The following is a 126,063-nucleotide window of genomic DNA, read 5'->3' as shown; positions in this document are numbered from 1 at the left end:
GGCACATTTATTTTCGATAAATAATATAGCTAGATTTGGTAATCTAGTCTGACCCATTGACAAGCGGAAGTCATTTTTAATTTAGAAAAGCTTCTTTCGTAGAAGCTACAGATACACATACTGTACTGTTAAAAAGAACCTCAAACATAATAATAAATCTGGTAGCGATTCCGCAAATTCCTACTTTATAATAAACGCTGCAAAGCTGTCCACTGTTTTTCTTTCTTAACATTTATTTTTGCAGCTTGTAAGTGACGTCTTAGTCGGCCAATTTCTAATACAATTTCTTCGTGACAAAATTGATCGAAAATTTCGGTCAGCTTTGAAATATGTATTCCATATTTTTTCTTCACAACAACCAAATTATACGGTTGGATAATGGCACACGTTAAAGAATTTCATCCATTGCTTTCGATTCTTGAAGAAACCTATCCGGGCATTTATACATCGCTCTTTTTCGTTCTTCTTGGAGTGACAGTCTAGCATCCTTCATCATTTCTCTGGGCATTTTTTTTATCCTTCTTCCTATTGAAATGCCCATTTCCTCACAAGTTGTATTTGCGAATTGAAGAGCCCTTTATACAATTTTCTTTCTCCATTAATAAATAATTTGAAGGTATGTAACTTTACAACACATTTTTCCAGGCTTATTCCGACTGTTTGTAATTATTTTTGTGTAAGGTTAACTTCTTGTAGAATTTCGTGCCAGAAAGAAAGATAACTTAGAAAATAAAATTCACATATGGAGGATAATAAAATTTCAGTGGCCCCTCAGGTATCTATATTCTCCTGAAGTTCGCACAATGTTTGTAGAGCAGAAGTTTTTTTTTTCCAAGTTCATTTTGACTATATTTACAGATTAATAATGTGCACTCCACCTTGTTTAGACAAGTCTTTTGACTGTTCTATGCTTTTTCATTATTTCCCAACAGTGTGGAGAGATTGAAAAAGAAAGAAAAAAGGTTTTTCAAAGGTTATGCATGACAAAACGCTTACAAATGAATGCACTCTGCAAAAAAATTAATGAGTGGTTTGCACAGAGCATAAACAATGCTATGGGATTAATTTTCTTGATTTTAGATTGGACCCTGCCATGGTTGCCACATTGTCATACTACACATTGTCATATTGTTACACATTGTCAAAAAAATTAATGAGTGGTTTGCACAGAGCATAAACAATGCTATGGGATTAATTTTCTTGATTTTAGATTGGACCCTGCCATGGTTGCCACATTGTCATACTCTTTGACCACGGCACAGATTTATATCCAGTCCATCCTTTTCTAAATTATTCAAAATTTCTTTTGCGAGTTCGGCAGTGATCTTTCCAAAAATGGGGAAGAAGCCCTAAAATGACTCCTTCACTTCAGCCTTATTACCTACAATGTGAACACATCTAATTACTTCACACATTTGGTCAGTGTGGGATATGTCTGGTGTACTGTCAAACCCAGGGGCTCACATCTGGTGAGTATGGGCTTGGCACACCCAGGATCCTGAGCTGGATATCATCATTCTTCTCTTTTGTTTGGTGATTCCCTTCTACTTTTGACTCTCTCTCTCTCTCTCTCTCTCTCTCTCTCTCTCAGGGTAATTCAGATTTTTTTTTTTTTTGCCTGGTGCAGCATAAGCCTCAGGCTTACTTGCACCGTAAGGCTAATAATAATAGAATTCAAAAATATTTAGCTAGTTTTATGTTATTGGCTATACTATTTTTTCTCACATAATTTCCTAAAATATTAATAAACTCATCTTGAATCTCTGCCAGTAAATATGAAGATTTTTCCTTCCACTTCTCCAAGCATGGGATTGCTGTTTGCTATTCTCATGGACAGAAACCTTTGTGTTGAATTTCCACAAAGTTTTAATTCCCATGATAAAGTTGAATGTTTTGATTTCTTTATTCTCCAATGAAAATAGTTTGTAGCAAAAACAAAATAAAATTTCCTGATGATGGTGCATAAACTATTCATGTTCTTAAAATTTTTTCTCTGTTTGGCAGTGTTTTATAAAACCAGGAAGTTGTTAGCTGTCGACATTTCTCTTTTATTTTTTTATTCTGCTCCTTCAATAGTATCAAAAGGTCTGTCCTTGTTTTAAAAATATTCACTGCAGTTCTTAAAATAAATTCAAGTTATCTGGTACCAGTATAGGCCAAAAAGCAACGTCGGAATACTTTAAAAATATGTTTATTTCCTCTTCAGAATCTCCTCTCTGCTCATGTATTTTCACTAGATTCTTCTCCACTCGTGGATGAATAACTTTCTCTGTTAGATACTCTTGAAAAGATGACTTGTACTTGCTCTTCTAGTTTATCATGCTGAATATCTACTGCACTAGATGTTGAAGGCGTAACATACTTCAACAATGATCCAGACATGCTTGAATAACTTCTCTTGCTTTCTTTGCTTTTCTCTGTTGAAATCCGGTGGGCCTATTTCGCTTCATTTTGTACTTATGTGTAGGGACCTATATAAAGAAATTCATTAAAAAACATCTGTAAAATGTAAAATAAATAGAAATCAAAATGAAAAATGAGTTTTCAGGAAATACAGGCTTGCCTGTATACTTCATATAATACATTCACCAAAAATGTAGTGCTGATGCAATGACTTGTAAGACGAACTTTGTAAAAAAAAAAATGTGGTTAAACTAAACTTGTTTGTAAGGCTGAATATCGTTTTGATCCCCAGTTTTATGTGCATTAATAACATAGCAAAAAATTAACGAAAGTATTACAGTCACAGTTGGTTAATATAAAAATCAAAGTATCTTGTCATTAAATTGTGTCAAATAGAAATTTCAACTAACTGTAAATTTAAGAGAGATAAATTTTTAAAAAAAGTTGAAATTATTTTGTTAAAGTTAATACTTTTCTTCTTGTATTTTCAAGTGATGGCACCTTTCTAACTGGCACCAGGGAGGACCACCCTGCAGTCCCCCGCCTTGCTATGCCATTGGCACATGCTCTGAGTAGACCAGGGTTCAAATCCTCAACGGCTAAATGCGGTCGATCTGCCAACCCGCACTGGACCAGCATGGCAGATTATGATCCATTTCCCTCAACATTAATCATTGATTCCATCCTGCAGATTTTTTTTTTTTTTTTTTACTTCCTGCAGGAAATATGATTGTGATGTCATACTGTTCTACGAATGAATTTCGCTAACCTCCTCCAAGCCAAAGATGTTTTCACATAAAACATCTTTTGTGCGTGCAGCAATATAAAAGTTTGTTGAAAAAATATTAAGCGTGTGTACCACACGCTTAATGTTTTTTCAAGAAATTTTATATTGCTTTTTGCCACTGTAGCAGTGATGCTCCAATCTCCTTAGGGAAATACAGTGCATCATTGATTAAAAGAGGGGACTCCTCAAACTCTACAACTGACCTTGTAAGAAAACATGGATACTGACCTATTCCATCACTAGAGCTATCGAGCCCTCATCAACTTGATGATAACCTCTCTTCCCAAAAGAAAGAGAAATTCCCATATTCCTGATGGTGTGTTCTTTTTCAACCTAACCTGAGCAAGTCCTTTTCTTCTGTTATTCAGAGGGCTAGAAGATGCAGCATTACACAAAATGGTTAAGGAACATTGATAGAAACCACTAAACCTAAGCACTCAGAGCTATTATTAGAACTATCCTCCTTTATTCCTGTCCATGTTCTGTATACCATACTGTACTCCTCCAAGGGAATTTAAGAGAATGGGATCTGTTAAACATCTCAGAAGAGATGACCAATCATAATCTGAAAGGATGGTGGCCTAGTCCCCATATCGAGGGCTTAGTGTCAGACAGAGTTAACTACAAAACTTCATTTTTGTTTTGAGACAACTTTAGTTTAACTTTATACAAATAACAATGCATATCACGTCATAGAAATGTATTTCTCTAGTAGTTTACAAGTTAGCTTGGGCTATAAGCACATTTCCAGTACTTCAAGAATATGTCAAAATGACTTTTTGTTCGTTAATTACAAAAACGTTTACTACAAAATGATTTTGTAGTTAACGTTGTCTGACACTAAACCCTCGATATGTAATATTATTCTAACTTTCAGTATGCCAAATTTTGTGAGCCTTGATCAAAATGGGTTACAGCAGTGAAAATTTCTGGTATTTGTGACACTACAAGGTATCAAAATGCCAGAAACATGTTATTCCCAGATAATCTGCAAAGGCAATGATACATGTCTAAAGTATGTGTCTAATAACCAATCAAAAAATGGGATGTACTGTGACATTTCCATAATGCCCTAATTGAAATGAGAAAGAAAATTAATGCACCTACGATTCTGCCACACTCTGTGTATACTCTTGAACAATCGCCCATTGAAGCCATATCTATTAGACCAAGCCAAAAAATTCCAAGTTAGACAAATAAAACAGAAATCACACTTAGCTTCTGTTATAGGGTGACATGGCTAGCAAAGATGAAATCGTGATGACATAAAAGTAAAATGCAGCCATTACAACCCACTGCAGGATGGAAGCCTCCTCAACAATTCATGTTGAGGGAAATGGACCATAATCTGCCACGCTGGTCCAGTGCGGGTTGGCAGATCGACCGTATTCAGCAGTCAGGGGCTTGAACCCCGGTCTACTCAAAGAGCGTGTGCTACTGCACTCCCGCTCCTGCCCACTCGGCTACGGAGGCCATAGAGACCAAAATGTTCTAGTAAATTTAAAGATGTTCCTAGATGCCTAGAAAATAAATCTGCTCAGCTGGAAATATGAAAGTAATGTTTCTATAGTTCATCCATGGTAGATTTAAGGAATTGGATGATTTCTATAGGGAACAAATGCCATATTTATTTGGATGTAGAAGGGGGAGACACTTTGGTCTCCTGTCTATTCCTGGCACTATAGACAATTACAGCTGGAGATCTCAGACATGCCGAATGTGTTGCAGTGCTAATTCCGCCTTTCCCTTTTAATCCATAATAAGTATATTAATTTTAATTTCTCATAATTCCCCTATTTAGTTATTATCCAAAACTTCGTTTATTAACAATTGTAGAGTTATTAAAACTGAGTATTAAAGCAAATTAGATGTCCCTAAATCCTTAAATTGGAACCTGTTATAATGGCGTCTAAAAAGATGGCGAAATTAGCCACAGCAACTATGTATTAAAAAGAAAGCCTATGTAAAACTCTACATAGGCCTGCAGTTGCTGGCCGGCGATGCTATCTTGGGAGCTACTTACCGGGTTAGATTTCTATAAACACAGGAAAGATGTGCTTAGCTTGGCATACAAATGATGACGACAGAAAGGGGGGGGGATCAGAGAGAAAGAGGTACAGACACCCATGTGAACGGATATGGTAGATTCCTCCGAGCATCGTAAACTCAGTGAATATGTAAGCTAGAGACTTCATTTTCCTAATAAGGAGCTGGTGAAGTGTCTACACGTGTGGCCAGAATGTTTGATACATGGCATGGCGTAATCAAGAGATGATGATCACTTCGCTCCTTAAGACGAAGTGTTCCTTGACGTAGAGTCCGAATGTGCGAGGACGTGGAGTTCTCCAATAAGAGAAAGGGAATTATATAAACAATAGGGGAAAACAAGGAGTATTAAAGTGGGTCCTCGGGAGAAGACAGAGAACGTGAAGAGCGAAAAGCTACCGGAGAAAAGAAAAGAAGAACCAGCGATCAAGAGGAAGAACAAGCGACTGAGAACGGAGGAGAAAATACTGCAATCCCCTGTTAAGGCAACGGACGCCCGAAATAACGGAGTATCGAGGAGATTAGCTATTCAAGCTAAAGGAATATCTTAAGTTGGGTAAGTTAGTTGAAAAGGTATAGTATGAAAACATGAAAATGAAAAGGTGGATTCTTTCTAGCCTCTTATAATCTTGTAACTAATAACTGCTGTGTTTAAGAATGATAATCCCAAAGAACATGATCCTATTATTATCATAATGATTTGTTGAATTTATATCTATGTAAGATTTACTTTCTCTTGTATTAAACTTTATTATGTTTTGCACTATAGGAGTTTCTCGTTCTCTGCCAAAACCTCACACGCAACCACTAAAGCTAAATGTTAAGACATGATTAGAGGTTTAATTGTGGTGTCGAGTAATCGAATGTATGATTACCCGATAATAATAAGCACAACGCGAAGCCCAAACCGCGGGGAGGGGTAGAGAGGGGGATAAACAGCTCCATCTCTCTTCATCCCTGAGGGTATACGAAGCTTTTGTCCTAAACAAAACCACTAGACGATAAACAGAGCTATATAGGCGAGATGAACATGTTAAGGTAAACTAAGATGACCAACCAAAAGAAAAAGAGTCGAAACCGACATAACTACACTTAGGATAAAAAGTATAAGTTATGCCTAGACCAACTAATGCTAATGCGGCCACACCCTAGTACACACAAGGCCTAGGTAAGTAAGTGCAGCGAGTGTGTGTGTGTGCGGGGTAACAAATGCCAAGTTTCTGATTTAAACATTGGTCATGGATCAGTTAAAATTAATCACAAAATTGAATTTTAATTTGCTTTTCCTAATATTTTGTAATAACAAAAATACAGACAAACTCTCGAACTTTGGTTTTCTTAGAGTTAATCCTGGTAACAAATGCAGCACCACTGAGCATTCATATCCAGAGACCAAATTCCATATAGGAAGTAACCATTCCAATTTTACTGTATCAGATTTAAACTTTATATTTTGGAACCTTATGAAATAAGTATTTCTTTACATTACAAACTTAAAAGATTTGTTCTTCTACAGAAAAAACAAGTATTCTTGCTATCACACCATTTAATGATTTTAGCTATGTGGTACCCTCTGAAGGAAGGAAAAATTTTAAAAATTAACATCACAGGTGTATCAAAAAAATTCTAAAGTATTGTTCATGTTAAAGGAAACAGACAAGGGCTAATAATTGGAACAGATCTTTTAAATGAAAGGTGCAAATTTAGGTGCAAAATGAAGTAAAATTGTAACCAACACCAAATGATTTACAGACAAGGCTTTTTATGTTAAAGTATAACAACTTTGAAAAGTGGAGTTAATCCTGGACAGAGAGAGGCAGTAAAAACAACTTGGATTAGAAAAGCATAAAAAGTTTCAAAGAAGACAAAAATCATTATCTTTTGCAATCAAAATCTAAAATTGCCAAAAATGTGCTCAAAATTGTATAGTGTAGATAGTTCATTTTCCATCAGGTGTCAATGGTGCTTTCAACTGGTACTGAGGGGGGGGGGACTCAGTTACATTACAAAGTTCAATTAAACAATTGAGGCAGACCTCTGACTGACTTAGAATAGTGCTTTTATACAATTAATTAGTTATATAAAATTTTAACTTATTCATTTTGAGTAAACAGAAAGGGAAAAAAAAAAAAAAAACAGGAATGAAACTGAAGCCAATTGTGCTCCTCTGGCACATTAAATCATCCTTTATGCCATTGCTTTCATGCATGCAAGAAGAGCCAGCTTTAGAGTGGAACATTGCTTCCTTTGATTGACTCATATATATATATATATATATATATATATATATATATATATATATAAAATGTGTGTGTGGCTACATTATGTAACAGTTAATTATAATATTGGTTGCTTTGTCTTTTTCAGACTGCAGCAGCCCAATGGCATTTTATAGCCATTGTAACTTGCACACGTGTTGTGTTTGTTTTAAATTGCTACATCTCAGCTTCTAGCACTCCGATTTTAAAACCAAAATACCATATTTCATAAAAAAAAAAAAAAATTATATTCAACATGCTGAAGACTAACAGTGAGCATTGTAAGGCATATAGAGCACATATATGTGCAGTGCAACCACTTAAACCATTGAGTACAAAGGAGAGATTTATAAAAATTTGTAATAAACTTTAAAACAATTGAAAAATATTAAACCATTGTAATGTTGAAATAATAAATGTTTCAAAAGAAGTTTCACTAACTTCCACGGTGCCTCCGTAGCCAGGTGGGAAGGAGCAGCAGTGCATAGCACACGCTTCTTGATTAGACCGGGGTTCGAGCCCGTCACCACCAAATACGGAGAATGCGGAAAGGTCAGGGAATGACCACCGCATATCCCGGAGCAATATGGCCTTAGTTGCTAATGCTCCTAAAAACCAAATAACAAACAAACAAACACTAACTTCCACTATGCATTGCTTAGCATACACAATTTTTTTTTGGAATGAATTTATTTTGCAGCAAGTGCAAATGCCAACAATTGATTTTTGCTTAACAGCATAATTATTTATTTGCATTTTAATTGATGGATTTTAGCTGTAGCTGAAATCTAATGCCTTAGTGCATTCTTGGAGCAGAATGTGTCTGTTAAATAGACTGCTCTCAACCCACCTTATGATGGTGACATGGCTACCCCACTAACCCCCTGCCCTCAATAGTAAAGTCCATAGCATTTTCACTGCCAAGTTTAGTCTACACACATCCCTAGCCCTATCAAATTTTCGTGTACCCCTTGTTGCAAAGGGCGGTTTATTATTGTTATTATTATTTATTATTATTATTAGCCATATAGTGCAAGAAAGCCTGAGGCTTATGCTGCACTGGCCAAAAAAAATTTCCGAGTTATTCTGAAAGAGAGAGAGAAGAAAGGAATCGCCAAGAAAGAGAAGAATGATGATATCCAGCTCAGGACCCTGGGTGTGTCAAATCCATACTCACCAGATGTGCACCCCTGGGGCTCTGTTGTGAGGGGAAACCAGAGTAGACCTCGGTGAAAAACTTCATGACCATGGTTCGAGACTGCCAAACTCAATGCTGAATGCAAAATCCCAGGGAAAATTCCCATAAGGGTAGTGCTGGAATCAAACCTCGACCAGCTATTTGGCAAGTTGGCAACGTTGCCACAATGCTACCATGGCCCTGTATGCTATCGCTTTAATTCCAGTATTTCAAATCACATTTCTCACCAGTCATATGGGTAGTGTGATGTGATTGCTAAACTTCCGTTAATTCCATTGTCAGATGCCGCTATAGATTTTTTCACATCAAAAAAGAAAGGCTGTTTTCCTTTAAGGAGCTTTCTGTATGATTCATGCAGCAACCTAATTTTTATTAATTTAAAAAAAAGACAAGTGAGATGGAGAAATCCTAAAGAAGATCTAAGTTTATTTTTTGTTTAAATTTTTAAATTAAACAAGAACTGCTGCTTTGAATTAAATTTTTTTTTTTTTTTGGATGTAACAGCCCCCAAAGGCTGTTACAGCCTTTCTTCAAGAATGTACTTACATCTGGTGAGTATAGGCTTAGCACACCCAGGGTCCTGAGCTGGATATCATCATTCTTCTCTTTCTTGGTGATTCCTTTCTACTCCTGACTTTCTCTCTCTCTCTCTCTCTCAGGGTAACCTGGCAGTTTTTTTTTTTTTTTTGTAATAATAATAATGTAACAGCCTTTGGGGGCTGTTATATCCTTGAAGAAACAGAAAACATTAATCCTGTCTGAACTTTTTGATAATCATCCGTTGCATCTGTGTGAGATGATTATCAAATCAGCTTAAATATATTTTTCATTTATGAAAAACAACATTTACACTTTGGTTTGATTTGTAACAAAATCTTTCAGCATTTTTGAAGTGATAGTTTGTGTTTTTTCAGTATATATAATCTGTTCCAACAAAAAACTTAAGACAAAAATCACAGTATTCTACTTTTATTTAATTACATCAAAATCAATAAATTATACAGATCAACATGTTCATAACAACTGTTTTCATTCAGAGGCAGTTTAAAAATAAAAACAACTATAAAATACAGATTAAAAATAAAGTTTTTAAAAGTTTTTGGTTTGTAAAACAAGCTTATAATAAATATTAAATCTACAATCAAGCTGTATCATCTGTGTGTGTTTTTCATCTATTAAATAGAAATATATATTTACGGATTTTCATTATTCTTAAATTTCATATTTTAGGACAGTCCATTTAAACTTTACAGCTAAAAATACTTTCTCCTTTTTGTTATGCTTAATAAACTATCACCACTACTATTGTTATTAAAACTAATATTGCTGTTCAGCTACAGTGGTATCACCAAATATGCTGTTAAATATTCCAGTCTACCATCATGTGTTTTAAGGTCTGCTGATATTCAGCTTATAATAATAATTCCATATCTTTCAAAAAATTGTAGACTTTCAATTGTGATATCATACAAAAAATAATAACATACATAAATGGAGTATAAATATACTAACAACTGCTTTAAGAAACTTCTTAGAGGTCAGAATACAAACTGACCTCTAAGAATCACCATTGTTTAAGTAAAATACATTTTCAAGCAAAAAAAAAGCATTAGTGTTCAGAACTACTGTTCCTTTATCATTTATGGAAATTATTATAGTTTTATGTGTTCTATATCTAATGTAATAATATTAGTAAAATACTGAAAGAATAAGACTTGTTTACCCCTGATTTTAACTGCTAATAAAGTTTCAGAATGAATGTAATTGTAATTTTCTTCTTATAGGTAATGACTTCTGATAGATGAGGCTTGAAGTTATAAAGGTAGGCAAGGTTTTGTTTTTGTAACCTGTTTGCACTCATGTTGAGAATGACTTTCAATTTTAGGTCTTTTGTGCTCTATACACTCCTGTTACCTCAAATTTTAATTTGTTAAATTAAAATTTGAAAATACTCTGTTCATCAAAGTCAGGATGATCTGTGAGTGCCAAACAGTTAAGTATTTTACAAGCAATATTCTTTTTTTCAGAAAAAAAATAATAGAGAAACTGATCACAGTTAACTCATTAAATTTTATAAAAAGAGTGTAGATAATATACACAGTATTTTATGGTCTTCATTTTCATTCCATATTTAACATTTGTGTAAATACTGCCAGGTATTGTGGAAGACTATTCCTTTTTATCTTTGTCATCACAAAAGCTCTTTTAGGAGTTATCCAAGCAGTCAGCTACTTCCTTAAAAATGGAAAGGCAACGTAATATAAAATACATGTAGTCTGCTTGGTGAATGTGGACAGAGCTGAGGTTTAGACATGAGGGCTCCACATAGATAGTGAGGTTACAAGCTATGGCTTATTTTGATATACTTAAATCTGGCCCCAGATTTGGATTGGCATGTTAATATTTCTTTTTTATTGTATTAATGAAATATTAAGAAACCTTAGCATGCTTTTATATATGACTTTTGCACAACCAGATAATGTATTGAGGCAAACAGTCATGATGTGGCTTTATCAAAAATGCATAAGTTTTATAAAGCAAAGTGTTCATTAGCTAATTGGGATTCTTAGTAGGAGATTACATTTTTTTCCCCCAAAATATATATATATGAGAGAGATAAATGGTAATTATAGGTAAGAATTTAGTATCAGGTTCAAGCTGTTAGCAAAGATTCAATAAAAAGACATGGAGAGGGGATGCTCACTGAATTATTTTAAGCTTCTTGATAAACAGTTATCAAGAATTATTCTTTCAAATAGCTAAAGAGCATCATATATGAACTAAGCTTTAAAATCAAGGAATTGGTGTGAAAGTGTAGACCGGGCATAGTTTATTGAAAGCTTCCTGAGCTTTACTAAACTAATAAGATTTATGTATACAAATTAGTTTATCACCTGATTTCTGCATTATTGTTTTTATGAAATACAATTAATTTCTGATCATTATATTACAAAAAGTCCTTTTGTCCATGTGTTAGTATAATACTCAAATTTTTGCATGAAAATGAATACAGAATAATTTTTTTTAACTGATATTGGAAGAAGTGAATATCATTATTGTAACAAGTATAATCATACATACTACTTATACCTAAAGTGTTCATTTACAGAATGGATGTGTTCTGTGAAAAAACACCATACACAAAAAAAACTGAGCCCCTATCATCATCAAATGATTATGATAGCATATACCCAACAGACTACTGCTATCAAAGACTAGTGCTTTCTATTTCAGGTAATAGTGAAGCTTCTTAAAAATTAAATTGAGATTTCAAAAGGCATGCACAGTCCTGAATATTGTCACATTTTAGTAAGCATAATAATAATATAACACAATAGACAGTACTAAAACTGTCTTACTACTACATTACCTTCAAGTTCATAATTAGCCCAGTGACATCAAATATAACATACAGGGTATATGATCTCATGTCAGTGACTCTTCTATGGGATACAGAAAGATGTGCATTATAACCAAATTTAATGATGTTTTTACCGCACTAAGTCACAATTTGAATATCTATATTATAGGTGGTTTTTAAAATAACCCTGTTTGCAAGTGAGATGATGTATCAAGCTAGATTTTCCCATTGGAATAGGTATTTGTTTCTCTTCTAACATCAACTGATAGTACTTTTAATTATAGGCTATCACAAAGTTCACACTATATATCGATATCATGCGAAAAGATTTTCTTTTTGATTGATATCAATATTGTGAGACTATCACTATGAATTGTTCTAGTTCTTCGCTTCCCTCAAGTGAATATAATGCTATTTATCTTCATAATGCCACTAGGTATAAAGTAATGGTCATTTAAAGAGCTACTCTTCTCATTCACTGGTAGATGGGAAAACGCTTCATTAGTGCAGATAAGAACAGCAACTTGAAACAACTATCTGAGTGGCAGCATTGATTTCAAATAAAGTGTTACACTTTTTTATTATATGAGTAATAAATAACCATAGCACAGTAACCTCACAATAGGAGAGTTCAATAAAGGTAGATTTCTAGGTGGTTGATAATCACCAGAAAAAAAATGGATACAAAAATTTAAATTTATACTTTTATAAAAAAAAAGTATGGTACAGGATGAGAAGATTCAACATTTTTCTGAAAAAAAAAAAATAAATAAATAAAATAATAATAAATAAAACAGCATGGTTAGTACTACATAAATTCTGAAGAATCATCTTGTCAGTCAGAGTGGCATCTCCTTGTTGCTCCATATAGTTGAGTACAGAAACATTAAAGTTGACACCTGAACACCCTTTTTCATGTGTGTTAATGAGTGGAAAATGTTCATTAGAAAGAACATTCCTTTTCTATTTTAACATGATGGATGCATTTAAACACAAATTTTAAGAAGCTTGGGAAAGAATGTTAAATTTAACCATACAGCAGTAAAACTTAAGGATTACTTAAATATGATTAGAATTATGGGATCAGGCTTCCGAATTCAAGGGTCTTGTTTACAGAAACAAAAAATGTAAACAAGCACTACCTGTAATGGATTCCACATATTTATTTTTGTTATCTGATTCCTATTTCTTTGGGTCCCCACAGCCCAAAGAAGTCTAATGTCAGCCTTAGTTCACATCATCCACCTTACTTCTGGAAATTTAAGAATCTACAGTATTACAATCATTTTAGTACTTGAAATGGGCTAGAGTGCACCAGAATGCTGTTCTGGTTTTTAAATTTCCAAAAAATTAAAATGGTTATTACTGATTATAAATTTCTGAAAATAGTAATAATTAATTTTTTCAACATTAACTTATTCAAAATTTTTTTCTTCTGATCATGGTATACTGATAAATTATCCTAGAGGCATCCTGGTTTGTATGCTGGATTCATACATGTTATTCTCGGTTATCATTAGTTGCCTTTTAGTTTCTACATATCAGTTGATAGTTTACTCAAATTTGAGGCAAAACAGCAAAATTAAGTAGTAATACATGTCGCGCACTGAAGCAGAGAATTAAGTTTTCCACTTATTTATCTAAAGTGAGCTTCAACGTTGTCAGTCTGCCAAATAATTGAAGTTTTATCATATATATGTAAAGTTAGTACTTTAAACCACACTAAAAATTCTCTCTCAAAAATGGAATACTAAATACAATAGAAGTTATCAATTATACAATAGTATTAAATCATGGTTAAAAAGAGTTCATATTATTGTTACAATCATGACTGCTATGACTAGCATGTCCAAAATGTTTCAACTATGAATGTGCAAAGGCAGAAAGAAAAAAAAGGCAAAGTTGCAAACAGCACAGTTGAGTTAAGACCATTCTCCAGCTAGAAAATCACAGATCTGTATGTTTTAGAACAGTAATAAAAGCAGGCTAGATGTGAATACCTCATTCTTTCACCCTCCCTCCCTCCTTCAGATGCAGCAGTAATTATCCACCTGCAATTACATTATGATCAATAACAAGTATTTCTGTATCCCACAAATATACTCAAAATATTTATGGCATACAGAATTGTGTTGTCATTCTATATAAAAATGCATCTTGAGAAATGTGAGTTCCATAAATAAGTACTGGATAAAGGTTATTTCTGTCAAATCTAATTACATTCTGGGAATGATATTTTTTAGATGCTTATTATAATTGCAGATTGGTGTAATCTTAACGAGTATCTTTTTTCCGTAACGATTGCCGAATTTCCAGAACATACCTAAAAAAAAATGTTGTCCCAGAAGAGATTCTTGCAAATTTATTTACTCAGAAATGCATTTTTAAATTCTGACTCAATAAGATTCAATCTTCATTAGTTGTTCATATTCAAGTTAAGGTCACCATTAGTCTTATTCCTTTTAATGAAAAATAACAACAAACAAGCATATTTTTATAATCATTATCAGTCTTTAAGTGTAATGTAATATAATGTAATATAAACATTCTAGTAGTGTTGGGGATGAAAGAATGTGGAAAGGGAATGTATAGAAGATTGGTATTCAAAGGGGAAAGAAAAAAAAAGTAAACAAATTGCATCAAAAAGTTAATACAGCTGAAAATAATAAGAAGGTTATAGGAACATTAAACATATGGCAATCCTCCAGTTTCTACACAAATGTTAAACTCGAGCCAGTACCTAAAATAAGGCTATATCTATCTCAAAAGGACAAAGGATAAATAACCTCCCACCATTAGCATAATTTTCCATTTCTTAACAGAATATACTTTATTATAAAATAAAAGTTTCTTTAAGCAGTTATCTATTGTTTTTTTTATCAGCTAATAAATGTTTAATCTCATGAATATTAGATGCCACCAGACATAGAAACTGTACACAAAATGAGCAAGACTAAAGGCTGAACACCAAGATTGAATGATTATTTCTCTTGTGATTAGCTACAAAAAATACTCTTAAACACTAAACAGCTTAAATTTATCTAGCTTGCATTGCTTTCACTACAACTTTTGCTTTTGTCAAGAACACTGTATACATTTTCATTATGAGGTTCCTATCATTTTGCTCTCTAAGTACACTGTGTGATTTAGGCAAGAATAGTCTGATATTATCAGATGAATGTTCAAAACAGTTGTATACATGCCACATGGGCATCAATGACTATCTGAGGAAGGTTTTTTTTTCTACACCACTAAGTGCTATATGTGGCAAGCCATGCACAATATTTAGAAATTGTGGTGTTCTGTTTTCTAATATATAATAGGAATTGTAGTGATCAATACAACTAGCATTTCATTCACAGGTCTATATATATATATTTGGCCTCAAAGTAAAATATCTTAAAGATGTATATACCTGAATATATACATAATGATAATTAGGCTCTATCTGTACATCATGGAAATAAAACCACTAATTCATACATAAAGGACAGAACTCAAGCCATTTCTTACTTCTGTAGGAATAAAAAACAGCTTTATCAATCACCTTAAAATAAATTTCACCTTTGCCTCCCATAAATTCACTATATGGAAAATCTAAGGTATAACCAAAGCAATTAATTTGCAATAACAAACTATATAAAATAATTCTTTTATAAATAAATTATACACAGTTCGTTCTTAAGCAACAACTGGCTCTTTCTTGTATACAACATATGGACATCAAAAACTGCACATCTTCACTTTGAGATAAAGTTCATCATTGTCAGTTACAGCTTTAGCAAATTATCACAGTCACACATGTATAAATATGTACCCTGTAACATTGTTATAAACACAGTTATAAGCAATGCAGAGTAAGAAAAGCTTGTAATTAACCTTCCGCTGTCGAAGTACTTTGATAAAAACTTGAAAAATAAATCGCATTTGATCCTTCTAATTTGTTCTTGTAAACTAGTGTAACTAAATTTTCATTTAAAGCTTTAAATTTAAAACTTGTAACATTACTAAATATTATAAAAAATAAACAGCTAATATAATTCTGAATAAAATTATACAGGTATGTTTTATAAATGTTGACATAATTACTTTTCTGGATTATTCACAGGTTTTCAATAGCATTTATCTACAGGACTTGAAACAGTGTAGGATACAACCTGTAACATTACCAAAACAACATGGACCAAAATGTGTATTCTGTCTTTGAAACAATTATGGATGGTGAATTATTTAGAACGTTGGAGAAGGAGGAGTAGGAGGGGAGTCGCTGCCAGAGGAATCTGTTCCTCCAATGGGGCGACGAGTTTGAACAATCTTCAATTTAGGTCGTTCGGGTTGTTGCTGATCTTCACATATATGGACAACAATTCCTGGTTGGGATTCAGAAGGTGGATGTAATTCATGGGATTCTCCTAGTTATGAAGTGAAAAAAAAAAGTGAATATAAATCAAAACATTATCACATCAGTGTCTTTTCAATATCAAATTTTATTAATCTGGCAGGGCTCATGGAAAGTGCAGGGCTGCACTTTCCAGTTTTAGTGAAAAAAGAATTTTTACATAAACTGCTATAATTGGTTTAAAGTGCATGACAAAGTTTCTTTACCTTCCTAAATATAGACAGCTGGACTAGAATAGTTTGAGGAGAAGTTTTATGGTCTTTGCAGAGTAACTGTGGTTAAAAACTGGAGGTTTAGCATGAGCATTCTCGCAACTTTTTTTTTTTTTTTTTGTTTGTTTAGTGATTGCATTACACCTTAACTGTTGCCCTAAAAGTGGAGAAAAAAAAACTATATATCATGCATAACGTTCTGTCAGAGAACAAATGATATTTGGAATATGCACAGTATATGGAAAAATTTTAAGTTGGGGTCAAGGTGTGGTGTCCACGCCACACAGAAGAATGGTCAAGCCTCTATAACACTAGACATTAGTGTTGAGTTACTGCATCATAATACCACTACTTTGCTTAATGAAGGCTTGAAGTGGCAAAAACCACATTAGGCTTCCAGAGCATCTTTCCACCTTGGTTATGAAAGCCATCACTGCTAGATCCAATATTCCTTCAATTTTGGGGTTACAGCTTAAAACAGCTTTCATATGCCGTTAGATAATCCATTTGACTAAATCTATTGATAATGTTTTAGAAGGCATTCAGATCACATAGCCTCTACTGCCTTGTCTTGCTGCCTCTACCTGCTAGATATGACTGGGGAGTGAGGGTCAAGTAGTATGCAGGACGTGGGGTACTGCCAAAACCCTGAAAACCTAATTACCTCATACGTGTCCCCTTCGAATTTTTATCTCATCCATATCAGTGCATCATAAATAGTCAAATGAACAAAATTATCTGCCAAAAGAATGAAACTTTCCAAAAAGTTCATTTCATTTCACAAATATACATGTTTTCAGTTTAATCTCAGTGTCCACATCCATTTACAAGGTCACACTTTCTGATAGAATCTCAATGTCCTAATCTGGAAATTTCTTCTGGTTTAAGATCTCTTTATTGCACTATGTTAAAGTCATTTATTGCTTCTATCAACTTGAAATCTGACCTCCTACAATCTAACTTTGCCAATGATGAAGTTTTCTCTTTGTCAAATATTAATGTTCATAAATCCAGCTCGTAGAGATGCTGAGGTATTGATACCAATGATCATACACCCATTTTCATTTACCTACTAATCACACACCTAATATCCTTCAACTTTTCCTCATCAAAAACCTGAAAGCACACAGTTAAATGCCAGCTGTACTGTATTCTTGTAGGTGTGAATTCCTCTATTCCTCATTCTACCCTAAGATTTTGTTTGTCCTTTATGTAAGGCATGGTGCTCCAAAAAAAAAAAGTGCTAATGCTGTTCAGGATAAAATACCATATCACAATTTGGCTTATATCCAAACCTTCAGTTTCATTTTCTGTCTACACTAAAACAAACAACAGTTGTAATTGTTTACTCAAGTTAATAAATTTATTTGGATAAGTCATTAATTATGAATATTATTAATTTGCACTAATTAATATATTAACTAAAGTTGAAGTATTAAATAGGAATAAGAATTTGAATTTAAAAAAAGACACTTGTTTACTAGGTCCAGATTTTATAAGGCTGGCTGTCAACAATAAGATTATTTGCTCTAATACCAGTAATTAAAATACAAGGCTTTTAAGTTTTCAACAGTGGCCCAGCACTGCAAACCCCCTGCTAGTAGTATAGCATCTAAATTTTATGGTGTAACTCAGTAACACAACACAAACTCTGTCTTTCGGTTTTCTGCTGCTAATAACAGCAGTACCTGACACATTAAAATGCTGCTGATGGCCAGTATGACCAAGTTGCCAAGTAAAAATGTTTGTATGGCTGCCTGATGACTTTCACAAAACAAATAGCTCTGATATTAGGTAATTAGTTCATTTCAGTAATATAGACATTCACTGGCAGTGATTCATTCATTAGTAGAATGCACTTAGGTTTGCAGTGTAAAATCTGATGTCATATTTCAACTGACTAATTGACAAGTGAGTGCAAAAGACTCAAAATCACCCATTTCAGTAATTGTCTGAAAGGGCAATTCAGGCAAATGAGCATGTAATGGGAAAGCAGGTTACTAATACAATTTTCATAGAGCCTTAATTTCTGCTAGGTTGAGAACAGGTACTCTTCCCTGTTTTATCCTTTTATATGCCCATACCATTTTAAGTTTGCTTACCTGCAATTGGATATTTACCAAGATTTTTTCTTATTTCCTCATTTGTAATCAGATGGAAGCAATGGTTTCATCATTGCTTCCATCTGTTTTTTTTTTTTTTTTTTTTTTTGTAATATGGTGATATGGTGATTTTGTAATGCTGGTCATTAAGATAATACAAATTAATTTTTTTTTGGACTATCAGATTTCCACTATCTTTGCAATCCTACTTTCTGTTAGATCTTAAGTTGTAGTTAGAAGAGTAAATTATTTTTTCCTCTAATGCTTGCTTGACAGCATCAATCCACCTCCCTCTTGGTTTACTTTTAATCCTATTGGTGTTCATTTTCATTTTGAGTGCGTGTTCAACTCTTCCTTCTCCTATCTTACAAGTAAGTTAAAGTAAGTACAAGTAAGTTAAAAAAAAAAAACTAACAGATGGAAGCAATGATGAAACCATTGCTTCCATCTGATTACAAATGAGGAAATAAGAAAAAAATCTTGGTAAATATCCAATTGCAGGTTAAACTTACAAGTAAGTTTAAGGCCTGATGTAGCCCAGTGGTCAGGAGCGAGAGTGCATAGCGCACTTTCTTTGAGTGGACCGGGGTTCAAGCCCGTGACTACTAAATACGATAAATATTTGTATTGACGATTTATTGTAAACTCTACTGACCTTGGTTGTCGTGCTGGAGTATAAACAGAAAATATATAAAGTATGCCCATACTACTGTCTTAAATTTGCTTTGCTTACCTTGGAATGGATTGAATATTATTTACCAAGATTTTTTCTTGTTTCCTCATTTGTACAAATGAGGAAACAAGAAAAATTTGGCAATAAAATTTGTAAATTGGTGCAATAAAAAGAACACAAAGTGAAGGAGCTCAAAAATGGTTTTATTTTGCACGAAGTAATCACCACCTAATTGAATGCACTTACCACACCATTCTAAAAGTTTCTGAAAAGAGTCAGTGAAGGTGTCCAATAAGACAACGTTCGGTTTTGCAGTTACATTCTTCTTTATGTTCTCAACAACCTGAAATCTTTCTTTTGAAGGCAGCTCTCACCTTAGGAAACAGGAGAAAGTTCTGTTGGTGTTACATCCGGAGAGTAGGGTGCATGGTTGATCTGTATAATGGCATGTTTTGTCAGAAATGTCTTCACGACACGTACAGAATGGATGGGGACATTTTTGCGCAACAAGAACCAGCTGCCTTACTCTCGAAATTGTGGCCTCACCCGGGAAATACATTTCAATAGTCTTAGAAGCACCTGAACACAGAATGTAGCATTGATTCTCTTTCCTTCAGGTACAAATTCCTTCTGAATAACATCCTGTTTGTTGAAAAACAGTGTTATCTTAATCCTGGATGTCTGCAAACAATACTTTGTCACTGGGTTGTACTGAAACACTCAACACTCATCTCCAGTCAGATATTAGGAGTCTCAACAAGTCTGAAGTCTTGGCATGATGACACTTTGTTGCTTCTACTCATTCATGAGGCTGTGTGGCACAAATTTTGCAGAGACCTTCCTTTTCACTAAATCTTCATGCAGAATTTGATGAATTGTCTATTTATTTATATCCATCTCATTCATTAGCCATGATTCTGAGGATAAAACAATGATCTCTTGCAAATGTGTCCTCATTTTGAGAGGTTGAATGACATCCACTTTTTGGGTCATCGTGAACACTTCATGTTTATCTTTGAACTGCTTGTACCATTCAAATACACTGGTACAACGTTTCGTCACCAAAAACAGTTTTTAACATTTCATACGTTTCTGTTTGCAGATTTTTCCAGTTTACAGCAAAATTTGATATTCGTTTGTTGTTCCACTGAAATATCATGATAGGTTACATTAATTTTACTAATGAAACTGGTTGTTACTTGCAACCTGTCCACCTACTGGACAATTGCTGTAGCACCATCTCTTGGAGGAAATCTGAAATACAACATACCATTTCAGTTTATTTTCAAACTCTTCGAACATGACTGCAATAGCACCAGTCTGGGAACTTTATTGATACACTTCGTAATACAGTATTTATATAACTAATTAGTCATCCAAATTAGATATATACAAATATCTTTGTTTATTACAAAGTCATCACACGTTAAGGGTAAAATATATGTATATTTTTTTCAAAAACATGGGATTTTAGACTTCCATTATAAATATAAAAAAAAAAAGTTGTCACCTTCAAACTTGCTCCCTCATGCTTGTCACAGACATTTTTTCAAGTATGAAAAGTTAGACTCATACACTATCTGAGATTCTAAAACACTGATTTAACTGATATTCAGACAAGATTCGCAAGTCAGTTGGACCATATTTTGGTAAAGTTCGGTTGTTCCGAGGCATCCAACACCACAACAGAGGAATGACACCCTTCTGTGTCACCATGCAATACTGTAGTATATGACTCATCAACCAGTGCAATACCACCACTTTCCTTATTGCAGACTTGAAGTAGTGAAACCCCATGTTTAATTTTCTAGAGCAAGGCCCCAGTAGTCCCATCTCTTCCATCACTGGAACTTTTCCCACTTGGCCTCATGTTGTTTGGCATTACAAGAATGCAAAATGGGGTGAGCTGCAAGACTTCTTTTCTTTGGTTGGATCACTGTTTTATATCTTCTTATGGCAATATTTTCTCAGATAGTGTCAGTGATATAATTTTTGTAGGGACAAAATCCTTTATTCACACACTCCACCTTAAAATCTCATCCTTTATCTAAACTTTGGTTTTCGAATAAATGTGCTATGGCTGTTCAAGATTAGAATGTTGCGTATCATAGTTGGTTTGCATCCAAATCTCCAAGTTCATTTTCTGCCTACACTAAAGATAGCAATAATTGTAAAGCAATTATTAATCAAACCAAACTAGATTTTGAACAGATCAAGAGTAGAAAACTTACTTCTTGTTCAGATGGTAGTTATTTAAGCATTCTGCAGAAAAAATAACTTAGTTAATTGCAGTCCTAAAACTCAGTCCTGTTTTACATCTCACAAAAAAGGAAAGAGACTACTGCTCTTATGCTTATTTTAAATGAAATTCAGATCTCTAGATAAGATCTCATTCCTTTATTAGGGATTAGTCTGATTTCTTATCTCTCTAAGCACATAACAAATATTTCTTTCTCTGCATCTAAAAAAATTTTTTTTTCATTCTCAGCATTGCTTTTCTTCTAAACAGCTGCTCACCCAGCACAAATCTTAAATCTACCCTACCATGGGATGGTGTCCCAAATCCTCTCTTAAGCTTTTAGGCTCCATTCATAAAAGGGCAGTCAGGTTAATTAATGTCCCATCTCTTACAAAGCCTCTCCACTTGGTCTCATATAATGTTCTATATCTGCTGCATGCTTTTTCTATAGATACTTCCATGGACACCATTCTTTTGAATTGGCATCTCTTAATTTTCCCACTCTTCCAATAATATGCCACAGTCAGTCAGCATCTATTTACTTTCAAACTTCAAACTCACAGAACGAACTTTTGTTCTTCATTTCAAGTTTTGTTTTCTGGAACAACCTTCCTTCACATGTATTTGTTGAAAACTACAATGTACAGAGCCATGAAAGGTACTTGGAGGTGAGACGCAAAAGGGGTTAAAGGGTGTCATTTATTTATGTTGCGACTTTGATGGTTTCCTCGATTGGGGGGCCCCCTAGATTGCAGGTCCTGATGCAGCACACCAATGCCCCCACCCCACACACTTGCATTTTGTAACCTGACAGAAATTTAAGTATAACATTAACAAGTATCTTCAGTCTTTTCAACTTTTAACCCATGCATGGTGCACACACTATAAGTTCTAATACTTTTTTTGTTTGGGATTTTCATAAAAAAGAAAAGTGACCAATACAGATTCTTGTCTAAAATGTGATTAATTTATAATTAAAGATCAACTTTAATTATTTTGTGTTTCTCAATGAATGTAAGATTTTAAGATATATATGACATTGTGCACAACAGAAAAATGACAATATGTTACTTAAAGAACACCATTTATTACTTAAAAACACACATAACATACACTAACTATTTCAGTGCAGCATTTTAATCTGAAATTTTAATTTCTCTAAAAGGTTATATTTATAATGGAAATTGCACTACCCTTTCATCATTATCATATGTTCCCATTATAAGAATCAATTTTGAATGCCTTTGTGATATTTTTCTAAAGCAGGTTTCTGGAGATCACGACCAAAAAACAATAAAAACAATTTGCACTTTCTGGTTTATTGGGCTTTTCTATTAGGCATCTAATTATAAACAGGTAGTAAACTATCTTATTGCATTTGCGATAATACCAATAACTGCAATTGTGTGGGATTTTAGGCTATTATGGTAAAATGTGTTCCTCTTTACTGAAATCTTCAATCATATAAAAAACAAATTTTCAGAAACTTCTCTTCATTCCTATTTACCTATTACAATGATGAAGGGAAAGCGATGAATGAAAAGTGCAAGTGGTGGTAGTGCCGTGAAATGAAACAAAATTGATTTAAAAATGAAGATGAAAATGATTAAGAAGTACGAAGCAGGAAAAAGTTTGTCATCTATTGCATGGAATTAGGTCTTGCTGCTTCAACAGTGAATACTATTTTAAAGGACAGCTCACGTATAAAAGAACATGTCAAAGGATCAATGCACTTAAGATCAACAGTGATCACAAAACAGCATTCAGGTGCTATATCGAAGATGAAAAATCATTTTCAGAAGGGAGTGCCTCTGAGTCTAATGACCATTCAAGCAAAAGCAACAAGTATTTATAAAGATATTAAGGATAAGTACGGCGAACCCCAACCCAAGTTCGTGGCAAGCAACAGGTGGTTTAATAGGTTCAACCATCGTGCTGGTTTCCACAATGTTAAAGTATGCGGTGAATTCGTCAGTGTCAATTCTGCAGCTGCAGAGGATTTTTGCGATGTGTTGGAAAAAATTATTGATGAAAACTATTCAACGCAGCAAATTTTTAATGTTGACTCTGCTCTGTATTGGAAAAACATGCCGGATCAAACATACATTGTCAAAGAGAAAAATACAATGCCAGGTTTCAAGGCGTCAAAAGATAGGGCCACACCCTTGCTTGGGGCTAACAGAGTGGGAGATTACAGATTAATACCACTGCTTGTGTACCATTCTGGAAATCCTCGTGCGTGCATTTAAGGGCATCAATAAAGCCATGCTACCCATGCATTTCCGATCAAACCAGAGAGCATGGATAACAATGTCTCTCTTTGAGGATTGGTTTAAATGCTGCTTCATTCCCAAGGTTGAAAAATGTTGTAGAGACAAAGATGTTCCTTTCAAGATTTTGCTTCTATTAGATAATCCTCCCGGACATTCTACACATCTAGGTTATTTCAATTCGAACGTGACAGTCATATTTCTACTGCCAAACACGACTTCTTTCATCCAACCTGTGGATCAAGGTGTTATTTCAAATTTAAAATCATACTATTTACGCACATTTGCTCAGGCATTGTCTGCAGTAGATGATGAGAAAAATTTTACGTTAAGAGACTTTTGGAAATCTTACAATATTTACCATGCCATCTTAAACATTAATAAGGCCTGGGCAGAAATTACTAAAAGTTGTTTAAGTGGTACATGGAAGAAAATATGCCCACGGCACATAAAAGGCTTTGAAGGATTCAAAAAAGATGAATCATATGAAGAGGTTAAAGACAAGATTGTAAAGGTTGCAGAGCTATTTCACAGTTGGAGGTTGATGCCAAAGATGTGGAAGAGTTAACAGAGGAAGAAGAGAAGAAATTATCTAACGAAGAATTTATTGACTTGCAGGCAGCAATAGTGAAAGAAGAAAATGCTGAAGAAGCTCAAGATGAACCAAACGAGGAGCCGAGATGCCTCGCCACCAGAGAGATGGCAATGGCATTTCGTGAAATTACATCGGCAATCACGAGGTTTGAGAAGATGGACACTGACAGGGAACAATTCTTAAAAGTTAACAGAGGGGTAAATGATATGCTTGCTACAAAGAAATCCATGATGAAAAGAAAAAAACCACTGTCCAGTCATCCATTAATATGTTCTTTCGTAAGGTTGAGCGGCTCACCCCTTCTACAATCTCCACAGTGGTGTACTTATCAGCTGAAGATGTAATTCTGGCAACGATGCTCGAGAGGTAAAACTTACTAACATTGTTATGCCTGTCTCCTTTCTTTTTTTGTAATTTTATAATTTTAAAATTTTTTTAAATTGCATGCTTTTGTAATTTTTTCTGCACATGAGATAAAGAATGGAATAAATACAATAAATAATTCTATTTACATGTTCGTCGAACATTTCTTTTTTGATTCAATCAATTCAGCAAACACAGCTGCAAGTGCTGCACAAGCATGGGGGAAATTCCAACTTATGTAGCGTTCCGCAAAACACACCATTACATAAGTCAGGGAGTTTCTTTAATTAATTTTATTAATAAGAAAAATGAAATACAGATTCAAGATAAAATTACAAAAAATACAATTATATTATACAATTATAAAAAACTTAAATCCAAAATTATTATAATTTCAAAAGATTTTATAAAACCTTAATAATTTTAGATTTTCAATAAAGCATTGCAATAGGTCTAAATAAATACTATCATAAAAATAAAATGGTAAATCCACCCCAAATTATTTACTTTTATCTGTCGATTATTCACTGACATTTGCTGTTGAACAGCACGATATTGTTGCACTGTAATCACATTCTGCAGAGCTGAGAGTCCGGGAACCACTACTGACTATGTGCAAGTCTATGTCTGCATATCAGTGTTGCCAGAAGCTATGCTTGCTTACTGTTTGGCAACGCTATTGCTTACTCGAGTCATGATATATGGCACAAATTCAAATAATTCATTAGATGTCACGCAATAAAAATGTTAAAAACAATTTAATAACAGCAAATATAATAAAAAATACAATAAACATGATATATATTATATATATTTTGAAAATAACCACAGGCAGGATCATGCTAATCGTGAACATGCAGGATCATGTTCAAGACTGGAGTTGACTGTGGCCCGTAGGTTGCTCACCCCTGCCATATACAATGGTATAATCACCTCCTAATCTCTGCTAGCAAAATTGCTGTATATATCATTAACAAAACCCCATGAGCTGCCCTAGCCACCTGTCTGCACTGCTCAGAGAACTCCACATATCTGACTGCACAATTACCCCCAGGTCTTTTTCAATTTACAGTACTGTGCATGTAGTACCACACAGTTGGTATGTTACTCTGGGGTTACTGCTACCCACCCATATGCAGTACTTTGCATTTATTAATATTAAATTTCAATTGCCATTTCACAAACCATCTGCCTAACTTGTCCAAATCCTGTTCCAGTAGCATGTCGTCATTACTGCCATTACCCATCATGCCAATCTTTGTAGCATCTGCAAACTTGGACATTAAGCCTGATATGCCTTCATTATTATCATTAATAAATATAGTAGTAGTAGTGGCATGTGATGCAAGAAAGCAAGTGTATGAGCTTATACATCAGCCAAAAAAAAAAAAAAACACACCATTCCCTCCAAATGCCTGTCCTGTTCCTCCTTAAATTTATTTAACCTATCAACTTCCACAATGACAGATGGAAGTTTGTTCCAGCAATTAACTACCCGCTGGCTAAAGGCAAATTTCCGCAGATCTATTTTACATCTGTCTTTTCTTAATTTGAATTTATGACCCTTAGGTTCGTAAACTGAACAAGTGGAAGGATCCCATCAGAATTCAGCGTGCTCAACCCATTCAAGGCCTTATACACCTCAATGAGATCACCTCGCAGGTGCCTAGCTTCCAGCCACTGCAATTTGCAGAACTTAAGCCTATCTTGGTAAGAGGATCCCTTCATTCCCCTGACTAATTTTGTTGCCCTTCTCTGTACATGCTCAAGCAAATCTACATCCTTCCTAAAATGCAGCCTCCAGACCTGTACGTAGTACTCAAGGTGTGGCCTGACCATTGCCTTATACAGAGGGACAATCACCTCCTTTTCTATGCTAGCAAAGTTTCTATATATCATTGACAAAACCCCATGACCTGCCCTGGCAGGCTGTCTGCATTGCTCAGAAAACTTCATATCTGACTGCACAATTATTCCCAGGTCTTTTTCATTTTCTACCACCTTAAGTGTAGTACCACACAGTTGGTACGTTTCTCTGGGGTTACTTCTACCCATATGCAGTACTTTGCATTTGTCAAGGTTAAACTTCAGTTGCCACTCCTTAGCCCATCTGCCCATTTTCTAGATCCTGTTGGAGTAGCACACTGCCAACCTTTGAATCATCTGCAAACTTCGACACTAAGCCTGATATACTTTCATCAATATCATTGATAAATATACAAAACAACAGTGGACCCAACACCGAACCTTGTGGGACTCCACTAATAACATTAGTCCACAAAGAGCAGCACCCATTGATTACCACCCTCTGTCTTCTTCCACTCAACCATCTTTTTATCCATTGTAGCAACTTACCCTTAATACCATTCTGCTCCAATTTGTACAATAGTCTTCCATGCACAATAGTGTCAAAAGCTTTCCTGAAATCCAAATATATGATATCAAAATTATTTTTTGCATCCAGTTCCTTTGTAACCACATCATAATATCCTATCAAATTTGTCAGACAAGACTTTCCCTTAACAAACCCATGCTGTGTCTGAATTATTGCTGCAGTCTTGTCTAGATGAGCCTGCAATGCATCTTTAACCAGTGACTCCATTAATTTACCCAGAACAGAAGTTAAACTGGTCTGTAATTACTCGTGTCACCCTTCAATCTCCCTTTGTGAATTGGGGATACATTTGCACTTCTCCAGTCCATGGGGACTTTCCCCCTAGTCCAAGAATGCTATCATAATTATGGCTAAGGGTTTGCTTAGTTGCTTTGCCGCCTCCTTTAATATAACTGGATAGATCCCATCTACCCCAGGTGCCTTTCTTATGTTTAACTTCAACAATTTCTCGTCCACTTTGCTCTCAGTTATTACAAAATCATTACGTACCCTACTACAATTTGATACCCTTCTGCCATTTTCAGACCTTAATGACTCCTCATGTGTGAATGTAGATGCAAAATACTCATTCAGTTTGTTTGCTATCTGGCAGGATCATCAACTGTCGTACCATCGATATCAAGTGGACCAATCAGATTCATCCCCTTCCTTTAAAAGTTTATATAAGTAAAGAAATCCTTGCTGTTTTTCTTAGCATCCTTTGCCAAAGATTTCTCGTAATCTGCCTTCGCCTGCCTAACCTCCTTTGTGACCTGATTACAGACTAGCTTATATCTGCCATAGGCTTCTGAGTTGCTTGATAATTTATATGCATCCCATGCATTTTTCTTCTCTGTCATGAGTCTCATTAGTTCATTTTATAACCATTTAGGCCTAAACCTTGAACAATATTTCTTAACAGGTATGAAACTTTTAGTAGCTTCCACGATTAATTCCTTGAATGCTTCCCATTTAGAATTTATTGTTGGTAACATCGTCAGTTGATCCCACTGTACAGACCTTTACGGAAGCAAAAACCCTTTCCTTTACCCCATGATGGTAATTATATCTTTAAACAAATCCCACATCATACAATGTGATCACTGCCACCTAGTGGTTCCTTTATCTGCAAATTTTTAATACACGAATGAACACTGCTGATAACCAGATCAAGAGTATTACCCTCTCTGGTTGCCTCTCGAACATGTTGCTGCAGAAAACAATCATCCAATAAATCCACAAAAGTCTTACTAGTGTGTGAGTGACCAACCCAAGAAAACAACAAGGGGCACAGCACGAAACCCAGGAGGACTCCACTAATAACATTAGTCCACAAAGAGCAATGTCTATTGATTTTCACTCAACCTTCCCTTTATCCATTATAGCAACTTGTCCTTAATACCACACTGCTCCAATTTGTGCAGCAGTCTTATGTATAACAGTATGAAAAGCTTTCCTGAAATCCAACTATATGATACCAAAATTATTTTTTTGTGTCCAGTTCCTTTGTGACCACATTGTAGTATCCAATAAAATTGGTCACACAAGATTTCTCCTTAACAAACCCATGCTGTCTGAAGTATAATTGTGTCCTTGTGTAGATGATACTGCATTACTTCTTTTACTAATGACTCCATTATTTTTCCTGGAACAGAAGTTAAACTAACAGGGCTGTAATTACTTGGGTCACCCTTTGATCCCCCTTTATGAATTGGGAATACATTTGCACATCTCCAGTCCATGGGAACTTCCCACGAGTCCAAGGAAGCTATCATAATTATGGCTAAGTGTCCCCTATGTGAATTGGGGATACATACGCATGAATAACTCCTCTGAATTTGAGGGTGCTCTCATAATTATGGCTAAGCGTTTGCTCAATTCATTCCTTTTCATTTGTTGCCTCCCTTAGTATAATTTGATAAATTCCATCTACCCCAGGTGTCTTTCTTATGTTTAACTTTAACAATTCCTCTACTAATTTCCTCTTGATTATTACAAAATCATTTAGCTCCTTGTCAGAGTTTGATAAACTTCCAGTATCCACTTCGCTGAAGAATTTCTCAAGTGAAATGTAGATGCACAATACTCATTCAGTTTATCAGCAAGCTGAGCAGGATCATTAACAGTTAAACCATCGAAAATGAGTGGACCACTCTGGTTCATCCCCTTCCTTCTAGTTTTTACATAAGTAAAGAAGCCTTTGTTGTTTTTCTTTCCATCCTTCGCCAGAGATTTCTTGTAATCTGCTTTTGCTTACCTGACCACCTTTGTAACCTGATTACAGATTAGTTTATATAATATCGGTGTGTAGATACACCATAGACAACTCTTAAGAAACTACAAAGTAGTTGTTGTAGGCATCATTTGCTCTTTCTCATATTGTGCTCTGCCTTCACGAGTTGCCATGATATTGCACTACCTCGAATAAGTAACGAGAAGACTATTGTTACTTATTCTCAGCGAGTACCACCACCCAGACACGTTTCAAGGCTATTGGCCTATCATCAGTGGGTGGGCAGGTACCCTGGTATTGCAGACATGACGACCCATTCGTGAAGATAATCACACAATATGAGAGATGCCAAAAGGTGTACATGACAATATTTAAAATTAGCATTAGCATAGGCATTTGATGCAAGAAAGCAAGCTTATGCAGCATCAGCCAAAAAAAAAAAACCCACTTCCACTTCACCCCTCTGTTCGTTCAAAATACCTGTCCAGCTGAGCCTTAAACTTATTTAGGCTATCAACCTCCACCACAAGGGATGGAAGTCTGTTCCACCAACCAACCACCCGCTGGCTAAAGGCAAAATAACTAAATGCACAAGGCATAAGCTACCAGGGTACCTGCCCACCCACTGATGATAGGCCAATAGCTTTGAAACATGTCTGGGTGGTGGTACTCACTGAGAATAAGTAACAATAGCCTTCTCTATTAGTGAAGCGTTACTTATTCGAGGTAGTGCAATATCATGGCAACTCGTCGTGAAGGCAGAGCACAATATGAGAAAGAGCAAATGATGCCTACAACAACTACTTTGTAGTTTCTTAAGAGTTGTCTATGGTGTATCTACACACCGATATTATATAGATATTAAACTCTTAATGTATTATGCCTTGTGCATTTAGTTATTTTAAAGATTAGTTTATATATACCATAGGCTTCTGTGTCACCTGATAATTTATGTGCATCCCATGCATTTTTCTTCTTTGCCACAAGGTTCATCAGTTCATCTGACATCCATTTAGGCCTATACCCTGAAGAGTATTTCTTAGTTGGTATGAGAAGTCTAGTAGCTTCTATGATTAATTCCTTGAATACTTCTCAGTTTGAATTTGCTGATGGTAACACCATTAGTTGACCCCACTGTATAGAATTTAAAAACTGTCTGAGTCACCTTTACAGAAGCAAAATCCCTTCTTTTTACCCTCGATGGTAGCTAAATCTTTAAGTTAATCCCAAATCAATATGCCATGATCACTACCACCTAGTGATTCTTTTATTTTCAGATTCTTAATGCATGAATAACCACTGCTGATAATCAGACGAACTCCCTCTTGTTGATAATCAGACAAACTCCCTATCTAACATGCTGCTGTAGAAAACAGTCTTGTTAGTTTGTGAGTGACCAACCCACAAGTTCCAATCAATATTTGGAAAATTAAAATCCCCTATTATAAGATGTTCTAATTTACTGGCCCACTCTATTCCTCTGTATAGCTGTTCTTCGTACTCATCAAAATCATTAGGTTGATAACACACTCCTACTCTCCCAGTGCTTATGTCACAACAAACCGACTCAACATTGTCCTGCCTTAGATTTTATGTACTTAACTAAGAGTATAATTCTTCCCCCTCCTACCCTGTCTGTCCTTTCTGTATACATTGTACTCCTCATATTCAAATTCTGCATCCCTGAAATACTAACAATGTCTGCATTTGATGTCTTTACAAACACTTCAAATTCATCAGATTTATTTATTATACTTCTAGCATTGGTGTACATGCAAGTATACATGCACCTGTTCTTACTCTTATTTACCCAAACACGGCCCATGTATTTACCTATTTCATGATGACTCCTAGCAGTCCATGAAATCCCCAGCACCTTGCTTTCAAGGCTACTGCTTGTTCCAATAGAAGCAGTGCAAGAATCACTTTCATCTCTGCCTGTGGCTATTGGAAATCTATTAATCTGTGTATTCCCATCCAAGCTAGTAGTTTTTGATTCACCTAATGCTGCACACTGAAGTTGAGAGCATTTTTGTTTCTGTGTTAACCACCTAAATATATAGCTAAAAATTAAATGTCAGCCTTCATATGAAAAATAAAATACTATTTTTTTTTTTTTTTCCTACTAAATTTGAAAGCAGGATCAAATGCATTCATGTACTGTTTCCTACCAATTTTCTATAAATGATAAAGTATTTTGTTTTCATTTTGATTTACTGTAAATTACAAGATTACTTCTTTGGCATTTAATAATGCTATGCAACTGATAGCATCTACCTGAGGCGCCTCCGTAGCCAGGTGGACAGGAGCAGCAGTGCGTAGCACACGCTTCTTGATTAGACCGGGGTTTGAGCCCGTGACCACCAAATACGGAGGATGCGGAAAGGTCAGGGAATGACCACCGCATTATCCCTGGAGCAATATGGCCTTAGTTGCTAATGCTCCTAAAAACCAAATGACAAACAAACAGACAAACAGCATCTACCTCTTTTTCGAAAGAGTCTCAATAAGAGCAATACCACTGCACTTATAACACTATAATTTAACATAATGTTGTGCATTTTTTGCAAAACTGCAATTTATCATATGTATCTGCTGCATGAAAAAGTGGAAAATGATGGAAGGAGAGTATAAGGTGCAGCTAAAATGAAACTAGAATTGTTGCTTACCAACAGCTTACTACTGCACATGTCAACAACATTCATATCATGCTACAGATTATTTTTTCCTGAACAGATCAGTTTCATTTTGTTGCAATCAGTTAAAGTTTTGATTAAACTGTGCCTCTAACTGAATCAGTGTTTTAACCCTTTGGCAGAAAAATGAGTGATGATTTAAAGCAAAGAATTGTTATTAAATTTTTAGTGAAATTTGATAAAAATGGTATAGAAACGAAGGTGATAGGGCAAGTGTACGGTAATGAAACCAGAGATGTTATGGAAAGTGTATGGCGATTTCCTGATGGTAACATCAGGAGTTGCCCCACTGTATAGAATTTAAAAATGAGACCACTGCCTGAGTCACCTTTATGAAAGCAAAAAACCCTTCCCTTTACCCTTGATAGTAGTTACACCTTTAAGTTAATACCAAATCAATACACCGCGTGTGTACAAATGGACAAACAGTTCAGGAAGAGGTCCATGATGGCAAAAATTCAGAAAAACTGCCAACTTCAATGACAGAAGAAAACGTTGAAAAAATTCAAGAGATCATGCGCCAAGACTGTGGATGAGAGTTCGATTAATTGCAGAACAGTTACACATTGACAAAGAAACAGTAAGTACAATTTTGACAGTAAGGCTGGGCATGGGAAAGGTGTGCATGCAAATGGTTCTGTGCAAATGGTTCACAGTGAGTTTTCAATGAAAAACAAGATCACAACATTGGAGCAACCATTGGCTGTGACATGGTCATTTAGAATGGTTTCAAATGATGCATTACAAGTGGTATCAGGAAAAGAACCAATTGATTTGGTTGTAATTAAACAAGTAATGGAGTATGCAATAAAGAAAAATAAGAGGATAGAAATATTGGGGATTAAATCTTGCATTGAGGAAAATGAGGTATATGGAAAGCAGGATCTAAAGAGAGAGAGAAAACGATTGCAACAAGAAATAGTATCTGGAAAGAAAGGTGAAACCGTTCTGACAAGGCCATGTCACATATGCCTTCCTGCCTGGAGTGAAGGTAGTAAGAGAAATGGATAGATGGCCAGGCTTGGGTCTGATGGCTACAATGATAGTAACTGGGCATGGAATGAGGAAAAGGTTGGTGGCATTGGGAATAGAAAATGATCTGAAGTGCCTATGTAGACACATTGAAGATACGGATCATGTGTTGGAAAAGTGTGCAAGGTACACAGAACAGAGAGAAATATTTTCCTCTAAGATTGGCTCTGACTTATACACTTGCAGTGACTTATTTAAGAATAGGATTTGGTATGAAGCTTTTTTGGATTATGCTAAGGGAATTAATGAAATAAGGAATATAACATTGAGAAATTAATGGATTGTATATAGGGTAAATATATACATATGTAAATAGAGTTTTAAGAGTTTAATTTGCACTGATCCTATTTTATTTACATTTTTTTTTAGCTATTTATATTTGAGTTATTTTATTTATATTTTGAGCTATTTATATCACAGTTATTTTTGTGCTGATGAGTTTTATTTATATTAGCAATTGCTGAGTTGAAAGTTTAATGTGAGTTTACAGTTGGTAAAAAAAAAAAGGGGGTGGGGAGAGGAAAAAAAAAGAGAAAGAAAAATAAAAAGGGAACAAAATGAAAAGGAAGGAGAAAAAAAAAAAGGAAAAAGAAAAAAAAAAAGGAAAAAGAAAAAAAAAAAAGGAAAAAGAAAAAAAAAATTATGAAAGAATTATAGACTATGTATATCTTAGTGCACTTGCATCATTTATACACAGCCCTTAATGCATTAGAGAATTATAGATTAAAGATTTAACCACGGATGAGCTGTTGCTCAGGTAGCACATTGTACAAGTAGTGTAGATCTGGCATCATGAGACTTTTTTTCTGTTCCCAAAAATTAAAATCCACCTCAAAAGAAAGTGATTTGAGGACTTAGCAGATATTCAGAAGAACACAATGTGGAAATTAAAGGCAGTATCTTCCAAGGACTTGCACTGCAGTTTTAGATCCTGGAAATTGTGAACTGATTGCTGCTTAGGTGCAGTTGGAGGGACAAACATTGAGATTGTTGTATTTAAAATAATTAATTATTTAAAAAATATTTCTCATTCCTTTTTAGCTGTGCCTTGTATATGAGAAGAAAAACTTAAAAAAATGTAGAGGGAAAAAAATTACAAGTGATGGGAAATAAGATTAATTATGGAGGAGTTTGTTTATGCATGGGGAATGCTCACACCATTTCTACTACCAAGGTAGTTTTAATGCATCATTTTAATTATATCTTGTATTGTGAATACTTTCACAATGAGTGGCCACTGCTTTCAATAAGTAATGCTTCACCAGCGGAGAATGCCAAGATTTTTAAGATTATGTTAAGTCATAATGAATAAAAACTGATTTGTTTCCTAATTCAACAAAAAAACTAAAAATTAATTTGTTTTAAACTTATCTGTAGATTTCATATTTGCTATAATAGAACTTGCATCTATTTTTTATAGCACAGGTGAAAAAAAAGGTCTCAAGGAAAAGCATTGATATCTCAAATTTCAATGCTACTATTATAAGCTGCCCCGTGTTGCACTGCAAATAAGCAACACGTCGCTAAAGAGGATTATCAGTTTACTTATTAGAAATGTTACACCCCTGAGACTGCAGTTCAGTTCTTATTGGCACTTCATTGGTACAGAATCTGATATCCAAGCAATGATTTAACTCATAGAATTTCTGCAGAACCCTAGAATTCCACAAGAGAAAGAGTTAGTTCTGTGTTATGTTTGTCTTTATTATTTTTTTTAAATGAAAGAGGGACAAATAACATAGAAGAAAAGGCTAGGATAAATATTTTTGAGATATAATTACAATATTTTAATCTGGATTAAGAAATAGTCAACGTTTAGAACTGTCTAGAGCAGTGGTTTTCAAAGTGTGCTTTTGCAAATGTTTATTAATTTCTATCATTATTTTTCATTTATTATTACAGTTTTTAAATATATTAGGGTTCTATGGCTAAAAAAAAGTTTGATATCTGTCCTCCTTTTGATTTCTGTCATCTATGACAGATATCAAAAGGAGGAAACACTATTTTGACAGTCATTAACTGTATTTAGTAGTGATGTGGGTTGAAACAATGGTCAACTCAAATGAGTACTGTACTACCCACTCGGCTATGTCAAGTATGAATTGCTTTTAGCTTATTTGTAGATTTGAGATTTTGCCATAATAGGACTTATATCCAATTTTTATAGCAGAGGCAAAAAAGATGCAAAGTGTAACGAAAGGCACTCAAATTGGTGTTGCTTGCCTTTTGAGTTAAATTATCAGGGTTGTCAGATGCTGACAAGGCATCTGGCCATCCAATGATAAGTTTTTGATAAGCACCAAAATGGATATCTGGTGTGTGTGTGGGGAGGGTGGGTTACTGATAAGTAACATTATACTCCTATGTTGTTTGTTGCCTATTTGAAGTGCAACATGGGGAAACTCGTGATAGTTGGTTGATTCACAAACTGATGTTTGTGAGATCAATGCCTTTTGTTTGACTTGACTTTGCAAAAAAAAAAAAGTCAGCTTATCTATCCCCATGATCCAAAGTACTTTCTAAGATTGGAAAAATTTCATGATCAGGCATCAACCACATCCTAAGGTTGCTAACACTAGAGGGAAATTAGTATAGTACTATTAGAGAAACCATATCTAAATAAGATTTTTCTGACTGAAAATTATTATAAACTAATACTTCAAAATTATAATTATTACCTATGAAAAGCCTAAACAAATATCATAGGATCAATAAATGTAGCTCACCTGGAGATAAATTTGCTAATGCTGCCAATAAATCATAGTTAACACATGGTTCTGCTTCATCAACTGGGCGCCAGCCAACGGGCGGTGAAGCAGGTGGAGATATAAGGAACTGCCGAACAGGGGAAGGTGGTTGGAGATAGCCGTCTGATGTTTCTCCATCATTACTCAATGACTTTGGCTACATAAAAATAGGGTCAAAATAGTTAACATCTGTGAATCGAGTTGAGCATAATTATAGTACGTTTACTATTATATAATTCACCCATTTTAGCAATGAAAAACAGTAAGATAATCTGTCAGTGTGTGAATCTATTACACATTAGCAGTCTTTAAACTACTTATGTAGTATTAACATGGGATGCACATGTTCGCTGCCTTTATTGAAAACTTCACTCTGATTTTTATATTCATGCAAAATTTGTATAGCAGTCTTTTATGTCTAAGAGACATAAAAGCTTTTCTGAAATCTAAGTATATGATCTAAAAATGATTTTTTGCATCCACTTCCTCTGTTACTACATCACAGTATCCAATCAGATTGTCCAAACAATACCATCCTTTAACAAATTCATGCTATGACTGCAGTATAACTGCATTCCTATCTAGTCCTGTATTACCTCACTTCTTCAACCAGTGACTCCATTATTTTTCCTGGAAAGCAAGTCAAGTTAACAGGTCTGTAATTACTCATATTGCAGACCTGTAATTACTCATATTGCACACTAATCCCCTTTGTAAATGATGAATGCATTCACACCTCCCTCTCCTGTCCATTCCTTACACGTTCTCCCCATATTCAAATTCTGCATCCCTTATATTTGAGTGACACCCACGTCTGCATTTTGATGATGTGACCAGTACTTCAAAACCATCAAATTAATTTACTATTCTCCTGGCATTAGAGTACAAGCAAATATACATGCACCTGTTTTCACTCTCAATAACCTTAATACAACTCCTGCATTTGCTTGTTCCATGATAACCCAAAGCAGGCCTTGAAATCCCTAATGCCTTGCTTCCTTGCTTTTCAGGCTACTGTATATTCCAATAGAATAGAAGCAATGCAAGAAACACTTCCACCTCCACCTGTGGTTGCTGTTAATCTATTAGTCTCTGTATCCTTCTAGCTAGCATCGGAAAATATTCTTGTACCCATTCTATTTAAATGTCATCTGTGTAAAAACAGTCTCTCCTATTAATAAGCACAGACCACACTGATAAAAATTCTACTCCACAAACCTTGCATAGTCTCTCCAGGGCTATGTGCATATGCTCAAAATAAGTCATATCACACTGATCATCTTTTAGCTATCACTATGTGTTCAAGAATTACAAGATTATATCCCACTAATCACAAATGCTCAGACTGTTTTTCATCATGTCATCCTCTGATTTTGGTAGTTGGAAATCTGTTTCCTTCTCACTCCAAAACACATATTGGGGTGTCTGACCCCAGAAAGCAGTGATTAATTCCAAAATTCACAGGATAGGTAGATGGCAATACCAGTTTAAAGTAGGCCATAAAAGGCATATAATTCAGTGACAAATAGACTATTAATGATCCCCAGAGCATGCTGAGAGATGAAAGAAATGGCAAGAGGAAATTGCAACTAACTTTTAATGAGCTTACTCTAGAGACAGCTGACAAAAATCGGTTAAACGTAAGACCAACAACTATCATAAAAGCACTTCATTGAACAGTGTATGATTGTGCAACTGCTGAGAAAGAAGCAGAGATGAAAGAAGACTGGAGAGAACAGACTGACTTTTGGAAGCTGCTAAGTGGATTTTTTATTTATTTATTATTATTTTTTTATTACTTAAATATTATTGATTTTTGTTTAAAATTAACAGTGCACTTGTTATTACTTGTGTTTATCTGATAAAATTGGTTAATTTATCGTTTACTTGGTTTTCAAAATTACATAGAAAACAGAAGTTGTAGTCTGTCGTCAGTGTATAATATATCTATATAACTGCCATTTTTATAGTATGGATATAAGAATGATATAAATGTAGTATCAATTATAGTATTGTTATAGAACAATGTAAACACGATTTAGTGGTAGTATTTTATAACAAGTGGGATTAGCATGGCATTATTAGTTCAGGTATTTTTAAATTAAATTTAGACTAAAATCGTGTCTCAGACTAGAGCTGCAAAGTAGCAGGAATGTTTTGGTTCAGGGCTACATTATGTGTGTTACTTATTCCCTTTTTTTTTTGCAAAACTACCTTTAGCAGGACATGATACAACCATGGGTGGGTAGGGGGCTTTGCGTATGTGTTCACTGCAAAGAGCATGAAGAGGTTAAGTGCAAATTCAGTGTTTTGATGGGCTTATATGAGAGTTTGAAGAATAGGGCTGATGCCCTCAAAGGATTACAAGAAAAGGACCCATAAAGCACACAGCTACCCAATCCAATGTTTGGGCCATGTCTCGGCATCAGACAACAATGATATCCTCCACAGTGGAGATCCTTGGTCCCACAGGAAGTAGCTATAGTTGGTGACTTGATTGTCAGGAAAACTAGAAATATATTATGCAAAAAAAGATTATGACAAGTGTCATCAACTTTAGTCCCTGTTAGACATACCCTGGTTCTTTTAAAAGATGACATCTAGAGCAGGTGTCATGTTTTGAAAGCACAAAAGATGATATTGTTGTAAGCACTGGTACTAATGATATTAAGAGTAGGCGAGCTGAGAATTTAATTAACAAGTACAGAACAATGTTGAAAAAAATTACAAGTTAGGATTGAAATTGAAAGTGTTTGCAATTCTGCCCACCCACAATAGCAGAGAGAGAGTACAAGATGAGAGCCTTTTCAATCAGTTTAGCCCAGGAGTTTGTGAGGCTTACATGGTAAAAATTTTCTCAGCATATTAATTTTCTCTGTAGTTTATATGTAAAAATTTTCTCAGTATATTAATTTTCTTTGTAGATGTGCCTGCAAAAACAGTGTCTACTGTTTTTGCAGGAACAGGATATGCTTAAATAGAAGGAGTGCAAGGTTATTTGCTAATGCTATCAAAGCAATGTTAGGTGGATTGGAAAACTGCTAGCTTGGGAGGGGGGGGTAATAGCTAACAGATTAACAGTAGCTGCAAGCAGAGGTGTAAGTTATTATTATTACTAGCTATATGATGCAAAGAAGCCTGAGGCTTATGCTGCAACAGCCAAAAAAAAAATTCCCGAGGAGAGAGAGAAAGAAGAATGATGATATCCAGCTCAGGACCCTGGGTGTATCAAGCCCATACTCATCAGATGTGAGCCCCTGGGGTTACTCCTGCACTGTTTCTATTGGAACATGCAGCATGCCTGGAGAATGAGGTGCTGGGGATTTGAAGGCCTGTTGGGGGCCCCTCACGGAACAAACAAATATGTTAGGGTAACTATGAGTAAAAACATCTAAACGTACACTTGAGTGTGCACTAATACTAGGAGCATAGTAAATAAATTTCACAAATTTGAAGTACAGTGGACCCTTGCTTTACGATAGTAATCCATTCCAGAGACTCCACTGTATTGTGAAAACATCGTAATGTGAACCCAATAACACATTGGTTTTTGGTAATTTGTTCCTAGACCTCAGAAGTTGAAATTTTAGCTATATAACTAAGCTATTTCTCTAAAAGGTGATTTTTATAATGGAAATTGTACATATTGATTAAAACTAATATATTGATTAAAGTACAATATAAAAAAAATCACTTTAACTTAAAGATGCAAAAACAAAACACACGGCCAACACATTTTTAAACGATGCTTTTGGTTGAGAGGAAGGACCATGTGGTCTGGTCAGAGACAATTGTAAGCCCATCGTAAAGTGAAATAAGTAGGCACCGGTTAACATGATCACTGGTTAATAGAATCAACCGCTTTATAGAATCGATCTTCAAAAAACCAATTCAAATCATTAAAATGCACTACACTTTCATTGTTATCATATGTCCAGTCATAAGATTCAATTTTGAATGCCTTTGTGATATTTTTCTATAGCATATTTATGGAGGTCACTAACATAAAACAAAAACAATTTTCTCTACTACCAGTTTATAATAGATTGCACTAAAACTAGATCTCATTGCATTTGCGATAATACCGATAGCTGGAATTCTGTGGATTTTTACGTTATTATAGTGAAATGTTTCCCCCTTCCATAAAATCTTCAGTTACTTAAAAAAAAAAAAAAAAAAATATTTCAGAATCTTCTCTTCATTTCTATTTTTTAAGCTTCATAAACTTGTTTATGAAGCTTAAAAATTCCATATCTCATAAAAATTCCATATCTCACTTTTGCATGCCATGTTCTTTGTTATTGATTGCTTATCTTTTTTTAATGTATTAAATTTTACAACAAAAAAAAAAAAAGCCAGTGAACAGAAATAAATTAGTTGGTATGTACATATTACAGTATTAATTAAGCTATGTATGCAAGCATAAATTTATTTTTATTTTGCTAACTTGTGGAAAATATTCTTCCAATTTTCACATATTTAATTTTGTTAATTGGTAAGGTAATAAAATGTAAATTTGTGCTTTATATTTTTACTTTTATAGCCTGTGGATAATATTCCTCCTGCTTTCGCTTATTAGAACTGTTGTTTAATAGAATTAAAATTCAATTCACAAACGTAACCACAATGACTGGTGTGTACTACACATTGTATAGTGAAATGGTATTTTATTGAGGAGAGTCCATTGTAAAGTGATTTGATCATACAGTGAACAAATTGTAAAGCAAGGGTCCACTGAACTAGTCAAGTCATCAAATACAGACATTGAGAGGTTTTGGAGATATGATGTCACTCAGTTATAAAATAAATAAAATAAATTTTCTGTTTATACTCCGGCACGACAACCAAGTCAGTAGAGTTTACAATAAATCGTCCATACAAATATTTATCGTATTTAGTAGTCACTGGCTTGAACCCCGGTCCACTCAAGGAACGCGTGCTATGCACTGTCGCTCCTGACCACTGGGATAACGTATGCAGAATTTAAATTTGGGGAGTACAATGTGTACAGAAAGGACAGACAGGATGGAGGTGGAAGGGATTATGCTCTTAGATGCGAAGCACATAAAAAGGAAGGCAGTGCATCCAGTTAACTGGATGCACTGTCTTCCTTTTTATATAAACTGGAGTTATATAAAAGTTAACATGGGTAGCTAGTGCAATGTTCAATCAGTCTGGTGTGATATAAGCACTGAGAAAATAAAAATGAGAGGTGTGTGTGCTATAGGCCTAATGACTGTGATGAGTATAATGAAGAAGTGCACAGACAAATAGAATGGGCCAGTAAATTAGAATGGCTAATGGGGTTTTAAATTTCCAGATACTGGCCACGTGAGTTGGTCATTCATACAATAGCAAGACTTTTGTGGATTTCTTAGATGATTGTTTCTGCACCACCATGTTAGATAGGCAACAAGAGAAAGCAATACCCATGATCTGATGATTAACAGTGATCCTTCATGCATTACGAATCTGCAAATGAAAGACCCACTAGGTGGCAGTGATCATAGTATATTGATTTACTTAAAGATGTAACTACCATCAAGGGAAGGGCTCTTACTTTTGTAAAAGTGACTATGGTGGTCTTAGACAGCTTTTAAATTCTATGGAATGGGACCAAATATCCTGAAAAAGGCCTCCGAAGTTGGGAAAATTCATGTCAACAAAATAGGCAACTCATACACCAACCATTAAGTTCAATTATTACTGTAAACAAATGTTGATACAAAATAAAATAAATAAAACCGATAATAAAATGTGATAACTGTATTTACAATAAAACTGACATAATCTACCATAAAATAATATAAATTAAAACATCGTTACAATAAAATACTATAAAACATGCGTGTAATTAAAAGTGATAAAACCTGTAGCTTTCGGAAGCATCGGCTTCCTTCCTCAACAGTATCAAAGCTTCTTGCAACGCCTCCTTAAATAGCAGGCTCACGGTGCTTCCACACGTGGTTCAACCAGCGCATGGCCTGAACTGGAAGCGGAAATAGCTCGGGAGCATGTCAAACAGAACCGCTCATCCATACTCAGGACAACAGTTTCAAAGAGGGGATGCATACGCATGCCTCTGTCCCTATTAATAAGGCACCTCCATAACCAGGTGGGAAGGAGCAGCAGTGCGTAGCACATGCTTCTTGATTAGACTGGGGTTTGAGCCTAATCAAGTCACCACCAAATATGGAAGATGCGGAAAGGTCAGGAAATGACCACCACATATCCCGGAGCAATATGGCCTTAGTTGCTAATGCTCCTAAAAACCAAATAACAACAACCCTATTAATAGTATTGTTGTCGGATGAGCAGATTCGCAAGCTCTCGAGCCACTTACGGTCCCAGAACCCATGCGCCCAATCAACAATAACCACATCCTCTGGGGAGATTCGATGCTGCTTCTCCCAAAAATGCTCAGCCACGGCAGACTTACCATAATCCGTGACTTTTATAGCATTTAGGTGCCCCCCCCCTCAGACGATCCTTGAACCGCCGCCTTGTTTCACCTACATAACATTGCCTTCTCTTCTTTACTCCTTCCCTCTCTTCATCTTATACAAGTTTTTCTTTCTTCCCTGGGGACTCTTTCCCCAGGGAGGAGGGCGTGCAGATAGTAGGGGAGGCCTTGCCCTCCTTTTGCTGGGGACTAGTACCTGGAGGAAGGTCGTCCAGGTGATCACTGCTTCCAGGTAGTCAAAAGGCCAAAACACAACATCACGCTACAGAATACACACATAAGCTCACAAACAGTTTTTCTTTCCTATCACTTTCTCTCGTGCAGGATGAAAAACTTTTTTTTTTTTTTTTTTTTTTCTCTCTCTCGCCTTCCTTTTCATCTATCTTCATCCAGCCTGGGATATTTCTGTGTGGATTTGGTTTGGGGGGGGGGATATATTTATTTTTACGAGACACACCGGCCTTACCTTGACAGAGTCTGTAAAAACTGAACAGAGCAACGAGGCGGAGTTGAACTTCTGTTCTAGGAGCCGCCCATACAAAAACACAAAAATAAAAAAAAAATAATAATACATAACATTCCTCACAATCCGGGCATTTTATCGTATACGACTTCGCTGCTAAGATCCTTTGTTATTGGATCTTTTACCTGGGACATGACTGTGTGCAACCTCCGTCCTGGAAGTTGCACACAGTGTGTCTTATAGTCACGTAACATTCTAGTTAGACGTTCAGTAAGGCCCTGATAGTAAGGAATGTATGCAGTGGCCACAGGTATAACTGGTTTTTGTACGGTTGGACATAACCCCTCTACTATATCTGTCCAAGATCTTCTGGGGGTAGCTGCATTTCTTAAGGTCTGCTGTGACTCGTCTAATTTAACATTCTCTATCCCCAGAGGTGGCACAGTGCGACCCTGCTCTATCCATTAGTGCCTTAACCACACTATTCGTATGTTGTCTAGCTTTTGCTGAGCTATAATGGATTTTTTGGCCTCTACACATGTTTTTTGAACACTGAAGTTCTAAGCTTTAGGCCCATCCTACAGACCAATACATCCAAAAATGGGAGGGTACCACCTGCTTCCACCTCTGAGGTAAACTGAATGCATTGGGAGAAGCTATTAAGCCAAATAAGTGCATCCTCCTCTCTCCCTTTTGGAATAACGGTAAAAGTATCATCTATATATCTCTTCCATTTCCTCACGGAAAACTGACACCCCTCAAAAACTTTATTTTCTAATTTTTCCATAGCCAAATTGGCCAGGATAGCACTAATGGGTGAACCCATGGCTGCACCATAAACCTGCTTATATATAGTTCCTTAGAACATCATAGTGGTGCTGGCCAGACAAAGTTCCACACCTGAACATATATCTTCTACATTTCAAAGAGGGCATGCCCGGATTGTGAGGAATGTTATGTATAAGGTATGTTAGTGTCTAACGGCTCCTGGGATTTCTCCCATCTCCGCAGGTATACATTGTATCGGGGCCAGAGATTTGAAGTGTGTGGGGGTCATGTGCTGTATATTGTGTTGTGCCCCTTGTTCCTCCGGTCTATTAGCCGCCGAGCCCCTAGTGGGACCCGACGTTACCACACCATGCCACGGGGAGGCTGACCGGGTGTACCACTGTAGCTAGAGTACTCTGGCGGGTCCTGCCACCTACTTTCCTGGGATTTCAGTAGCTAGGACCAGATTTGAGAATGAGATGATCGCTGTTTCTTGAGCAATGGTTGTAATTTTAACAGAGCGTAGGGTTGTTCGCTGATAACTTGTTCTAGGGCCAAATAGGTCGGGCAGTAATTTTGATGTTTTTAGATTTAGACCTGTGGGGCATGCGTGTGTGTGTATGTATGTGTATATATATATATATATATATATATATATATATATATACACACACACACACACACACACACACACACACATATATATATAAACTAAATAAAAAAAATAAAAAAAAAAGTTCTGCAAGAGAAAAGTAAGGGAGGAAGGCAGAAGACTGGAGGGTAGGAAACAGAAGAAAGGGCTCAAAAGGGAAGATGGCCCCTGATGACAGTGTGGCATGCCCAGTGCCTCACCAGAGAGGAGTGGGGTGGCGGGTGGACGAAAACCACCACCCCACAAAAAAAAAAAAAAAAAAAAAATCATTCTGTAAGAGAAAAATAGGGGGGGGGGGGAGTAAAAGAACGGATGGCAGGAAGCAGAAGAAAGAAGCGGAAAAAAAAAAAAAAAATGAGAGAGAGATATACCCCGCAAGTTCAGGGGTAGGTACAGCTAGCACGGCCAGTCAGTTGGAGCCGACAACTTGCTGGAAATCCAGCAGTGTGAGTGCTGCTATGGTGGATGGGTCATGTTCAGTAAGGTCTAGTTCAGGTGCCGTCATTGGGACTCCATTTGGTGAGTCTGTGTCGCATCCAGACTGAAGGCTGGTCCAGTAGTCCATCAGAACGAACAGTGGGGGTGGTCAAAACCGGGAGTCCAAGATTGATGGTCAAGTCCAGGGATCGATGCTAGGCCTCTTCTTGATGAGATGTGTCACGTCTGGTCGAGAAAAGTTTGTCCAGGAATCAATGATGAGGAATTTGTCAAGGTATGTGTGGACCCTGTCTTTGATTGCACTGCTGGTCAAGTCTTGTGCAAGTTGGTCCAAGGCGTTAGCATCCATGGCTCAATGATGCGTAGCAACAATTGGCAGTCATGGTTGTTATGACCTATTGATTCGAATACTAAGGTGGTGGTAGCGCTTTCTGCCTGGTAAATAAGTCCATTGCAAATTGAGTGAGCTCGGTAAGTTTCTTCATTCTGTAGGGTGAGGTGTTCTTGATTTTGGTAGTTGAAGTGTAGTTTTGTTATTAGGATCCTCCTGAAGTCCTCGTAGATTTCACAGCTGTGGGCAAGGTACTCCCACGTCTGATCCTCTCCACAGTAGCAGCAGGGCGAGTCTGAAATTCTGAAGTAATGTAGTTTTTTCTGGAAGGAGCCATGTCCAGTGAGGAGGTAGGTAGCATAGAGTCCTGGTGAAAATCAGACAGGTGTCAGGGGGTAGGAGGCCCTGACATCAGGGAGGAATCTTTTGGTGACAGCACCTTTAGTTGATGTCTGCCATCTTTCTTGCCAGGTGTCTGTTAGATGTTCATTAAGTCTCTTCTTTTCAGCGTTTCTATTATTTGCTGGGTCAGTGGTGAAACCTGCACAAGTAACTGCTCTTCCTTTGGCTATTTGGTAGAGCAACCCATGACGAACAATCTCCAGGTCCAGTGGAAGAGATCCAGTGAGGACCTGGAGTGCATGGGTGCTGACAGTGCGACAGGCACGCGAGGACAGAAGGAGAAGAGAGCGCTGGATAGTTCCTAGGCGCGATCTGTTTACTACGGTATTGGCCTTCTTGTACCAGACTCCAGAAGCATAGGTGATAACTGGGATGAAAACTGCCTTATAGAAGAGTGACAGCGTTCTCTTCTTTAAGCCCCAGTCCTTCCGGGTAACTCTTGAGACTTGGGCAGCATACTTCCTGATCTTAATCCTGAGTTGGTCTAGATGAGGAGTGAAGGAAAGGTTTTTGTCTAAGATCAAACCTAGATATTTAAGCTCTGTTTTTAGTTTTACTGTAACACCATTGACCTTGATTTGGGGTGGTCTTCTCAAATCAAGGGTGTCTTTTAGTGGAATGTTATGTAGGTAGGTGAAACACGGCGGCGGTTCAAGGATCGTCTAGGGGAGCACCTAAATGCTATAAAAGTCGCGGATTATAGTAAGTCTGCTGTGGCTGAGCATTTTTGGGAGAAGAGGATGTGGTTATTGTTGATTGGGCGCATGGGTTCTGGGACGGTAAGTGGCTCGAGAGTTTACAAATCTGCTCATCTGACAACAATACTATTAATAGGGACAGAGGCATGCGTATGCATCCCCTCTTTGAAACTGTTGTCCTGAGTATGGATGAGCGGTTCCGTTTGACATGCTCCCGAGCTATTTCCGCTTCCAGTTCAGACCATGCGCTGGTTGAACCACGTGTGGAAGCACCGTGAGCCTGCTATTTAAGGAGGTGTTGCAAGAAGCTTTGATACTGTTGAGGAAGGAAGTAGACGCTTCCAAAAGCTACAGGTTTTATTGCTTTTAATTACGCGTATGTTTTATAGTATTTTATTGTAACGATGTTTTAATTTATATTATTTTATGGTAGATTATGTCAGTTTTATTGTAAATACAGTTACCACATTTTATTATCAGTTTTATTTATTTTACTGTAAACATAATTTTCAGAATTTATTTTATTTTGTATCAACATTTGTTTACAGTAATAATTGAACTTAATGGTTGGTGTATGAGTTGCCTATTTTGTTGACATGGGACCAAATGATAACCAAGTCACCAACAGCAAATTCTAAATAATTCTAATTGGGAAGCATTCAGGCATGCAATCATAGAGGTTACTAGGCTTTTGATACCAACTAAGAAATACTGTTCAAGGCCCAGGTCTAACTGGCTGCTAGATGATACAGAAGCCTACATCAGATAAAACTAGTCTGTAATTAAGTCACAAAAGATGTTAGGCAAGCTAAGGGAGATTATGAGAAGTCTCTAGCAAAGAATGCAAAGGTAAGCAAGCAAAGGCTTCTTTACTTATGTAGAAATTAGAAGGATGGGATAAATCACATTGGTCCACTAGATGGTTTAACTGTTAATGATCCTGATCAGGTTTCTGACAAAGTGAATAAATATATTATGCATTTACATTCAACAAGAGGAATTTTTTAGAGATGGGGATTCCAGAAGTGTATTAAATTCTAACAGGTGCTGAATAATTTTATGATAATGGACAGGAAAGTGGAAGAGAAATTGAAGCTAGATGTAAAAAAAAGCACACTGGGTGGATAGCATCTCTCCAATTATATTAAGGGGAGCAGCAAAAGAGGTAAAGAAAACTTTTGGCCATGATTATAGGAGCATCCTTGGATTCATGGAAAGTTTCTGTGACTGAAGATATGTAAATATATTTCCAGTTCACAAAGGGGACCACAAAGTGACAAGAGTAATTACACACCTGTTAGCTGGAATTCTGTTCTAAGGAAAATAATGGAGTCACTACTTAAAGAAGTAACAGAGGACCATCTAAACAGAATTTAGTTATACTGCAGTCACAGTATGGATTTGTTACGGGGGTCAGTCTTATCTGACTGAATACTATGATGGAGTAATCAAGTGAAGAAAATAATTTTGATATAATAATCTTAGATTTGAGAAAAGCTTTTGATGTTGTTGTACAAAAAAGACAGTTATATAAACTGGAGCAAATTACTGCTGTGGATAAATGGATAATTGAGTGGGAAAAGAAGGTTTATCGATGGACACTCCTCTTCTTGGACTGTTATTAGTATTTGTCCTCCTGGGTTCAGTGCTGGAATGTTGTTTTCAATATTTATTAATGACACTGATGAAGGCATATCAGGGTATGATACTGCAACAAGATCTAGAAAAATTAGGCTGATGGGCTGAAAAGTGGTAATTTAAGTTTACCAAATTAATATAACTATGTCGTAGCACACTCAGGGTAATGAGAATGAAAAATACCTAGGGTTAATTGTGCAGTCATATATGAAGTTCTGTGAGCAGTGGAGACAGGCTGCCAGGATAGCTCATGTGGTTTTGTGAAATAATTTTGCCAATAGGGATAAGGCGATTATGCTGTTGTATAAGGCAGTGGTTAGGCCACATCGTGAGTACTGAATACAGGTCTGGAAGCCTCATTTGCAGAAGGAAGTGGATCCGTTGGAATTGGTGCAATGAAGAGCAACAAAGTTAGTGAGAGAAACAGGAGGTTGCTCTTCCCAGGCAAGGCATCGGTTCTGCAAATTGCAGTGCCTGGAGATTCAGCACCCGCAAGATTGGATTGAATAATCTCAGTGCCAATGGAATCCTTCCTCTTGCTCAGATTACACCATATAGGAAGCATAAATTCAAATTGAGTAAGGATGGTTGCAAGATAGATGTCTAGAAATTTGCCTTCAGCCAGTATGTAGATGATTGCTGGCATCAAATGTTATTAATTAGTGTCACTAATTAATAACTTTTTTTTCTTTTCCTGGCTGATGAAGTATAAGCTTGCTTTCTTGCATTATTTGCCACTACTAATAATGATAATAAAACAGAAACACTGGCACAACATGATGTAGAGTGATGAATCGTGCTAGTGGATGCATCTGGGTGCGGCATATGCTCAAAAGAAAGGTTTCCCTAGACTGTATTACAGCAAAAATAAAGTTTTATGGTGGTACTGAGATGGTATAAACATAGAGAATTCCAAAAAAAATGGAATTAGCCATGTTTGTACCATAATTTTTCATTGATAATAACCAGATTGGTTGTCACTGATGAAACCATCAATGCAGCTATCTATTAAGATTCTAAACAATTCTGCATTACTGGCATTGTGTGTGATGACACTTCACAAATGCAACAACAGTTTGAGAAGAACAGTGGTTAACCTGCTACTTCTAGCTGAGATCTGAATAGCATTGAATTGGGTTGTTTTTGAACAGTTGAGAGCCAAAATGAGACCTGGCTTAAGCTGAGAATTAGCTGCAGACTTACAGGAGGTGTAACCCTGTAGAAGTGTGGCTAAAGTTATCATTCCAGCCAATAGGGTTGGCCAAGTCATATTCAACATTTTTTTTTTTTTTTTTTAGCCAGATGTTTTTCCATTTAATCTCCAAATACATTTTGTAGAATAGTACTGTATATGATGTCGTGCCCACTTTTGGATACTGAATCTATATATGACCAGAAAAATATGATTTATTCTGGTTTTTCTAAACCTGAAGAAATCGCACTGCTTATGTGCTAGCCTAAGTAAAGGTTTTTTAGTGTTAAATCCACATAAAACACAAAACTACTCCATGTAAAGATCAGATGTTTTGACACAGTAAAAATGCAGCTATCATCTGTCATCCATCCACTCAACCAGAAAACTAATGCAATCAGCACAGGAATACATATATAAAAAGAGTTGCACCATTTACCTGTCCAGTAGCAAACACAACTGAGATTAAATAAATTAAAAATTAAGAAAAGGCATTAAATATAAAAACAATGCTTAAAGCCAATTTATATTAAAAAATTTCTTAGAAAATTGAAAAGTATGAATTTATTGTTTATATGATTACATTGAAATTAAGTACCAAATACACCAAAGTCCATTTTTCATCCAGTCACATTTGCCACTTACATATGTTTTACTTTAGAATCTAGAGTGTAACTACATCATCATATCTGTTTCCATTCATCTGTTATTGTATCCAAAAAATCAGAAAGTTGGTGAAAAATGCAGATGTGTTGTTTGAACTTAAAAATGGAAATGGGATATTTCTAGAAGACTAGCAAAATGCAAAAATCATGTACTTGTAAAGGCATATGTATGATCCAGTCTCTTCAGTAATTTATGATAAAAAGTGATATTTTTAAATGACAAGGAGTGTGAAAAAATTGTTATATTAAAATTAAGACAAAGGAAATAAAACAATGCATAAACTGGTGACTAAGAGGTTCACATTGCAGGATTTCACTGTTTTCCTTAGACTCTTATAAGAGGCAGATTCACTAGGATTCCCACTCCCCATTGATTGCTAGATAACTGGGCTTTTACTCTCTCTCAGATTTACTTTAAGTAGTGACAACACTGTAATTATTGCAAAAATATGGTACTTGTGTAAAATTCAAGACATTTTAGACTGCATGGCTTCAAATTATGTTATCACATATATGTAGCTATAAGAGGTCAGAGGATACAAGAAAACCAATAAATAAACTATCAAATAAATTAATCATAAAATTTTAAACAAAACCAGTAAAATTAATTAGCAATATCCATAATAATTTTATCATTAGCAAGGACACATGATGCAGCTTATATAGCATCACCAAAAAAAAAAAAAAAAACTTCCCCCCCCTTCTCGTTTTCACTCATCCACCTGCTCCAAATGTTTTTCTAGTTCTGCCTTGAATCTGTTTAAGCTATCAACTTCTACAACAGATGGAAGTTTGTTCCAACAATCAACCACCCGCTAGCTAAAGGCAAACTTCCACACATCTATCCTACAACTGTCTTGACTCAATTTGAATTTATGCCCTCTCAGGCGATTATTCTGAGCAAGAGGAAGAATCCCATCAGCATTGAGCATGCTCAAACCATTCAAGACTATACACCTCAATCAGATCACCTTGCAGGTGCCTAGTCTCCAGACACTAATTTGCAAAACTTAAGCCTTTCTTTGTAAGAGCAACTCTTTGTTCTTTTTTTTTTTTTTTTTTTTTTTTTTTGGTAGTTGTTGGCGCATAGGCTTCTGTGGCCATAATGCACCTCCCAAGGTTTTTGCAGTACTTTGATCCAAGCCCGAGGCGGGAATCGAACCCGCGACCTTTGGGTTGCCAGGCAGGCACTTTACCCACCCGGCTAGCCCGGTCGGCTAAAAATTTCTCCTCTCATCGACTGCACTCGAACTCAAGTCTTTTCCACCCGATGTGGGGAGGACGGCAATCGTACCAACTGTGCTACCGGCGAGGGCCTCTTTGTTCACTTCACCAGTCTTGTTGCCCTTCTCTGTACTCATTTTAGCAACTCTACATCCTTCCTAAAATGTGGCTTCGAAACCTTTTTGCAGTACTCAAGGTGTGGCCTAACCATTGACTTATACAAGGGGATAATCAACTCCTTGTCCCTGCTAGAAAAATTCCTGTATATCATTGGCAAGACACCATGGGCTACTCTTGTAGACCGTGTGCACTGCTCAGAAAACTTCATAACTACCTGCACAATTACCCCCAGGTCCTTTTCACTCTCTACCTCTATCAGTGTAGTACCACCACACAGTTGATACATTATTCTGGGGTTACTGCTTCCCATATGCAGTACTTTACATTTATCAATGTTAAACTTCAGTTGCCACCTCTCAGCCCATCTACTCAACTTTTATAGATCCTGTTGCAGCAGCATACTGTCATTAACAACCCTGCCGACCTGCCTGGGGGACTACACTAATAACATTAGTCCACAAAGAGCAGTGTCCATTGATTACCACTCTGTCTTCTCCCACTCAACCATCCCTTTATCTATAGCAGCAATTTTCCTCCAGTGACACACTGCTCCAATTTGTGCAGCAGTCTTCCATGTGCCACAGTATCAAAAGCCTTTCTAAGATCCAAATATATGATATCAAAATTATTTTTTGCATTAAGTTCCTTTGTGACTGCATCATAGTATCCAATAAAATTGGTCAGATAAGACTTTCCCTTAACAAACCCATGCTGTGTCCGAGCTATAAATGAAGTCTTGTGTAGATCTTGCGATGCTTCTTTAACCAGTGCCTCCATTAATTTCCCTGGAACAGAAGACTAACAGGTCTGTAATTACCTGTCTTCCTTTGATCCTCCTTTGTGGATTGGGGTCACATTTGCACATTTCCAGTCCATGGGTACCTCCCCTGAGTCCAAGGAAGCTGTCATAATTATGGCTAATTTTCTATGCTTTGCACAGTGCTCTTCCAATGATGAAAAGTATTAAAATGCCAGTTATAGCACCAGCATTGTTTGTTATACAACAGCCATAATTAATTATTTTCACTTTTATTATTGAACCATTTTCCCCTTAGCAGTTCTTTAAATTTGGAGTCAAACCAGTCAATGGATTAAGATGCAGGGGACAGGGAGGATGATATAATTACAGTTGTACTGCCATAACAGTGACCTCACTGGTTTGAGTTGTGCGACTTATTACATTGTCACATAGAATGTCAGTGTTCTCCAACTACTTATATTGAATAGCATGTCATAAATTATGTTACAAGAAAAAGATTCATAACATTATGCATTTGATTACCACCTTCTATAACTGGATGACAAAGAATAACACTTGCATCATACATCATGTCCTCAAACTTCTTTGTATTGAATGAGAACTTTGTTGCTGCATAATTTTATGCACAATTATACTTTTAACCGCTAGATATGGCCAGTAGACCAAAAAATAAATGTCTTACAATTAAAAGTATTTTTTTTTAGTACAGTCAAATTTTGGACTTTATAACCATTAACCCCCAACATTTGATGTTTCTGTCAATGAGATTATTTTTAGTTCAAAGCAGAAGCTAAGTGTAATGGTGTCCTGTTCTTATTAAAAAAAGACATGCCAAGGAAGAAGAAGCTATCTAGTCAGTTGAATATTAGTTGTGGCAAATGATTCAAGTAAATAAACTAATATGGCATCAAGTAAATAAACTTATACAGCTGTTTTTTTTTTTTTTTGTACAAACAAAAAAAAAAAAAAAAAACAAACAGCTTACCTTCTGTACATTGCTGTGGGATGGATGTATTATTCAAAATTTCATTTATATTCCCTTATGTGTATTGTCTGAGAAAGGCTAAGGATGCCATCAGCATTTAGTTTATTCCATCGGTTTAACCTTTTAAACACTTCAACCAGATCTCACAAGTGCCTAGTTTCTAGTGCTGCAATTTTATGGAGTTTATAATTGTTAACCCCAACATTCTATGCTTCTGTCAGTGAGGTTATTTTTAGTTCAGATGATAAGTTATAGCAAAGTGTTTACTGCAAATAGTAAACTCTCTCCTGAGAAGCAAGTTTATGAAATCATTGAATTAATGGCCATATTTATTGTTTTCAAGAGCTTCAATGTACAGAGTGAGGAAAAAATTCCAAGAACAAAGGCGAAATCTTAACACCAAGGAATGCCAAAATGAATTGGCAGATTGTTTGGTAGTGTTCGTGAGCCAGTTTACTAACAAATTACAGTACTATGATATGGAGAACACTATTACCACAAAACAAATTAAATGTTATGCAATTAGGCGTACTGGGTAAGGTGCAATTCTGCTACAGCAATACCAAAACAGTTCAATATTTAAAATAAAATGAAATTTAAAATAAAATGAAATAATAAAAATAGGAAAAACAAATGCACAAACCCTCATCCAAGGAGGCACGCACCCACATTGTAACAATTTGTTGCATTCGTTTTGTGATAATAGTGTTTCCTCTTTATCATAATCTTGGAACATAACCACATTTTGTTTTTACAGTAAAGTTAACTTTTGATGCAGACATAACACGGTCCATTGCATTTTTTACCCTCCTTTCCCTCTCTTTGATTTGTATTTGACGGTATATAACAGAGCTATGATGCTCAATTTTTATTTAATGAGGCCAAAATACTTAGTGTCCAACATAATTATACAAGACTATTAATTGCAGAAACTATCAAAATTAAATTACATGAGAATTCTTTTAACATTCACCATCCATATCTAGTCTCCAGTTCATGGTCTTTTGCATGCATGTGCAAAGACAAATAATCACGGCCTTTCACATGCATGCACTAGGGCAAATAATCTCTATTTAAGATTCAAGCTCACACACTCTGTAATTTCCATTCCTCTGGTCATGATATACAGTCGAAAAGCACTGTCTGCTTCACGAAGGAAAATCTTTTTTCAAAATTTACATTAATTAATTTTTTATTAATTTTTGAATTGTTTTCAATTGATTTTTTACTATAATTATTTTGCATTAATCTTTTATTCTTTTTAATTTCTGGAGAGTATCATATTGAGGTAAATGTCTCCTATTCTTCTATAAATCTTTGATTTGTATATTAATTCTGTCCTTTCTTTAGTTGCATGCTCATAAGCATCCTTTGATTTCTTAATTAATATTAATCAAGTTATCCTATCATTAAGTTTGAATTAATTACTGGATTTTGATCTATTTATTTATGCTAATGTGTGTTGTGATTTAGTTTAGCATTTATTTGCATTTGATTTAGACCAACTGATTAGCTGTGATGCACATACCATCACAGGTCTATACTGTTAGGGTGCAAATTAGCATTTTAGCATTAGTAGAGGCATATGATGCAAGAAAGCAAGCTTATTCAGCATCAGCCAAAAAAAAAAAAACAAAAAAAAACACCACTCCCATTTCACGCCTCCGTTCGCTCGAAATACCTGTCCAGTTGAGCCTTAAATTTGTTTAGACTATCAACTTCAACAACAAGTGATGGAAGTCGGTTCCACCAACCAACCACCCGCTGGCCAAAGGCAAATTTCCGCACATCTATCCGACATCCATCCTTCCTCAATTTGAATTTATGCCCTCTGAGCTGATTTTCTGAGCAAGATGAAGAATCCCATTGGCATTGAGCATGCTCAAACCATTCAAAGCCTTATACACCTCTATCAGATCACCTCGCCGGTGCCTAGTCTCCAGACTCTGTAATTTGCAAAACTTAAGCCTTTCTTCGTAAGAGCAACCCTTTGTTCCATTCACTAATCTTGTTGCCCTTCTCTGTACCCGTTCCAGCAGCTCTACATCCTTCTTGAAATGAGGCCTCCAGACCTGTATACAGTACTCAAGATGTGGCCTAACCATTGCCTTATACAAGGGAATAATCCCTCCTTAATCCCTGCTAGAAAAATTCCTGTATATCATTGACAAGTTAACTATATAATATCGGTGTAAATACACCATAGTTAACCCATATATTTGAGCTACGATTGTAGCGTAGAAGGCATCGTTTTAAATGTATCTCATAATGTGGTTGCCTTCACAACAAGATAGCTACTATTGAATTACTTCAAATAAATAACGCTTCTCTAGTAGAGAAGACTACTGTTATTTATTTTCAGCGGTACCACCACCCAGACGATCGTTTCGAAGCTTTTTGGCTTCGTCATCAGTGGGCGGGCAGGTACCCAGGTAATACAACCAGCCATCTCAGTTGTGAAGTTATATCCACATTATGAGAGATGCCAGAAGGGTGTGGTGGTAATGTATTTGGAAAATTAAATGCACTAGGCATAATCCTTATGGGTTTTGATAATTAACTATATAATATCGGTGTAAATACACCATAGTTAACCCATATATTTGAGCTACGATTGTAGCGTAGAAGGCATCGTTTTAAATGTATCTCATAATGTGGTTGCCTTCACAACAGTAGTCACAACAATAAATAACAGTAGTCTTCTCTACTAGAGAAGCGTTATTTATTTGAAGTAATTCAATAGTAGCTATCTTGTTGTGAAGGCAACCACATTATGAGATACATTTAAAACGATGCCTTCTACGCTACAATCGTAGCTCAAATATATGGGTTAACTATGGTGTATTTACACCGATATTATATAGTTAATTATCAAAACCCATAAGGATTATGCCTAGTGCATTTAATTTTCCAAATCATTGACAAGACACCATGAGCTACTCTTGCAGCTCGTCTGCACTGCTCAGAGAACTTCATATCTGCCTGCACAATTACCCCCAGGTCCTTTTCATTCTCCACCACTGTCAGTGTAGTACCGCAGAGTTTATACGTTGCTCTGGGGTTAGTGTTACCCATATGTAGTACTTTACATTTGTCAATGTTAAACTTCATTTGCCACCTCTCAGCCCATCTGTTCAACCTTTCCAGATCCTGTTGCAGCAGCATAGCATCAGTGGTGTCCTTAACAACCCTGCCAACCTTTGTATCATCTGCAAACTTGGACATTAAACTTGATATCCCATCATCAATATCATTCATAAACACCGAAAACAACAACGGACCCAACACTGAACCCTGAGGAACTCCACTAATAACATTAGTCCACGTTGAGCAGTGTCCATTGATTACCACTCTCTGTCTTCTGCCACTCAACCATCCCCTTATCCATAGCAGCAATTTGCCTCCAATGCCACACTGCTCCAATTTGTGCAGCAGTCTTCCATGTACAACAGTATCAAAAGCCTTTCTAAGATCCAAATACATAATATCAAAGTTATTCCCTGCATCCAGTTCTTTTGTGACTACATCATAGTATCCAATCAAATTGGTCAGGCAAGACCTGCCCTTAACAAAACCATGCTGCGTCTGAGCTATAACTGAATTCTTGTCTAGATGATCCTGCAGTGCTTCTTTAACCAGTGCCTCCATTAATTTACCTGGAACAGAAGTTAAACTAACAGGTCTATAATTACTTGTGTCAGCCTTTGATCCTCCTTTGTGAATTGGGGTTACGTTTGCACATCTCCAGTCTATGGGTACCTCCCCTGAGTCCAAAGAAGCTCTCATAATTATGGCTAGGGGTTTGCTTACTTCCTTTGCTGCCTCCTTTAATATAACTGGATAGATCCCATCCACCCCAGGTGCCTTTTTTTATGTTTATCCTCAACAATCTCTCCTCCACTTTCATCTCAGTTATTACAAAATCATCCAGCTCACTGCCAATGTTTACTTTACCTATATCATTCTCCTTCCTGAATAACTCCTCATGCGTGAATGTAGATGCAAAATACTCGTTTAGATTGTTAGCCACCTGAGCAGGATCCTCAACTGTTGAACCATCAATATCCAGTGGACCAATCTGATTCATCCCTTTCCTTTTTGAGTTTAAATAGGTAAAGAACTCTTTTCTGCTTTTCTTTGCATCCTTTTCCAAGGATTTTTCGTAGTCTGCCTTTGCCTGCTTAATCTCCTTTGTGACTTGGTTACAGACCAACTTATATCTATCATAGGCTTCCATGTCACCCATTAATTTGTATGTATCCCATGCATTTTTCTTCTCTGCCACATGTCCCATTAGTTCATCTGACAACCATTTAGGCCTAAACCTTGAACAATATTTCTTAGTTGGTATGTAAAGCCTGGTAGCCTCTAAGATTAGTTCCTTGAATGCTTCCCACTTTGAGTTTGCTGTTGGTAACATCAATCAGTTGGTCCCACTGTATAGAATTTAAATACTGTCTCAGACCATCATAGTCGCCTTTACGAAAACAAAAACCCTTCCCTTTACCTCTGATGGTAGTTACCTCCTTGAGTAAATCCCACTTCAACACACTGTGATCACTGTCACCTAGTGGTTCATTTATCTGCAGATTCTTAATGCATGAAGAATCACTACTGATAATCAGATCAAAAGAATTGCTCCCTCTTGTTGCCTCACGAACATGCTAATGTAGAAAACAATCATCCAATAAATCCACAAAAGCCTTGCTAGTGTGCGAGTGACCAACCCACAAATTCCAGTCTATATCTGGGAAATTAAAATCCCCCATTATAAGACTCTCTGATTTACTGGCCCACTCTATTTCCCTGTACAATATCTTATTATACTCATCAGAGTCATTAGGCCTATAGCACACTCCTACTCTCAACTTTGATTCCCCTATGCTTATGTCACACCAAACTGACTCGACACTGCCCTGTCCATCGATGTCGACTGGCTTCACTTCCTTGGACTGTGTTTCTTAACTAATAGCATGTGTTTCTTAACAAATGTATGAATGGAGGCTGCTGCTATCCTAGTACATGGTATACCAAGGGAAGATAATAAATAAATTAAAAATAATTATTTACCTTTTAAAATTATGCAGTGGCTCAAAAATTTGTACAGATTTTAGGAAATAAATAAAATTAATTACAAACCTCAGAAACTATTATTATTGGGTGTGTACAGTTTGTGGCACATGGTGAATTAGCACAGATGTTTGAATTGTCTACCATTTTCATCTAGGCACTGTTCATAGCAACAAACAACTGAATGACAAATGTTTCCTTAAATAGGCCTCTGAGGTTGGGTATGTTCATATTACGTTCTTAGCGTTTTTTCACCAACCTTTCATGGAGTAAAATAAAATTAAAATTAAAATAAAATAAAATAAAACAAAGCAAATCTTGATAACTATATTTACAATAACCTGTATTTACAAAACAAATATACGGATTACAATATTAAAAATATATTAAAACACAAGATTAAAATGCCAGACGATGCCACTATTACCGATCGGGCGCATAGGTTCTGGGACCGTAAGTGGCTCGAGAGTTTGCGGATCAGCTCTACAACCAACATTAATAGGGATAGGGGTGTACGGATTCACCCCCTTTTAGAGACTATTATCCTAAAAAAGGATGAGCGGTTCCGTACGACTTCCGTTCGAGCCACTTCCGGTTCCACAATGCAAGAGAGCGGAACACGTGAGAATGGAAACATGTGATGCCTACCATTACCCTGCTGATATTTAAAGGTGTACTGAATAATAGAGAGTACTGCTGAAGAAGAAGGCTGGAGCCTTTGAAAGCTACGGGATTTTATCGCTTTTAACTTAGTATATTTTAATGCATTTTAATCTTGTGTTTTAATATATTTTTAATATTGTAATCCGTATATTTGTTTTGTAAATACAGGTTATTGTAAATATAGTTATCAAGATTTGCTTTGTTTTATTTTATTTTATTTTAATTTTAATTTTATTTTACTCCATGAAAGGTTGGTGAAAAAACGCTAAGAACGTAATAAGAATGACAAATGTTCTCCAGTGTAAATGTGGGATAGCTTTATATACTTGTTTAATTTCATCCTTTATTAAAGGAATTCCTTGCTTTCTACCATACACTTCATTCCTCAGATTGCCCCACAAGTAGAAGTGGGGTTAAAAAAGGTGCTGGGAATACCTGACACTTCCTCATCAGCCTAATCCACTGGTCTGTGAAACAATTATAAAGACAGCTCTCACATCACAATGATAACGTGAATGCTCGCTCTACCTTGATGGTAGTAAAAACACTATCCCAATGGAGGTCATAAATGGACTGAAAAATGGATACATTAAGCATGCAGAAGTACATACCATTGATTGTCCCTGATGAAAAAATGGTCCAATAATTTCCCCTAGATAAGATGCCATATCAGCATAAATGGTTAGATTATAAATTTTCTGTATATACTCTGAGAAAGCCACACAGGGTTAGGAGTTCACTGTATTTAGCAGTCACATGAGCTTGAATCACATGTCAACTTAAATGCACTTTACACACTGCAGTAACCTTGTGCTGGACTATTCAGTGCAGAAGTCTTCAAAAATGTTCTGTTTATACTCTGTAAAAACTACTAGGTCAGAGAAGTTTACAACTAATTAATTGTGATACAAATACAGTTATTATTGTATTTAGCAGTCACATGGGACTCCAACCATGGTCAGGTGGAAATGTGCTGCTGCAATGCTGCACTTCACCAACTGGCTACATTAGGGGAACAATACACACAGCTGTGTTGGTTCACTGTACCACTGGGCTCAATGGCTCATCCAATCGTACAGTTTTGTCAGAAAATCTTGCATTCTTGTCCACCTTCACAAATCAAGTCAAAGATCAAGATTATGATCATCTTCACATAGTAATCTTGGCACAAGCTTGCTACGTCAGATTTCCACTTAGCTCTTTAGAGAATGCAATGTACACTTGTTCTGCTGATTCCAGTCTCACAAGTAGCTTGCTAAACAGATTTTTATTTTAAGTTTACAATTTGCAGTAACTACGGTTTTACTGAAAACTGCTGTAACACCATAGTTTCCCTCTGATCATGAGTGGAGTCTCCCAAATCTTTGTTTGCAGATATCTTTGTACAGCACTGTATGAATCATGATTTATCACATATTTTTGAAAATGTTATTTGTGGGAAATTTCATGTCTCCACTGACTGTGAACTTGACACTCATTCTCAGATTTTGCGTATCATTTTAAAATTGCATTGCATTATTCAAACATCAAATGTTGAGCTGACATGTTTTTTACATTTTTCATTATGGCTATCATTTTGCTTTTGTTTTAAGAACTAATACCATATTTTATTAGAAATTTAGAGTAATCAAAAAATTTTTGATGAAACATTCAAGTTCAACTATAAATATGTGATTAAACTATTTATGATGCAAATGTGTTTTTTGAGACACTGTAAAAGTAATATAACTTTAAAAAATTTACACAAAACAATACATAATCACAAAATTCTCTCTTAATATTTAAAGTTTTTTTTTTTCTTTTTTTCACTTTCATGTTTGCAAAACATTTTAAAAGATTTTCAAATATTAATAATCCTTATCCCTCTAAGTCTTGGTGAACAGGAAAAAAAAGAGTTGGAGGAAATCACATTTTCACATACAGTATGGCCTTTCTAATCCGGGATATGTCTAATTTCAATCACAATATCAATAGGTATTTGCTAAGATTTCACCAAAGTCACACCTTTTTTTTAAGTGATGTGATGGCATTTGTTAAGTTTGAAAGTGAGGGGGGAAAAATGTATGGGAGGAAGGGGTTGGGGTGTTATTAGCATTAGTTGTTACGGCACCAGTGTTAGAGGGAAGTTGTAATGCTATGACACTTTTTTCAACCTTGTAAAACCTTTCGGGTTTTAGAAGGCTTCACTGTCACGGACCACCCTCTATATTGGTCGCCATTGCCCCCAAAATGAGCATCTAGTAGTTGATAGGACACAATCTCTGTACCCTCAATGTTCAAGGGGGGAAAGGAGAAGCTTTCCTCTGAATACTGCAGTTTAGATTGGCTTTGTGTTTTCATTGAAGACTCCATGATACTGGTAGCTTCATCTTCAATGCTGCAATAATCTTTTACGTATATCTTGTTCCTAATTCTGGCGTTATCTGGTGCAGATAACAATTAGCATCAGCAGGGGCATATGATGCAAGAAAGCAAGCTCATACATCAGCAAAAAAAAAAACCCACCCCTTCCCAATTCACCCATCCAGTCACTCCAAATGTTTGTCTGGTTGAGCCTTACATTTATTTAAGTTATCAACTTCCACAACAACAGATGGAAGTCTGTTCCAGCAATCAACTACCAGCTGGCTAAAGGGAAATTTCCACATCTATTTACAATTGTCTTTCCTCAATTTGAATTATGCCCTCTCAGGTTCGTAATTTAAGCAATTGGCAGAGAGGCAATCATTTAGAAAACAAACATTTATTTAAGCCCAATCATACACAACACTTTCACAAGTTACAACATGAATAAAGTGATATACATTATTGTTTGTTGTTTGTTTGTTATTTGGTTTTTAGGAGCATTAGCAACTAAGGCCATATTGCTCCGGGATATGCGGTGGTCATTCCCTGACCTTTCCGCATCCTCCGTATTTGGTGGTCATGGGCTCGAACCCCGGTCTAATCAAGAAGCATGTGCTATGCACTGCTGCTCCTTCCCACCTGGCATATACATTATTAAATGATATACTAAGTTTGAATAGTATTGTATCTGTTATTATAGTAATTACACAAGTTAATGCATCTCCATCTTCTTTACTTTAACTCAGTGCATAAATTTTTATAGAAATATTCTATTGTAACTATACAAGATCACAAAATACTAGGAAGAAATCATTTGGCCATTATCATTTCTCATAGGTAGGAGTTAACATGACTATTTACAGTTTAATTATTGTTATTCCAGACATTCGTCTTTCACACTCATAAAATAAGCATATTCTCACTTACCACATTTACTGGGACTAGGAATTAGATGCTCAATCTGCCTTCCCTTCCATCAAGGGGTCTTAACATTCTGGCTTTAGAATGATGTCGGTACTTGGCAACTTAGGCGTTGGCATCTCTTTGTCTCAGCAGTGAACTGCATCTTCTTCTGACTGAAGCTTTTTCAACCACAAACTGTTTTGATGATGCTTCCTTCACCCTATTCTCCTTTGGGGGGGGTGGGGGAATCTTCCCAGGGCCTTCTTTTAAGCCCAAAGCTTCTCCCTAAGTTTATTCAATTATAGCATCTGATTGGACATCAAAGTCAGGACTCATATCCCAAGCACTTGAACAACACGTGATGGAAAAGATCCCATCACCAATTATAAAAATATAATTCTTAGCTAGACATCAGACACCTGGCACATTTGATATCTAGCTAAGAATTATAAACAAACCATCGTCATCACCTTTTTTGGAACGGAAGGGTGATACCCATTACATGCTAAAGGTATTCACTTATTCACATGAGAACATTGGTTTTTCTCTCTCTCTCTCTGGGCCTGCATTAACATGGCCATATCAACAAGGAGAACCCTCGTTGTTATACGATCAAGCTAATTTCTCTGGACTGTCTGCCCTACCATTAGAAGTTGCTACTTCTTCGGTAAGGAGTAAGCTTCTAGTAACAAAACTTGTGGATTTTCTCCTAGTTACGAGTGGAGTTTTTTTGATATATCCTCTTTTATTAATGTAAGATACTTTAAATAACACTTACTTAAAATGTCTGATTTCCATTAATTGGAAGAATATTGGTAAATATTAATTACTACAGGTTATCTGTAAGCGGTATATATATTAAAGGGGAAACAAGAGAGAAGAGTAATTAAGTAAATAAAGGTTAATTCACAGTAGGAAAGAAAAATTAAATGGGAGGAAAAAGAAACTCCACTCTGTAACAATTGACTTCAGCAGCACTTATTTCATGATGCATACTGAGGATCATCCTCTTCATTCAAACTGTAAACAATGTCTTTTACCCTGTAAAAAAAATTTTTAATAGCCAAATGCAGCAGAGATTCAAGTCTTCCATCAAGTCAGAATAGGTTGAGGATGCAGTGCAAGTCCAAGCTTAGTTTCTTTTAACAATGCTGACAAAGAGAGAATATCTCTTTATCAGCATTGCTATTGATACGCAAGTTGGAACTTTGTACCTTTGCAATGTCTTTATGGCTGATAGATCTTAACCTTCTCAAGCCTTAAAATAAGGGAGCAAGGCAGTTCCCAAAACATCATGCCAAACTACTACCCCCAATTATTTATTTCTTTATATATTGGCAATTTGTCCTCTGACAGCATAAAAAGCTTTAATCCACAAATAAATTACATTTATTCATCTGTACAACTTTGTGTTCTCATTTTCTTTAGCTTTTGCTTCTTTCTTCATTTAAGAAATTGGATCATTGAGGAAAATGAGAATATTATCATGATTAATTCCATTCAGCTAAAGCAAAAAAAAAAAAAAAAGCATTCGAACAAAAAGTTGAGCTATTTGCCTTTTCAGTTATTTCAAATATAAGTAAATATAGTTTTGAATGATTCCACTGTCCACTCATATTTCTCCAACAGCAAATGGAAATCCAAATATTTTTTCCAGAAACTTCATGTCAAGGAATTGCACAGATTTCTGCAAAAATATAGCAAATATCAAACAAACAATTAAATGAAGAAGAAGAAAAGATTGCTGGAAGTTTCAAAACAGATAACAAACATGTAGGCATATCTTCTTGTGACCAGTCACCTGAGTTGTAAATGCTTAAAGTAGAAGTATGTAAATGTTGGGAAATAAAATGCTTCTTATTAGAATTCACTGCTTTTTTTTTTCACAATTTAAAGAACACTATGCCACTCATAGATAGTGCATTGTTACCAAACTGATTAACTAAATTATTTTCAGTTTGTTCTCTGGTGAACTAAACACTCCTTAGCACATTTCTTGGAAACCCAACATTTAGATAGAGGATGAGATTTTAAGGTGGAGTGTGGAATAAACGATTTCATCCCTACAAAAATAATTTGGTGGGTGCACAAATTTCCTTCTGACTGAGAGATGCACCTTGGGATCAGGTATGGCATTTTAAAACCTTAAAATCACCAATAAAAAAATTGAAATTGTTCACTTTTTGACGTCAGCCATTATTTTCAATCTATTATTATTATTTTTTTATGAAACCTCAAACACAAGTGGTATTAGAACCTAGAGTACTTAGTACCATGCATGGGCTGAAGATGAAAGAAGATACTTGTTGATATTAAACTTGAATTTCTGCATATTGTAATTTTCAAGAAATATGCATGAGGAATGTTGTTTCAGAAAATGGAATCTGAATGAATAAATGAGGAAGAAGAAAAGTTGGTTCTGTGAGTTTGAAGTTGGACAGTAAAAGGACGTTGACTGGTTGTGGCACGTGTTCAAACTCTTTGGAAGAGAGTGGGAATTATAGAAGCTAATTCAGAAGAACAGTGCCCAGCTATACAAAAAGAATGCTGCAGAAACAGAATGTCTATGAGACAGAGTGGAGGCACTCTGTTAGAGATGAGTCATTAATTAGCCTACCTGCCCTCTTTTGAATGGAATCTAGAAGCCTGAGAGAGGTTTTGGGGACACCACCGCAGATGTTGGAACAATATTCCATGGTAGAGGTAGGTTTGCAATTTGTATAGTGTGAACACCTGTTCGGAAGAAACGTAATGCAGAGAGCGAAAGAGAAAACCCAGTTTTTTGGATGCACAGGAAGCAACATTTTAATGTGCTTATGTCAAGGAGATTAGAAGGCAGGGTAATCCCCAATAAAGATGTATGATCTTGTCTAAGAATCAGAGTGTCATCAAAGATAAGTATAAGAGCAGAAGAATCTTTTTTGTGGGATATAAGATAGGACTGATTGAATTCAACTAAGTTATCTTTTAACCCACTCGAGAATTACCTGGAGATCAGCATTTAAGGAATTAGTAGTGGATATTCAAGTTGAAGCTGTTTGTGCAGAGCAAGGTTTCTCAAACTGGAAGGTGGAATGCAATGTGCTATCATTAGCAAAACTGGATAGGATTTCCAGCCAATGGAAGGACATTAATATACAAGAGGAAAAGAATGGGAAAAAACACAGAACCTTGGGGAACACCAGAATTAGTGGAAAGTTTAGAAGACAGAGCCATCCCATCACATGCAGTGAGCAGTGAGAGAGAAAACTGGATACCAAATTACAACAAAAGCAGTTGGCAAACCATAAGATGGAAGATTCATGAAGACCTTCATGACAAAAACTATCAAAAGTCTTTGAAATGTCAAGGGTAACTGCTTGAGTTTCATCAGGCTTCTCCATTGAATTTGTCCATAAATGGGTAACATAAGCCAGAATATCACCAGTGGATCGACACTGATGGAATCCATCCTGGTGATCATTGATCAGATGGAAGATTTCTAGATAGTTTATAAGTTGGTGGTTAATGGAGTTCTCCAATTACTTTAGAAAGAGTAGGTGTGCAATGGGACAATAACTGGATGGGAGGGATTTGTCATCCTTTCACTGTTAGGAACTGGCTGAATATGAGCAAATTTCTAAGCAGAAGGGCAAACACCTTTGGAATAAGAAAGAGAAAAAAGGCAACACAAAACAGGAGTAAGTTCAGGAGCACAAGTGGAGATATATGATCTGGAGCTTTCTTAGCATAGACTGTTCAAAATCCTTCTTGCATCCTTTTGACGAAAGATCACAGGAGACATTGAATGGAGTGTACTGGGAATTGTAGGAGGTGATTTACCATAATCATCGATACAGTTGGAAGAAAAGTAGGATACTAGCAGGTCAGCTTTATCTTTGGCTGAGGTGGCAGTAGAACCATCTGGTTTTGAGAGCGGTGGGAATAGAGATGGAAAAAAGTTGCGGTCAACAGCTTTTGTAAGAGATCATAACATTCGACTGCCATTTGCACAAGTAAGTTTTTCACTCTTAGCCTCTTCGAAATCTAGCTTGGACTGATTAATAACTGCTTTACAATTGTTACAAGCTTGGTGTAGGCAGAAAATGAACCTGGAGATTTGGATGCAAGCTAAGTGCAATATGCAACATTCTTATCTTGAACAGTCTTAGCACATTTATTGGAAAACCAAGGTTTATATAAAGGATGAGATTTTAAGGTGGAGTGTGGAATAAAGGATTTCATCACTAAAAGAATAATTTCACTAATACTATCTGCGCAATATTGACATCAGATGATTTGAAACAGTAATCTGAGCAAGGAAAAGAAATCTAGCAGATCATTCCATTTTGCATTCTTGTAATACTAAACAACACGAGGTTGAGAATGGCCACAAGAAAAAGGCTCCATTGGAGAAGAGACCATCACTAAGTAGTGATCTGGGGTGCCTAGAACATAACTGTAAATAATCCACTTTTTATATTAAAAGTGTATATTTTTAATAACTATTTTTTTTAAACCTGAGCCAGTTGCATGGGATCAACGAAACCTTAGACAATATTTCAACAATCCATGCTCTTCATCTACTTGATAAGTAGACCCTGAAACTCCTAATAGCTGTTTTTGAAAATGCTTCCTTTGATTTCTTCACTGAAAATTCCAGAAATCTCTTAATTATTGCACAAATAAGAAAAATTAAAGAATTAAGTTAAGCCAAATTATATGCATGTGTTGAGTGACATATATCATGTACAATTATTGATAGCATGATGATTGTGCACTTTCCTCCAGTTGTAACACTATCTGGCTTTGTGACATTGGAGCATTGTCTGGAAGTAATTCTGTTAATGCTTGTGAGCTGTTCAATTTGCATTTCCCTTGCTCACAGGTCTAAAGGGAGTTTTAATTTCAAAAATTTATTAAAAATGTTTTTAATATAAAAAATGGATTTTTCATGGTTATGTTCAGAAAAAATTGAAAATAAAGGTGGTGAACAATTTTGAATTTTTTTTGCCGATTTTTCAAATGTAGGTGCATGGATTTCTGAACAGTTCTTTTCGCAGCTGCATTTGTGCTTTGTCTGTTCACTCTTTACAATGGATTTACATTAATTTGGCCGATAACGTGATACGAGACATGATGCAACTAAAGGCATTCTCTTTGGCTGCATCATGTTCTGCTACAGGTGGATTTGTTGTTATTGTTATTTGGTTTTTAGGAGCATTAGCAACTAAGGCCATATTGCTCCAGGATATGCGGTGGTCAGGGAATGACCACCGCATATCCTGGAGCAATATGGCTTTAGTTGCTAATGGAACCCCGAACCCCGGTATAATCAAGAAGCGCGTGCTACGCACTGCTGCTCCTTCCCACCTGGCTACGGAGACGCCCAGGTAGATTTATAAACAGGCAAGTAGTGCACATTATAAAATTCTGATTTGTAAGAGAACTGTCATCAGTAATTCTCTCCCAAGCCAAAGCATTCCTGCTACTTTGATCCTTTTGCTTTGCTATTCTAGTCTGAGTCATTATTTTAGCTTAAAAATGCCACACAAAACAGAGTGAAATGATTTCAAAGTTATGTTATGGCAGTATATTATGCTATTTTAATGTTATGTAATGTAATGTGTAGTTATGTTATTGATCAAGCAAAACACTTCAAATCTTAACAACGTAGGTTCAAGCACAAATTTACTATTTCTATTAGAGCTTTGAGGTTTTTAACTGGAAATCTATACTGTGGCTCAAATATGTCGGGGAAAAAAACTGGCAAAATAATGGAGGAAAACACACTTTAAATACTGTACATAAAAAACGGCTTTTAACCCCCAAAAATACAAAAATGGACATTTGTGGTATTGCTGCAACATCCAGGTTTTAGTAGGTGCAGGAAAAAAAATAAATAAATAAAAATTCTAAAAGTGGGTAATTTTAAACGCTGATTTTTTAAAATAAAGGCAAGAAATAGTTGAAAACAGTGTACCTTATTTTTAATTTATTTTATTTTTTTGATGATATATTTAATAGTAAGAACAAACTATTTTTAGTAACAGCAGTCTTGTTATTCAAAATACATTATTATCCAAATATATTACAGTCAAATTTTAGCGCTGTGAAGTGGGTTAAATCAAAGGGAAAGCATAACTCTGGAAAATTTAATAATCATGTTTTTAGAAAAATGTAAAAGCAAATATCTCAGTCCATAAAAATTAGAACAGTGTGTGCCTGTTGTTCATGGCTACTTTAAAACTTTTGCCCTTTCCTTTGTTTAATTATAGTGGTAGAGTGCAGGGCCTCATATCTAAACTGTTTTTAACTATGAAATTTACAGCTGGATTCTATATTTTATCAATAAGCAAAGGAGTCCAAAAGGTGCTGCTGACAGCATCACGAAAACTTTCTGATGTACAACTCCCAGTTGATCACTTCTTTGACAAGAGAACTGCATAAAGGTTGTCTTATTGTTTTCTAGTAATCTTGAATGAATATGGCTGTCAAGAAAATTATATAAATATATATGCTGTAGCTTGGTTATAATTAGCCACAAGGAGCACAATGTCTACAAAAAGCTTTGACCACAGAGGCAAGGGTAACTGTAAGATATATGATACAGAAAATTTTACTGCAGCTTATGAATGAAATGTTTTCCAATGTCACTCAAGCTTGCACCATAATATGAGTGGTTGTTCTCTTGACAATATTCATGATTCAAATTTCTCTCATTGGTTGCATCCTTATATATATATATATATAAGTGTGTGTGTGTGTGTTTTTTATAAAAACCCCAAACACGAAAGGTATCAAAACCTATAGTACTTAGTACCGTGAATGGGTTGAAGGAGAAGTATGGGGGGAGGGGGATGCCGGAAACTTTGCTCTAGAGACTAAACATGGGTTTCACCACTTCAAGCCTCCAATAAGCAAAGTGGTGGTATTTCACCGGTTGATGAAAGTCATCTACCACCTATGTTCACATTTGTCCATCTGTCTGCATGGAACAACTTGACTTCCCATGGAAAGATTTGCCAAGACTTCCCAAATTTCATTGAAATCAGACTAATAAAAATTTGGTAATTATTATTATTATTTTTTCATATAGTTTGTATGGGAAGAACATACTCTTAATTAAACTGAATGGGTAAGTTTTAAGTTTAGAGAACAAACTATAATTTTATTAAGTGTTCTATAAAGTTATAATCTTAGTAATTAATTGATAAAAAGATAACTACATTTTTCACTCTATTAATCACAAAAAGAGAGAAAAAAAAAAAAAAAAAATCGATTAAGTAATGTAGAAGGGGAAAAAAACCAAACAAATTCTGGTTTTTACCAAAGTTAGGTAACAAAGTTAGGCTTTTTACCTGTTAGGTAACATACAAATAGAATTTGTATGTTACCTAACTTGTTTTAACCATCTGCTACTTGTAATCCATCCAAGTCCAACTAATTACAAAATGTAGGGACATCAATGTCCACATGACATTTAATAATTCTCAACAATATCTCTTAATACACAGTAAACTTAAATGAAAATACAAAATACTGCATCATCATTTAGAAAAAAAAAAAAACAGTGGGAAAAGGTAAATTAGAGAAAGTGAGCCTATTAAAAATATAATAAAATAAATAATAAAACAAAAAAAATAAAATAAAAAAAATCAGCATGCTGTGCAAGTGACAGAAGAACAAAACTTATGGTTTAGAGCAGGGGTGGGCAACTTTTTTCATCAGCGGGCCGAATGAAATTTTCGTATCATGATGCGGGAAGAATGAAATTTTTGCATCATGATGCGGGCCGGAATAGATTGAACGATTTAATAAAAAAATCAGAACCTAAAAAATGTATATTACTTGAATTACTAAATTATTAATGTATTTTTTAAAAAAAATATCTGAATGTCCAATTATCATTGAAAATGCAGCATTTGGCATCAATTTTTCTTTTTTTTTTAATTGGCTCATTTTATGGGCTATAAATTATATTAAATTAAAAATTGTAATAATTAGAAAAGGCATAAAACATCTCGCACCAATATTATTTTTTTCAATAAGAAGTCAAACCCAAAGGAACTTCGTTCGATCGATGCTACAATAATAATTAGGAAATAACTCTTTGACGCTGCGTAGAATCACTTGGTTACTGTTGTACTGGCCGCGATTTCCGATTGAACCGAATTAAGCCAAACATTTACGGCGAGTGTAGTCAGGTATGGATTTTCTATATTTATGCATTTACCGAGGGGGCCGGATTCAACATCGTCGCGGGCCGGATGTGGCCCACGGGCCGACTGTTGCCCACCCCTGGTTTAGAGGATAATGGCAATAATTAATCAACTGCACTGTGCATGCAATTGTGAGTTTATCATTTCTACTAGATGGGAAAATTTTGCTCAGCACAGATGAATAAACCTTAATTGAACAAAGAATTTAAAAACTTAATTTTTGTTCCTAAATTTGGGGTACTCCCTTGGGCAACTAGTAAAAATTTTGACATTCTCTGCAGCAGAAATAACATGCCTGCAAACAAGAAATGCAAGCAGACAATATTTTTACTTCAAGGGAATCCCACATTTAGGAACAAAAAATTCAATGTTTTTAACTTTCACTATACAATTAACTTTATTACTATATGCACAGTATGAGGGGCATTCAAAAAGTTATATTAAACATATAGTTCCTGTAATCCCAGCTTCAAGAAGTTCAGACTTCTCTATGTAGTTACCACCCACAGTTAAGCATTTTCCCCCATCTGTTTCAACTTAAAAATCCCCCTCCTTGTAGAAGTCGGTATTTTGCCCATCAAACTACTCAGTCACTGCCTGTTTCAGTTTTTCATCGTCCACAAAACGTATTCCATGAAGATGATGAGAACAACTAGTTTGTGTGGCTCATACATTTCCCTTATATACCAGTCTGACTCACTTGTTTATCTGGAAAGGTCCATGGTACAGTAGACACATATAGCATCTTATGTATGGTGGCTCCAGAAACACTAGTTCAACTCTGCCACAAAGTCCAGTGGACTAAAGAAACAAGGGTGTTTAGATACCTTTGGAGGATAGTGCATGTGGCCAAAGTGCATTCATAATGTTCAAGAACTTAACTATGTCTGTGAAATTCAGTTACAGATTGTGGAATTGGCAAATAAATTTGGTTCTGACAAAGTGGAACATTATCAAAGTAGTGGAGACACTGAACTAACCAATGAGGATCTAACTGAGTTGGAGCAACAAATGGTAAGAGTGTGGGAGGAAGAAAAAATATAGCCAACACTAAGTAAAACAACTTGTGACAAAAAGGATGTCCAAAGCCTTTTAAGCTTGAAAAAAGGATGGGCATTCTTGAATATAACCCACACATGAGATGGAGCAGCAAGTTCAGTGAAGGAGACACAGTGATCTTTTGTTCTACTACAATGAACTATTTATAACAAGCAAGAGCCAGTACTCAGCCAAGGTAGCATAGCAGCATGGGATCCTGCAATAATATAAAGTCTTGACTGCAGCCCAAAATAATATTGGGGAACTCTACCCTGCACTATCCACAAGTGAACATCAACTCTTAAATAAGAGAAAATAACACAAAATAAAGTTTTTGGGGAACCACAGTGAAAACTTGATTACAGGTCATCTGCCACAGTGAAATTTCTGTAATTTTAATTTTTGTACTTCAGTCATGATTTGCCTATCACCAGCAGAACAACCATTGGTGCTCCAATGCAAACAATGAAGACAGATTCTCAAAACATGTTTAAATATGATTGATACTGTAACTGGGAAACAACTCAAGCAAATCAATCTTTTGAAACTCAAAGAATAAGTGCAAACATTTGGGAATTTCACAATGGCAGATGTTGCATGATCAAGTTGTAAATGTTGTTTCCTAAACTCTTTTGTATTTTTTCTTTTCTTACTAAGTGTCTGCAGGTCACTTATGGGTTGTACTGTTAGGGTTTCTAGCATTATTCAGGATAGTTAAGCCTTACCATTACAGGATCCCATGCTGCTGCACTCTCCTGGGTGAGTACTAGCTATTGTTTTATAATTTTAATTTTGGTTATCATTTTTTATTTTGTATCTTCGTGTTTTTTTTAAATTTGTTCACTTTAAATGCTTGGTTACAGGTAGCAGTTTTGTACCTTTCATGTACCATTTGTTGCATTTAGCAGCATACATGATATAAAAGTATTTCATTTGAGGCATCGTTAGTTGATTATACCATGTTTAATTGCTAACAAAATTTTGATTATTTTGTCTGGGAATTATTGCTAGATCATTTGTTCTCTGATGAGCAATCAGTAAGTTGTGGAACAAAATGCCAACAGCAGTGACTCATCTTTTAAGTAAATGGCAAAATAATATCATCAGATGCCATTTGGTTGAAAGCAGGGCAATACCAAGAAAATTTGGTAAAAAAGGTAGAGTTTTCTCTGCTGTGAGGCTTAAGCAACTACTGTTTTCCTGTACAATTTAAACTCAATAGGCCAAAAAAAAAAAAAAAAAAAGACAAGGTAGTCCTGTGCTTTTTACATGTATGTATAAATGCAAAATCATTTTTGTACATAAAGAAAAAAAAAAAAAAAAAAAAAAGAAGCTATATATACATTCCAAGGCTGAATTTTTGCTTTAGGGTCCACGAGAACTCCTGGTCCAAGTTCTGTAGAATTATTAGATTGCAGACATATAATTAAGTGCATGTAATCAGTTATTTTAGAACAATACATATTAGTCACTGAATCACATTTCCTTTGAGCATCATTATTCAAAAAAATTCTCTCCCCTTCAATGTAGAGCCTGTATGCAGTTATTTTGTCTATGACTTGCAAATTTATAAATTTGCCCATGCAGACACCTCATATTATTAAGTAAATCACCACAAGTTGCTTCAGCCTAACACTACAAATAAATGGCATCCTTATCTAAGGAATAATGCAATAATACCTGAAATACCCAGCAGTCATTTCAAGAATTAGAGTACCTCTATTAATGAATATCTAGGTACTCATTCATTGAAGACTTGACAATCTATTGATGATATATTTCTCTGATATGAGTGATGATAAAAGGTACAGATATTTAATTCAACTAAATTTAGAGCAAACAAGCTTTGGGCATATGAAAGTTATATGTTTAGTATAAAACCATCATTTTTCAGGGATATGACTGAAGCTTATTAGCTCTAAATATACTTGAATCTGAATATCCATAACTTTTAGAATCTTTCATATTGTGGAAATATATCACTGGGTTTTCAAGCTTTGCATTGATGGGTTCCTAGTTATCACTAAAGGGATGATAATCTCTAAAAGAGAACAGTTGTGTAGGTAACAGTACTTATTACAAATAAATAGCATAAGTACTTCTTAAGGAAAGTACTGTTAATTGTACTGTAGAGTACTGATGATTTGCTTCACAATATGAGATGTCTGATGCATTTCATAAAAACAGCAAAGTACCTGAGCAAAATAACAGTTCATAATGCTTTCCCCAATTCTTGTCTGGTGACACTGAATTCGAGCCTTAGCAGCAGTTCCTGGATCTTCGAAGTTCACTCGGGCACGCCGGAAGCTTTTGAAGTATTGGAATGTTACACCTTCTTCAAAATTCCGGAAAAGATCCTCAAAGTGTTCCTAAAGTAATATTAAAATTAAAAAAAAAATTAATTAATTTATATAACCGTCTTAATTTCAGATCTCTATATACTGATATGCAAATACACAGACATATGAACACTTGATTATGTCTTCATGTGCTTATTCATTAACTGAGTATATCACTGAAATCATTAATATACTGTGTGATATTAAGTATATTGAGTTAAGAAAATACTTTTCTCCGTGTAATTAATTCTGCATCTGCTGAATAAATGATCTTATTCAGCAGACACAAAATAAAATTCTGTTTGTACTCCAGGACAGCTTCATGAAGTCAGAGTAAACAAGATGAACAGGATATAGACACATGGACTAGAAACACACGACTACTAGCATATGCCTATGCTTCAGTCACAGACCCAACTATATGCAAACCATATATATATATATATATAGTTAAAATAATCTGGACCAAGGTTTCCACTTGGAAACCTTTGTCCAGATTCAGCAAATACTAAACAGTGGGGAACTCAACGTTGTCTACTTAAACAAATTCTGCTTATGGCAGAATTTCTGTTCTCAAAATTCTATAAATTCACTTCCAGATAAAAATCATACTCCACTTCCTCAGCTTCCTGAAAGAAATGCAACCTGACAGCAGAAACTTATGATCCATAATGGAGTTGCTCCCATACATATTCTGAGTAGTGGCCTCCCACAGGGCATTGTTAACATTCCTCTTTACCACTACGCGAGATTCCTATCTGTCACAGCCTAAGAATTTCATGACTTACATGATTACCTGAGGACGTCTGTAACCTCCTTAACTGTTAGTAGCAGCATGCAAATCTCCAATAAGTAATCGCATCACATCATGTTTCTGATATAACTACATATTTTAACTTCACCAGTCTGGAGCTCAATCCTGTAAAATTTGTCAAAATTACATTTACAAAAAAAAAAAGGACCTAGGAACTATCATAATCCTCTTTGAAGGCCAACCCATAACAGGGTCTAGCACCACTACGACGTAGGAGTCACATGGAACAAACAGCTCACATTTGCCTTATGTATTCCAGAAGGAAACCATAGCTTTTTGTGGAGAGTCAAACAAAACTCACTGGCATGCATCATACAAAACTAGTTACCCAATACATCATTAGATATATATCTCCAGTACCACTTAAACCTTTCACATGTCAGTTCCCTGAACATATGTTGTGGTCTTCTGAGAGCAAGTTTTTTTTTTTTTTTTTTTTTTGAATTTTTAGTTTTGCAAAATAAACTTTTTATATAAAAGCACTTAAATATAAATATCTGTTGTCTAGTCTACACATTATGATGAAATTGACAAAAAAAAAAAAAGATCAGAATTTAAAAAAAAAAAAAAAACCAAAAAATTGTAAAACAATTATTCCTAAAAATCATAAAAATATTTTACTCTTTGTTTCAATAATATTCTCCTGTTTGTTATAATATTCTGTATATTTTTGTATCACTTGATTCAATATTATCAACTTCTGGATCTAATTACAAACAATTTCTTCAATTTTGGCTTTTTAGCATTAGCAAAGGCACATGATGTTAGAAAGCAAGCTTATATAGCATCAGACAAAAAAAAAAAAAAAATCCTTATTTCACCCATCCACTTGCTCCAAATGTTTGTCAAGTTCTTCCTTGAATCTATTTAAGCTAGCAACTTCTACGACAGATGGAAGTTTGTTCCAGCAATCAACCACCCGCTGACTAAAGGCAAACTTCTGCACACCTACAACCGTCTTTCCTCAATTTGAATTTATGCCCTCTCAGGCGATTATTCTGAGCAAGAGGAAGAATCCCATCAGTATTGAGCATGCTTAAACCATTCAAGGCTCTATACACCTCAATCAGATCACCACGCAAGTGCCTAGTCTCCAGACACTGTAATTTACAAAACTTAAGTCTTTCTTCGTAAGAGCAACCCTTTCTTCCATTCACTAATCTTGTTTCCCTTCTCTGTACTCGTTCCAACAGCTCTACATCCTTCTTAAAATGAGGCTGTTGTTGTTGGGGTTTTTTTTTTTAGGAGCATTAGCAACTATGGCCACATTGCTCCAGGATATGCAATGGTCATTCCATGACCTTTCTGCATCCTTCGTATTTGGTGGTGACGGGCTCGCACCCCGGTTTAATCAAGAAGCGTGTGCTACGCACTGCTGCTCCTTCCCACCTGGCTACGGAGGCGCCTAAAAATGAGGCCTCCAGACCTGTATTCAGTACTCGAGGTGTGGCTTGACCATTGCCTTATACAAGGGGATAATCATCTCCTTATCCCTGCTAGAAAAATTCCTGTATATCATTGACAAGACACCATGAGCTACTCTTGCAGACTGTCTTCACTGCTCAGGTAACTTCATATCTGCCTACAAAATTACCCCCAGGTTCTTTTCATTCTCTACCACTGTCAGTGTAGTACCACAGAGTTGATACGTTACACTGGGGTTACTGCTTCCCATATGCAGTACTTTACATATTTCAATGTTAAACTTCATTTTCCACCTCTCAGCCCATCTGCTCGACTTTTCTAGATCCTGTTGCAGCAGCATACTGTCACTAGTGTCATTAACAACCCTGCCAACCTTCATATCATCTGCAAACTTGGGCATTAAGCCTGATATACCATCATCAATATCATTTATAAATACAGAAAACAACAATGGACCCAACACTGAACCCTGAGGGACTCCACTAATAACATTAGTCCACGATGAGCAGTGTCCGTTGATTACCATTGTCTTCTCCCACTCAACCATCCCTTTATCCATAGCAGCAATTTGCCTCCAATGCCACACTGCTCCAATTTGTGCAGCAGTCTTCCATGTGCAACAGTATCAAAGGCCTTTCTAAGATCCAAATATGATATCAAAGTTATTCTTTGCATACAGTTCCTTTGTGACTACATCATAGTATCCAATCAAATTGGTCAGACAAGACTTTCCCTTAACAAACCCATGCTGTGTCCCAGCTATAACCGAAGTCTTGTCTAGATGATCCTGCAATGCTCCTTTAACCAGTGCCTCCATTAATTTTCCTGGAACAGAAGTTAAACTCACAGGTCTATAATTACTTGTGTCAGCCTTTGATCCTCCTTTGTGGATTGGGGTCACATTTGCACATCTCCAGTCCATGGGTACCTCCCCTGAGTCCAGGGAAGCTCTCATAGTTATGGCTAAGGGTTTGCTTACTTCCTTTGCTGCCTCCTTTAATATAACTGGATAGATTCCACCCACCCCAGGTGCCTTTCTTGTGTTTATCTTCAACAATTACTCCTCCACTTTACTCTCAATTATTATAAGATTATCTAGCTTACTGCCAGAGTTTAATACACCCCTGGCATTCCCTTCCCATCCCTGAATAACTCCTCATGTGTGAATGTAGATGCAAAATATACATTTAATTTGTTAGCTACCTGAGCAGGATCATCAACAGTTGAACCATCGATATCAAGTGGACCAATCTGATTCATCCCCTTCCTTCTAGAGTTTACATAAGTAAAGAACTCTTTGCTGTTTTTCTTTGCAACCTTTGCCAACGATTCCTCGTAATCTGCCTTCGCCTGCCTAACCTCCTTTGTGACTTGGTTACAGACCAGCTTATATCTATATCATAGGCTTCTGTGTCACCTGTTATTTTATATGTATTTCATGCATTTTTCTTCTCTGTCACATGTTTAATTAGTTCATCTGACATCCATTTAGGCCTAAACGTTGAACAATATTTCTTATTTGGCATGAAAAGCCTAGTAGCTTTCAACATTAATTCTTTGAATGCTTTCCATTTTGAATTTGCTGTTGGTAACATCTTCAGTTGGTCACACCGTATAGAATTTAAGTATTGTCTCAGACCACCGTAGTCACCTTTACGAAAGCAAAAACCCTTCCCTTTACCCTTGATGGTAGTTACCTCTTTACGTAAATCCCACTTCAGCACACTATGATCACTGCCACCTATGGTTGCTTTTTCTGCAGATTCTTAATGCATGAAGAATCACTACTGATAATCAGATCAAGAGTATTAATCCCTCTAGTTGTCTCCCGAACATGCTGCTATAGAAAACAATCATCCAATAAATCCACAAAAACCTTGCTAGTGTGTGTGACCAACCCACAAATTCCAGTCAATCTCTGGGAAATTAATATCCCCCATTATAAGAAACACTGATTTACTGGCTCACTATTTCTCTGCACAACTGCTCATTATACTCATCAGGTCTATAACACACACGTACTCTCATTTTCCCTTTCTTATGGTGCACCAGCCGAAAAAAAAAATTCCCGAGTTACCCCCTGAGAGAGAGAGAGAGAGAGAGAGAGAGAGAGAGAGAGAGAGAGAGAGAGAGAGAGAGAGAGTAGAAGGGATCACCAAGAAAGAGAAGAGAAGAATGATGATATCCAGCTCAGGACCCTGGGTCTGCCAAGCCCATACTCACAAGATGTGAGCCCCTGGGGTTAAAGAATAAATAATTAATTTTCTGTGTATACTCTGGGACGACTAAACAGTCAGAGGAGTTAACAAGATAGAAAGAATACAAGAAGCAGTCACGGGCTTGAACCCCGGTCACTCGAGGCACGTGTACTTATGCACCCGCACGCCTGACCACTAGGCTACTGCGGCCTTATTTTTACGTATAATCTAGCAGGTTTGTAAATAGTAAAGCAATTTTGCAATTTATAGTCACTGCTCCTTAGTTTGTCCTAGAGGCTTCTAGTGGGATCAGACACCAGAATAGGTGTCGGATAGACACAGTAATTGCTAGTGGGGTGTTGCGGTACTGCAGTCCCAAGCATCCCTCGCATTGCGTTGTCATACTTCATTAATCAGGCCTGCTGTGTAGTACTGTGATAAGAAATGCTTACTGTTTGTGTGCAGTTTGTATGGATATTGACTGTGTTGGCTGGGAACATTCTCTACAACAAACATGGTACACTGCATGCAGCCATCCAACATTTATTGTGCAACCACCTTCTCCCAGAGTGATGTCAATCTTTTGTTTAATTTTTTTTTAAGGAATTTTAAATGATGTTATCATGATATTGCATCATATTTTTGTCTAAGAGAAAAATGCATGAAAATATTTCTTTCACCAGTGTCACACAGTGTGCTATGTGCACAACAGTACAGTGCATGAGCTCCCGGACCAGTTAGTATAGGCCGCATGGCCTTCTGAGTTTGACATCCTCATTCTGGATGCTTTTGAGATGATCTAGGTTTCCTGCAATGCAAAATCTTTTTCTACAAGAGGCCTTATGGTTGAGGGTATCCGCAACAGTTATTGAGATAGTTGATTAGCACGTTTATCCTGTTGGCTAATAGTTTTGCAAGGGTTCTGATATTTGTCCTGCCACAGAATCGAACCTGTAAGGTATAAAAGATGCTTTTTTTGGTATTTTGACAAGTTTATGGGCTGGTATCCCATTATAGTGACTTTTTCATTACTCGAAAAACTCTCAAGAATAGTTGGACCGTCTTAAATGGAAACGACCTAGAAAACGGAAAATGACTAATAAGATTGAATATCGCAACATGGAATATAAGAGGCATGACATAAAATAGAACTAGTTAACGAATTACATGATAAAAGAATTGATATTGTCATAATATCAGAAACAAAGAAGAAAAATAAGGGATCTATAGATTTAGGTTCATGCGCTTTGATCTATTTGAGAGTACCAAGCAATAACTGGGCATCTTCAGGGGTGACAATTTTAATCAGAAAACAATGGAAGAAAAAATCATAGGATACATATGGATTTCACCAAGGATCATGCAAATTAAACTTAAAATTCTCAGATATAATTTTAATATAATTGGAACATATGCACCAGTTGAAGGAAAACAGGAAGCAGAACACTTTTACACAGAACTGCAGGATGTTTCGGAAAAATCAGGTAAAAATGGATGTACAATGATAGCAGGTGATTTTAATGCCAGAGTAGTAAATCAACCAATTACAGGATGCATTGGATTGGAGGGAGAACCTATTATGAACAGTAATGGACAATCACTGATAGACTTTTGCATATTCAATAAACTTAAAGTTACTAATACATTCTTCAGGCATAAAAATATTTACAAATACACATGGAAGGCAAGAGGAAGCAAACTGATAATTGATTATATTCTTATTAACAGCACATTGAATAAATACATTAGACTCTCCAGAGTATATAGGAGAAATGAAATTTACAGTGATCATTATTTACTACAAAGTAAATTTGAAATCCCTCACAAAAGGATTATAAATCATAACAGAAAGATTATGGGATTTTAATTCAAAATTTAATAAGTAACAGGAATACCACTGATTTGTATAACAACCTCAACCCTCCTAGGCATGCTTTCTGCTAATTTCTAATAGGTGTCAGCTGGAAAATTCTTCCTTTTCTCCTTCAGAGCAGCTATCAGAGAAGTTTGGAAGAAGGCTCTTGTGGCAAAAGCCTGATCCAGTGCTCTAATTCATCCAAAAGGTATTCAATGCAGTTGATTTCCAGACTCTGAGCCACCAGATTCAACTTTTTGATATCATTGACTACAAAACCAGTTCAGTATGGTCCTCACTGTATGGAGTGCAGCTGTGCTGATCCTAACAGGACCTTTATCCATTGTGTAGAACGCACAGAATTATCTAAATGTCCATGTCAGTCAAGGTCCTCATAGTTTCAAGCCCTACCACCACTGGACTAAGTCCAAACCAGCTTAAAAAGAGCTCAATACTATTAGACCACCTCCACCAAACACTCCAACAGGAAGCAACCTTTGAGCAATCTCCACACCAAATAAAACATTGTGCAGTGAGATTCGTCACTCCATAGTGTTGCCACTGGGCTAGAGCATGAATGCTGGAAACAATAACACTCCAAATGGTATTTTAAATTGATGACAATGATATTGGGCTTATGCACACCTACCTACCATCAATCCCAAAGCTATGTAGCTTCCTATAGATGGTTGAAATGCTGATATATGTCCCTGTTGCACCTTAGACCTGCTCCATAATGCTTTCTGTAGACAACATGCATGAGACAAAAACTGCCCCCTTCATGGTTTGTTGAACATATTCTATGAATTTGGGAGGCCATATAGGTCATTTTTTTTTTTTTTTTTTTTATGTGAAGCATCTTTGGTGGCACCTACTAAATTTTGGACTGTAATAAAACCAATTTGTCATGATTTTGAAACACAGAAATGATGTCATTTATGTAAATGACATCCTTCCGGATATGACATACCAAAGCAAAGTTAGTGTGTTAGTGTCATTAGCTGATATATGTACAGTGGACATGATATAATTTGACGTTATTTTCGGAAAGGACGTATCAAATCAAAGTTATAGTGGGTTAGTGTAATTAGCTCATTTCATTGGCACTCAGAATCAAGAACATTGTAGGTTTACTGAACTGTCTAATCATAATGAATAGATCACGCTTACGTTGAGCCCAGTAGTAGGTTTAGTTTGGAATTGTCCTTAGGGAGGCCAAATTGTTTTTGATACATCTATTAATGTATTCTTTGGATTGAACTTGCCCGTGGGTAACTTTAGTATCTTTACCTATGTATTTGAAATCCACAGTCAAAGAGACTCTCGTTCTAAATCTCATTATCTTTATTGCTACGTAAAAGAGATGATATGGAGTAACACCGCATTGGTTATATCATGTTAGCTCACTCCTTGCCATCGCGAATGGAGTCACACGAAATTCTCTCTGAATGTTCAAAATTTTCAAGATAAATTCTGGGAAAGGAGAGTTCCTCTGTGTGCTCGTCAAATAGTAAGCTCTGCAGTATGTTAGTTTCTCCTTGGGCAATTCTAAGATATTTATTATTTCTCCACAACATTTGCTGTTGGATGATGAGATTTTCCTCGATCAGAACCGCTTCACTTATGTCATCTTTAGCCAAATTAATTTCCATGTGACTGTCATCAAATGACTGACTGATCTATTGTGATTCGATACAATCAATAGACAAGCATGTCAACCAAATATAGAAGCCACACTTTAACCACTCGCTTTCTACTAACCCGATCAAATAGCTGAACTTGTGTATTTTCTGGCGTTTTACATGCACATTTATACAATGATGGTTGTCAATCTTCCTTGGCAAGCAATGGACCATCATGTTGACTGAAACAGGTACATTGATCACTTGGCCCAGAATGGCATATTGTCTGTATGCTGGTCTCAGGCCTTATTTGCATGAATGGTAGGCAAGGTAAAATAAGCCTCTCTGTCACTAAATCCAACTTAGGCAAATGCGATGGAATTTCTGGATAGACAAAGCCATTCGGCAATTAGATAGCACTGGAATGGCATTGTTCTCAAGTGATCCTCTGCATCTATTATACACAGGGCCGTTGACTTAAAAATCGGGAAATGCAGTGCGCATCAATGGTGTATCTTTAGCAGCTGGTTTCTTTGTGTCATTTTCAAACCGTAGATGATTGCAAATATAGCATACAGAACAGAAATCATTTTCATAAATCTCTTTTTGAACTCTCGATGCACGTTCTTATGTAAATAGTAGTCTGTGTAAGGAAAAGGAGCTTCATCATTTAAACTCATCTGCTCCGAAATTGGAGAAATGTTCCGCTGTACATAATTAATACCCACTTCGGGTACATTAATGTTAGATGGAGCAGCACTGCTGGCTGAAGGCACTGCTAAAGCCAACATTTCATTTTCTGTTTGTCTTTTATGCAATCTTGACAGTCTTTTTCATTCTCGCGCACTCATTACTACTTCCACCTTTATTTTCTTAGGTTGGCTTGCTCAATACTCTCGACAGTGTTCTGCATTTGACTTTGGCATTGTTGAACAATCGGCTATAGCAGTGCGGCATTCAGTCTCTTTCACTAATCAGAAAATTACTGATGTGAAAACATCTATAGCGGCACATAACAATGGAATGTAACGAAAATGCAGATTGCAGCAATACAAATACAGTACTTGTACTGTTGCAATCATGATCGTGACATCATACTATTCAACAAATGGGTAATTAGGCTATTGATTTGGATTTTGCTAACCTCTTCCAAACGTTGATTCTATAGAGTAAGTAGTGGGCGTGGGCATAAAACTTTACATTGTTCATAACTTCGGTTCTAGCTGTTAGATTTTAAAAGGTTGCAATTTTCGTCAAAGATGTTTTCACACAAAACATCTTTTGTGCGTACAGAGAACACACGTGATTTTATTATTTTTTTCTCCCGAAGTTATCACCTTTGAATAACATCTCTGAATTCATCTTTGAATAACATTTGCCATGAATGGAGCGGTGAAGTGGGAGGGTTTTTTTTTTTTTTTTTTTGCTAATGCTGCATAAGCTTGCTTTCCTGCATTGTATGCTTCTACTAATGCTAATGCCACAATGGATTTTGGAGGTTAGACAAATTGCACATACTGAAAGATCACTGATGTAGTATCAAACCACCACCTCAAGTTGAAAGCCGCTAACTTCTAATTTACAATCTATAGTGGTTTATAGTGTACTCTGCACAGATCACAAGATTTATATTGTATATCCAAGCCAATAAGCATACATGGAACAGAACATGAACTTTAAAAGTTGGCAACATGATGCAAGGAAGAAAAGCTATTCAAAACCATTAAAAAAAAAAAAAAAAAAACCCACTTCACCATTCATTCCAATAGCTTGCCCAAACTTTCCCTAAATTTATTCCAATTATCACTTCCACAGAAACAGATACACGTTTATTTTAACAACAAGAGGGCAATGAATCAAGTATCGACAGTTTTTCGGGCAACGAATCAAATATCGACAGTTCGACTGCTGATGATCCTACTCAGGTTGCTGACAAACTGAATCAGTATTTTGCATCTACATTCACACACAAGGAATTAGTAATAGTAATATGTGATGCAAGAAAGCAAGTGTATGAGTTATGAGTTAACAGTGTATGTTAACAGTTATTAGTGTATGAGTTAACAATAAAATAACATCAGCCAAAAAAAAAAAAAAAATTCACACAACCATTCCCTCTAAAAGTTTGTCCAGTTCCTCCTTGAATTTATTTAAGCTATTAAGCTATCAACTTCCACAACGACAGATGGAAGTTTGTTCCAACAATTAACCATCTGCTGGCTAAAAGCAAATTTCCGCACATCTATTCTACAACTGTCTTTCCACAATTTGAATTTATGCCCCCTTAGCAATAGCAGTAACTAGACATGCAATGTGCCTGAGTTCAAGAATAAACTAGAATGTTGCATAATCACTTCCACTGTATGTGCACAATAAGGCAAAAAAGCAATAACATAAACCAGAGCGCTCTGCTTACAATAAATGTGATGATTTCTATTGTGCTGGATCTGACGGGTACCTCTAAAAAAAAAAAAAAAAAAAAACATGGAGCATGGTATATATATATATATATATATCATGCTCCTTTAATTCCTAAAAGTCTAGAATTTTTTCTAGTTTTCTAAATATAGTCACTCTTACTGCAATAGTTCATTAACCTTTTTTACAATTTTCTGTAGAGTAATTAAATGCTGGAACCTGTCAGGTCCCAGCATTTAAGTTGCAAAAACATGTGCTATGCCAATGTTTTTGCTACTGTTTTCCTGAAGAGTAGTGATATGAAAGCATACGATGCAAAAAAGCAAGCTTATAAAAAAAGTAACCAAAAAAAAAACCCCCTTCCCATTTCACCCATTCATTCACTCCAAAAGTTTGTCTAGTTCAGCCTTGAATTTATTTAAGCTGTTAAACTTCCACAACGACAGATGGAAGTTTGCTCCAGCAATCAAACCCTCCCCCCCCCGGCCAAAGGCAAATTTCCACACATCTATACTACAACCTCTTTCCTCAATTTGAATTTATGCCCCCTCAGGTGCAGAATCTGAGCAAGAGGAAGAATCCCATCAGCACTGAGCTTGCTCAAGCCCTTATACACTTAATCAGATCACCTCGCAGGTGCCTAGTTTCCAAACTCTGCAATTTGCAGAACTTAAGCCTTTCTTGGTAACAGCAACCTTTTGTTCCACTCACCAATCTCTTTGTCTTCCCTAAAATGAGGCCTCCAGACCCGTATGCAGTATTCAAGATGTGGTCTGATCATTGCCTTATACAAGGGAGTAATCACCTTATCCCTTCTAGAAAAATTCCCATATCACTGACAAGACTCCATGAGCTACTCTTGCAGCCTGTTTGCACTCAGAAAACTTCATATCTGACTGCAAAATTACCTACCCCCAGGTCTTTTTCATTCTCCACTTCTCTGGGTGTAATACCGTACAGTTGGTATGTTATGCTGGGGTTACAGCTACCCATATGCAGTACTTTGGATTTGTCAATGTTAAACTTCAATTGCCACCTCTCAGCCCATCTGCTCAACTTTTCTAGAACCTGCTGAAGTAGTGTACTGTCCTTACTATCATTAACAACCCTACCAACCTTTGTATCGTCTGCAAACTTGGACATTAACCCTGATATACCTTCAATATCATTGATAAATACATAAAACACGACATGGGAGATAACACTAATAACATTAGCCCATGAAGAGCAGTGTCCATTGATTACCACTCTGACTTCTCCCACTCAACCATCCATTTATCCATAGCAGCAACTTTCCCTTAATGCCATACTTTCAACGTTCTTGTTTATACTCCGGCACGACCACCAGGTCAGTGGAGTTTACAATAAATCATCAATACAAATGTTAATTGTATTTATCAGTCTCGGGCTTGAACCCTGGTCCATTCAAACAGCTCGTGATAGTGCACTAATGCTCCTGACCACTTGGCTATGTCACGCCTTCTCCGACTTGTACAGTAGTTTTCCCGTGTGCAACAGTATCAAAAACTTTCATGAAAACCAAGTATATGATATCAAAATTATTTTTTGCATCCAGTTCCTTTGTGTCCACATCATAGTATTCAATCAAATTGGTCTGACTAGACTTCCCCTAAACAAACCCATGCTATGTCTGAACTATAACTGCAGACTTGTCTAGATGATCCTTCAGTGCTTCTTTAACCAGGTAGGTTAAAGATGATCCTTCAGTGATTCTTTAACTGGGGTAGATGGATAAATTATATATACCCCAGCTGCCTTTCTTATATTTAACTTCTCCTCCTCTTTGATCTCAGTTATTACAAAATCATGTAGCTCCCTGTTAGAGTTTGATAAGCTTCTGGTCTCTACTTCCGTAAAGAATTCCTCCTGTGTCAATGTAGATGGGAAATGCTCATCCAGTTTGTTAGCTACCTCAGCAGGCTCATAAACAATCAAACCATTGATATCAAGTGGATCAATCTGATTCATCCCCTTCCTTCTAGAGTTTAAGAAAAGTAGAGAAGTCTTGACTGTTTTTCTTTGCATCCTTTGCAAAAGATTTCTTGTAATCTGCCTTCGCCTGCCTAACCTCCTTTGTGACTTGATTAGATACAAGCTTATATCTACCATAGGCACCTGTGTCTCCTGATAATTTATATGCATCCCAAGCATTTTTCTTCTCTGCCATGAGTCTCCTTAGTTCATCTAACATCCATTTAGGCCTAAACTTTGAACAGTATTTCTTGGTTGGTATGAAAAGCCTAGCAGCCTCCAAGATTAATTCCTTGGATGCATCCCATTTAGAATTTGCTGTCGGTAACATGATCAGTTGGACTCACTGTAAAGAATTTAAAAACTGTCTGAGATTACTGTAGTCACCTTTACAAAAGCAAAACCCTTCCCTTTACCCCTGATTGGTAGTTACATTGTTGAGTAAATCCCACATCAGTACACTGTGATTACTGCCACCTAGTGGTTCCTTTTTCTGCAGATTCTTAATGCATGAATAATCACTGCTCATAATCAGATCAAGAGTATTACTCCCTCTGATTGCCCGTTGAACATGCTGATGTAGAAAACAATCATCCAATAAATCCACAAAAGTCTTGCTAGTGTGCAAGTGACCAAATTCCAGTCTATATCTGGGAAGTTAAAAACCCCCATTAAAAGACAATCTGATTTACTGGCCCACTCCATTTCTCTGTACAGCTGTTCGTTGTACTCATCAGAGTGATTAGGCCAGTAATAAACTCCTACTCTCAATTTTGCTTTCCCAGTGCTTATGTCACACCAAACTGACTCAACACTACATTGTCCACCCATGTCAACTGGATGCATTTGCTTAGATTTTATCAGTTTCTTACCAGCATGATCCCTCCTCCCTTTCTATCCACATTGTACTCCCCAAATTCCAATTCTGCATTTCTTTATCTGTGTGACACCACGTGTCTGATATCCCAACAATATCTACCTTTGATGTCTTGATCAGCGCCCCAAATTCATCAAATTTATTTACTACACTTCTAGCATTGGTGTACATGCACTTATTGCTGAAAGATTTATTATTACTTTTGCATAAATAAAGTTGGGAAAATAAATCATAAGATGGGTGCTAATCTCTGGGAAGAGGCATGGTTTGAATTTGGCACACTTACAGCATGCAAATTTGAAACAAATTTTTAAAAAATTCGAAAACGGAAGTGAATAACAGTATCTAATATATTTTAAAATTTTTTAGAAGTATTTGTACACATAAGCAGAAATATATGTATAGATGCATGTTTAAAAATGACAAAATTTTAGACATAAAATGTTTGAAACTTAATTTTCAGAATTAATTTATTTTTTTATATTTTATTAAAAATGAAAAAATAAAGTATTGCAATCCATTAAGAAATGGTAAAATATTGGTATTGCCCAAGAATTCAAAAAAAATACTAAAAATTTAAAGGCTTTGCCCCTCCTACCACGTCTTTTGTTTTTTTTATATGCATCCCAAGCATTTTTCTTCTCTGCCATGAGTCTCCTTAGTTCATCTAACATCCATTTAGGCCTAAACCTTGAACAGTATTTCTTGGTTGATATGAAAACCCCAAATACAAGAGGTATTAAAATCTATAGTACTTAGTACCATGCATAGGTTGGTGGGTGAGAAGTTGAAAGAAAATACTTGTTGACATTGGACTAACTTCCAAACAAATTTTTCAGGAAATACATATGAAGGAAGGTTGTTCCTGAAATTTTCAAGTTGGACAGTAAAAGGATATTGACTGGTTGCAGCACGTTTTGACTGCTTTGGAAGCCAATTCAGAAGAACAGTGCCCATGGCAGTATCTATAGAAAAGGCATGCAGCAGAAACAGAAAGTCTATGAGACAGACAGGGAGAGATTCTGTTCGAGAAGAGTCACTAATTAATCTAACTGCCCTCTTTTGAATGGAACAGAACTCTGAGAGAGTTTTTGAGGGCACTGCCCCAGATGTGGGAACAATATTCCATGGTAGAGCAGATTTGAGATTTGTACAGAGAGAACAGCTGTTTTTGGAAGAAAAGTAAACGGCGAGAATGAAAGAGAAAACAATTTTTTACATGCAAAGGAAGCAATATTTGTAATGTGCTTGTGCCAAGAGAGATTAGCAGTCAGGGTAATCCCCAAAACAGATATATCAACTTGCCTAGAAATCGGAGTGCCACCAAAGATAAGCATAGGAGCAGAAGAATCCTTTTTGCAAGATATAAGACAAGACTGAGTTTTAGAAGGATTGAAATCAACTAAGTTCTCTTTGCCCCACTGGAGAATTACCTGGAGATCAGCATTTAAGGAATTAGTAGCAGATATTCGAGAAGTTGAAGCTGATTGAACAAAGCAAGGTTTCTCAAAATGGAAAGTGGAATGCAATTTACTATCATCAGCAAAACTATGGATAGGATTTCCGGTCAATAGAAGAATGTTATTAATATACAACAGGAAAAGAGTGGGAGAAAGAAGTGAACTTTGGGGAACACCAGCATTAGTGGAGAAGTCAGAAGACAGAGAGCCATCTACCATCACCCTCAGTGAGTGGTCAGAGAGAAAACTGAATACCCAATTACAAAAAACAGAAAACTATAAGATGGTTTTCTTATAGTTTTAGAAGAAAACTATAGCTGATTTAGAAGACCTTTATGCCAAACACGATAAAAAGCCTTTCAAATGTCAAGACCAATTGCTTGCATCTCACCAAACTTTTCCATTGAATTTGTCCAAAGATGGGTAACATAAGCCAGAATATCACCAGTGGATCAACATTAACAGAATCCATACTTGTGATCATTGATAAGATGGAAGGTTTCTAGATAGTTTAAGCGTATTGCAGTTAATAATTTTCTCCACTACTTTGGAAAGAGTAAAGGTGATTGCAATAGACAATAATCAAGTGTGGAATAAAGGATTCCATCCCTACAAGAATAATTTCACTGACGTAATCTGAGCAAGTGTTGACATCAGACGTTTTGAAACAGTAATCTGACCAGGGAAAAGAAATCATGCAGATCATCCCATTTTGCATTCATGTAATGCCAAACAACACTAGGTTGGGAATGGCCTTGAGAGAAAGGCTCCATTGGAGAAGAGAGCATCAACAAGTTGTGATCTGAGGTTGTTTGTTTGTTATTTGGTTTTTAGGAGCATTAGCAACTGAGGCCATATTGCTCCGGGATATGTGGTGGTCATTCCCTGACCTTTCCGCATTCTCCGTATTTGGTGGTGATGGGCTCGAACCCCGGTCTAATCAAGAAGCGTGTGCTTATGCACTGCTGCTCCTTCCCACCTGGCTACGGAGGCGCCGTGATCTGAGGTGCCTAGAGGACCACTCACCTTGACTGTGTACTTTGAAAGGTTGTTTGTGAGAAAAAGATCAAGCGTGATACTGTATGGTTAGGATTGTCCAGTATTCTGGTATATAAATGAACAATATATATGAGGTCATTAGTAATTGCAAAAGCCTTAGCATCTCTACCAGCTGGGTCTGTATGACTAGAAAATGGAAGTCAGCTGGAGTTGTGAACGTTAAAATCACTGAGGAAAATTGTTAGGAAAGTTGGGTTGGAGAAAGTCAAGTTTCAAAGAGTTCCAAGTGATTAGTTGAGTTGGGAGAACGGTAGAGGCAACAGATGAATTTGACAGAGTGTTAGAGAGATTTTCAGCCAAATAAAATCGAATATAGGAGATTCCAAAATGCTAAGTCTCTGACAGGGAATATCCAAAGGGATATATGCACAAGTATCACCTTTGAAGCAAAAGGAATCATACAACAAATAATTTGGACAACTGATTGTTGTTGTTGCTATTTGGTTTTTAGGAGCATTAGTAACTAAGGCCATATTGCTCCGGGGATATGCGGTGGTCATTCCCTGACCTTTCCGCATCTTCCGTATTTGATGGTCACAGGCTTGAACCCTGGTCTAATCAAGAAGCATGTGCTATGCATTGCTGCTCCTGCCCACCCGGCTACGGAGGCGCCTTTGGACAACTGAGATGAGCTGTGGTTGAATCAATTGATAACTGAGATTCTGTCTGAAAAAGTATGAGGTTTGGCAGACTGTAAGTGGAAATGGAAATCATTGAGATTAGAACTGATACCATTTATATTTGTGTAATGAATGAAATGTTTGGGAGGTTTAGATCTTTTTGCAGATAAGTTTGCTCTATTAGTTTGACAATTCATTGTGTATTCATGGGGCCACAGGAGTACAAGGTTATTACCGTGTCGGCCAAGATTTTTGTAGCTCTAGCAAACGCTAAGTTTTTATATATATTTAGTCTTTTTATTGACTTAATTGTTATACTAAATTATTTTCTATAAGTAGCTTTATACTTCTAGCCAAGCTTCTTGGTTTATTTGAATTTAGATAGTGATTTTGAAAGTTAATACTTAAGGCCGCTACACACGTTCAGGTAAACCTGTCAGTTATGCTTGTGCAGGCATGCCTGTATAGGTCTACCGGAGCATGTTGATGATAAAACTGCACAGTTATTTTGGCCTGCACAGGCGACCGAAAGAAATATGAAAAATCATTTGATTTGCCCGAACCGGAGTGTGTATAGTGTTGTGGCAGGCACACTGCCAGATTGGGGGATTTCCATATTCGACTATCATTAATAATTACATAAATTCTATGAAAAAAAAATTCACTATTAATTTTGTCGCCAATTAATAAAAAATTTGCTGGATTAGAAGTAAATTTTAACTTTGAATATCAGAGTATCAATAAATATAATTTATAATAACAGCAATAATAAAATTCATTACTATATTATTTTATTAAATTTTAATAAATCTGTGGGATTTTTGTGAGAATTTTGTTAAAATTATTGTTAAAAATTTAAGATCTTCATAACTTCTTCCAGTTGCAAGAAATCTCAGAGTTGCAGTTAATCTCTCGTGCGGTGAAATCACCATCCTCATAACAGTATAATTTTTTTTAATTACTGGAACTAATGAAAGAAGCTCTAAATAAGTTTCTTCATTCATCCGCAAATAATTATGCCAATCTTTAGGGGCAAACTGCAATTCACTTAACAAGTTCACATGTGAATAAATTTTTTTTTTTCAACCATTCTTTGCACCATATATTACATTTTATTTTATGTTTAAAACACTTTGTTGAAAATAATAAGCCAACTATTGCTAAAATGTTGTCTGTCGATGCCATGGTCAGCCGACTGAATGAATGGTGATAGGTGGGGATGCACTATGGGCGTCCGGTAGACCTGTACAGGTGTGCCTGCGCAGACATAACTGACAGGTTTACCTGAACGTGTGTAGCACCCTTTAGCGTTCATAGATGTCTTACCATTCGTAACTTGCCGCCATTGTTATACGATACAGAATAGCATAACGTAAATCCCGAACTTCATAGCGTATGGTTTGATGTAAAATTAAATAGCAAAATACGTAGTACTATATTAGAAATCTGTTAGATTAGTATAATATCAATTAATCTGTAAAATTTATTATTTTTTTTCATTATTATTAGCCATATGGTGCAAGGAAGCCTGAGGCTTATGATGCACCAGCCAAAAAAAAATTCCTGAGTTACCCTGAGACAGAGAGAGAGAGAGATTGACAGAAGTAGAAAAGAATCACCAAGAAAGAGAAGAATGATGATATCCAGCTCAGGACCCATTAATCTTATTAAATTTCATTGTTGATTAAACTATACTTAAAGTGAATCATGACCCAGACTAGAGCAGCAAAGCAGCGAGCACAAAGTAACAGTAGTACTGTGGCTCGCAGGAGAACCGAAGGGGGCGATTCTCCAACGCTTCTCCAACTCCTAAAAAAATGTGCAATGTTTGTAGACCTGTCTAGAACAGGCCAAGGAGGATGTCTTTGTGTGTGCTAGGTGCAGAGATTGTGAAGAAATTAGATAATAACTAAGCAGTCTGATGGGTGTCTATAAGAGTTTGAGGTGTAGAGAACATGCCCTCAAAGAAATTAATGAGGGCCCATCGAGCTCTCAGCTGCCTAACTCAATGCCAGAGCTCACTCCTGTGCATTAGGCAACACAGCGGATCTCTCCAAGGTAGAATGTGCTAGTCCCACAGGAAGTAGTTATTGTTGGTGACTCTATTGTAAGGGAGACAGGGACTATATTATTCAAAAAGGATAGATGGAACAGGACCAGGGTATGTCTGCAAGGGGTGAAAGTTGATGACGTTGTAGGGCAGCTATCTTTTAAGGGCACAAAAGGTGATATTTTTGTACATGTTGGAACTAATAACTGATCTCTTACTTATTTGGCAATATGTAAGAGATCTGCAGATTTACTTAACAAGTACAGGTCAATGCTGAAAAAAAGATGTGACATAGGGTTAAATTTGAAAGTGTCTGCAATTCTGCCCAGACATGATAGGGGGGAGTATATGATGACAGTCTTTACAATAAATTCTGGAGAGATTGTGCAAGGCTTACAGGGTAGAATTTTTTTAGCATGATCTCTGCTTGCTAACAGGAGAGACTGCTTCTACAGGGATGGGATACACTTAAATAAAAAGGATGCAAGAATATTTGATGATGCTATCGAGGCAGTGTTAGATGGGTCGGAAAACTGCTAGGCAGGGAATTTCACAGACTAAGAGATTAACAATAACCACAGGCAGAGGCAAAAGTGATTCTTGCACTGCTTCTATTGTAAAGACTAGAGAGCAAGTTACGGGGGATTTCAAGAGCTGTCGGGAGTCATCGTGGAACAAGTAAATACATGGGCTGTGTTAGGGTAACTAAGAGTAAGAACAGGTGCATATATACTTGCATGTACACAAATGCTAGAAGTATAGTAAATCAATTGAATAAATTTGAAGTGCTGATCAAAGCATCAAGAGCAAATATTGTTGGGATATCAGACATTGGTGTCAACAGATGTAAGCAGTGCAGAATTGGAATTTGGGGAGTACAAAGTGGACAGAAAGGATAGACAGGGTAGGAAGGGAGGAGGAGTTAGGCTGTTTGTTAAACACAAAACCTAAGGAAGTGCATCCAGTTGACATGGGTGGACAGTGCAATGTTGAGTCTGTTTTCTGTGACATAAACACTGGGAAAGGGAAAATGAGAGTAAGAGTGTGTTATAGGCCTAATGATTCTTATGAGTACAAAAATTGTGCAGAGAAATACAGTAGGCTAGTAAATCAGAATGTCATGCAATGGGGGATTTTTACTTTTCAGATATTGACTGGAACTTGTGGGTTGGTCACTCACATGCTAGCAAGACTTTTGGGGATTTATTGGAGGATTGTTTTCTACAGCAACATGTTTGAGTGACAACCAGAGGGATTAATACTCTTGATCTGATTATCAGCAGTGATTATTCACAATCAGGTAAAAGAACCACTAGATGATAGTGATCACAGTGTACTGATGGGGGATTTACTTAAAGATGTAACTACCATCTAGGGTAAGGGAAGGGTTTTTGTTTTTTAAAGGTGAGTACAGTGGTCTCAGACAGTTTTTAAATTCAATACAGTGGGATCAACTGGTGATGTTACCAATGGTGAATTCTAAATGCCTTCAGGGACTTAATCTTGGAGGCTACTAGACTTTTCATACCAACTAAGAAATACTGTTCAAGGTTGAGTCCTAAATGAATGTCAGATGAATTAAAGAGGCTCGTGGCAGAGAAGAAAAATGCATGGGATGCATATAAATTATCAGGCGGCACAGAAACCTACAGCAGATATAAGGTAGTCTAATCAAGTCACAAAGGAGGTTAGGCAGGCAAAGCCAGATTACAAGAAATCTTTGGCAAAGGATGCATAGAAAAACAGCCAAGAGTTCTTTACTTATGGAAACTCTAGAAGGAAGAGGATGAATCAGATTGGTCGACTTATCATAGATGGTTCGTTCGACTATTGATGATCCTGCTCAAGCAGCTGATAAACTGAATGAGTATTTTGCATCTATAGTCACACATGAGGAGTTATTCAAGGAGGGGAATGTCAGAAGTTTATCAAACTAACAGGGAACTAAGTGATTTTGTAATAACTGAGAGCAGAGTAGAGGAGAAATTGAAGTTAAAACATAAAAAAAAGGCCCCTGGGGTGGACGGAATCTATCCAGTTATATTGAAGGAGGCAGCAAGGGAAGTTAGCAAACCCTTAGCCATAATTGAGAGCATCCTTAGATTCATGGGAGGTCCCCATGGACTGGAGATGTGTAAATGTGTCCCCAATTCATAAAGGGTGACACAAATAATTATAGACCTGTTAGTTTAACTTCTGTTCAGGGAAAATAATGGAGTCACTGGTTAAAGAGGTGATACAGGATCACCTACATAAGACTGCAGTAATAGTTCAGACACAGCTTGGGTTTGTTAAGGGGAAGTTGTGTCTGACCAGTTTAATTGGATACTGCGATGTGGTCACAAAGGAACTGAATGCAAAAAATAATTTTGATATGATATCATATACTTGGATATCAGGAAAGCTTTTGATACTGTTGCACATGGAAGACTGCTGTACAAATTGGAGCAGTAGGGCATTAAGGGCAAGTTGCTGCAATGGATAAAGGGATGGTTGAGTGGGAGATGGGAGTGGTAATAAACGGGCTGCTCTATGTGGACTGTTATTAGCATTAGCATTAGTAGAGGCATATGATGCAAGAAAGCAAGCTTATTCAGGATCAGCCAAAAAAAAAAAAAAAAAAAAACAACCACTCCCATTTCACCCCTCCGTTCGTTCGAAATACCTGTCCAGTTGAGCTTTAAATTTGTTTAGGCTATCAACTTCAACAACAAGTGATGGAAGTCGGTTCCACCAACCAGCCAAAGGCAAATTTCCGCACATCTATCTGATATCCGTCCTTCCTCAATTTGAATTTATGCCCTCTGAGGTGATTATTCTGAGCAAGATGAAGAATCCCATTGGCATTGAGCATGCTCAAACCATTCAAAGCCTTATACACCTCTATCAGATCACCTCGCCGGTGCCTGGTCTCCAGACTCTGTAATTTGCAAAACTTAAGCCTTTCTTCGTAAGAGCAACCCTTTGTTCCATTCACTAATCTTGTTGCCCTTCTCTGTACCCGTTCCAGCAGCTCTACATCCTTTTTGAAATGAGGCCTCCAGACCTGTATACAGTACTCAAGATGTGGCCTAACCATTGCCTTATACAAGGGAATAATCACCTCCTTATGCCTGCTAGAAAAATTCCTGTATATCATTGACAAGACACCATGAGCTACTCTTGCAGCTCGTCTGCACTGCTCAGAAAACTTCATATCTGCCTGCACAATTACCCCCAGGTCCTTTTCATTCTCCACCACTGTCAGTGTAGTACCGCAGAGTTGATACGTTGCTCTGGGGTTACTGTTTCCCATATGTAGTACTTTACATTTGTCAATGTTAAACTTCATTTGCCACCTCTCAGCCCATTTGTTCAACCTTTCCAGAACCTGTTGCAGCAGCATAGCGTCAGTAGTGTCCTTAACAACCCTGCCAACCTTTGTATCATCTGCAAACTTGGACATTAAACTTGATATCCCATCATCAATATCATTCATAAACACCGAAAACAACAACGGACCCAACACTGAACCCTGAGGAACTCCACTAATAACATTAGTCCACGTTGAGCAGTGTCCATTGATTACCACTCTCTGTCTTCTGCCACTCAACCATCCCCTTATCCATAGCAGCAATTTGCCTCCAATGCCACACTGTTCCAATTTGTGCAGCAGTCTTCCATGTGCAACAGTATCAAAAGCCTTTCTAAGATCCAAATATATAATATCAAAGTTATTCCCTGCATCCAGTTCTTTTGTGACTACATCATAGTATCCAATCAAATTGGTCAGGCAAGACCTGCCCTTAACAAATCCGTGCTGCGTCTGAGCTATAACTGAATTCTTGTCTAGATGATCCTGCAGTGCTTCTTTAACCAGTGCCTCCATTAGTGGAGAACCCCAAGGGTCATTGTTGTTTTGTGTATTTAGCAATGATATAGATGAAGGTATATCAGGCTTAATGTTCAATTTTGCAGATGATATGAAAGTTGGCAGGGTAATTAATGACAGTATGCTACTGCAACAGGATCTAGAAAAGTTTGGCAGATGGGCTGAGAGGTGGGAACTGAAGTTTAACATTGACAAATGCAAAGTACTGTATATGGGTAGCAGTAACCCAATAGAAAAGTATGGTACTATTCTCAGGGAGGTGGAGAATGAAAAGATGTGGGGGTAATTATGCACTCAGAAACGAAGTTCTCTGAGCAGTGCAGACGGGCTGCCAGAGCAGGTCATGGAGTTTTGTCAATGATCTTTGGGAATTTTGCTAGCAGAGACAAGGAGGTGATTATCTCTTTGTATAAGGCAATGGTCAGGCCACTCCTTGAGTACTGCACACAAGTCTGGAGGCCTCATTTATTTACAAAGGATGTAGAGTTGCTAGAACAAGTACAGAGAAGGGCAACAAGACTGGTGAGAGGAACAATTGGTTGCACTTACGACAAAAGGCTTAAGTTCTGCAAGTTGCAGCATCTGGAGACTAGGCACCTACGTGGTGATCTGAATATAAGGCCTTGAATGGTTTGGCAGGCTCAATGCTGACAGGATAGTTCCGCTTGCCGAGACTAAGAACCCGATGGGGCCTAGATTCAAATTGAGGAAAGACAGTTGTAGAACAGATGTGCGGAAGCTTGCCTTTAGCCAGCGGGTTATTTGATGGCTGGAACAGACTTCCATTTGTTGTTGTGGAAGTTGTTAGTTTAAATAAATTTAAGGCTAAAGTAGACAAACATTTGGAGTGTCCGGATGAGCAAAATGGATAGTTTTTTTGGCTGATGATTTATAAGCTTGCCTTGCTTTCTTGCATCATATGCCTCAACTAATGCAAATGCTAATTCAGTAGTAAGAAAAGGTGGGGGGGGCATGCTGTATGAAGTGATGAAATATTTGTATATGGCATACACATGGTAAAAATATACCCAGATCCTCGACATAACGTGACCACGAGAATGCCCCCCCCCCACAGAATACACAGACTAATTAGATTAACTAGAGCCACAGGTGGAGATGAAAATGATTCCTATATTGCTTCTTCTGGAACCTGCAGAAAGCACGGAAAGCAGGGTGTCATGGATTTGACGCACTACTGTAGACCATCATGAAACAAGTAAATAGATGGGTTGTGTTAGGATAACTAAGAGTAAAAATAGGTGCATGTACTGTTTACTAATGCTAGCGCATTGTAAATAAATTTGATGAATTTCAAGTACTGATCAAGTTATCAAATGCAGACATTTTAGGGTTTCATGGTGTCAGAGATATAAGGGAGCACAATGTATATAGAAAGGATAGATAGGACAGAAGGGTAGGGGGGGTTATATTCCTAGTTAAGAAGTATATTAAATCTAAGGCAGTGCAACCTGTTGAGATGGGTGGCTAGTGCAATGTTGTGTCACTTTGGTGTGGCATAAACACTGGGAGAACAAAAATGAGAGTAGGAGTGTGTTATAAGCTTAATGACTGTGATGAGTATAACTAACAGCTATACACAGAAATAGAGTAGGCTAGTAAATCAAAAACTGCCTTATGGTGGGGGATTTTAACTTTCCACATATTTACAGGAAGTTTGGGTTGGTCACACACTTGAGCAAGACTTATGGATTTATTGAATGAGTGTTTTCTACAGCAGCATGTTAGAGAAGCGACACGATAAAGCAATATTCTTTATCTGATTATCAGCAGCAATTCTTCATGCATTAATCTGCAGGTAAAAGACCCAATGAGTGAAAATGATCACGGTGTACTGATGTTGAATTTACTTAAACAGATAACTACTGTCAAGAATAAAGGGAAAGTCTTTAGCTTTCATATGTGTGTATACAGTGGTCATAGATAGTTTTTTCAATTCTACACAGTGGGACCAACAGCAAATTCTAAATGGAAAGCATTCAGGGAAGTAATCATAGAAGCTACTAGGCTTTTCACACCAAATAAGAAACACTGTTTAAGGGTTAGACCTAAATGGATGTCAGATGAACTGATAAGACTTATGGCAGAGAAGAAAAATACAGCAGAATCCGGATAAGAAATTCTTGCACAAGATGTTTTCCCCTGTACTAGGTCTGGTTTCTTAAGTCCCAATTTCAACTCTATATATTGTAATGTATTATATTCCCACATAAGAAGTTTCCCACATAAAAAGTTAGTGATAAAGAATACAGTGTATTACAATAATGACGTTTTCCCACTTAATGTTTTTTAAATATAGAAATTCTTTTATATCTATATTTATTTCTTCACACGTCGATCACATGAAGGGTTTGCCGCTAAGTTCTCATGGTTTTGAATTACCCATATTTGTCGGCTTATAAGACGCACTTTTTTCCCTTATAAATACCTTAAAAAATTACCCTGCATCTTAGAAGCCAAAAATGGCAATACAGCACATGCGCAAAACCGAGAGTTAACGTATAGTACTTAATGGATAGTTAACTACTATATGTTAATTTGGTTTTTAGTAATTACCAGACTGTTGTTGGAGTAACAAGTGAATTCCAGTTATACATGTAAGCCTTAATCAATGGTCGACTACTACTTAAAAATAAGTTCAGAGCACGTAGGACTGAAAACATCACACAACTGGCTGAAATGATGATCACACATTTAGCAGTAATTCCAGGTGGCTTAACTTCACAGTTACAGCCATTAGATGTCAGAATCAATAAACCATTCAAGAATAGCATGTGGGAGCAATGGGATAAATGGATGATAGAGGAACCATGATACGACGCCTACGAGAAGGATGAAACGTCCATCAATAGCACAAGTGTGTGAATGGGTGAAGTCATGGCATATTAAGACTGAAATTGTGGTCAAGTTCTTTAAAAAATGTGGTATAAGTAATGCAATAGATGGCATTGAAGATCATTTATTAGTGAAGAGGATGATGATAACAATGATGTTGAGGATGATGATCAAGTCAGTAATTGTGACCTTTTAAGGTACATTGAAAGCTGAACTTATAATACTGTACTTGATTTATTTCTGTAGATTACCATTATTTTTGGTAATTCTTTAAAGAATAACTGTATTTTTGTCTATCTACCATATTGGCTCAAATTATTCATTCCTACTTTGCAGTTTTATTTTAACTCTATACAAATATTAATTATTATTTTTACTAATTATAATTTTCTAATTTGGAAGGATGAACTCCAAAGGAATGAAAAGAAGGGCTTTGACATTACAAGAAAAACTTGATGTTATAAAAATGGTGGAATCAAATCCCACTTGAAGACGGGTCGAGTTGGCAAAAAAAAATAAAAAAAAATAAAAATAAAATGGCAGTTTGTACAGTAAATGGAATTATGTCACGAAAAGAAGTGTTGAATTCAAATACCCTTAATGTTTCATGTAAAGTTAAAAGGAGATGAACTGAAAAATAAGGAGATGTGAAGAAGGCATTAGTAGTTTGGTTCAAGCAGATATCTGCTGCAAATGTATGTTCCAGTTAATGGCAATTTGTTGAGAAAGAAAGGCATCAAAATTGCTGATAGGGTTGGAGTGGATTTCATGCCTTCCAATGGGTGGATCAATAGATTTTATTTGCGAAGTAATTTGCAAAGAATCTTCTAGTATGAATATGTTAGAAGTTGATGAGTGGAGAAAAAGGAAACCACGTTTTGACAAACAATAAAGAAAGTGTGATATTTTTAATGTTGATGAATTAGGACTCTTTTATAACCTATATCCTAATAAGAATTATGCATTCAAAGGACAGAATTTCCATAGTGGTAAACTGAGTAAGGAGAGAGTTACAGTGCTAGTGGTGGCTAATATGGATGGCTCAGAGAAACTATCATTGCTTGTGATCAGAAAACCTAAGAAACCACACTGTTTCAAAAATGTGAAAACACTTCCATGTAAATGAGAACAACAAAACAGCATGGATGACCTGTGCTCTTTTTGATGAGTATTTAAGAGCTCTAGATTCAAAGATGGCAGGAGAGAATAGAAAAAATTATTTGTTGATAACTGCCCTGCTCGTCTGAAAAACAATGACCACTTAAACAATGTCCATGTGGAGTTCTTCCCTGGGGGATTCCACATCAGTTGTGCAACCCAGTGGATTAGGGAGTAATCAAAATTTTAAATATGCATTTTCATAAGTACCTTGTACATAAATTGCTTATCCTTGTAAAACTGAATGGAAAAACCGAAAATTTCAGAATTTCTTTGTTAAACGCAATGCATTATTTAGAATGCATCATGGGATACACCAAGCCCTACTCTTATAATTAATTCCTTCAAAAAGGCTGGATTCTATAATGATACAAAAGAAACCGTTGATAGTGTTGAAAGTGATGAGCAGGAAGGGATTCCTTTTGGTGAATGGGATTTCTTACAGATTAGTTTGGGATTTGCAGAATGATTTATGTTGATGTAGACAATAATATTATTGCATGTGAATTGCAAAGTATTGAAGATATTTGCAATGAAGATCAAAACATGACTGATAGTGAGTCTGAACAAGAAGATGAGCCTGCTGTACCAATATTCCGAGATGCAGTGGTTGACTTCTCTACACTGCAGCAGTTCATTCATAGCCCGACGTTCCTGAGTCAGTGCTGAAATGTGTTAGAGAAATTGATTTATTCTGTATGAAGCTTTCCCCAAAACATTTGAAGCAGTCTTCTCTGGATAGCTACTTGAAAAAATTAAATATATATATATTTTTTTTTTAACTACTTGTAATTATTGTAATTGATTATCATTCTCATTGCATCCTTCTTATAATTTTTAAATATTATTAAATCTTGACTAATAAATATTGTTTTGCATTAAATGATAATTTTTATTCTTGATAGTTTTCCTACAATTCACATGTATGTGTATCTTTTCATTTTTATTTGTGTAGTCAATATTTTATACCCTTACGTCATTTTCCCTTGTAAGAAGTTCTAAACCTCCAGTCCCTTGGAAAACTTATCCAGGTTTTACTGTATATGGGATGCATATAAAGTATTAGGTGATACATAGGCCTATGGTTATTAATGATTATTAATGGACACTGCCTTTTGTGGATTAATAGTATTAGTGGAATTCCCAGGTTTCAGTGCTAGGCCCATTGTTGTTTTCAGTATTTATTAATGATACTGATAAAGTCATATCAAGCTTAATGTCTACACTTGCATATGATATGAAGGTTGGCAGGGTAGTAAATGACAGTAAGGGCTAGAATAAAGTCACAAAGGAGGTTAGGAAAGCTAAGGCAGATTATGAAAAGTCTCTGTCTAAGAATGCAAAGAAAAGCAACAAAGACTTCTTTGCTTATATTAATAGTGGAAGAAAGGGAAGTTTGTCTTGTACACACTGGTCCCCCTTGAAGCTGATAGTCTAACTGTTGATAAATCCTGCTCCGATTGCTGACAAACTTAACATGTATTTTTCACTACATTCACACACGAAGAATTCTTTAGAGAAGGGGATGCCAGAAGTTTAACTCTAAGGAGCTAAATGATATTGTGACAACTAAGAAGAAAGTCGAAGATAAATTGTTGAAGCAAAGCATAAAAAAAGGGCACATGGGATGGATAAGATCTATCCAATTATATTAAAGGCAGCAGCAAAGGAGGTAAGCAAACCTTCAGCCCATAATTATGAGAGTGGCTTTGAACTCCGGGGAGGTCCTTGTGGACTGGAAATGTGCAGATGTATCTCCAATTCACAAGGGTGGGGGATCAAAATGTGACACGAGTAATTATAGACCTATTAGCTTAATTTATGTTGCAGGAAAAATAATTTAGTCACTGGTTAAAAGGTAATACAGAACCATCTAGACAGGAATGTAGTTATACTTCATCCGCAGCATGGATTTGTTATAGGGTAATCTCATCTGACCAATCTGACTGGATACGATGATGCAGCAACAAAGGAACTAGATAAAAAAATAAATTTTGAGATCATATACTTGGATTTTAGGAAAGCATTTGATACTGTTGCACATAAAAGACTACAGTATAAATTGGGGCAGTGTAGCATTAAGGGCAAGTTACTGCTATGGATAAAGGGATGGTTGAATGGGAGAAGGCAGTGATTATTAATGGATACTGCCTTTTGTGGACTAATAGTATTAGTGGAATCCCCAGGTTTCAGTGCTGGGCCCATTGTTGTTTTCAGTATTTATTAATAATACTGATAAAGTCATATCAAGGTTAATGTCTATGTTTGCATATAATATGAAGGTTGGCAGGGTAGTTAATGAGAGTAATCAGGTATGCTACTGCAACAAGATCCAGAAAAATCAGGCAGATGGGCTGAGAAATGGCAGTTGAAGTTTAACACTGACAAATGCAATGTATTATATATGGGTAGCATTAATCCCAGATTAACATACCAACTATGTGGTACTACACTCACTGTAGTGGAAAATTAAAGACCTGTTAGTAATTGTGCAGTCAGATGTGATGTTCTCTAAGCAATGCAGGACAGCTCATGGGGTTTTGTCAATGATATACAGGAACTTTGCTAGCAGGAATAAGGAGGTGATTGTTTCATTATACAAGATAGTGTTCTGGGTCAGGCAGCACTGGGAGTCTGCCTTAACTCTGCATATGTGTCACTGATGTATCATGCAGAGTTAAGAGAGGATGCTGATACATATTGCTGAAATTGTACAGATACTCTGCAGAGGCCAGAGGTGTGTGAATGGTACGAGTTTGTGTAGAGTAGTGCTAGGGTGTTTTGTTCTTCTAGCCTACTAACCATGGAGGCCCCTTGGTAAAACAAGGTTCCTTCCCTCCCCTTTATCCATCCATCACCACAAGGAGGTTTGCCAGTTAGTAGGGCTGTGATCTTTGGCTGAGATTCCTGATGAAAGCCTGAGGAGGCATATATTCAAATTGAGGACGGCTCGTTGCAGGATAGATGTGTCGCGGTTTGTCTTCAGTCAGTGGGTGATTGATTGTTGGAATGAAATTCCATCTTTTATTGTGGAGGTGGATAGTTTTAATAAATTCAGGAAAGAACTACACAAATTACTGGAGGAGATGGGCAGGTGATGTGGGAAGTTTTTTTTTTTTTTGCTGATGCTTTATAAGCTTGCTTTCTTGCATCATATGCCACTACTGATACTAACACTAAATTCAGTGGCCAGCTGGATAGTTACCTATGTGAGGAGAGAAGCACGTAATTAGTCTATTTTCTTATATACTTTTTTTTATATATTTTTTCTTTTATTTTTATTTATTTATTTTATTATTAATTTTTTGGCTGGTGCAGCAGGAGCCTGTAGCTTCCTTTGCATTATATGGCTAATATGAATACTATTCTTATTGCATAAAATATTTTCTGCTTCCAACAAGTCACCAATAATATCTACTGCTGTGGGATCAGTACAAGATGCTGCTTGTGATCTTTCCATGCAGCCAGTTGTATGTAAGTAGGTTCTAACATTAAGGCGTAAAGCTTAGTGTTTCTGTGTCCACTGATTTATCTCCTTCCAGGGTAACCACCCTTTCTTCAAGCACTCAAGTTTGTCTCTACATGTAGCATACATAAAGGCATCTCCCATGGAATTATTTTCAGCTACAGTTAGTCTGTAGCTGGGAGGGCCACTCCCAGCTACAGTGCAGTGTAACTACTTTTTTTTCCCTCCTTGAGTGAAGACTGTTCCAGATTATGGCAGCACTGCTACCTATACTTTACATACATACAAACATAGCACACAGCCTTATCGCATATAAGGACCTATTTCAGAAGAGAATAACCCCCACCCCGAGCCATGGATTGTTTTGTTTGTTTGTTTTTGTTATTTGGTTTTTAGGAGCATTAGCAACTAAGGCCATATTGCTCCGGGAATATGCGGTGGTCATTCCCTGACCTTTCCGCATCTTCCGTATTTGGTGGTGACGGGCCCCGAGCCATGGCATCCTCACTGCTCATGCTTTGCTGCTCAAGTCTGAAACATAATTTCGCTACTACAGTAGCAGTATGTGATATGCTAGTACAATAATAACAGCAATAATACTACACTTGTTCAAGCTATTTTGGTAATATATGAATAAGTTATGTAAAATTTATAAAACACCACAATATTAATTATGCATCTCCAGAATCACATAAAAATAAAATATTCAATAATCTTTTTTTTTTGTGTATGAATCAAGTTACCTAATTTCCTGTTCTAATGAAACAGTTACATCTTAATTTTAAAATGAATTTCAAATTACCAGTCATCACTTCCCAGACTAGTAGTGCTTAAGGACCAAAAAATCTTAAAAGAAGGGGTAACGAATTCGGATATACTTTAATAAGCCATAGTCAGTAAGGTGCTAATGAAATATTAGTCTTAATAAAGAGAGCTGCACATCCTGTTGCAGTACAAAATATAATCAAAAATGCTATGGATTTTGCAATTAATTGTTACTGGATCTATACATTTGGAGCCAGGTGCTAATTAATTTTTTTAAAGAGAAAAGTTTAAAAAATTAATTTATTACAAGACTGCGACTACAATATCGGAAAATCGATTCCACCCCTCCTGGTTGTGAGACATAAAATGATCAGGCGCTGATAGAGCACCCCCATCCAAAGATCCGTCAGGATGGGAGCTGCAACTGATACCCCCTTCCCCGTTAGAGTCAGTTGCTATATTTATGCAACTCCGCGGGGGGTTCTAGGTATGAGGCCTTACGGTTGCACCGCTGCAGGAAAGTAACTTCGGAGTTTTTGAACTGTTAATACACACAAAAAGTGAGTGCATATACATAAGTCATTTATATTATACCTGCATAGTGTTTTCTGGTTGTTCTTAAACCACGACTTAAGCTGTCTGACACATAAGAATGGTTATTCATATGTTCAGCTTTGCTTAAGAGTTATTATAGCATCACTTAAAATGATTTTATGTACATAATGAGCAATTCCTTACCTTGTGTTCTGTATCTGAAAACACTTGCGCATCAACATTCGTAATTATAAGGGATGTCGGTAAATCTGACGTATCCGAAAGCTCTCCTGTAATGTCAACATTATCATCGGAATAATCAATAGTATTTTCGTCTTCCATCACTTTTGAAATGTTGCTAAATACTTTCATGCTTTAGAGTATTAATGAATTTCGAAATTTTTACGGTAAACCTATATATCCACCTTAAGAAGTCTCTCTCAACGTTTCAACAGACCGAAACATCGCCATTTTTAAAGTTAGGGACAACGCACTCTATCGGCGATGAAGGGATTTGTACATACTGCATCGCTTGCTGTCATCATTAGATTATTAATGTTACTTTTGGAGCAAAAAAATAAATAAATGGTGAGTAGGATAAATTGGGGGACAAACTAAGAATGAAACGGGTTTTGAAGTGATTTCCTTTTTCTCCATATGCCACTTGTGACGAGTGCAATACTATTGGCGTATATCACGTGTTTAGTAAAACCAGCAATTTTTTTATTAAGATTATAAAATTAAGTTGATAACATAACTGTATTATCCAAATTCATGAAGATAGTTATAGAATGGCATGTTTGTTTATTATCTGTTTTTGTTTCGATTTGTTTATTATTATTAAAACTGATAATAGGCCACTTCCGGTTATAAACAATAATGTAAACAATAAATACATTTTATATATTATTATTATTATTAGCCATATGGTGCAAGGAAGCCTGAGGCTTTTTCTGCACCAGCCAAAAACAAATTTCTCAGTTACTCTGTGTGTGTATGTGTGAGAGAGAAAAAGAGAACAAGAGTCAGAAGTAGAAGGGAATCACCAAGAAAGAGAAGAATGATGATATCCAGCTCAGGACCCTGGGTGTGCCAAGCCCATACTCACCAGATGTTAGCCTCTGGGATTAATATATGCCACAGAAGTATTTATTTCTGAGATATTGAACAGTAATCATAAATTACAAAAAGTGTAAAATGCCTTTTTTTTTTTTTTTTTTTTGTTCAAGTTTATTTCATAAAAATATAACTGTAAAACAGCCTTTAGACAGTACAAAACATAGGCACTGACACTAATAGTAGTGTCCTACCACATGGAACATACCAGTTAGTTGTAAATAGCCAGTGTGGCAGAGTACATATTAGCAACATCAGTGTATCGGTTAATTGAGTTTCGAGATATCTACCTTATTGTTTACATTTCAGCATTTTTAAATAAGCTTATATAGGAGACACCACAAATATGTTTACTTTACTGAATTTACTGATATGATTTTAATTTATAGAGAGGTTCTTAAGAATTCTATAACTTCTTTTCATAAATATGCTGAAAAATTTCCAACTGGATGAGTATCAAATTGTAAAATATTTTCTGCTGTGGAGAGACTACTTGGACAGAGGGATATACTGAAACCATTATGAGTAAAGGTAGAGGAAGATTTCAAAATATTGCAAATGTCGAAGAGCATGCACTTTGTGCTATTGCACATCTCCTACCACAAGTACCAGAAAGTTGCCAGATTGCATAAATATGTCATCAGCAAACATATGGAGGACATGTGATGAGGCTTGTGGAAGAGAAGAAGAATGTGTGAGACACAAATTATCAAGCAATACAGAGATAAGCTAGTCTGCAATCAAGTTGCAAATGAGATTAGGTAGGCTAAGGCAAATTACAAGAAGAATGCAAAGATAAACAGCAAAGACTTCATTACTTATGTTAAGTAATGAAGAAGGAAGGAGATGAATCAAATTGATTATTATTATTATTAGTCATATGGTGCAAGGAAGACTGAGACTTATGTTGCACCAGCCAAAAAAAATTTTTTCTGAATTACCAAGAGAGAGAGAGAGAGAATCGCCAAGAAAAAGGGTGATGATATCCAGCTCAGGACCCTGGGTGTGCCAAGCCCATACTCACCAGATGTGAGCCCCTGATCCACCAGATGTGAATGGTTTAACTGTTCATGAGTCTGCTCAGGTTGCTGACAGACTGAATTGGAATTTTTTTGCGATGGGAATGCCAGAAGTATATCAAATTCTAACAGAAAGCTGAATGATTTTGTGATAGCTAAGAGGGAAGCAGAAGGAAAAATCGTTGAAGCCAAACATAAAAATGGCACCCGAGGTTAATGGTATCAATCCAGTTATATTAAGGGAGGCAGAAGTAAGCAAACCTTTAGCCATCATTATGAGAGCACTGATAGAGAGCGGGCGCCTCCGTAGCCAGGTGGGAAGGAGCAGCAGTGCGTAGCACACGCTTCTTGATTAGACCGGGGTTCGAGCCCGTCACCACCAAATACGAAGGACGCTGAAAGGTCAGGAAATGACCACCGCATATCCCAGAGCAATATGGCCTTAGTTGCTAATGCTCCTAAAAACCAAATAACAACAACTGATAGAGAGCAAACTTTTAGAAATCATTATGAGAGCACTGATAGGTGGAACAGGACCAGGGTATGTGTACCAGGGGCAAAAGTTGATGACATTGTAAGGCAGATATCATCTTTTAAGGGCAAAAAAGGTGATATTGTTGTACACATTGGCATTGATGACCTTAAGAGTAAGAGATCTGCAGATTTACTTAACAAGTACAGGTCTGGAAAAAAGTCGCAGACATTTTCAAATTTAAGATTAAATTTTTAAAGTGTCTGCAATTCTGCCTAGACACGATAGGAGGAAGTATATGATGAGAGCCTTGTCTATCAATTCAGCACTGGAGAGATTGTTTGAGGTTCACAGGGTACAATTTTTTTCAGCGTGGTCTGTACTTGATAACAGGAGAGACTGCTTCTACAGGGATGGGATACACTTAAATAGAAAGGGTGCAAGAATATTTGCTGATGCTATCGAGGCAGTTGTTAGGTGGGTTGGAAAACCGTTAGACTGGGGAGATTCACAGACTAAAAGATTAATGGAAGCCACAGGCAGAAGCGAAAGGGATTCTTGCACTGCTTCTATTGTAATGATCAGCAGCCTAGAGAGCAAGTTGCTGGGGCCTTCAAGAGCTGCTGGGAGTCATCATGGAACAAGTAAATAAATAGGCTGAGTTAGGATAACTAAGAGTAAGAACAAGTGCATATATACTTGCATGTACACTAATGCTAAAAGTATAGTAAATAAATTGGATGAATTTGAAGTGCTGATCATCAAAGGCAGATATTGTGGGGATATCAGAGACATGGTGTCACACAGATATAAGCAGTGCAAAATTGGAATTTGGGGAATACAATGTGTACAGAAAAGACAGACAGGGTAGGAAGGGAGGAGGGATTATGCTGTTAGTTAAGAAACACATAAAATCTAAGGAAGTGCATCCAGTTGACAGGGTGGACAGTGCAATGTTGAGTCTGTTTGGTGTGACATAAACACTGGGAAAGGGAAAATGAGAGTAGGAGTGTGCTACAGGCCTAATGACTTTAATGAGTGCAACAATTGTGCAGAGAAATAGAGTGGGCCAGTAAATCAGAATGTCTTGTAATGGGGGATTTTAACTTTCCAGATATTGACTGGAACTTGTGAGTTGGTCACTTGCACACTAGCAAGACTTTTGTGGATTTATTGGAGGATCGTTTTCTACAGCAACGTGTTCGAGGGGCAACCAGAAGGAGTATTATCCTTGATCTGATTATCAACAGCGATTATTCATGCATTAAGAATTTGCAGATAAAGGAACCATTAGGTGACAGTGATTACAGTGTACTGATGTGTGATTTACTTAAAGATATAACTACCATCAAGGGTAAGGGAAGGGTTTTTGTTTTTGTAAAGGTGACTACAATGGTCTCAGATAGTTTTTAAATTCTATACAGTGGGATCAACTGATGATGTTAAAAACAGCAAATTCTAAATAGAAAGCCTTCAAGGAATTAATCTTGGAAGCTGCTAGGATTTTCATACCAGCTAACAAATAATGTTCAAGGTTTAGGCCTAAATGGATGTTGGATGAATTAATGAGGCTCGTGGCAGAGAAGAAAAATGCATGGCATGCACATAAATTATCAGGTGACACAGAAGCTTATGGTAGATACAAGCTAGCTAGTTTTTAATCAAGTCAAAAAGGATATTAGGCTGGCAAAGGCAGATTATGAGAAATCTTTGGGAAAGGACGCAAAGAAAAACAGCAAAGAGTCCTTTACTTATGTAAACTCAAGAAGGAAGGGGATGAATCAGATTGGTCCACTTAACGTAGATAGTTCGACTATTGATGATCCTACTAAAGTAGCTGATAAACCGAATAAGTATTTTGAATCTACATTCTCATGTGAGGAGTTATTCAAAGTGGGGAATGCCAGGAGTTTATCAAACTGTTACAGGGAGCTAAGTGATTTTGTAATAACGGAAAGCAAAGTGGAGGAGAAATTGTTGAAGTTAAATATAAAAAAGGTGCCTGGGGCGGATGGAATCTATCCAGTTATATTGAAGGAGGCAGCAAGGGAAGTTAGCAAACCCCTAGCCATAATTATGAGAACATTCTTAGATTCAGGGGAGGTCCCCCATGGACTGGAGATGTGCAAATGCATCCCCAATTCACAAAGGGTGACACAGATAATTAAAGAACTGTTAGTTTAACTTCTGTTCTGGGGAAAATAATGGAGTCACTGGTTAAAGAGGTGATACAGGTTCACCTAGACAAGACAGCAGTAATGGCTCAGACAGATCATGGGTTGTTAAGGGGAAGTCTTGTCTGACCAATTTGATTGGATACTACGATGTGTTCACAAAGGAACTGCATGCAAAAAATAATTTTGATATCATATACTTGGATTTCAGAAAAGCTTTTGATACTCTTGGGCATGGAAGATTGCTGTACAAATTGGAGTGGTATGGATTTAAAGGTAAGTTACTGCAATGGATAAACTGATGGTTGAGTGGGAGATGGCAGAGAGTGGAAATAAATGGACACTGCTCTATGTAGACTAATGTTATTAGCAGAGTCCCCCAAGGGTTTAGTGTTGGGCCCATTGTTATTTTAAGTATTTATCAGTGATATCGATTAAGGTATATCAGGCTTAATGTCCAAGTTTGCAGATGATACAAAGGTTGACAGGGTTGTTAATGACAGTAAAGACAGTATGCTACTGCAACAGGATCTAGGAAAGTTAGGCAGATGGGCTGAGAAGTGGCATCTGAAGTTTAACATTGAGAAATGCAAAATACTCCATATGGATAGCAGTAACTCAAGCATCATCATCACTAGCCATTTTCAATCCACTGCAGGATGAAGGCCTCTCCAGCAACTTTCCAGTTCCTTCTGTTTTCGGCACTGGCCATCCATTTACTACCCAAAAACTCATGAATTTCATCTATCCATCTCTGCCTTCCAGGTTTTCTTCTAGCTTCTAGCAACTCAAGTAACTTCTTTCTTCTTTCAACTTTCTTCCAGTAACTCAAGCAAAACGTACCAACTATGTGGTAATTGTGCACTCAGATATGAAGTTCTCTGAGCAGTGGAGATGGCTGCCAGAGCAGGTTATGGAGGTTTGTCAATGATATTTAGGAATTTTGCTAGAAGAGACAAGGAGGTGATTATCCCTTTGTATAAGGCAATGGTTAAGCCACACCTTGAGTACTGTATATGGGTCTGGAGGCCTTATTTTAGGAAGGATGTAGAGTTGCTAGAACAAGTACAGAGAAGGGCAACAAGATTGGTGAGAGGAACAAAGGGGTGCACTTACGATGAAAGGCTTTAGGTCTGAAAGTTGCAGCATCTGGAGACTAGGCACCTGCGAGGTGATCTGATTGAGGTGTATGAGGCCTTAAATGGTTTGAGCAAGCCCAATGCTAATGGGATACTTCCTCTTGCTCAGATTAAGAACCTGAGGGGCCTTAGATTCAAATTGAGGAAAGGCAGTTGTAGAATAGATGTGCAGAAGTTTGCCTTTGGCCAGCGGGTAGTTGTTTGCTGGAACAGACTTCCATCTGTTGTTGTGGAAGTTGATAGCTTAAATAAATAAAAGCTGAACTAGACAAACATTTGGAGTGACTGGATGGGTGAAATGGGAAGGGGTTTTTTTTGGCTGATGCTGTATAAGCTTGCTTTCTTGCATCACATGCCTCAACTAATGCATCTTTGAATTCAGGGGAGATCCTATTGACTGGAGACGTGTTATTGCATCACCAAACGTTAAAGGGAGAGCAAAGGGTGACATGAATAATTACAAGTAATAACTAATTACTTGTTACCTTGACTTCAGTTTTAGGGGAAATAATGGTGTCACTGTTTAAATAAGTAAAGCAGGACCATCTAGATAGGATTGCATTTATACTGTAGTCACAGCATGGATTTATTAAGGGGCAGTCTTGCCTGACCAATCTGATTGAATACTATGACACATTGATAAAGGAATGGGATGCAAATAATAATTTTGATATCATATACTTAGATGTAAAAGAGGCTTTTACTTCTATTGAACATTAAAGACTGCTATCCAAATTGGAGCAGTGAGTTGTTAGTGTGTACTGCTCTTCTTAGGCAAATTACCTTAGTGGAGTACCCCAGGTTCCAGTGCTGGGCCCATTGTTGTTTTCAATATTTATTAACGATATTGATAAAAGCATATCAAGGCTTGGTGCCTCCGTAGCCGGGTGGGCAGGAGCAGCAGTGCATAGCACACACTTCTTGATTAGACCAGGGTTCGAGCCCATGACCACCAAATACGGAGGATGCCGAAAGGTCAGGGAATGACCACCGCATATCCCGGAGCAATATGGCCTTAGTTGCTAATGCTCCTAAAAACCGAATAACAAACAAAACAAACAAATCAAGGCTTAATGTCTAAGTTTGCATATGATATGAAGGTTGGCAGGGTATGCAACTGAAGCAAGATCTATAAAAATTAGCTAGATGGGCTGAGACGTGGCAATTTAAGTTTAACATTGATGAATACTAGCCATTTACTTCATATGGATAGTAGTAATTTTAAATTAATGTACCAACTGTGTGGTACCACACTCAGGACAGGTAAGAATAAAAAAAACAGGGTTAATTGTGAGATGTGAAGTTCTCTGGGCAGTGGAGACATGCTGCCTGGATAGCTCATGGTTTTTTTTTAATGATATACAGGAATTTTCTAGCAGTGATAAGGGAGGCCATTATCCTTTTGTATAAGGCAATTGTTAGATCACATGTTGAGTACTGCATACAGGTCTGGAAGCCTCATTTATGGAAGGATGTGGATCTGTTGGAATGGGTGTAGAGAAGAGCAAAAAGATTAGAGGCAAACGAAAGGTTGCTCTTACCAGGAAAGTCTTCAGTTCTGCAAATCAGTACAGCAACTTAGCAGTTTTGCAAATTAGTACTGCAAATTGGCACAGCAACTGAGATAACTTCAGTTTTTTCTAAAACTTGCTTGTTTTATATCTTTTAATATGAGTCTGCTGCTGCTATGTTTATATATCATTAACATGCAGATTTCTATTCAAGATCACAACATGTATATTTACTGGGGTTAATTCTAATTTCTAACCTTTCTTGGCTTATTAGAAATATTGCTTCCTCTACATTGAAAGAAGTAGCTTTTCATTTTCAGTGTTAGTTTTCTTCCATACAAATCACATATCTATCTTACCATGGATTGTTAGGCTGATATTTAGGTTTGGTGTCCCCAAAACGTCTCTTAAAGTTCTAGTATCCAGATGAGTACAACAGGTTAATTAATAATTCCTCACTTATAAACCCACTGTACCCTTGCCGACACAAATATTCCGTTTGTGCAATATGCTTTTTTTATAGATATTATTTTGGGCTTCTTCTGAATTAACTTCTGTAATCTTACCTCTTTTTTCCAAACCAGTCTGGACACATACCTCAACTAGTCAGCATTAATAGTTTAACTCCAAACTTGCCGAACAAACACCCTCCACAATCTTATTTCTAATGTCAACAAGTATCTTTTGCCTTTTCACCCTTCAGTCCATACATGGTACTGGAGGTTCTAATACCTCTCTTGGGATCTCCCACGAGAGATGTTCTTATCTATGTAATGGTGAAGTAACAACAGTAATCACTGATGAAGCAGCAAGATGATAACACGAAACATCTGATTTCCATTTATATTAATTTCTAACCTGATAAACAGATATTTAGATCTAATGAAAATTAAAAGTGCTTCAGTCATCCTCTCTTTTAAAATTCATTTTATTTGCTATATGATGCACTTTTCACAAGGAATTTTCACTGCTGTTTCGAATAAGTGTAACTGGCTACCAAGACCATTCTAGCATTTCCAAAATCTTAACTTAAAAACTGTGGCATGAAACTTTTTTTTTTTTTTCAAGTTTATAAGTCATAATCAACTTTAAAGTTTATATCATTACTAATCCACAGTGGTGCTTCACATTGCAAATGTTTTGGCCAATGTTTGTTTTGCCAATGGTTTATGGGGCCCACTTAAGAAATGTTGTGGGGAGGGCCTTCTGTGTCAGTGTCTAGGGTGTACGCATCCCTTTTGCCCAGCACTGCTTCTGCCTAATGGGGATTCCCATTGCTCTAATAATATTGTATTTCTTAACATTTCTATTGAAATGGATGATGTCTGTAGGAATAGTCTGATTCTGTATCTGCATTAATGAGATTCACTTGTCATTGCCATCTCTATATAGTTTAACCCTGAGCCCGTTGCATTGGATTGATTAGATCCTAGACAATATTTCAACTGTTCATGTTCTTCATCTACTCCATCCATGGAGCTGAAACTTATGATAGCTGTTTCAGAAAATGTTTTTGTTGATCTCTAACAAATACTCCAGATATTTCTGTTAATTATCACATAATTAGGAAAAATTCAGGAATTAAGTTAAACAAAATTATATGGACATGTTGAGTAGCATCTGTCACGTCCGGTTATTGATAGTGAGCTGACTTTACTGATGTGCACACTTTCCTTCAATTGATAACATTCTCTGGCTTTGTGATATTACAGTATTGTCTAAAATTAAACTGTTGATGTGCACACTGCATGTTTCATGCAATGGGCACTCCTGTTATTGACAGGCTGGCATTCAGTTGCACACATTCATTGAATCACGTGAGGTTTTCAATTTGCTGGCAGATCTAAAGGGAGTTTTCAATTCAAAAATTAATTACAATTATATTTTTTTTAATATAAAAAATCACTTGTATTCAGAAAATATTTGATGGCATCAAAAGAGTGAATAATTTTGAATAATTTTTTGCTGGTTTTTCAGATGTATGCATGTGGGGTCGAAGTGATCCCATGCACTTAGAGGAAGAACAATCCTTTTCACAGCTGCTGACAGGATAAACTATGCAAGATTTGTAAGAATGAAGAATGAAATTTATGCCCCTTTTTTTTTTTTTTTTTTTTTTTTTTTTTTTTTGATTCTATACACAGACTCATAACTAACTCCCATCTCTTGGGCAATTTTTTTTGCAAATGAGCTGTGCTCATCTGTTTAGTAGCTGAATGCATGAGCATTGCTGTTTGCATTCAGCTACTGAACAGATGAGCAGTGCATTCCTTTAAAAAAGTTGTTCTCATCTTCTGTGTATGTTTGAGGATGTCCAGAGGCTTATCAGCAGCACTTCCATTATCCATTAAATTATTCTAATAAATTCTCAATAAGTTTGGTTTGGCATTTGGGAATATCATAATGGAATTTGTCATAGGATTTCTGCTGACTTCCAGATGAGCTTTCTCTTGCATTGTGCAGACTGACATTATTACAACAAGCAGTAATCCAGTCAAGCAACATTCAAGAATGTATAATCAGATCATGATGCTCTACACAACATTACACAAGATTTCACAACATTAATTTCTACTAACGTCAAGGCCCATTTCTGCCACTGATATAATGTGGTAGAATTTTATAATACCCCAGTATATTTTGTAGAGATTTTTTGTATGACAAATAGTTTATTTTATATAAAAAAAAATCATAAAATTTCTATAAATATTGTTGTTGAGGTTATTATGACTTAGATTGGCTGTCTTTTACCACAGGTTTTTGATCCTAGCAGTGAAAAGCAGATTACATTTTCAGTGTAGTTATTTCAACTAACTGTTTTAATCTTATAGAAGTCATTTATTTTGACAGTAAAAAAATAGGTGAGTCTATGTAATTGTAATTTTATATTTTTCTATATACATATATGTATGTAGAAGTATTTTTCCTTTAGAATAAATAAATGTAATATATGGGGTGTTTCATAGCATGTGGGCTATACTTTCTGGATCAATTCAAGAGCTGAAAACACCCTTCTGTCACTCATACCCCCAATTTAACAAAAAGATGCACATGTGGAATCTCTGAGACACTCCTTTTTTGTTTTAATTATAAAAATGACTTTTAACTTTTTTTACTGAATTGAAAAATGGTGTCTGTTAATTTGCTAAGCTCAATTAAAAATATTGAACAAAAATAAATGAGAGAAACCAATAATATAATAAAGTTTTTATTGCATTTTTTTGAATTTTCAGTATTACCCATCTCCTCTAGATTGAAACACAAGCACTTGTGTAGTTTCTTGTAGATGCAGCATGCATTTTTGTCAGCTACTTCTGTTTAGCTAGCAAAACCAAAGCTTAGACATGATTAGACACCTTTTGCTGGTGCAGTACAGATACCATGTGGGAATTGGAATTGCTTCGAAGAAAGATACATATTTTCCAGCCTGCCATCTGTTAAATGCCAAACAAAAAAATTAATGTCTCGTAATTTATAGTATATAATATAGGTGTAGATACACTATAGTTTATCCATAAATTAGAACTACTTGTGTAGTGTATAGGCATCGTTTTAATTGTGGCTACCTTCACAACAAGTTAGCTAGTGTTGCACTACTTCGAATAAATAATGCTTCTCTAGTAGAGAAGACTACTGTTATTTATTTTCAGTGGATACCACCACCCAGACGATCGTTTCAATGCTAGTTGGCTTCATCATCGGTGGGTGGGTAGATACCCTGGTAATGCAACATGCCATCACAGTTGCGAAGTTATTTCCACAATATGAGAGATGCCAAATGGTGAATAAATAATGATGTATTAGAAAATGAAATGCACAAAGCATAATTTCATATGGGTTTAGGTAATTGCTACACCTATACTATATAGTTAATTACCTAAATCCATATGAAATTATGCCTTGTGCATTTATAAACCTAAATTAGGTGCCTGGTTACTAAGCTCTATAGCCCAAATAATCAAAGTCTTTCCTCATACAGTTGCCCTTTTGCTGATCTCATCATGTGAGTTGCCTGTCTTTGGACATTTAAGCTCAGTGTCATTTTTCAGATGAAGTCTCCATACCTGGACATAGTATTCCAAATGTGGTCTTAAAATTAGTGCAGTTATAATACAGTGGGATTATGATCTCCCTCTCTCTACAAGATATTGTTCAATAAATCATTGATAGGACACCAATGCCATTTGAATGAAGAAAGAAAGGAAGGCAAACTTTTTGCATTCCTTTCTTTTTTTTTCTTTTGTTAATCTGTGGAAAATATTCCACAAAAGCTTCCAATTTTCACGTATCATTTAATTTTGTTAATTGGTAAGGTAATAAAGTGTAAATCTGTGCTTTGTATCTTTACTTTTCTAGCCGGTGAATAATATTCCTCCTGTTTTCACTTATTAGAATCACTGTTAATAGAATTAAAATTCAATTCATAAACGTAATCACAATGACTGGTGCTTACTACATATCATATAATGAAAGCTATTTTGTTCTAGAGTGTCCATTGTAAGGTGATTTGATTGTACAGTGAACCAATCGTAAACTAGAGGTCCACTGTAGTGAACTTTGTAAGGCATATTAGCACACGTACATGTGTAATGCATCCGTGGATTAACAAAAATTGCCAAGAAAACGCGAAGTGATTTATCCCTTTTCCCACCATTGTACCACTCCATACCAGGCACAAATGACACATGACCCAATCAGTACCTACCGATTGCATCATGCTATTTCTTTTGTCATTCTCCACTGTATTTAATAAAAAATTTTGACTGAAAAAAATTTATAATTCAACATATCGAAGGATAATAGTGAGCATTACAAGGCGTTTAGAGTACATATACGTACAGTGCGACCACCGAAATCACATCCATTGAGTACAAAGGAGATATCTAAGCTATTTCGACAGTGGAAGAAATTACAGTGTGTGATGGAGTTGAACAAGGAAGCCGGAGGAGGTCCATCCACATCTTCAGAGCCTTACATCTCTCCAGAAATGTTAGAAGTGAATTTGAAAGAAAGGAGTCATGAGAGTTGAACAAGGAAGCTGGAGGAGGTCCATCCACATCTTCAGAGCCTGACATCTCCCCAGAAATGTTAGAAGTGAATTTGAAAGAAAGGAGTCATGGAAGTTGATACTACAAATGAAAACAGTGAAGAGTCCTCGAAGCCCAATCTTAAACAAAAAGCAAAGATGCTAAAACCGACTGCCAGAAGTAGTAGTAGTGGCATGTGATGCAAGAAAGCAGTGTATGAGCTTATGCAACATCAGCCAAAAAAAAAAAAATTCACACAACCATTCCCTCTAAATGTTTGTCCAGTTCCTCCTTAAATTTATTTAGCCTATCAACTTCCACAACGACAGATGGAAGTTTGTTCCAGAAATTAACCACCCGCTGGCTAAAGGCAAATTTCCGCACATCTATTCTAAATATAGGTCTTTCATCTGTCTTTCCTTAATTTGAATTTATACCCCCTTAGGGTCGTAATCTGAACAAGTGGAAGAATCGCATCAGAATTCAGCGTGCTCAACCCATTCAAGGCCTTATACACCTCAATCAGATCACCGTGCAGGTGCCTAGTCTCCAGCCATTGCAATTTGCAGAACATAAGTCTCTCTTGGTATGAGGATCCCTTCATTCCCCTCATCAACCTTGTTGCCCTTCTCTGTACATGCTCAAGCAAATCTACATCCTTCCTAAAATGAGGCCTCCAGACCTGTATGCAGTACTCAAGGCGTGGCTTGACCATTGTCTTATACAGAGGGACAACCACCTCCTTTTCCTTGCTAGAAAAATTCCTATATATCATTGACAAAACCCCATGACCTGCCCTGGCAGCCTGTCTGCATTGCTCAGAAAACTTCATATCTGACTGCACAGTTACTCCCAGATCTTTTTCATTTTCTACCACCTTAAGTGTAGTACCACATAGTTGGTACGTTTCTCTGGGGTTACCTTTTCCTTTTTTCGTAACCAAACCTAAATCAATAGTATAGTAAAAACACTCACGAACTCCAAAATCTGCTTTTAGAGTAACATTAAGGCATATTAAATTGTATGAGTATATATTAAATATTAAACTGTGTGAGTAAAGGCATATTAAATTAAATTGTGATTAATTAGCATATTAAATTGTGTAAAAACACAATTTAATATGCTAATTAATCAAGGATACAGTAAAAATAATCAAAATACTTATCCGTTTGCAGGAGCTTGAAACTTTACCGACTGTTCACCTCCCCGGAGGTGAACAGTTGGCAAAGTATAGAAAATAGTCATCCAATAAATCCATGAAAGTCTTACTACTGTGCAAGTGACCAACCCACAATTTCCAGTCAATATCTAAAAAGTTAAAAACCCTAGGGCTCACATCTGGTGAGAATGGGCTTGGTACACCCAGGGTCCTGAGCTGGATATCATCATTCTTCTCTTTCTTGGTGATTCCTTTCTACTTTTGTCAATCTCTCTCTCTCTCACTCTCTCACTCTCAGGGTAACTCGGAAATTTTTTTTGGCTGGTGCAGCATAAGATTCCTTGCACCATATGGCTAATAATAATAATAATAATTCTAATATACTGACCCACTCTGTTTGTCTTTACATCTGTTCATTATACTCATCACAGTCATTAGGCCTATAACACACTCTGCTCACATTTCTGTTTATCCAGTGCTTATATCGTATCAAACTTTCTCAGCAGTTCACTGGCCATGTGTCAAATGGAAGTGCTGCTTTAAATTTTATGTGCTCCTAAACTAAGAGCATACCCACTGTCCTGTCCTGTTCTGTCTGCCCTTTCTCTACACATTTAATGTCCAGGGGCTCACATCTGGTGAGTATGGGTTTGGCACACCCAGGGTCCTGAGCTGGATATTCTAGGAATCACCGAGAAAGAGAAGAATGATGATATCCAGCTCAGGGTAACTTGGGAATTTTTTTTTTGGCTGATGCAGCATAAGCCTCAGGCTTTCTTGCACTATATGGCTAATAATAATAATAATAATATTCAAATTCTGATCATCAAATGCAGAGATTGTAAGGACAGTGCCCGAGTGACACCATATTTGCACTGTCCTTACAATCTTGGAGATAGATCTACAAGTTAGGGCTGAAAAGAAAGATATTCAAGAACAATATAAAAAGGAATATGCTACTGTGGTAAAAGAAAAGTGCGTTGCAAAACCCAGAGTGGCAATTATTACTACCAAGAACAGTAAACATAAATGCAGTGAAGATATTAAAAAAGATTTAATTAGAAAAGTGAGACTTGAACTATAGAATGTTAAAGTACAAAATTTAAGAGCTGTACAGGATAAAAAGATCGTCCTTGAAGTAGAGTCGGAAAAGGATATAGATATGCTCGTTGATTGTCCAAAGTTTAAAGAACTAAAATTGTATGTGGATAAGGTAAAGAAGCGAAATCTTAAAGTTCTGATTTATGATGTGGAACTAGATGTGAATAAAGATGAGTTGAAAGAACAATTATGGATTAAGAACTTGAAAGATTATAGAGTAAACCAAGAAGTATTCCAAGAAAGTTTTAACGTGATATCTGTGAATAAAGCAAAGAGCAAGAATTTGAATAACTGGATAGTGCAGATAGCAGGTCCGGTCCATAAACAGTTGATTAGAAAAGGAAAAGTGTTTGTGAATTGGTCTGCCTGTCGGGTTCGTGACATTGTCACAGTGACCCAGTGTTACAGATGCATGGCTTTTGGCCACATTGCAAAGTTCTGTAAAATGAAAGCGTTTTGCGGATATTGTTCCACTGAAGGACATTCCTATAAAGATTGTGTGAAAGGAAATGCCACCTTGTTGTATAAATTGCAAACGCAGAAAAGTAACAGCAGAACATAATGCTGTAAACCATACTTGTCCCGAGTATGAAAAGGCAATGGCCTTAAGTCGGAGAAGAACAGATTATGATTAAAATTGTTAAGTGATGTCGTCTGTGGTTATGGGTCTGTATATGGAGGTGCCGTGGCTTGTCATTGGCCTGGTAGGTAAGGCTTTAATGAGATAGTGCTATGCTTGGAAAGAGACTCAGTGTGAGACTACAGTTTTAACATTTTATAAAGTCAAAGTTTAATAATTTTAACCTCCATACGAGTAGAGGTCTTCCTCCACGAGGAAGGGGTGGTAACTGTGGTCACACGGGATATTTACTTATCTCTGTGTGACCACAGGCTAAAGACCGATATAACGAGTCATTTAATCAACAGAAATGTTTAGAATAATTTTGGCCTGATAACTATTGCAGTGATGATAAATCACATAAAATATAACTGTAATAAAACAAAAAGTTTAAGACTTTTGCGCAGATGGGCAAATTGCCTAGGGGGCGTACTGGAGGTTCTGTTGCTTAAATGAATGTCCTTACAATCTTTGCATTTGATAACTTAACTAGTACTTCAAATGTTTGAAATTTATTTGCTACCCACCAAAGGTAGCAACAAGGAAGCAAGTTTCATTAAGTGAGAAAGTGAATAATGTGAATGTAATAAGTAGTGTAAAGAAGCCACGAACTGATGCTAGGAATCAGTTTAAACTACATTATTATGAAAGGATTGAGTGAAAGTTAAGAAATTTGTGAACATTCAGAATTATTCTTAGTTATGACTTTAAAGAGTCATTTTTTCTGCAAGTTATTTCCATGTAAGGGTAACTACAATAATGATAAGACTTTATTAACCTTCCACTGCTAGTATTTGTAAATGAAATCAAATCCTCCCATGTACCTTTGCCCACTAATATTCTCTGACTGTTTATACAGTATTTTCTGTTTTCATTTTGATAAACTATGAGTTATGACAGTGATTTTCAACCGGGGTGCCGCAACAACATTCTTGGGGTGCCGTGTAATTTGGGTTTAAGTTACTTAAATTTATTATTATTATTTTTTTTAAATTTGTATATTCATTATAAAAAGGTGTACAGTATCCATTGTACCGTATCTTTTTAATTTTGTGGTGATCTGTAATTGATCTTTATTTAGTACCTCTATATAAAGAATAAAATTATTATATAGGTATATATTAAAAGGTCGAAAACCACTGTGTTAGGTATTTCTTTTGGCCTAGGTGTGCCGTGAAAAATTACTGGGACACTAAGGGCGCCGTGAACCGAGGAAGTTTGGGAACCTCCAAGTTATGAGATATTATTTTTTTGTTTGACATTTAACAGATTCCAGGCAAGCAAAAGCATATTTCTTTTAGACAATTCCCATTCTTGTGTTGTATCTGTGAGATGTGAGCAGCAGTTGTGAGCTTTGTTTTCAACAGCCAAACATGAATAGTTGACAAAAATGCAGATGTTCATGTTGCATCCAGACTGTATGTAAGCACGTTTCAAACTAGGGAATGCACAACCTTAAATTCTAAAATATATATTCTTCTTCTCTTCTTATTATTGGTATCTCCCATTTATTTTCATTTAAGTTTAACAAATCATAATTAATAGCCCACTGTTTTGAATTCAGTAAAAAAACTAAAAATTTATTTTTTATAATTAAAACAAAAAGGGGTGTCTCACAGATGCCATGTAAACATCTTTGTTACATTGAAGGCACAAGTGATGGCAGGTTAACATAGTATCACTTAGTCCAGATTAGGGTTCTTGTTGCTTGGATTACAGGCTGTTCTCTGTCATCCCTTCTTAGATTTTTTAGATCTCAAGGTTTTAAAGTGATATCATGAAACAAAATTTTTATTTATCAAATTCTTTTTAACATGTTAAAATAATACTTATGGTAGATAAATAAGGGAACAAAAAAAGAAAATACATAAATTGTTATGATAATCTTATCAATGTTATTTTTAGTTAAAAAAATTAACAGAAGTGCATGGAATAGACAATAACTGTAGTGTATGTTATTTAAATGTAACTAAGACAAGAAACAAAATATCAAATTACCATTCTTCTGAACTTTTAATAAAATATTTATTTTCCTAAAATAAATATTTATTTAGGGCTCAGGGTTGGGGGTTTCTGATAGTGGTGGACTCTGTGGTGACGTCCTTCATGGATATTTAAAAATGAAAACTTGTACATAAGTGCTTCTAAATATTGATTTGATTGTTTAAAATTAGTAAAATTGAGTAAAATTAATGTCAAAGATCAAATTAGAATTTAAAAAAAAAATTATAAAAATAAAAAATTATCTGACAGTCATTTCCAGGGAAAGTAGAATTTCAATTAATTTTAATGATATAGAACTTTAAGTTCACGATCAGGCCCTTAAAATGGATGCTTTCATTAAAAAGAGAGGAAAATCATTGTTATGCATCACCCAAAGATGAACTTTTTTCACAAATGCTTTTAAAGTCTAAATTTTATAAATTCTGTATGAAATAAAATATGTTACTAATGTGAGCATAAGCAACAATTCTTAATTTAAATCTGCCACTAACATACCAAGAGCTGTGTTAATATGGAAGCTTGGACACAGCCACATCTGAAAGCTTTCAGGGGCACAAAATACACCAATATAGATTGGTGTATTTTGTGTTCTTGTCTGTGTTCTTCACTGGGACTTTTGTCCCACCATAATTAAATTTTTTCTTAGTCCTGTATATATATACTGCCTGGTTTAACATTTCTCCATTCAAAATTATTGTAGTTACTCCTTAATTCATTTAAATAGCTTATTAATGAACTGAAGGGATGAAAATAACAAAAGCATCAAACAGCTACTTGTTTTGCTGCTTGTAGTTTGTTCTTCAAGTTTCATATGAGAGATAATTCTAAATCTTCATTTCATTATAGTATTCTGGGAATATTTTATCTCATATAACTGTATTATTAGATTTCAATTAGTTCCACATTTTATACTCTGAATTCAAACCCATTTTGTAAAATATTAAATATGATTGCATATCTATTAAAGTAAAAATTGATTTGCATTAATTTCTGATGAAGACTTTTTTTTTTTTTATTAACCCTTCATATTTAAAAAAATGAAAACATACTTCTTAACTCACTTTGTTTTGTTTATTTTTCAATGAATTTTTTCTTCCTACTTTTTTTGGGAAGGTATGTGCTGATGAAGGTAGGTTTTGCCTTAACCTCATTGTGAGTTTCACATTAGAAAATTTTCTTATTTCTTCATATGCAGAACTTTATCATTACTAAGTAAACTCTAAATCAAGGTGTCTGAAGTGAAAACATTTACATTTGAGTGGTCACTAGCAGATGAAGAAAATGAACATATTCGGAGGATGCCAAATGGAAAGGTATGCCACTTGCTAGCCTACATGCTGCATTTATAGCTTGTGTGGCAGTTCTACATTGAGGTTTTAAACTAGCTTTGGTTGGATATATATAGAGTCTGAAGGTGTGGAATATGTTGGAAAATGATGTGAAAAGAACTAGATGTTGATACAGAAGTGGCTAGAAAATAGGGGGAAAAAATGGACAGCACACTCTTATCTTTAAAATGATTGTGTTTCACCCATATTAAAGAGACTGATGAATTTCTTGAAATGGATGGTAGTTTCTAATAACATGCAGCTCCCCCCCCCCCCATTTCCAAGATTATTCTAAAAGCATGTTCTTACATGTTATGGATTTGCACTATGAAAATTGTTCTGTTTATGTTATCTGTATATGGAACAATTTTCATAACTATGATTCCCCAGACTTGATTCCCCTTGTTTTCCTATGCTTGTCTCCTTATGTCCTCCTTTGCTTCAAATATTTGAAGGCTGGATTCACTCTTGATTACTGCTCCTATCAGCTAGATGGGAATAAGATCAACCAAGTGGATAATCATGGCTCACCTGGCGATTCTTTTCTTTGTCACCATTGTATGGAGCGTGCCAATCTAAAGTTAAAATTTGGTGCATTGCTAGATGAATTTGAGTCACTGCAAAAACAGGTGTTTGCTCTAGAGAATAATGTAACTGGGAGCTTGTCAGGGACTCAAGACTCTAGTAACCCACCGATGTGATGCACTCCTGATTCAAGCCCCAGAGCAGAATAACCAAGTGCAAAATGCTTTGGTTCAGAAGGACTTAATTCTATTAGGAGACTCCATTGTCAAGGAAACGGGAAATATTTTTTGTAATAAAGATAGGTGGACTACAACCAGGGTATGTCTGCTGGGAGCACCAATTAATGATATCACCACCAGATTGTCAGATTTTAAGGGGGGATAAAGAGAATATTATTATTCATGTGGGGACTAATGATATTAAACACACAAGAACTGACAAGTTGTTAGACAAATATAGGACCGTGCTGAAGAAATGCCACGAGTTAGGTCAGAATGTCATTGTGTCTGCAATTCTACCCAGGCATAATAGGAGGGATTATATGCTGGAAGACGTGGATTAACTCAAGACTTGAAGGACTCTGCAATGCTTTTGGGAGGAAATTTTTATCAGCTTGGTCTGCAATTGTAGGTAGAAGGAATTTGTTCTGTAGAGATGAGATACATTTAAACAAAGGTGGTGCAAGAGTTTTTGCCAGTATCATTGAGGATACCTTAAAGGTTCAGGGAAGCTGCTAGTTTAGGGGGGACAAGGGTAATATAGATATACATTTATCTGATAATATTCGTCAAAGTAATGCTTGCACATACCTCAAGAGTTCTTGTTTGTTACTGCAACAAACAAGCTAGATGTTCTGAGGGCAAAAACGTTTCAAATGAGTAGATAGCTAAAGCCAGGGAAGCAAGCTTAAATAACTTCAAGGGATGTATCAGGGTAGTTAACTATACAAGAACACTAAGTCTTAATTGTTTATACATTAATGTCAGAAGTGTTGTCAACAAATTCGTGAATTCAAACTGCTGATTACGATAAATAATGCTGACATAATAGGGCTTACAGAAACGTGATACCACCTGGAGATTGAGGATTAGTTTCAGTATGGTGTCTGCAATGTATTTAGGAAGGATAGGGCAGATAGAAGGGGTGGTGGGTCATGCTTCTTATCAAAAGCAGCCTGAGTGCGACAAAAGCTTTCCCAGATTCAGAAGTTTTGTATGCTAGTATAGAATCTGTATGATGTGAGATAGTTGGAAGCAAAGATATAATGAGATTGGGAGTAATCTATAGGCCAGGTGAGTGTGAAGATTCGTGCTTACTTGCCCATTCCATGCAAATGGAATGGGAAAGTAAGCATGAATGTCTTATTATGGGTGCTTTTAATTTGCCTCTAATTGATTGGAGCAAATGGGAAGGAAACTCAACATGAGGGACAAAATTTTTAAATCAACTAGATGATTGTAATTTGTATCATTTCAGGGAAAGTACTAGGGGAAATATATTCTAGACCTGATTATTGCCAGATGATATAATAGGGCTGACAGTACAGGAACCAGTAGCAGGAATTCATGTGTGTATGTGGTGGACGATGAAGAGAGAGAGGTAGCAGTAGTTAAAGGTAAAGGAATGGGATATAATTTCAGGAACAGAAATTACAACGGCTTAAGGTGCTACATGGCCTCTATTAACTGGGTATACATCACACAGAGAGCAAATACAATTGGATGATGGTATACCTTTAAAACATTAATCACAGAAGCTTTGAATGCATAATATACCACTAAAAAAATACTCCACGAGGAGGATTCCAAGTTGGATGAATAACGAAGTTGCCAGATTACTTGAGCAGAAAAAGACAGCATGGAAAAGTTACAGAACAATAAAAAGCACTGAAGCCTATAACAGCTACAAATTGATCTGTAATAGTGCTACAGAAAAGGTTAGGCTGTCAAAGGCAGATTATGAGAAATCACTTGCAAAGAGTGGGATGTGGAATTCTTCACATATATAAATGCAAAGAAGAGAAGACCAAACCAGATCTGACCCTTATGTAATGGACTTCAGATAGTGTTAGATACTCCAGCTGATGTTGCAGGTGAACTCATCAGTTACTTTGCATCGATATTTACAGAAGAAAAACCCTTTATGTCAATGAGAAATTATGGGAGTGAAGTTGAAAAATATGTAATTATTGATATTGAAATTTCATATGATTATTTAATGAAAACTTTTGAGCCTACAGGCAAGTAAGTCTTCTGGGATTGATGGAATATACCCTATAATTTTAAGGGAGGTGCAAGTGAGTGCATTGAACCATTGAGGCGAATTATGAGAGCAACACTGGACTCGAGAGAGATTCCATTGGATTGGAAAAATGCTAGTGTATCTCCAATACATAAGGGCAGTTCTAAGAGTGTAGTGGGAAATTACTGACTGGTTAGTCTAACATCAGTAATAGGGAAAATCATGGAGGCAATGATCAAGGCTG

The 126,063-nt window shown here is 36.3% G+C and overlaps 1 protein-coding gene across 1 annotated transcript; it reads right to left on the bottom strand.

The window, feature by feature from the left end:
* Window positions 1-16,140: 16,140 nt before the first annotated feature.
* On the bottom strand, window positions 16,141-104,851 carry sra (RRM_RCAN_like domain containing protein Sra). The gene is made up of 4 exons (XM_090379372.1): window positions 104,589-104,851; window positions 73,204-73,377; window positions 35,968-36,145; window positions 16,141-16,465 (listed from the first exon to the last, which is right to left on the bottom strand). The coding sequence occupies exons 1-4, from the start codon at window positions 104,754-104,756 to the stop codon at window positions 16,284-16,286; spliced, it is 702 nt and encodes a 233-aa protein (XP_090235498.1). The 5' UTR covers window positions 104,757-104,851; the 3' UTR covers window positions 16,141-16,283.
* Between the last annotated feature and the right edge of the window lie 21,212 nt (window positions 104,852-126,063).

This window comes from Mastigoproctus giganteus, chromosome 8, assembly GCF_048544385.1.
Source record: "Mastigoproctus giganteus isolate SK-2022 chromosome 8, ASM4854438v1, whole genome shotgun sequence".
NCBI classification, from domain to species: Eukaryota; Metazoa; Arthropoda; class Arachnida; order Uropygi; family Thelyphonidae; genus Mastigoproctus; species Mastigoproctus giganteus.
This window is presented reverse-complemented; position numbering and strand designations above follow the sequence as displayed.

Bases quoted from the DNA above. Each gene is read 5' to 3' on its own strand.
- sra (XM_090379372.1), bottom strand. From the start codon at position 104,756: ATGAAAGTATTTAGCAACATTTCAAAAGTGATGGAAGACGAAAATACT. The intron at 73,378-104,588 runs GTAAGGAATTGC...ATATTACTTTAG, and splicing joins TTTCAGATACAGAACACAAG to GAACACTTTGAGGATCTTTT. The intron at 36,146-73,203 runs GTACTTTGCTGT...ATTTTTATGTAG, and splicing joins TGAACTGTTATTTTGCTCAG to CCAAAGTCATTGAGTAATGA.